The sequence below is a fragment of the Zosterops lateralis genome (genome assembly GCF_965231275.1).
Source record: "Zosterops lateralis genome assembly, chromosome: 17".
NCBI lineage: Eukaryota > Metazoa > Chordata > Aves > Passeriformes > Zosteropidae > Zosterops > Zosterops lateralis.
The window spans coordinates 9413284-9554511 of record NC_139777.1 but is presented as its reverse complement, the minus strand read 5'-3'; the positions used below and the strand labels follow the sequence as shown (position 1 = coordinate 9554511).

At 54.7% G+C, this 141228-nt stretch overlaps 1 protein-coding gene across 1 annotated transcript; it reads right to left on the bottom strand.

Moving 5' to 3' along the window:
* Positions 1 to 27099: 27099 nt before the first annotated feature.
* Positions 27100 to 105368, bottom strand: RTN4R (reticulon 4 receptor). Its single transcript, XM_083874089.1, has 2 exons — positions 105244 to 105368; positions 27100 to 29112 (listed from the first exon to the last, which is right to left on the bottom strand). The coding sequence occupies exons 1-2, from the start codon at positions 105263 to 105265 to the stop codon at positions 27686 to 27688; spliced, it is 1449 nt and encodes a 482-aa protein (XP_083730215.1). The 5' UTR covers positions 105266 to 105368; the 3' UTR covers positions 27100 to 27685.
* Between the last annotated feature and the right edge of the window lie 35860 nt (positions 105369 to 141228).

Sequence of the window (141228 nt, the reverse complement as noted above, 5' to 3'; positions counted from 1 at the left end):
CCAAGGACAGCCTAGAGGGTGGGTTTGTGACCTGGACACCAAGGCCAGTGCAGGTATTGGCCTTCCCAAAGAAGATTCCCTCTCTCCTGACCTCCAGCTGTGCTCAATTCTTCTTGCTTCCCTCCTTTTCCAGATTCAGCAATTCCCAAATGCCCGAGTGTTTGGGGAGGTTGGCACAACCCCGTCCCTGTGGCTGCCTGGGTGTCCCAGTGCTGGGGAAGCACCACAAAGCAGGACCTAAAGCCATGAATTGTAGAAGCTGAGGGAAAATCTCCTTCCAAACACGGATTCTGGAGCTGTGAGGAGCTGCAGGTGCAAAGCTGCAGTGGGAGAACCTGCACAAGGAGCAGCTTCAGCCCCAGGGATGGGGGTGACTGTGCCCCACATCCAGGGGGTTCCTCCAGTCCTGCACGCACTCCTCCAGGAGGAAACTGGAAAGTGGGGGAGCAGCAAGGAAAAGAGAAAATTACCAGCCCAAATTTATCCTTCTACAGCTTCAGCACATGGAGCCAAGTGGAGGAAAACTCAGGTTTCAGCAGGAAAATCACTGCTTTTGCCTGCTGAGAGATCTCCCTGCTGGCAGCATGGATGGATAGAGGGATTCCTGGCAGAGAGGATCCCTCTCTGCTGGCCATGGTGGGACTCTGGATCATTACTGGAATGGAGGCTTCTCCATTCTGCCTCAGTGTCAGTGCAGACAGATCCTGCTGGGTGCCTGATCCCTCTGGCACCCACAGACATCCAGAGGGAGCCCCACCCTCCATCCTCCTCACTCCCCTACTCCCCATCCCTGTTCCCAGAGCAGCTGTGGCTGCCCCTGGATCCCTGGCAGTGCCTAAGGCCAGGTTGGACATTGGGGCTTGGAGCAGCCTGGGACAGTGGGAGGTGTCCCTGCCCATGGCAGCGGTGGCACATGAGGAGCTTTAAGGTCCCTTCCAACCCCAACCATTCCAGGATTCTGTGTCTCTTCCCCATAGCACAGTGTAGGTTGTGTCTGTGCAGCCTCTGGGTTCCCATCCCAGCTCCAACACAAGCCATGTGAACACCTGGGGACTAAAATTGCCCCTTTCCTAAAAATCATATCAAAAACAACTTCACCAACATAAAACAACCCAATTCTTGTCAGAGCAAATGTTTCATTTGGCATTTTACCCCAAAAGAAGCAGTTTCACTTCGCCAAAATCTTTGTAAAGTTGTAGTTTTGGGTCGGCCTCAAGCTATTATTTGTTTCCGGATCACTGGTCAAATCCAGGGAGCAATTCCTTGCACATCCCTGCTCCTGACAACCCGACAGGGCAGCCTTGCCCCCCATTTGCAAAGAGCAGAAGGAGGTGGAAGATCTGAGCTGTCACCACCACACCCAAACTGCTGCCAGCTCCTGCTCCCAGGGCCCACAGAAACACGGGATTTTACAGGAAAGTGAATTATTTCCTGAGCTCCTTCGCCCGGAGCAGTGAGGGCGGGATGGGGCTGTGATTCAGAGAATGGATGTGGTTTAGAGATTCATGGAAAAGCTGGGGTGAGGGAAGGAAATGAGATGCAGGCAGAGCCCACGTCAGAGGCAGCATTGATGTTTCCAGGAAAGGCAGAGCAGCCCTCAATGAGAGCCCAGCACCTCCATTCAGGGCTGTTCCCAATTAGACTGATTACAGAGGGGATCTAATCATGATGGATCCTGGCCCAGAGCTATGGATAATTAAATATTTGCAGTTTCTTAGCGACATCCTGGGGATTTTTTTCCACTGCAGGACAGCTTTGTGCTTGTTGCTGCCATTGCTTTCAGCCAACAAGGGCATATAAATCTGAGAAATTCAGAAAACAGGGGGAAACTACATTGTGAGTTCAACATAACAAAGGAAAAACATTTCCCAAGGATTTTAGCTGCAGGTCCCATGTTTTTTCTGGCAAATCCCACATCCCTCCTTCCATGGGGGTATTCCCAAGTACAGAGTCTAATCAAGCCCTGTCACCCTGCAGTGATGATGGAGATGCAGATTCCAGGCAGGATGGGTGGAAGGTGGGTTTTCCTTTTCACTGGTCGTTCTTGGATTGATTTCCAGTGGTTTCCATTGCATCCCCTTGGGTTTTTAGCATCATTCCCATTCCCATTGAAAGGGGCAGTCTGAGGAACCAAATCACACCCTGGAAGGAGAGACTGACACCAGCATCTTCTTATTTGTATATCCCTGATCAGGAGCTAATTCTTCCTGGTTTGTGGAATGCTGGCAGCAGGATGTCCCAGTGAGCAGAGAATATTTGGGATTCAGAGTTAGGGAACAGCCTGGCACCTGACACAGCACGACCTTGCTCCTTCTGCTTGAAATGGGAATTGATGGCAGAATTCCCTCCTTCCTTGAGAAAACTGAAGGATTGGGGTCCACCAAAGCAACACCCAGGAACACGTGGGTGGCCCTGCCTCGGGCTGTAATTCAGGAATATCCGAAATTTCCTAAAATGCCATCTCAGGTTGCTGCCTAAAAAATCTCTCACTTCGGGCTCTTTGTAGCCCAGGGCTCTGGATTTCTCTGCAAGATCCAGCCCTTCCAGCCTGGACCCCCAGAGCAGAGTGTGTCTCGTTTTCAGAGGTTCTAACAACAGATCCCGAGCTTTTTGAAGAGCTCCTGTTATCAGGAATGGAGTTCCTGCGTCACTGCCAGCCTCAGTCTCCCATGCCTGCAATTTCCTACCCCTGGATCTTGATCTGTGCTTATCTGCAAAATTAGACATTGTTTTGCTATCAGGAATCTGCACCCTCTGGGAGGATTTTTGTGCTGTGCTATTATTCACAAACTTCACTTTAATAAACTGAAGGATGGAGCTGCTTCTGTTTGGCACACTCAGGTTTTCCAAGCCTTGACTCATCCTTGTGAGGCTTTGTCTCCCTTTTGCAGCACGACAACGTGTTTTGACAATGTGGATATCAGCTGGAGAGGCGCAGCTTATCCCTCCCCATTGTTGGATGCAGAAATCACAGCACCTCTTTCTCTCCACTTGGCGTTTCCCTATGAATAAATTCCTGGCTCCTGTTCACCATCCCCATTTCCTTATCTCCGAGTGAGCTCCCATTAAGTTGTTATCTCTGCTCATTTCCCAGTCATTTGTGGGGTCACAGCTTTATCATTTCTCATATCACCAGTTTGATCTGGGCTGTCTGTGCCTTGACTGAGGCTCTTGCATCTGGTGGGTTTGGATGCACATTGATTGTGGAATCACAGAATCATGGAATATCCTGAGAAGGGACCCACAGGGATCATTGATCCAGCCCCTGTCCCTGCCCAGGACACCCCAACAATCCCACCCTGGGCACCCCTGGCAGTGCTGTCCAAAGGCTCCTGGAGCTCTGGCAGCCTCGGGGCCGTGCCCATTCCCTGGGGAGCCTGGGCAGTGCCAGCACCCTCTGGGGGAAGAGCCTTTCCTGATCTCCAGCCTGAGCCTGCCCTGGCCCAGCTCCAGCCCTGCCCTTGGTGCTGTCCCTGTCCCAGAGCAGAGGTTGGAGCTGCCCTCCAATCTCTGCAGCCCTTATGAATTCACCCCTCTGTCTTCTCCATCTGAACATTCCAAGCACCCTCAGCTGCCCCATAAGGAATTGACCCTTTCCAGCTGACCTGGATCTCTCAGTGTTTTTCCTGCATCTTCCTCCAGCTCAGCTGGGAAGGAGTTGAAGGATTTGGGGTTGGAAGCATCCCCACGGCAGCAGAGGGTGGGGGTAGCTCCCAGCTGGAGCTGGGAAGCTCCGTGGGGATTTGCTTCACCACATTTCCCATGTGGAATGACACCATGGGGAAGGAAGTGACTCCTCACCCTTTTTCTCAGTGAGAGGAGAATTTTAAGTGATTCCTGTGTGCATTGAGAAGAAGCTGCCAGTTACTCATATCACACTTCTCTCCTGCCCTGCTCTGTGTTTTCCATCATGGCTTTTGCCAGGATATTCCATTCTTCCCTTGCCAATAAAAAAGAACAAGTCCCAGAGCACCTGGCCACTTTCCTCACAGCACCCCGGGCTTCTGGAGGAGGAATTAACCACCTGACAGCTCAAAAGTGACACCCAGGCCCTGGAGCTGCAATCTGGTGCCTGTGGGGCTCACAGGGAGCTGCTCTTTCCCAAGGATGATCCATGGGAGCCTCAGCATGGGCTCTGCTCCTCACCCAGACCAGGCCATGGTTCTGTGTGCACCACAACACTGGGAATGCTGCTCAGGAAATCCATCCAGCAGCTGCAGCACTTCCAGAGGCATTCCCAGCTTTGCTCCAGGTGGGATATCAAGATGGGCTGTGAAGCTTTGCTGACACCATCGCCCCTGGGTTTGGTTCATGCAGACCCAGCTGTGCTGGGCTGCTCAGGTGGGCACAAAAACACCCCAGCAGCGCCAGGAACTCTCCCAAAAAAACGCAAATCAGCCAGGCCTCCTGAATTACCACTTGGAAAGAGGCAAGGAAACCGCAGCTGACTGGAAGAGGTTTTTGTAGGAACAACCAAGGGGAGGAGAGATCTGGGGTAAGAGGTGCAGCTCAGTCCCCTCCTGAGAGCTGCAGCAGCCCTGCAAACCCTGAGACCAAAACCACACTGGGACAATATTTAAATAGCAATCTCGTCGCATTAGGGAGAAATTTGCTTTTAAGCATAACAATGCACCTTAAAACAGAAGCAAATTGGTTTGCAGGACCCTCCGTGGCCAAGGCCAGGATGGTCCCCTGCCCTGCCGGGAGAGGCACAGTTGGGCAGAGCTGAAGGCAAATCCCAGGGTTTGTTCCTCATCCCAGGATTTGTCCCTCATCCCATGGCTTGTCCCTCATCCCAGGGTTTGTTCCTCATCCCAGGGCTGCTCCTGGGGCAGGCAGAGTGAAGGCGAATCCCAGGGTTTGTCCCTCATCCCATGGTTTGTCCCTCATCCCAGGGTTTGTCCCTCATCCCATGGTTTGTCCCTCATCCCAGGCTGCTCCTGGGGCGGGCAGAGCTGAAGGCAAATCCCAGGGTTTGTCCCCCATCCCAGGGTTTGTTTGCTGGGCCTGTGCCGGAGCCGAGCCCGCAGTGCTGGTGCTCCCTGTCCCCTCTCCTCCCCACAGGGACACCGAGGCTGAGCTTTTCCCATCTCCCGCTGATGGCCCAGGGCCCATCCCGCCGCTCTCTGTGGCTGAGGGAGAGCAGATGTTCCTGCAGGACGGTAAATCTCCCCTGAATGCTCTGTCTGCACAGCATGCGGCACCTCTGGAGGCCGGGGATGAACTTTGTGCGGTCCAAAAGGGAGGAGCTCCTCTCTTTGCTGCCCCGAGGGGCTCTGTGCCCCCCCAGAGCTCTGCCCCAGTGCCCAGGACACCCTGAGTGCCCCAAGGCTCCCGTGCCCAGGAGGATTTGGTGTGTGACCCATTCCCACCGGGCTTCCCTCACTGCCCGTCATTGCACAAGCGCTGTTCCTCCAAAGAACCCAAAGTTTCCTGCTGCCTCCCCATCCCTCCCCACACAAATGAGGTCTCCCGTCTAATTCCCATGAATAATTTATGCAAAGGAATAAGTTCCTGATAGCAATAAACAGGATAAATACAACTCCCCGAGACCACATTACTGAGCAGAATTCATTTTTACACAGATATAAAACTGTTATGATCGAGTAAGGGGAGAAATAATCTCCATCAATAACATTCCCTTATTTCCTCATTGTTTTATTTGCACAGGGCTCTGTCTCCGTGGAGTGCCCCATCCATCCAGCTGTCCTGGGATTGCCTAAGAAGCTATTCCAGCCAGGACTGGATTAATCATTTCTCATCAGCACCCAGACAGTGGTGGAGGCTGTTCTTGTTTCCCTCTCAACATTAGATCACTTTGAGAACAAGCAGGGTGAGACCTAAACTTATTTTCCAGGTACTAAAAGCCAGCCTTATTTATAAAAATCCATATTTTCCCAGTTAATTCCACACTGGCACTCGGTGCACAAGACATAAAATGTCATTATTGGACACCAGGAGTGTTTGAATTCTGAGCTAAAAGTCACTGGAAATGCTCAGTGTCACTGGTGGTTTGATTAGATTTTTGCAGATGGGTTTTTCCATTTGGGTCCAGATTATCTTTTCCCATTATTTCCCAGCTTTTCCATTTTATCATTCACTAAAGGGTTTGAGAGGCTCAACAAACACCTTTTGAGGCAGCTTTTACTTAGCAGTGGCTGCATCCTATGGACAACTCTAATATCCTCCCTTTCCATAACAGCCATTCCCTTCCAATGGATGAGGGAAAAGCCTTTCCTGGGTAACTGCTGCTTTTCCTCATTGTTCACCTGGTTTTCTGAGCTCTGAAAAGCACAGACTGGGCAGCAATCAGCTGAAATTTATGTGCTTTCGTATTTTGACAGGGATTTGGGACTGGCAGTAGATTAAAAAAAAAAAACAACAAAACCAATTTAATATTTTGCAACTTTTTAGCCTGAGCTCAGATTCCAGCAAGGACAACATTTCCTAATCAGCACAAAGGAGCTCCCTCAGTGGGAATCTCTCTGCTGCTCAGCATGGAAAACATCAGGTCCCTTCGGAGGGGAAACACCTACCTCGGCAGCTCTTAATTGCCACTGTTAATTGCCGGGCTGGCAGCGCTGCCTGGCTGCGAGGATAAAGGCGAGATGAAAGGAGAACAAAGGCAGCGGCACAGGGAAAGGCTTTGGGGACGGGGCCCTGGGGACACGGCTGGGGACAGAGCTGGGGACAGAGCTGGGGACAGAGCTGGGGACAGCTGGGAGATGGCTGAGGACACAGCCTGGGGACACAGCTGGGTACAGAGCCTGAGGACAGCCTGGCAACAGCTGGGGACAGCTGGGAGATGGCTGAGGACACAGCCTGGGGACACAGCTGGGTACAGAGCCTGAGGACAGCCTGGCAACAGCTGGGGACACAGCTGGGGACAGAGCCTGGGGACAGAGCCTGGGGACAGAGCCTGGGGACACAGCTGGGTACAGAGCCTGGGGACACACCTCGGGACAAAACCTGAGGACACAGCCGGGACCCAGCAGCTCCCAGCAGAGCAGCCCGGCCCAGGAGGATCCCGGTGGCAGCTCTGGAGGGTGATTCAGTGGGGCCCAAATCCTCCATGGGGCTGCAGCTCCTGGGCTCCCTGGGCTGCCCTTGGCTGCTCTCCCCACACTTGCAAGCAGCAGCTCCGGGATCAGCTCCAGTAAAGGTCGTTGTGGGAAGGTGAGGAAGACCTTGGTGGCACAGCCCAGCTGGTTCCAACCTCACAAGGAATGGGATTCACAGAATCATGGGGTCATTAAGGCTGGAAAGGATCTCCACCGTCACCAAGCCCAATCTTCAAGCAGTGACACCTGTCCCCAAGTGCCACATCTGCTCCTTCCCCGGACAACTCTGGGGACGGGGACTCCACCGACCTCCCTGGGCAGCCCCTTCCAGGGTCTGACCACCCTTTCCAGGAAGGAATTTTTCCAATATCCTGCCTGAGCCTCCCCTGGCCCAGCCTGAGGCCGTTCCCTCTCCTCCTGTCCCTGTTCCCTGGGAGCAGAGCCCGACCCCCCCGGCTGTCCCCTCCTGTCAGGGAGTTGTGCAGAGCCGCAAGGTCCTCCCTGAGCCTCCTTTTCTCCAGGCTCAGCCCTGGAATTGTCCAGCTCTACTCCTGGGGTTATTCCCAGACCTCCCTTCTCAGGGTTTAATCCCACGGGGGGAGATAAATGTGATTTAATGCTCAAAGCTGAGGTGCCAGAGCAGGCTTTTATCAAAAACAAAACATTCCATAGCAATTATCTGGGACATCCATCAGGATCAGTTTGCCACATTGTGCAGGTGGGAATAAATTTTCCTTGGTTTGTCTCCACCAGCAGTCAGAGAAAAACCTTGGAAAATGGCTCAGAGAAATAATAACTCTAAGGCTGATAAGAGAACCGAGGTGGCCTCTGATTTTTTTTTTTTTTTCAATTACAGCATTTTCAGGAAACAAAGAAATCTCTTTACAATTCCTTTCACAGGAGGATTTCATTTTCCCACGTGGAGTTTTGCTCTCATTTGAACTTTGACCACTTCAAAACCATGGGCAAGCAGAGGAGAGCTCCTCATGTTTAAAAAGTGAAGATTTGGGTTTAAATATTCATGATTTCATAAAGCTACCTGTGGAAAAAAGCTGATTTTATCAGGTGGGAGCCAATATTCACATGGGAAAAGCTGAGTTTTCTCCATTCTCATGGGGTTTTCAGTGGCCAAAGAGAAGAAAAAAAAACCAAAAAAAACCCCACTCAACAAAATGCACTTTCAAAGTCTTGTGAAGTTGTTTTGGGGTTTTTTTTTTTGTTTGCTTAAAATAGAAGCAGAGAATGAAAAAAAAAAATTGAAAATTAGTGTCAGTCCCTCAAAGCCATTTCCTTCAGAGAAACACTGGCTCTTCAATTAAGAAAGACATTTATTTTGGGAATTTTTTCATGCTCCTCCGATTAGCACCATCTAAACAAACACTTCTTTCTGAGTGCAGGACAAAGCAGGCAAACACACAAATATTGGGTTTTTTACATCCCCACAGCGCTGGCTCTGGCTCCTCTCTGTCCTCAGCCACTCTTTTAAAATCCCAAGGGCATTTTCACTGGGGGGGTGTTTATGACCCACTTCAAAGTTCTGTTCTTCTGGGACATTTCCTGATGCCACAACTTTTCCAGGAAGAACAGGGATGGATTTAGAAGCTCCTGCCAGGAATCTGCTCCCAACCCTTTGCTTTTCCTTCCCTCTCATTTTGAGGAGCTCATCTGGGCACTAATTTGACCACCAAGGAAGCCTTGGCCACTTTGACCTTGGGTTGCTCCACACCAGGATTGGATTTATCTTAAAATAGGGTCTGAGGTGGTTGGTCTGTGCTGTCTTCTGCAGGTCCCTGGTGCTCTGGGTTCCTCTCAAGGAGCAGCTTCGGTTTGTGAGGCACCTTCAGTTCCTCACTGTATAAGTATCTGTGACTTACAGGGACAAGGTACTCTGCAAAGCTGAGATATTCTAGACTATGGGGTTTTATTGCAAGGGTCGTGGGTAGAAAGGGCTTTGCCTTCAGCCACCAGCCTGGGCTGAAGGGAAGTCCCAGAGAGAGAAAATGAGAGAGAGCAAGGAGGGTAGAGGTCAGAGTGCAGGGGAAAGAGAGCAGAGGTAAGAGCAGGGAAAGGAGAGCGAGGTCCAGAGAGAGAGAGAGAGCCAAGAAGAGAGAGAGAAGAAAGCAAGGTCCAGGTTACAATACATTATATCTCCTTTTGTGATGAATATTCTAATTTACAGTGACCAACCAATACAAGACACAAAATCCTATAGACTCTACATATAGCCTATAAGAACTACTACATTACCATGTGTTATATTTTAAACTCTAAAAACTACTCCTTAGACTTTTCTGTTTTGCTACATTGACCTTTGGATCCCTTAGCCAGCAGAAAGGTCTTGTTCAATCCAAAGGGATTCTCCTTCAGCTGCCCAGGCTGTTGTCTTCAGGTTCTATAGTAACTAAGACTCGGTATCCTACAACTCAAAGTACGCTTCCATTTCTATCTCGACTACAGGTTTCATATTTTCAGAATCTTTTGCCAAGCATTCATATTTATAAGGTTTCCCTGATTCACCTTTCCCAACACCTCACCTTGTCAGCAGAACTCTGAGGGTGAGCCAGGCTGGGAGAGCTCCCAAGGGATGGAGGGACAGGACACAGGGAATGGCTTCCCACTGCCAGAGGGCAGGGCTGGATGGGAGATTGGGCAGGAATTGTTCCCTGGGAGGGTGGGCAGGCCCTGGCACAGGGTGCCCAGAGCAGCTGTGGCTGCCCCTGGATCCCTGGCAGTGTCCAAGGCCAGGTTGGACATTGGGGCTTGGAGCAGCCTGGGACAGTGGGAGGTGTCCCTGCCCATGGCAGGGGTAGGGCTGGATGGGATTTAAGGTCTCCTCCCATCCCAAAGCATCCCATAATTCTGTGCTCTCAAGGCTCCTCTGCCCCTGCAGCTCTGTCTGAAGAGCAGGATGGGGACAGGGGACGCTCCCTCTCCTGGGACAGCCCCACACCTGCCCAGGGGCTGTGCCTCAGGGTTGAGCATCCCTCCCACAGCCCCTCCTGGGACCTGCTTTGCAGCAAAATTCAAAGCAGCTTCTTCACTCTCCGAAAGGATGATCAAAGCCTTCCTCCCCTGAGCTGATTCCAGCAATATTCCTCATCAAAAAGCAAGAGAAGAAAAAAAGAACATATTTGCCTGTGGTTGTCTTCTAAATAAATCCCCCTCTCTCAGGAGGCTCGGGGCTGCTGTCTCACCCCCAATCAGCTCCGGGGCTGCTGGTAAAATTCTTCTTTTCTCTTCAGCACCTCCAGAAAAAGAATCTCCCTATTGTAGGAATTTGAGATGTTTACATCTGCTTATCTTCCCTCTGATCTCAGGATTCCTGTAACATTCCAGCTCCCTCTTTACATTTATCACTAGTTCTGCACAGATGACTGAGAAAAGCCTTCTTGCAGAACTGGAACCAGCCCAGCATCCCAGAGGATTCCCACCTTCCTCTCCTCTGGCCTCAGCTCCCTTTATTTCTCTGGACAGGCTGGGGAAGGATTCCCACCCTGCTTTGATTGAGCAGCTCTCGTGGCAGTGGCTGCAGCCAGACCCTGCCCCTCCTCTGTAACCTCTAAGGCTGCATGGACAGATCCTGCAAAACGTGATACTCCTACTAAAATTCCTCTTCCTGAGGCACTTTGCTGTTTCTTTTCCAGGCACCTGCCTGTTCTGGAGCCCAGCATCCATGGAAATGGCAGTTTGCTTCCATCCCTTTGCTGATTAGACAGAGGGAAGGTCCAGCTCTGGCCTCAAAGCTGGACAGGCTGTGCCTGATGTCACATAAATGCCCTCACAGGACATTTGTAACCTGCCACGGGGCAGGAACAGGTTTGAAATACAGAATTGCAAGAGCCCCTGGGACACAGCTTCAGCCAGGGCTGTTCCTACTCAGGTGTAAAATTAAAATGATTTAAATGCAACAGAGCTGAGACTAAATAGATCATCCCACAGCCTCGTTCAGGTCCCTTGGACCCAGAGCATTTCCATGATTCTGTGATGCACTGAGGGACATTTTTAGAGTCATCTGCATCCACACCACCAGGCCTGGAGCATTCCCAGCTCCTACTGCTCCTCAGGGGTCCCACCCTGGTGTCCACTGGGGTCCAGCCTGGCACACATCCCTTGGGAAAAGGAGCTGAAAAGTTGTGTTTGACTCTTTCCTTGGTTGGCCTGGGAGGTGCAGAGGGACTCCAGGGCTGGGCCCCACCGAGGGCTCTGTGACACACCTGGGTGGGCTCTGGCAGAGGTGTCCTGGTGACAAACAGCTCCAGTGATCTGTGTGGGGCACCCTGAGCGTTCCCTGGCACCAAACACCCCTGCAGGAATTTCCTGCAGGAATTTGGGGATGAAATTTCCCTGTGATTCCTGCCTGGGAGGAGCTGTATCACCCCAGGGCATGGGGAGTTGTCCAAAGCAGTGCTTTGGCTGCCCACCAGTAACCCCAGTTACACACCAGTTAACCCCACAGCATCAATATTCCTTGGAACCCACTAAGCACAGAGTGTCAAAGGAAAAGCATCTTTCTACCAGTCCCACCAGTACCTCATATAAAACCAAAATCACCTTTCTTCCCCTGTCCTGGATGTTGTGAAATCCCATCCCAAGGTGCTGGCCTGGAAGTGATATCCAGCACTGTCCCCTTCCCCTGCTCCCTGCCAGAGCTGGAGCCTCCAGCAACTCCAGGTGTCCTGCCCCAAACCATCCAACACTCATCTGCTGGTGAGAAAACACATTTTAATGGAGCAGCCCCGCTCCCGGGAATTATCTCAGGCTGCAGAGCTGCCTGCTTTTATCTGTACATCCATCCTGCCAGGCCCAATGTTATCTGCAAATTTCGCATTTATTTTTAGATAATTGATAGAAAGTTGAAAAGTACAAAGGCTTCAGTGTTTCCTTGCAATCCCAGCAGAAATGTCCCCATTCAGTGACAGTTTTGTGTTGATTACTCGTGTTCAGGAGTCTGTTGTCACTTCCCAACCCATTTCACACGGATTAGGTAATGCCCAATATTGATGTTTAAAAACAGAGGATGATGTCAGGTCCCTTTCATGGTTATATCTGTCAGCTCCAAGCTGAGAGGGGCTTCAGTGGCCTGGAGTCCAGTAGTGTGTCACTGTGTCCTGCTTTAGTCACACCACACACAAAGGTCCTTGAACCTCACAGCAGCTCAGGAGCAAAAACTGAGGTCCTGGCAGTGTCCAAGGATGGGCTTGGAGCAACCTGGGATAGTGGGAGGTGTCCCTACCCTGAGACAAGGTTGGAACTGGATGAGATTTATGGCCCCTTCCCACCCAAAGCATTTTGGGATTCCGTGATCCAAGTCCAGCCAGGAATTCTCTCTGCCCCGAGGACTGGAGCCCAGCAGCTGCATTCCCACTGCTCCTCCTGAGGGAATTCTTATGGGGCCACAGCAGTGGCACAACCTTGACCTGCCCTGTGCTTTTTCCAGCACCATGAGTGGATTATCCATTGGGAACAGGGAATGGAGTCCTGCAGGGATTGTGATCAGCAGCTCTGCTCCTCTCCTGCCCCCAAAGTCCCCCTGGCTCCTGCCCTGTCCCCAAAGTCTTGCTGTCCCTGTCCCCGATGGCTGCAGCAGGGAGTGATGCCTGGCACATCCCAGTTCCCCAGAATGGTCCCCTCTCACTGCTGGGCTCCCTCTGACAGCCCCGTCTGCTCCCTGCAATTAATTCTCCCCGCTGTCCACCGGCTCCGGGAGGTGTAAACAGGGGCTGTGCCAGTGCTGGCAGTGCTCCAGGACCAGCTTCCAGTGTCAGGATGCAACAGGGGAGTTTTAGGTTTTTTTCTTTATCGTCAAGCTCAGCTCCAAACAAACCTTTAATTAATTCCTCCACAAACTTCTGCTGAGCTCGTGGCCTCCAATTCCTCCGGGCTGCTAATTAACCTGATCTTCTCCCTCCCTGCTCCTTCCTCGTGATTGTCAGTTTGCACTTGTTGAATCCTAATGCCTTTCCCTGGTGCAACAATCTGCTCCTGTTCCCCAGACGCCTTCGCCCCCAGAGCACAGGCTCCACTTCTATTTTGCCTCTATGAGCTCATGCTCCAGCTGCCTGAGGAACAGCAACAGCTCCCACTCCTTTGCAGCAAAACTCCACTTTCTTCAACATTTCTCCTTAGCGTTGGGAAAGGAAATCACCCAGGGATTGCAGTTTTCCACTAAAATTTTCATTTTTTAAAGCTGTTGTCTTTTGTTTTTTTTTTTTTCAGTGACAGTTCCAGTGCTGTGGATTTGTGGAATCATGGGATGGTTTGGGTTGGAAAAGGCCTTAAAGCCCATCCAGTCCCACCCTCTGCTATGAGCAGGGACACTTTCCACTGTCCCAGGCTGCTCCAAGCCCTGTCCAACCTGGCCTTGGACACTGCCAGGGATCCAGGGGCAGCCACAGCTGCTCTGGGCACACTGTGCCAGGGCCTCAGCACACGCACTGGGACGGATTTCCTCCTGATATCCAATTTAAATCTCCTCTCCTCCAGCTTAAATCCATTCTCTCTGTCCTGTCACTCCATGCCCTTGTGAAAAATCCATCAGCATGTTCCTGTTGCAAATATTTCCTGCAAAAACTTGAGGAAAAGGAATCCAGACTCTTATCAGATTCACAGATGTCCACAGGCATTTTGGGCAAATGCCCATTTTTGGCAGGGGGGGGGGGGGGCATTTTTTTCTTCAGCTCCATCTTGACCAAGAAGCCCATTGATTTCAGGCAGGAGGCACCCAGGCTGTTCTCAACATGCAAAACATTTCTTGAGGCTGAAAAAAAAAAGAAGCTCCTGAAAGGAATTGAGATCTTTTGGAGACATTTTAGTCTTTGTGTGACTCAGTTCCCTGAGACTGATGTGGGAGCACTGAGCCTTCCAAGCTTCCCTGCGTGGTGACACTGGGCACAAAAATGTTTGCACAGCTTCCAGCTTTCGGGGGAGGTTCAGGCTGGATATTTGGAAAATTTCTTCCCTGAAAGTGTGGTCAGGCATTGGCATAGGCTGGCAGGGCAGTGGTGGAGTCACCGTCCCTGGAAGTTCAGAAAATGGGCAGAGTCCCCCTGGCTCTTTCCCTGTCCGCAAAGTCCCCCTGGCTCTTTCCCTGTCCCCAAAGTCACACTGTCCCTGTCCTCGATGGCTGCAGCACCGAGTGATGGGGACTTGGGAACTGCTCGCCATGGTTGAAGGTTGGACTTCATGTCTTGGAGGTCTTTCCAAACTCAGGGTCTGTGATTGTTTCCATGACTGTCCAACCCCCATGGGCACCACGTGGCCCTGGAAGTGCTGAGGGTGGCACTGGGCAGGGGTGAGTTCACAGCCCAGGGCAGGGAGTCCTGTGTGGGATGTGGCACCATGGGGACAGTGAGGCACAAAGCCTGTGTGCTCCACAGGGGGAATCAGGGCTCTGGACAAAGGCCAAGGTGCTCCAGAGGGCACAGGCACAGCTGGGATTGCTCACCTGCACTCCCTGGGAAGGGGCTGGCACTATGGTGCAGCTGAGGCAGGGACCCCAATGGGGAAGGGAGCTGAGGGATTTCACACCAAGCCCAAGGTGCTCCATGAGAAGAAGCAAAGGGGAGGCCCTGGGACCTCCCCTCACCCCAGTGTCCCCTCTCCTGCCTGGCCACTGCTGAGATGGCTCTGAGAGGGGCAGAGGCAGAGCAGGGACCAGGCCTGTGCTCCCCACCCTTGGCAGAGCTCCCAGGGCTGGCCTGGGGGACAGGAGGTGGCCTCCACCCACCTCTCCCAGGGACTGGCACCTCACTGCAGGCTGCTGTTACTGAGCTTCTCTTCCAACATTGAACCTGAAATAGAACCAATCCTACAACTTTTTTTTTCTGTTGAACACACAGTTTTTGTCTTTCCAGACCTCCTGAGGCAAAAAAATTAAATTTGGAAAAACGCTGATATTTCCATTGGGTCCAGCTCTTCTGGCCTCAAGGATTTACTGGGAAGTTGGGTGGCTCAGCTCCCTGCTGAGACTGAGACAGGAACACTGAGACTTCCAAACTACCTGGGAAGGGGCACTGGGAGCAAAAAAAAAAAAAAAAAAAAAAAAAAAAAAAAAAAAAAAAAAAAAAAAAAAAAAAAGCTGGAAAAGCTTCAAGACACTGATATAGCCATGGAAATGCTGAGGGTTGGTGTGGAGTCCCAATTCAGGGAATGAACCTGCACCCCAAAACACTCATAAGAGACACCTGGGAAAATTGCCCAGAGCAGCTGTGGCTGCCCCTGGATCCCTGGCAGTGTCCAAGGCCAGGCTGGACAGGGCTTGGAGCAGCCTGGGACAATGGGAGGTGTCCCTGCCCATGGCAGGGGTGGGAGCAGATATCCTTTAAAGGCCCCTCCCAACCCAAACCATCCCATGATTTTATAAATGCTGCCTGTTAGCTGAATGTTTGGGATGGAAAGAATGGAAATGCCGCAATTTTAAAGGTTTTTTTAGTTATTCTTGTGGGTTTTGTTTGGGTTTTTTTAAACTTGTATGTCATCCCGAGAGCAGTCCAATCAGGAATGTTTTGTTTGCTGAAAAGGAGGAGTTTGGGTGCAGCTTCTTTGCTCTTGTAACAACCCAACAACCCAGGGGCATTTTGGGCAGAGGAGAGGTCACCAACCCCAACCCTGCTCTCCAAGCACCTGGAAAAAAAACCCCACATTGCTGATAAAACAGCCTCCCTATTTCCCAACGTTTACAAACCTTCCTGGCTGGCCGGGCAGTGCCTGGACAGCACAGCCACGAGCTGTGCCCATTTTTAGTGCTGTATCCAGAGCAGGGCTGGGGGAAAGAGGCCACAGATGAAAAGGAGCCTGTGGGAAGCAGAACAGAGCTGCTCTGCCACCCCCCAGGCCCTCGAGGTTGAGTGAGGTGAGGCCACGGGGGAAAACGATGAGCTCATTTCTTTCCTCATCTGAAGGAATGTTTGGCAGGAGTGTGACCCCATGCAGGGCAGCCCTGGAATTCCTGCCTCACCCCACCATAAGGTCACTCCCCAAGCCAGCCTTTCCAGCTCCATCCCGAGGGAGGAAATGGCTCAAGAGCCACTCAGACCTGATATATTCCTCTGGTAATGAGACATGAGAGGAAATGCAAAGGAGAAACTGTATCTAAGTCAATTTATATATTGGGGAAAGATGCTGATTGTTGCTCAATTCAGGATTTAAATTCTGCACATTACGTGAACCCCGGATGAAAACACAGCAGTTTGTGCCCAAATCCCACTTCTCCCTTCACCCTTTGAGGCCACCTGGGGCATTTCACTGACCCAGAGCCTCCGTTGCTCTCAGAGCAGTGACAGCACCGGGCTGAGCCCTTCCTGGAGGGAATGAGGTGTGGAAGGGCAGCTCTGCCTTTCTCTGGGACACTCCTGTCACACAGGGCTCTGGTGGCTCTGCTCTGGCTGCCTTTGGCTCTTGCAGGTGGGAGGGAAAGGAGCCCTAAAGGATCAGCTTCCCAGGGTGTTCCAGCCTTTGGAACAGCCTCCCAGGGCTCTGCAAACACCTTGCAGGGACTGACCCCGTTCCCTGGGAACCTCCCGTGTCCAGCACAGCCCCTGGGCTCCATCCCCGCCCGGGGGCAGCTGTGACATCTCGAGTTTGTGACAACACAAGGCAAAACAGACCTGGAGCAGGCGAGAGGGGGAGGACAGCCTTAAAATAAGATTCTTGGGGAAAGAAAAAAAAAATTTAAAAGGCAAAAAAAAAAAAATAAAAATCCCCACCACGCCCCCTCTCCAAGTGAAATGCTTTGGAGATATGAGAGGTTCTGTGAGACTGAGAGATGACAAGGAAAGAGCCCCGGGGAGAGGGGCCCAGCGGGAAGGAGAGGGCCCCGTGGGGCAGCAGGGGTTGGCACAGCCCGGGGGGTGCAGGGGATGCCGCTCACCCCATCACAGCACAGCGTGCCCTTTGTTTCCCTCTTACTGTCCTCCTGTTGCTACAGCCATTAAAGGCAGCCTGTAAATAGCTCGGCGTGGTGATTTCCTAATTGAGTTAACCGGGCTGCAGTGGCTGTGCTGCTGAAGGATGTGGCTGGTGATTAGATAAGAGCCTTGCCCCTTGCGAAACGAACAGCACATTAAGGGGTTTTTCTAGGTCAGGCCGGGCTCTCAGCACAGCTCTGGCAGAGCCCAAAGCCGTGGCCCCAGCCCAAGACAGACACTCATTACAGCTAATGAAGGGCTCTGCTCTCCTTCCCCCGCCGAGCCACAGGGGAAAACAGCAGCATCTTCAAGCTGCAATAAGTGTCCTTTGCCACAGAGCCCAGGCTGGACACCTCAGGGTGCTGGGACTTGCCAGGTCCTGCTGGGCAGGCGGTGAGTGAGGGGTCCCTGAGCTCCCGGGGTCCCTGAATTCCTGCAGGATCAATCCCGGGTCCTGGACCTCAGTGCAGAGCACAACAGCCCTGCAGTGTGATGGTCCCTCAGGGCAAACCCCCCTGCTGCCTTGTCTGCAGACCCCCAGAGGTGCCAGCCCCACACTGACCTGGGCCAAACCTTGCTCCAGGAGCAGCAAACTCTGGGCCAGGTTGTTCCTCCCTGAGTCACAGTTCAAATGCATCTCCAAGGTTGCTGAGAGCCAGACCCACATCAGGAGGAGCCACAGCTCCAGGTGCAGGGCTTGGTGCCCAGATTCTGGATTGCCCAGGGGAGAGCGGATGGAGTTGGTGGATCATGGAATCACAGGATCATGGAATGGTTTGGGTGGGAAGGGACCTTAAATCCCATCCAGTTCCACCCCTGCCATGGGCAGGGACACCTCCCACTGTCCCAGGCTGCTCCAAGCCCCAATGTCCAGCCTGGCCTTGGGCACTGCCAGGGATCCAGGGGCAGCCACAGCTGCTCTGGGCACCCTGTGCCAGGGCCTGCCCACCCTGCCAGGGAACAATTCCTGCCCAATATCCCATATAACCCTGGGCTCAGTCACAGCAGACACAAAATGGGTGACACTGGGATGCCCCAAGAGTTTCACCCCTGCAGAGTCAGCCCAGAAGGACAATGGGGTGGCAGCAGCCCTGAGGTTTCTCAGTCCTTCATGTCCCACAGCTCAGAGTGACAAAGAGTTGGAGGCAAACCCTTCCCTTCTGATATCACAGAACTCAGAACAAAGGGATTCCTGTTCCCTTGGTGGTGCTGAGGCACCTAAACCTGCCCTGTATCCCAAAGGAGCAGCCAAGGGAACAACAACAGGGCTGGGGACAAGCCACGAGGAAAGACTACCACAGCCACATTCCTGGATTCACTCCTCTACCACAGTACCTCCAGCCTGGAGGAGATGTCCCACAGCAGAGCAGCTCCATGTCACACCCCCAACACCTGCACTGCTCCAGGGCTGAATGCAGAGCCTGGTTCTGCCTGGCTGAAAGCACAGAGGGAGCTGCAGGACATCTCAGCTCTCCCTGGAGCCTTCTGTTTTCCAGGTGAGCACCCCCAGCTCTCCCAGCCTGGCTCCAGAGCAGAGGGGCTCCAGCCCTCAGAGCAGCTCCATGGTTTCCTCTGGACTCTCTACAGCAGCTCCAGCTCCTTCCTGTGCTGGGCCCCAGGGCTGGGGCAGCTCTGCAGGTGGGGTCTCACCTGAGTGGGGCAGAGGGGCAGAATCTCCCCCTCCCCTGCTGCCCACTCTGGGGCTCAGCCCAGGGCTGAGGGGGTTTCAGGGCTGGGCAGAGCTGCCCCCCTCACCCTCAAACACCGGCTGGGCAGGGAACATGAAATAAACCCCTTTTAACAAGAATTGAAAGTTTTAAAGAGTGAAATCGTGTTTTCCCTGTCAGCCCAGAGCTGGAATTGGCAGCACACAGGCACCTGCCAGGGCTGGGCTGGAGTCATTAGCAGGATCAGAGCCCTGGCAGAGCAGCAGGAGCCTGGACTCGCTGACCTAATTTGCGTCCCTTCCAGCTCCGAGAGGCCTGTGATGTATTTTTAATGAAGCACACACAATAAACTGCTAACATAATATTAGAGGCTCACTTCAAAGCTCCACCAGGCAGGGAAATCAAGGTGAAAGTTTCTGGATTCGTCATTATTATGTGTCACTCATCTTCACTATGACAACCCCTGGGCACACCAGATGCTTCCTTTCCAGCCTTTGGAACATGGTTTATAGCCCACTCTCCTCCTTATTTTTTTTCCCAAGCAAACCAAAAATAACCTGGAAAGTAGAAATCTTGCCTAGATTCCCCTTATACACAAGTGCATTGTTCCAGCACCACAAAGGGTTTTGCAAGCAGCAAAATTTAGCAGCTCTGGAGAAAGCTAATGCTGCTTTAGACCAGTTTTCGGCCACCTGGGTGGCTTTTTGTTCTGCTCACCCTTTCTGAGCTGGAGCCTGTGAGGTTTGGGATGTGTCAGGGAGCAGCAAGAGCACAGCTGCCCCCTCAGGGAAGGCCAGGATTAAAATGCCACGACGGAAAAGGCCCCTCCAGCCACAGCTTTTCCCACAGGAGCTGGGTGAGGGAGCCAGACCCAGGGATGGTGGCCAGGTCCAGCCCGGAGCCCACACAGCTCCAAGGGGAAGCCGTGAAATCCGTCCATGGAGAGGCCGGGAGGGACAGGGCGATGGCCAGTGCAGACCAGCACTCCCCAGCACAGCCTGGGGGCACCAGGCTGGACAAAACTGGAGCTCCTGGGCCAGACACCAACAGGCTGGCCAAGAGCAGGAGCACCCAGAGTTAGAGCAGGGCCCTGGCAAGGTGGGAGCTGCACCACCAACACAATGGGAAATGGGGCTGCTGAGAGGCTCTTTGCTCCTCCCTGGACTCTCAGGCCACTTTTTCTCCCAAATATTTTCTCCCACAAATCCAGGCCCAGGGTGAGGTTGTTGGGGTGTCTGTGCAAGGCCAGGAGCTGGACTGATGATCCATGTGGGCCCCTTCCAACTCAGGATATTCCGTGATTCTACACCACCTCCATTCCTTCTGGGCTGGCACCGCTTACCCCAGTGGCTGGAAATCATCTCTCAGGTTGTTTTAAAGGCCACAAATCTGCTGGAAACAAAGAATACATTCAAAGGGAGGGAACAAATCAAAAACTGAAGGGTCCTCTGACATCTCCTAACCCTGACCCCTTTAGCTGACAAGAGCTGGCCAAGAGCAATGTGGTCCAAGTCCAAAGCACCTCTCAGGTCCGACCAAACCAACAATTTGGAACTTACCCACATGGAGCGTGGAGAAAGCTGGCATTGAACACCTCTGGTAAGCTGGAATTGTTGGAAAATTCCTAAAAAAGTGACACACAAAACATACAGAGAAAAGTTAAACATCCTGGGTTTTTTCCACTCCCAAGCCTAATTCACAGAGATCAGGTGTGTGTGGGAATGCATTCCCAGAATTCAAGTTGCTTCTCCTTCGTCCCCACATCCAGCAAGGTCAGTCTGGCAGCAAGGCAGGGAAAGAGCAAAGAAAAGGCATTTAGTGAAATACAGAATGTAACAGCCTGGCTCAGGAAATTCGTTAGAATTCCAGCTTTTACTGCCCAAAGCAAACGGGAACATTTAGTCCCAGAGTCTTGAAGTGAACCTGGAATTGGTGCAAGCGCCTGGCGGGGCTGAGGAGCTGCTGCTGCTGCCCAGCCTCCCTGGCAGGCTGAGCCCCCAGGACCCTGTGCTGCCTGGGGACAGGGTGGGGATGCTCTTGATGGAGCGACAGTGACCAATTCCTGTCCTGATGTCAGGACACGGAGATGTCACAGGATTTGTAAAGCCCTTGTGACCACTGAGCCCAGGACTTGGGGTAAGAATCCCCCAGGATAACTCTCCCAGCCCGCTGCTCCAAGTGGGTGTTCACACAACTGCTGGCTCCTCTTGACATTTCTGCAAACAGCTCATAAATATTCCAGGGGAGCTGCCGCTGTTGTTGTGGTTTGAATGGGAATATCGGGGAGAAAAGAGCAGCTCTGCCCTTATTCAGCAGCGTGCAGCTCAATCTGAGTCCTCGGGCAGCCACTCCAGGGCTGGGCTCCTGTGACAACAGCGAGCAGCCGAGCACCCTGCCCTTCTCCTGCTGCGGGAGAGGCTTGGGGGTGTCTGCAGAGCCAGCCCACCACAGCCAGGGCAGGGATTGCAGGACACACCTGCAGTGTCACCCTGTGCACAGCCCCTGGCCAGGGCAGCAGGAGGGTCCCAGCCTGGTGGAGCACCTGGTGAAAGCTGCTCCTGTGCTCTGCTGCCCATGCCAGGTGACTCCTGCTCCTTCTCCAGAGGTGCTGGATCAACCTGCACTGGAGAGGCTGGTGAAGAAAGCAGAGCAGGATGTCCCAGCTCAGCAGGGAGCTGCAGGAATTCCAGTTTAAACTCAGCAACCATCACCACCAGAGAGGTGCAGCCTCAGTGCTTCAAAAAACGTGAGCTGCCCACTCCCGTGGAAAAGTCCGGCACTCCCTCCTCACACCAGACTTTGCAGTTGTTCCCTTCCTAGTTGAAATTCCAGGGATAACGCCCCAGACCAGCCACAGAACAACAAATGCACGTGGGACCCAGCCCCAGCCACACCAGCAGAGGGGAGCTGAGCAGTCAGCAAAGCACTGCCCACAGCCCTGACACAGACCAAACCACTGCAGGTGGGTCCTGGCACAAATAAACCCCTGAGGGTGGAACCTGGTGCAAATAAATCCCTGCAAGAGGACCCTGACACCAGTAAATCCGTGCAGATGGACCCTGACACCAGCGAGGCCCTGCAGGAGGACCCTGACACCAGTAAATCAGCGCAGATGGAGCCGCCCACCCGCGAGAGGCTGTGAAGGAGCCCAGCCCGTGAGTCATGCGAGCAGCGCCCGTGTCGATGCCATGTGGAGTGCAGCAGGCTATCAAAAGCGATGATTTCATCCCAAAAAACGGCCCTGTTTTTGTGCTTGATGACAGCTGGGCCTTTTTGGTACCTGCTGACCTAGAACAAGTCTCTCCACCGGCACGGAAGGTGGGTCACTCTGAGATTTGAAGTGCCTCATCCTTCAGTGAGTGGGCAGGGTGCACCGTTATTTTCATTGTGCCTCTTTTTGCCAAGCCTCTGTTATCCCTATTTATAGATACCCTGGGATGCAATTCCAATAAGTCTCACCTGCCTCAGCAGTTCCCCCTGCGGTGTCCTACTTATGGCACAAATCAAGGGGGCTCTAATTAGAGCTTCTGTCCCAAGCCAGACTCAAATGTTTGACTTTGGATTTATAAGGAAGGTTTTCACAGATTCCTTGCCCTCACCGTGGTCGTAGGCAGAGTTCCTGCAGTCTCCAGAGCTTCCCACCAGCAATCATGAACTGTGGTCCAATATCATCCCTAAAAAACTCCTGTCTCTCCTGCCTGTTCTCTGCTCTCCTGCCCACCCCCAGCTCTCAATGACTCTGGGTTTTTTTATCCTTTCCTGATTTTGAGAAGGAGGCAGAATAGCAATAACCTTACTCCCTGACTGCCTAATGATGGGGAACTAATCCAGAAACACAGCTTGGAATTAAAACCCCTTCCAGCCTTTATTATTTCTATGCATCATGTTTGTTTGGAGCAAAACTCAGCAGCTCGGATAATCTGCTCCATGTAAGAGCAGAGATATGAAAACACGGCTTGCTCACAGGGTTATGGGGATCTCATCCCTGTGGAGTCACAGCCAGCTGGGAATTTGCCCCAGGATCTTCTTTTGGGGAAGGATGGAGCAGAGATGTCACCTGCCTGCAGCCCAGCAGTCCCCATGGACAGGTGAGGACAGGAGCTCCCTGACACAGCTCTCAGGGCTCTCCTCATCTTGTGGGATTTGGGGTTTTTCCTTTGGTTCCCCAACTCCAAGGAGGACTGGGAAAACTCCAGCCTCAGATGAGAAAAGAGAAGAGGGTCCTCAGACCCAGAATGCAGCTAAGCAGGACTGAGGTGAGCTTTGTTAAGGAGCTGATTTCAGCTCAGGAAGCTGGGCAGAGGAGAGTCTCAGTGCCGCTGTCAGGGGAGAGCAGCTCAGAAATGGGAGCTCCCTGTCCCAGGGGAAGAGCGGGAGAGGCAAAGGCAGCTCATCCCACATCCAGGGAAAGAGAGGGAAGTGGGGAAACAAACACATTTGAGGCGACTCTGGATTCCTCAAGTCTGAAGCCGAGACACCACCAGAGCAGGCACCGAGGGGAGCAGGACAGGAGCCAGGGGAGGGCTGGAGCTGGGCCAGGGCAGGCTCAGGCTGGAGATCAGGAAAGGCTCTTCCCCCAGAGGGTGCTGGCACTGCCCAGGCTCCCCAGGGAATGGGCACGGCCCCGAGGCTGCCAGAGCTCCAGGAGCCTTTGGACAGCACTGCCAGGGGTGCCCAGGGTGGGGTTGTTGGGGGGTCTGGGCAGGGACAGGGGAGACTCAATGATTGTTGTCCTGTCCAGTCCAGCATATTCTGTGATTCTGTCATTCTTCATGGAGCAAAATGCCCAGAACACTCCTGGGGACACAGAACACTCCTGGGGACACAGAACACTCCTGGGGACACAGCCTGCTGTGAGCAGTGGACAGAGGGTGTGCCCCATGGTCTCTCTGGCTGCCCCTGTCCTGCTCTCAGTCTCTCCCAGTCATCTGCTGGGGTGTTCCCAGCAGGGCTGACTCAGCAGCTGCAGCCATGAGCTCCAGCCCCATGGGGCACTGTCACTGCCCAGACTCAGCCTGTTCATATTCCAAAGGATTGGAGGGGCTGTGGACAGGAACAGGGAGGAGTCCTCAGGAGAACACAGCTTGTACTCAAACTGCCTGAGCCACAGGTGTCAGAGCAGCTCAGTCCTTCCTGATCCATGGCCAGGATATTTTCCTAAACCATGGCCAGGACATCTTCTGAACCAGGCCATCAGGGGGGTTCTTCCACATTGTATTACCCCTCTCTTGCCTCCAGCTTTGATGGGAAAGGTCTTGCTGATGGAAATTACATCAGAGCCACAGGATCCCTCCATGAAGTTTTCATCCTGATGAATCACAATTATCCATTAGCAAAGGAAAAGAAAACCAAAAACTTTCAAATCCAATTGGATGAAATTCCTCTTCCATAAAATCTGTCCACATCAGGTGTTGCAGCTTGGCAGCAGAGATGGAGTCCCCTGGAGTGGGGGTCACCACACCTGTGTGACAGGGACCCCATTCAGGATGGGGCAAATCCCCACCTGCTCAGGCCTTTGGGATCCATTTCCCCATGCACAGACAGAGGAACAGCCCCATGCCATGTGCAGGAGGATGGGAAGGGGCAGGGAGGGGCAGAGGATAAACATCCTTCCATGTGACCACGACAAGGAGGGGCACAGTCATCTCATTGCCAGCTTGGCTTGTCCTTCCAGATGGACCTGAAGACCTGGAAGAAGGGTTTCTCTTTTGGTTCTGTTCCTGCTTGGAACTAGCAGCCAGCAATCCAGGGAGACAAATGCTGGAGAATGAAGAATGAACACAGTGTGTTCCCACCACGGCTGCAGGGCCTGTGGTGTTGCTCCTCTTCAGCACTGCCAGGGGTCTGTGTGGGGACGGAGCCAGGGGACAGTGGGTGCTGGGTGCTGCACCTCTCCGCTGATGATGCCCATTCTTCCCAGGGATCCTGTCCCTCATCCCTTCTGGCTCCTTGCTGCTGACTCTTCTTCATTGCTGGCATCAGCAACAGGAGCAGAAAGCTGAGTGTGACTTGCACAGTGAGAAAGGAAAGGAGAGGAAGGACCTTGAGATGGAGAACAGCCAACAGGGTCTTGAGCCCTGCTGGGTGACAGGAGCCAGAACTCAGTGACAGAATTCAGTGACATCCGAGTGTAAAATAAGTCTGGAGGAAATACCCGGAAGAGTTCTGCCAATCCCAGCAGGGCACAAAGCAGGAGTGGAACTCCCTTCATTTGAACTCCTTTCCTACCTCACCAATACCAGAGCTCAGCCTTTGGAAGACCAAGCTTCTCTGGGAATTCCTGCTGCCCACTGCATCCCCTTCTTCAATATTTGTCATTCCAATGGCTTTCTAATGGCTGTAAACACAGGAATTGGCATCTGGACAGCAGGAAATCTAGGAAATTAGCACGAGGGACTCTTCTGGGCTTGTGGCCAATGTATAGTCCTAGGAGCCACTGAAAGCACAGCAGAGCTGAGCTCTAGCAAGCAGGAACAGTGTCACTGGGTTGGCAGAGTGCACCCAAACTCCCAGAGACCTTGCTTTGGGCAGGGCAAGCCCAGCTCCCAGCTCTGCGCCTCAGCTGCTGGGGGAAATGCTACAATGGTCACTTCTTTTTCAATTTTTTTCCTTTCAGGTTCATCCTGCATTTTTGCCACCTGGTATGTCTTCCTCATGCCCATGGAGCAGAAATTTGGATCACAAGACTCACTAACTGCTGTACAAGGGAGTCACACTGAGCCTATGACCCAGGAGGTTCCATGGGAGCCCATCACAGCATCCAGCAAATCTTCCAGCTTTTCCATGGGCTTCAGGGCAATGCTGACCCCATGGCCAAGCTACTCTCTGCTTTCTGCTCCTGAGCTTTAGATCCCATGGTAGGTTTGAATCCTTCAAGAGTCTTGATGACGCTTTTTGGGATGAGACAGAGAATGCAGGACCTTGGGAGATCATTCAGCACTGGCACAATGGGACAAATCTGAACAGGAATGGCAGGAAGTGGCTGGTAAGGTCCCAGTCAGTGTCCTGTGTGGACACCACACTGGGCACTCACAGCAGGGCTGGCAGGGCTGGCCAGCTCACTCTGCCACTGTCCAAGCACAGACACTCATTTCCCACTCCATCCTCCTGGCAGGACAATGATTTTGCACCCAAACACACCTGAAGCCTCTGCAGAGATCATGGAGCTGAGCAGGGATGGGATCTGCTGGGATCCCAGGGCTGTTCTGCACAGCAGCTCCTGCCCAGCTGAGAGAGACAGGCCTGTGCCCATCTTGGTGACACGAGGGAGATATTCACTCCCAGGGGTCTGTGCCACACCTTTTTGGCAGCCACAGAGATGGATTTGGAGACAGATCACAAATGCAGCACTTCGGGCACTCCCTGTCACTCATCCAGGTGGGAACTGGCTGTGGCAGAGGTGAGCCCTCAGCACCCCAGAGTGGGACACAGACCCTGCCCCACAGCATCCTCCATTGCCATCCAAGCATCCCCCTGCTCCTCCTCATGGTCTCTGCTCCCTCCTCGTGAGCCATCAGGCCTAGGACAAGGCTGGAAGGAAGCCATGGCCCTGCTGATGCCCTTCACTCTTGGCTGGCAGTGCCTCCTCCCTTCTGGGAAGCTCAGCACCAGTCCCAGTGCTGGGAACCCCAAGGGATGGCGCAACCTGGAGCCCCCAGTCTGACTTCCACACACAATCCGGGATGCACGTTCCCTTGAGCTTGTGCCACTGCCTTTCTCTGGCCCCCATGCCCTGCCAGCTGTGTGTGACAGGCTGCTCCTGCCTTCAGAGACCTCTAAACCGCAGCAGGAAAGAGTGGCACAGGAGAACCACTGTGGTTTGATAAGGAAGAGCAGCCTCCTCTGGGCCCAACCCCTTGTAGCCTGGCGCGGGGGGTGGCTCAGCCATCTCCACTTTATGGGTCCCATGGGGTGGCATCCACCACATGTGGACAGCAGTGGTTTATTTTCTCAGCATCCCAAGGTGACTCTGGAGATGAAGCTGTGGCACGGTGACTGTAGGGATGGGCACCTGAGCTGCCAGGCCCTGTGCTTCTGGGAGATCCCCCCTATTCCCTAAATCCCAGTGCTGCTCCACTCAGGACCTGCCACAGAGCTGAGCCCATCTGTGCAGAGCAGGAGCGCAAATCCTGGGATTGTTTCTGACATTCCTCTACCCCAGCTCCGAGGGGCTGGGCCAGCATCTCCTGCTCTTCTGATCATCCTGGAATCCAAATGATGCCGGGAGAAGGTGGGACACTGAAGGGAAACAGGAGCATGAGCAGAGCATGTCTCACACAACCAAACCCTGTGCTGGCACCAGTTAAAGGTTGCATAACCATCCAAAAATGCCTTATTTATCACTATGGTGTTAAATGCTCAGATCACACTCCACATACTTTTAAATCTTCAGCTTTTTAGATGCTCTTCAGCCCTCGCAGATGACAACCACTTAGGAAAAAGAAATCTTTATTTTATAGGGTTTTTTTTGTATACTTGTACACAAGTAAAATAAAATGCATATCTATATATACTGCAATCTTGTGAAGAGGAAGGCAGCATTCTTTAACAAATGCTGCCCGTAAACGTGGTGTGAAGGATGGAATGGAGACGGAAAAACTGCAAGAGTCATCAACATAGGATTAAAACAGCATCAAATCCATTACCTCTGCAAATGGAAACCTGCAACATTGTTCAGTGTGATGGCGACTTACAAACAGATTTTAGACATTCTTTTCAGAGCATTTCTTACACTTCTTTTTTTTTTTTTTTTTCCTGTAAATAAACCATATTTCTTTACCATCTGCTGTAGCAAAAGCTGCTTTGTGGGCAAGTGCAGTTCTGAAGACCAAAGGTATAATTCACAGGTTTCAGGACAAATAAATTATGTACATCTCAGTATTTGTCTTTTGTTTTGTTTTTTGTTTGTTTGTTTTAATAAAGGCATCCAGTTAAGTTTTGTGTAACAAAGCTTTCTCAGGGTGGATGGGAGTCCTGCTTTTGTTCGCAACATTTATGGAGGTCAGCAAAAGTCGAGTATTAAAGTGTCATCAACCCAGGAAAAGAGTTAATTTTAGCAGAATAACAGTAAGCTCCACACCAAGGGGGGGATCAAAAGGCTTAGGCTGAGCTGTAACGTGGAGCTGTTCCCCTGCTGGGTGAGGCGGCACTGGGCCTTTGATCTGTTCTTTTTAGAGCAGCCCTGCCTCTTTTTGGTTGGGACTGTGGAAGGTTCAATGGGCTCTAGAAATTCGGGTCTCAACTTGGTCAAAGGAGGGTCTACAATGCTGGGGAAGGTCCCAAAGGGGGAATCATTTATCTGCTTGTTGCTGCCGTTTTTGGAACGGTCCGTCTCCATGTACTTGGGCCTGGACATGTTCTCCTTCTCCTTGAGGTGGTTGTTGGACGAGCGACTGCTGTGGGAGGAGGGCCCAGCCTTGCCCTTGGCCTCGTAAATAAAAGACTTGTCCATCTCTGGCTGGCAGCACTTGGAGGAGCCGTCGTGGGAGCCCAGCGGGGGCAGCCCCGTCGGGAGCTTCCCCGACCGGGTCTTGGTGCTGAAGACGCTGGTGCGGATCTGGTTGAAGGAGTCCACGCAGCTGTCCAGGTCGGAGCTCTGCAGCCGCTTCAGGTCCCGGCCTGCCAGGCGGGGGGGCAGGTGGCACTCCAGCTCCGAGGACGAGCCCTTGAACTGCCTGAACCAGTTCCAGAGCGAGCGGGCCTGGCAGTCACAGATCCACTGGTTGCCGTTGAGGCGCAGGTACTGCAGGGACACCAGCGGGGCCATGGTGTCCCCCGTGAGCACCGTCAGGTTGTTGTTGAACAGGTACAAGGTCAGCACCTTCCCCAGGTCGTGGAACGCGCGCCGGTGCACCACGCTCACCCTGTTCTGGTGCAGCAGCAGCCGGTCCAGGTTGATCAGCCCGCGGAAGACGTTCTCCGACAGGCTCTTGATCTTGTTCCCGTGCAAAAACAGGTACGTGAGGTTGGCCAGGTCGATGAAGGTGTCATCCAGCAGGATCTGGAGGTTATTATCCTGAAGGTAGAGGTACTGCAAGGAGAACAACCCTCGGAAGAGCCCCGTGGAGAGCTCCAGGAGCCCGCAGCGGTCCAGGTGTAGGGTGTGGAGGTGCACAAGCCCCCGGAAGGTGACGGGGTTGATGGATTTCAGGTTTGTGTTGTCGCTGAGGTCCAGCTCCTCCAGTTTGGTGAGCCCGTAGAAGGCCCCGGGCTCGATGAGGCTGATGTTGTTGGAGTGGATCCACAGGATGGTCATGTTGCGGCAGGAGGTGAAGCTGGTGGCCCTCACCAGGGTGATCCGGTTGTTGTGCAGGAAGATGCGCTGGCTCTGGATGGGGATCTCCGTGGGGATGGCTGTCAGCCCCTGCTGCTGGCAGCTGATGGTGATCTTGGGTTCACTGTAGCATACACACGCCCCGGGGCAGGACTCCACTTCTGACGGGATGTTCAAGCAAAGCACCAGAATCAGCAGTTTGGTTCCTGGGGAATGACAGAAATACAGTGGGAATTAGGCAGGGTCATGAAGAGAGCTTCTCTTTGCAGAGGAGCTTGAAATTCCCCCTCTGAGTGTGGCAACACCAACCATATACAGATGCCACGGCACCCAATGATTAAAATGTAGGATTAAAAATGGGATTCTGTCACTCAACTCAAGGGCTTAAATCAATGTACACTTCTAGAGATAGAGTCCCAGTGCCTCCTCTGCCCTGCACCCTCAGGAGGTGAAAGAGAGGGATCAGCACTTTGGATTTGTACTTCCAACACCAGCACTGTTCCCATGATCTTACCTGTGAGCAAAGAGACTGAATTCTGGGGCATTTCCCTCTGCCATGGGAATGCCTGGCACAGCTCAGCAACTGGAAAAGCACCTGGGATGTGCCAGGAAGCCCAAATCCCATCCCAGTAGTGCTACCAGCATGTCTCTTTGCAGGGTCATGGAACAACTCTTCCAAACGAGCAGGTGTCCCCACACTGCTCCCAAAACAAAACTGTGACTTTCCACAAATAATCTTGGACTGATTTGATCTCCTGGGAGAAATAACTGTGAGACATTCCCAGAATAACTTTCAGGTCAGACCTGCCTGGAGAAGTCTCAGGGCCAAGATCCTTTCCTTCTCCTGCTCAAAACTTTAAGGCACATATTCCTGCTTCCTCTCTCCCCATATTTTTTCCTTTGAACTTGTGCAGGCACCGAGGAAGAGGAGGAAACAGCAGTTCCATTGTGCTGTTGTAGGAGAAAGTTACGTCCTTCATTCAGGGGTCCCACCAAGTGTGCAAGGCAGGAACAGATTCCATGTGTCCCAAGCATGCTGGCAGCCCCATGGGGCTGCAAAACCCTAGAGAGGAACATTTTTTTCCTGGTGATGCCCACTCACTTCCCCAGGAGCTGCACTGGAATCCAAAAGAAGCATTTTGGTTCACCAAATTCCCCAGCTGGGGAGCTGGGAAGGAGCCTGGAGGGAGGGAAGGGATGGACAGAGCAGAACCTTCCCCAGAGGGACCCCGAGGGTCCCTGAAGGTCCTGCTGAGAGTCCTGAGGAGAGCCAGGCTGTTCCCTGCTCCCGGTGGGAAGGGAGGCAGTGCCAGCAGTGCTTTCTCAGCAATTAGCAGCCAGTAATTAGTCTGATGCCTCCAGACGAGAGATAAAATGAATGGACAGCAGCGGGAGCAACAGGAGGCTCCATTTGGGAATGCCACCTCTGAGCAGGGACACTGTGGCTCCTTCCCAGCTCATCACAGCACCTCTGGCCAAAGGACATGTCCTCCCCATCTCTGGGAATCTCCAGCCCAGGGACAAGAGCAGCTTTGCCTCTTTTGCGGGAGGGTTTTGCTGCTGTTGTGGGAGGGATTTTCCTTTTAAAACCTCAAAACGTCTTCTGGAATGTTGGTGCCTCATTAGCAAGTGAGGTGGAAAAGCAGCATTCAAAAAGCCAGACAGGAAAGCCCAGCAGTGCAGAATGGGATGAACTGGGGAGACTGGAGCCACATCCAGCCTTGCAAATTCCCAAGGGGGGAATCTGAAGGCAGTGGCTGCACCTCCCTTAGAGCCTGGTAGGTGCTCACATGGCCAATGAAACCACATCAAACACCAACAATAACAGATTAAATCACACTGAAACCTCACCAAATCTTTACTGAAGGAATAACAATTAGAAAACCCGAGGTGGGAAAGTCTCTTTCTGCAAGAACAGGCTGGGATCCCAGGTTTGGGTGTCAGTCTGGTCAGAACGATTCACCGTGTGTGGTTAATAAATCTGGTGTGATCCAATAGTCCAGTACAGGCAGGAGACTCCCATATATCATATTCCACAAGGGAAAAAAAAAACCAGCTCAGCATGCAGAGATAATTGGAGCCTGATGCTATCAGCTGCTGAGCAACCCTGCAAGGCAGAGTTTGAGTGCAGTGTTGTGACACATTTTGGCTGCCTTGTCATGTTTTGACATGTCACGTCCCATTGCACGAAGTGCAGTCAAACGAGACAACTGATACTCCCCACCACAGCCAAGGCACACCAACAGCAGCCTCCTGGGAAATTAAAACAGTGCTGGTGACTCTGTGGCCATCCCTCTGCAGCTGATAATGAAACCCCGTGGGCAGAGAAATGGGACTTTCTGGAGCCTCTCTCGTCAGCTCCGTGACTGGCCTGATGGGGCCGGGGGTGACACCGGGGCAGCGGGAGTCACCTCCTCAGGCAACACCTGCCAAAACTGCTGGACTGGGACACTGGGGCAGGATCCAGCTGTGCCCAGGCTGCTCCTCCCTGCCATGGCCTGGGGAAAATCCAGACATGGCCCACAGGCCTTAGGAATAAATGGGAAACAGCAGAGGGAATGCAAAAACCCATTCCCAAGTGAGAGGAATCGCAGTGACACCATCCCTGTCCCAACTCCAGCCGAGGGCATGATAAATCCATGTAAATCCATGGCAGAGGATGAGCCATGAGCATCGCCCTGCCCTGTGCCGCCCATCCCGACAGCTGAGCAGGCACAGGTGATCCACAGGATCTCTCTTCCCGTGGGAAGCTCCCGGTCCTGTCCCAGGGGTTGGCTGTGCCCAGGGCTGCAGCACAGGAGGAGCTCCAGGAGGGAAGGAAGGGGCACATCCCGAGGCTCTCCCTGTCCCACCCCGATGCCCCGAGGCTGCCGGCAGCGGTGAGTCAGTGGCACTGAGAGCGCTGCCAGCCAGCAGCACCGGGAAATTAATTACAGCAGGGCCAGGCTGTGCGCTTTAATTAGGGACCTGGTGCTCATGAGCCGCTCGGATTAGCTCCTTCCACCGAGACAGTTCCTGTCAATCATCCCCCAAAGCCTTTTTCCAGTGGCTTTCCTGCCGTGCAGCTCAGCCGTGTCCTGTCTGATCGGTGACACAGCCCGGCCACTGTCAGTCCCCAGGCAGGGCCGGGCCAGGGGGCAGGACAGGAGTGGATGAAGCCAAGGTGACCCTTTTGTCCCTGGCCAGGCTGGGTGTGCCGTGACAGACCCCAGGGACCGTGCATGGCTTTCCCTGCTGCTCCAAAATCCTTCTCCAGTGACTGCTGTCCAACCAGCAGCTATGCCTGGTCTCAGTGGCCAGGCCCCAGTGTCCACCAGGTGCCATGGCCACCCCGATCTTGCACGGCATCTTCTAATTTGTTTTCCTCGAGCACTGGGTACAGCTCTGGCTGTGGGCTCCTCCCTTTTCCAGGAAAAACACGCCCTGCCCTCAGGCCAGAAGGACAGGAGACATTCAAGGCCAGGTTGGAGGGAGCCTGGGGCAACCTGGGGGAGTGGAAGGTGTCAGGGGGCGGAACAGGATGAGCTTAAAGGTCCTTCCCAAGCCAAAGCACTCCAGGATTCTGTGATTCACAGCTGCAGGGAGGAGGGAGGTCAGAAGGTTCCCTGTCTGCCCATTCCGAGAACATGCCACGCTCAGGTCCCAGTGGGGAACAGCATCCTCCCTTCACCTTCCAGATAAACCCAGCCCGACTTCTGTGTCTGCAGTGAGCTCCCACCACCACCACGTGCTGGAACCTCCACCTCCAGCTGGACTCTTCCACTCAGGACCTATCTCAGTGCCCAGCCCTGAGGAAAAGTCTCTTGGGATGACACCTGTCCCCTCCTCTCTTAGCTGAGAAACCATTCCTCCCTCTTTCAGAGCATGATTAAAACTTACCTCGAGAGTTCCTGTCAAAAGCAAAACATGAAAGAAATCCCAGAACCTGGAACCTTTAGTCCCTCCAAGACTTTGGCTTTGAGTTTAGCATTTGTTCCTCCAGAGCTTTCTTAAAAGCCAGAAAGCTCCTTCAGTGAAGCTGCAGCGCTTCCCCTTTGCCATCCCCGAGTGCTCTAACTCGTGCAACTGGAAGCAATTAAAGTGGGTCCATTATCTGCCTCTCCGCAGCTCCCCCGGGCCATCGCCTTGTCAAACGTGGCAATTAGAAAGAAAAGGCTCCGGGGGCCTCCAACAGATGCTTTGCAAACTTTTTTATCAGGGGGCCAAAGCCAGCTGCAGTGTGGTGCCCTTTGCAGAGCCACGGCCTCTCCCCGCCGCTCTGCTCTGTCCATTGATCTGGAGATATTCTAATGTCTCCTCCTGCAGTGGAGGGTCAATAACCATCTGAAGTCTCTCCTGCTCGGACACAAAGGGAGCACTTCACAATACAAAGCCTTTTCCTTATGCACACATCGTTTGGCCTTTGTTTATGGCAGGGACATGCTGGAGCTGCGGAATTTCCGCTCGGAGTGGACATCGTTAGAAATTCCATGGGCATCGTTTGGAATTCCGCACTTGGCTGCTCCCGGTGCCTCCCGCTTTGTCCTGTGGCCAAAGGTGGGGCTGTGCCTGTGCCGCAGGGAAGAGGACAGCGCTTTGATGCATTTCAAGTGGAGGTGGATCGAGAGAGATCGGTGAGGAAGGACAATTGGCTCGGAGCAGTCTGGAGCTTCCCTCCGGTTTCCCTCTGCGGAGAGGAAGGATGGAGCATTGATGGTGCAGCTGGAGCGGCTCCAGCTGGGAGGAGAGGATGGGGGTGAAGCTTTGCCACCATAAAACCCCTGGGACAGGCACCAGAGTCAGAGCCGTGGGGCACAGCAGGTCCCTGCCACCCTCAGGCAGCTGTAGCACAATATTCTGGGGCTGAAGCAGGTCCTGGGGCACCTCTGCATCCCAATGGGGATTTTGGGGTGTCAGACACCCCTCTTAGGTGGGACAGTCAGCAAGGTCACTGGAGTGAGTGAGCTCTGGGGTTCTGAATCGCTCCCCAGACTCTGCTGAGGATGTCCAGGGGCTGGAGCTCCAGCCTCAGCTCACACCAAAACACTGGTGATGAATCCCACTGGCCTAAAAATAGGGAGCTAATTCCCTTTTTTGATACCCCTGGGGGCCTGAGGCAGCAGGAGTGGTGTGTGCAGGTTTGGCTTACACCTGTGAGACCTGTGCCAGCCCTGCTGGGATGTCAGCAGCACCAGGGACAGCAACTTAGGCACCTGAACCCCACCCCTGAGTTGTCCCTGATCCCACATCCTCTGGGACTGCATGCAGACCCATTCACCTTTGGGACTGAGGTGCTTTTCCTTGCCTTTGGAAGTACAGCCCCTCTGGAACATCCAGGCTGTGCCCTGAACAGGGTTTGAGCAGGAAAAATCCCAGCTACAGTCAGGGCTGAGAGATCATTGCTGTAATGCATCCCGGTGGGGAGGCAGGCACTGGATCTGCCATCTACTCACTTCGGGTGTTCATTTCCCTCTAAAATCACACTCCCTTAATGCGATTTTTGGACTAAATATTGCAGGGATATTTTGAAGGGAAGAAGGTAAAAACAAGTTTTATCTTGTGCAATTCTTTCACCCCATCCTCCCAAGCCTCCAGGGGGTTTGAACGCTGATTCTTCAGCATCACTCGGGGCTGAGCTCCACAGCTCATTCCAGGAGCTCAGGGCAGCACAAACCTTCCCTGGGACAGCTCCATCCTTTCCTTGGATATGCCAAAGCAGCTCCCACTTGTGGGGCTCCCCATCCCTGCCAGTGGCTCTCCTTCACTCCCAAATTTTGGCAGTAGCCTGGATTTAGCCTAAGAACATTTGGTCAGGGTTATGCTTTTGGTGCTTTGTCAGCATTTCCCTCGGCAGCAGCAGCAGGGAGAGGAAGAAGAAGGGGAGAGTGAAGAGTTTGTATTTCAGCCCATTTGAATGAGAACTCCACAAGGAGTAGAAAAATTAAAGTTTCTTCAGTAGCCAGAGGGTTTTCATCCTGCTGAATTCCCAAGGCTTTCTGCAAGGCATGGAGGTGTGAGAGCTGCTCAGAGAAAAGGTCACCAGAACTCTTCTGAGGGGAAATATCAAGGGAGTCATCAGGTCCCTGGATAACAATAAAAATTATCAATTATTACAGACCAGCAGCTCCCTGGAAGGCCAGGGAATGGCCTGATTCCAATATGAGAAGGTGAGAAGAGCTGCAGGGAGCCAGGCCAGGGATGTTTGGGCTGGGCTGAGGTGGGATCCAGGAGCAGACAGGGGTGGGAATGGAGCTCTAAACCGTGGGAGCGTTTCCCTGGCACCTTCTCCAAGCTCTGGGCAAACAGTGACCTGAGGCAGAGCTGCTCTGGCTCCCCACCAGACATAAAACTTCCCTCTTCAGGATTCTGCCAAGCCCCAGGTCCCTGTAGGAATGCTGCTCCAGGCGTTTTTGCTGTACTCCACATCTTTTCCTCTTCCCTGCAGGGGTGGGAGTGCCACACTTGGGTTCAGGGACAGCTTGGACCGTGGCAGAGGTGCAGGTGGAATGGGCAGAGGTTTAGATGGAATTTTGCAGAAGTTCAGATGAAAAATTGCAGAAGATTAGATGGAGACTTGTAGAGGTTCAGAGGGATCATGGCAAAGATTTAGATGGAATTTTCCAGGTGCTCAGACAGAAAATTGCAGAGCTTCAGGTGGACAATTGCAGAGGTTCAGATGGAGTTTTGCAGAGGTTCAGATGGACATCTGCAGAGGTTTAGGTGGACAATTGCAGAGGTTTGGATGGACAATTGCAGAGATTCAGATGGAATTTTGCAGATTTAGATGGACAGCTGCAGAGACTTATACAAACTTATGCAGGGGTTCAGATGGACTTTTACAGAAGTCCCACAGCTTCTCTGGAAATTCCATTTTAGTGTCTCTCACACAGGGAACAGTAAATAATGGCTCGGCCAACCTCACACTGGTTAGAGATGATATTTAAAATTATTTTCATGAAATTAGGAATAATCTTTGAGGTTCTTAAGCACTGAAAACCTGACCTAATTATCCTGTTTCCCATGGATAGGCACTGGGAAATCCTATGGATACAGCAGCCCATCTTGCAGGGAGTGCTCCTGCCAGTGCTGTGCTCTGCCCCTCACCTGGTGGAGCTCTCTCTGCCAGATCAATCAGCACCAGCAGAATTTTCAGCTGTTCTCATGTAATACAGGATAAATCTGCGTGGTTGCCACCTCTTTTCATTTGTGGCACATCTGGAACAGGAAAGCTCCTGACCTTTTAAAGGGAGAAGATTATGAGCTTAAAGTAAAACATGGAGAATTCCTGTGGAAAAGGCCTCATAGGTGGGCTTATTCCAGTCCTGGGTTTGACACAGTTCAGCCCTGGTCCTTTCTGTGCAGACAGTGCAGGTCTCAGATGCTGCTGGCCCATCCAAACTCCCAGTATTCCCTTTTCCTTCCTCAGATGTGGTTTCCCCACTGTAGGCAGGTGTGTGGCCCTTTTCAGGATGTGATCATGTCTGGAGCTGGAGTACCCATGGATATCTCCTGATCTCCTGAACACACAATGCAAAGTCCTGTCCTGGTGTCCTCTCCAGCAGTGTGACACCACAGAGCCCCTGCACCAGAGCAGCAGGCTCTGCACTCCATGGAGCACATGGGATTTGTGGGGATTTAGCTCAGAGCAGGGAGTTTGACTTGATCTTTTGCCTAATGCCAAATTCCATAGTGACAGCTGGAGGAGAGGGCAAAATCTCCTGGAGATGCAGAGCAGAGGCTGGCTGTGCCAAAGGCAGGGACCCAAGGCTGTGGGAGTTGGATGAGAGGCAGAAAAAGCCCAGTGCCCAAAGGGAAGGTGAAAGCACATGGCCTGGAATGTGCATTTGGAGAACTTGAGGCATTTCCGGGAAAAATGGGCACGAGAAGGGGAAGAGAATGGGCAGGAAGGCTGCAGGACAGAGGGAGATCCCTGAAAGCCTGCAGGCACTTGCTGAGCTCTCCAAATCCCACTGAATTCATCTTGGAGAGCAGCTCTGAGTAGCTGCTGTGATCCTGATCCACATCCCAGGGCTCCACTGGGCACCTGCCAGGCTGGACCCAGCCACACCGAGCACAGGGAGCCCAGGAGGAGGAGGAGGAGGACGAGGAGGAGGACGAGGAGGACAAGGAGGACAATGAGGAGGACAATGAGGAGGACGAGGAGGATGAGGAGGACAAGGAGAACGAGGAGGAGGAGAGCAGATGGGGTGGAATGAGTTCATCTTTAAGGTGACTCCACACAAACCATTCCAGGGTTATGTGAAATGTCACAGCTCCACCTTCTCCAAGTGACAGCCACCAATGGCCATGGTATTGTCACAGCTGTCACAGGATTATGGGATGGCTGGGGTGGGGAGGATCTTAAATCCCATTCCACCCCTGCCATGGCAGGGACACCTCCCACTGTCCCAGGCTGCTCCAAGCTCCAGTGTCCAACCTGGCCTGGGACACTGCCAGGGATCCAGGGGCAGCCACAGCTGCTCTGGTGGCCTCCCCACTCTCACAGGGAAGGATTTTTCCCTAGATCTGTCCCTGTCATGCTGCCTTTTGCCAAGAGTCCCGTGGCCAAAACCCGCACCCAGCCCAGTAAAGCCAAACCCAGCAGATCCCTAAGAACAAGACCAGAAAAGCTGTTCCTGATTCCAGCACTGTGCTGAGGGCATCCTAAGAGGTCCCAATCCTCACTCCCATCCTATCCAGATGGGATTCATCCAGTACACTGCACGAGCAGGATCATGTGTGATCCTGCCACCATTCCATCCCTGTGCTGGGAAGAATGAAGTGACAGAATATTCCCTGTGAATCACAAGCAGCTCCTCCAGAAGTCAGGATTATCTGTGCCATATCTGTAGATAATCAGGGGCAAACAGGTGTCCAAGGGAAGGAAACTCAGGTTCATGAGATGCTTTAGATCTCCTGTGGGGCACAAAGTACCTCAGGAATGCTTCAAAACCTTCTCAAGAGGGAAAGTTTGCTGCAGCTCCAAACCTGGCATTGGTGGCTGCTGTGTGTGAGTGACTCAGGGAGAGGAGAGGTGAAGCTCCAGATGGAATTAACACCTGCTCGCCCCCAGCCATCTGGGACTGCACCCCCTGCCAGCTGCAAATCCCACCTCCACAGCTTCTGGAAGAGCCCCTTGCCCAAGGCAGCACTTTCCTCAGTTTTCTCTAAAATAGCATTATCTCAGTGTTTGCTCACAGCCCCAGCATCTGCGTCATGTGGAGTGCGGGGATGAAGTTCAGGCAAGAATCTGGAAAGGAAAGTTGTTCCAAACATCCCCCATGGTGTCAGTTTGGTCATGTGTGTGTGGATGCAGGGTGAGCAAACAGCTCCAGGCAGCTCAGACAGGACAGGGAGGGGGAGAATATTCCAACTCCAACCTTGGACACAGCCATGTTCCCAGAGAACAGCTGGAAATGACCACAGCAGAGAGCAGACACAGGGGACTGGAGTTCAGATTTCTCTGCCCTGCTCACAACTTGTTGCTCCCCTTGCTGAGCCTGGAGGACCAGAGCTCTCCAGATATACCAGGGTTTGTAACCTGGAGCAGGAGAGGAGCAGTGGAGGAGCAGAGCTGTGTCTGATCTGTGAGGTCTCCACATCAACACGGCCTTCAGCAGGCTCAGGACACTGCTCATCCCTCCAGCCTGGCCATGCTCCTCCTCTCCTTCCTTTCCCCTTTTCCCTCAGCATCTCTTCCAGCTGCTGGCACACATCCCTGGCTGGTCCTTTCATTGCCAGACAAAGCTGGGACTGGTTTTTGATAAGAGTGTGTGTGTCAGATGAGTGCAGCTCACTCAGCCACGCCCCCCAGGTGAGGAGCACGACACCCACAACTCTATATATAAACATATTCCTCTGAAATGTGCAGCTCTGTGAAGCCAAGCTGAGCAAGGACACAACAGGCTGCTAATTAGACAGCTTCCTGTTTTCCTGAAAACCGGGAGGTGAGCAATGGGGAAAGGATCCTGCAGCCCAGCAGGCTTTGAGCCCCTGGTGCTGGGCTGAGCTGCCCTCACCTCACACCCACCCTGAGATCCCACACAACTCCACCAGGAATTCACACCAGATTTCCATGCCCAAAGTGCTCAGTTCAAGCTCTCATTGCAGGCAGAGAAATGAGACTTTTCATTCCAGGTGGATCCGCTCTTCCCTGAGTCCATCCATTTCCCCACTGCAGGGCATTAAATGTCCATAATCACCTGTTCTCCAGGGTGGCCTTAAATCAGCTTTAGACCCTGCAGCTCCCAGGTTGTTGGAGAGGCCCCCATTCCCTGCTCCCAGATGCATGTCCGAGCCCTGGCTGGATTCAGACTCGTTGTTTCTCTGCTGCCAGTCTCCCAGGCAGTTGCAGTTGCATCAGAGCCCTGCCTTCAGCTTTATTTATCAGGGCAAAATCCCAGTCAGCTGCCAGCTTCACGGGCAGTAATTTATAGATGTTTTCCAGATCATTCATGAAAATAGGGAAATACAGCAGGGTGGAAGCTGAATCCTGCAAAGCTCCTGTGCAAGCAGCTTGTTCTGCACTGATCCTCCACCAACAATCGCATTTCGAGGGCTTTAAGCTGCCTGTTTCTTAATCCATTTAATAACTGTCCATTGATTCCATAGACAGGATATTCTCCACCATGGAAATCAACTGCCTGACATAAATCTGAATTTATTATGATAATCCAGATCCACAAGCAGAGGCTGTGGGAATTTGTGCACGTCTTATCCACCAGGACATCGGTCCAAGCCTGGGATTTGCTGGCACCAAGGTGATGCCATCAATAAATAATTGTGACAGCAATACCTTTGAAAACAATAACAGGAAAGAAAAAAAAAAAAAAAAAAAAAAAAAAAGAAAGACAACTGGGTTTAGAAAAAAAAACCTGAGAAATATAGCAGTGGAAATTATTGGTATTTCATGGAATTGCAGAATCAATAAGGTTGGAAAAGCCCTCTAAGATTTCCAAGTGTCAACCCAGTGCCATTGAACCACATCCCCAGGTGCCAGGGGCACACATTTCTGGAGCAGTCCCAGGGATGGGACTCCCTGGACAGCCCGTTCCATTGCTTTTCCAGGTATTTTTCTCTGGATTTCTATGCCTTTGAACCTTAACATCCCCTCTTTCTCCACAGCAGAGATCCTGAGCTGAGCAGCTTCTCCTCACCTCTGGGCCTTTCACACCTGCTGCTTCCAACCTTCCCTGGCCTTCCCTGCCTCTGGGAATCCTCTGCTTTTCAGGTTTGTAAGGAATTAGAACCGGGATCTTGTCAGCAAGTTCTGACCAGGGTCCCGCACACTCCTTAGAGAGGGGCTGGAGTGTCCATCCACGTGAGATTATTGTCCACAAACCATCCTGGTGGATGGGCTCTCAGCCCAGCTGGACACCCCTCTCCACAGACACGTTGTTGAAGCATTCAGGATCATTGCAGAGGAAATAAAAGGTTTCCTTGAATAAAAACAGTATTTTCTCCTTCCCATGGGAGCTGTGTGTCCCCAGGACTGGATGTTACTGTCACCCCACCACACTGGTGGCACACACTGTCCCTCTTCCACACCAAGCACATGGGATCAGATCCCTGAGCTCAGCCCCTGGGGCTCGTTTCTTAATTACAAGAACCAAACCACGAATTTGATTGAAGACCATCACCATCCCCTAGCCAGGCCCTGTAAGTGTCCAGGGGGACAGAGAATTCCCAGCCTGCAGGTCCCTCCCTCCAGCAGAGCCCTTCCAGAGCAGCAGGGCTCACTTCCCCATAAGTGCCTGTTAATATTTCATGGGACTAAGTGAATTTCTTTCCATTTCATTTGCCATCTTTGTTTAATTCACCTCCTTCAGCACGGAAGGGAGACCAAGGACCAACTGCTGATGTGGGAGAAATATGAATCATCTCGTCAGAGGAATGAACTCAAGTGAAAAAAAGGAAGAAATTGGTCAAATTATGAATAGAAATTCAGCAGAGTCACAGAAATGACACTGGAAAGCTCAAACCTGCAGGAGCAATAACATCCAATAACATCAGGCACCCAAATGGCACCTCATGGTAATATATTCATTTCCAAGCAGAATATCCCATCTTTTCCAGCCTGGAAAAGACTGATCCCAGGATATTCCCAGGGTTTTATGGGGGGAATTTCTTGTATAATGCAAGTCAAGGAAAAAGAGGAGTAAATCTTGTGGATTTGAAGACAGAAAAAAACATCTCATGTTCTCCTGCTCTTTTTTTTTTCCTGGCAAAGTGAAAGCCAACTCTCCTTTCCCTGGGGAAATCATTTGTGCAGCTCCTGACAGGAGCAAGGACAAGGAGCACAAACCCTGCTGGTTCCAGCGGGAACTCTCCAGACATCACTACCCAAAACGTTCTTGTTGCCAGCCTTGGTTCCCAAACCTGCTCAGTATTCCCCCCTCCCAACCCCAGAACTCTACAAAAACTGCCCAGCAATTCCTCTCCCAGCCTCACATGGGGCATTGGGCTGGGATCTCTCACAGGAAAACCAGGAATGCTTTGGAGTGAAGCCAGGAATTCCATATGTCTGGTACCTCTGTTTCTGCCTCTCTGCCTTCCCTTCCTTGAGGACTTCTGCAGAGCAAACTCAGCCAATCTCCCCTCAGTTCCAGAGTCCAAATCCTACAATACTACTCGTGGAAATGTTTCATTCCAGGATGTGATGCTGCTGGTCCTGCTTCACCACCTGTGGCCTCTCTCTTCCTACTCTCCTCCTTGGATGTTATTTGGAGTGACACCCCCCTCACACAGCCCTTTTTCTGAGAAAACAGCCCAAACTCTCTTCCCTTGTGCACAGCCTGGTCAGACCAACATGGGGCAGCATCAGCTCTGGGGGAAGGGGACACAAATCAGGGTGACAAAGAACCCAGGGACAAATTCTGCTCTGTTTTGTCCATGTCCTGGGCTGATCCCACAGAGTGGGGGACCAAGGGAGGGGATTCTGCCCCTCTGCCCCCCTCAGGTGAGACCTCACCTGCAGAGCTGCCCCAGCCCTGGGGCCCAGCACAGGAAGGACCTGGAGCTGCTGGAGCCAGTCCAGAGGAGACCACAGAGATGCTCCAAGGGCTGGAGCCCCTCTGCTCTGGAGCCAGGCTGGGAGAGCTGGGGGTGCTCACCTGGAGAACAGACGGCTCCAGGGAGAGCTCAGAGCCCCTGCCAGGGCCTAAAGGGGCTCCAGGAGAGCTGGAGAGGGACTGGGGACAAGGGCTGGAGGGACAAGACTCAGGGAATGGCTTCCCAGTGCCAGAGGGCAGGGCTGGATGGGATATTGGGCAGGAATTGTTCCCTGGGAGGGTGGGCAGGCCCTGGCACAGGGTGCCCAGAGCAGCTGTGGCTGCCCCTGGATCCCTGGCAGTGCCCAAGGCCAGGCTGGACATTGGGGCTTGGAGCAGCCTGGGACAGTGGGAGGTGTCCCTGCCCATGGCAGGGGGTGGCACTGGATGACATTTTAAAAACCCCTTCCAGCCCAGACTGTTCTGTGGTTCCATGAGTGAAGCAGCAGCAGCAGTGACCTCTCCCTGGGACAAAGGGGTCACTTGCAGTGGTGAATGTCCACAGGAGCTGCCAGCACCTGAACTGCAGCTGCCACTCCACCCCTCAAACTCATCCCAGCACCTGGGAAGCTTAGGTGTGTGAAATTTAGATGATATTTCAGGCACTTTTCTGGCACATGAAGAATTCTGTTGCCACCCAGCAGTGTGAGAGTGCACATTTCCACCCCCAGGTGCTGAAGGAGCAGAGTTTGCTTGGCCAGCTGGGCATGGGAAGCTTCCAGAGGTGTCCAGGGGTGTGTCACCATTCTTTAACCATTCCTAAGGCACCCAGGAGCACAATGGAGGGAGATCTGTTTGTTTTATCCTTCCCAAGCCTGGCTTGAGGGAAAGCCCTTCACCCTCACCCCACAGGCAGGACCACAGCACGCTGCAGCATCAAGCAGCTCATTCCTGCTGGACTGAGGGTTGACTTCTCCACAGCATTCCATGGAGGAATCCCTGCTCCTGCCTGGAAGATCCCGACTCTTCCGATGGCTGATACATGGAGAGGAGGACACGTGCTGTGACAGGCCACTGGGACCACCATCACAGCCAGACTCATTAGAACTCTCATTAATGATCTAATGAGAAGGGCAGAAAATAGCAGGTTAATTAAATCTGCCCCTCCTGAGCTGGAGAAGGTTTCAGCTTTAGTGGGGGTGGATAAATGACAGGGAGGGCTGTGGCAAGAGCTGGCAGGTTGTTCTGGGCTGGAAGACTGCTCCTTGTGGGGAAAATGAACCTCCTTCCAGCTCATCAGGAAGAGGAAAGGCTGGAGATAAAAGAGGAGCTGCCAGGAGCTGAGAGATGATGCCTGATAATGAGAGAGGGAAGGTGGGGGACTTGGAAGGGAATTTTTGCTCTGAGCTTGTATTGCCAAATGTTACTCCTTGCCTGGGGCTCCTGGCGCCGATCAGAAAGAATCCAATTGTTATTGATCCCTGTTCCAACAGCTCTTAAGGGCTGATGTTCTCCATCAACCAAAACACCCAGAAACTCAGAGAAAGGGGGAGGGAAAAAGCTTTATCCATAGGTGAACTTGGAGCAGCACAGGTGGAAATGTCTTAATTGGGTGTCCAAAGAGCTGGAGGATGCTGGAAACACAGGCGGAAGCAGTGTGGGACAGTCAATTAACTAAGCTGGAGGAGGAGCTCCAGGACTTCCAGGGCTCATCAGCAAGGAGATATGCAAAGAGAGCAGAGAAAAATGTTGTGTGACCTCTCCAGTTCAAATTTACCTCCTAAGTGAGCTGTGCCATGACAGGGAACCCCATGTGGATGGTACCACAGCAAAGGCACACCAGGACAACCCTTGGCAACTTTCAAAGAGCTGAGAAAAAAAAAAAACAAAAAAACAAAACAAAACAAAACAAAAAAAACAACTATGGGCAAAATAGTCCCAGATTAAAGTCTGTGTCACACTGGGATGCAGCAACTGGCAGTGTCCAAGGCCAGGCTGGACAGGGCTTGGAGCAGCCTGGGACAGTGGAAGGTGTCCCTGTGGTGTCCCTGTTCATGGCAGGGGGTGGAATTCCATGATCTTTAAGGTCCCTTCCCACCCAGACCATTCTGGGATTCTGTGATTTGGCTGTAAAATCATCCCTCAGACCAGCACAGCCCCACAGGTCCACCTGGCCTCCGTTTTGTCATCCCTTTCCAAGGGAAAGGAAGGAAAGGACATTTAGCACTCCACAAAAAGAAGTATTTCAGGAGAAAATGCTTGGAGAAAAGGGGACAACAAAATGTCTCCTTTCCAAGATAGAAATGTGTGTCTATCCCAAGTTCTGCACTCCTCAGAGTCAGAACTTCCCTGGAATCCTCAACTTAAACCAGCTGCAGTCCAAGTGCTCTCTGAAACCACACCAGTGAAAGACAAAATGACTTAGACCCTTTTCTAAAGGCAGGGACTTCAAACAAGAGGGAGAAGATATTCAAGGCAGATGTAGAAGTCTGACTACTTAAAACAGCTCCTGAAGAGCAGAGGGAGGCAACAAAGCAAGCTTTGAAAAAAAAAAAAAAAAAAAAAAAAAAAAAGGTGTTAAGTCTTGAGAGCAGCATTAATACACAAAATCAAAGCAATTTCTCTAAGCTGTCAAAATAATCTCTGGATGTTGGGAGGAGCAGCCCCACAATTGCAGAAGGAAGGGATCCCTCCTGCCTGGGAGGCGGGAATTCAACCATTCCTGACAATCACAATAAGAGTAAAGCCCATGGCTGAGTGGCATTTACAGGAGACTGAGAAGAAAATCTAAATGAGAAAGAAAGAATTGAAAAGCCCCGGCAAACAGAGACACAAAAGGTTTCTGTTGAGATGCTTGTAAGCCTTGATTCATCTGAGACGTGAAGAAATTAATAAATCAGTGGTGTAGGGCTCTGATTAAAAAAATAAACCCATATATAAAGAAGAGATTGTCAGCTCCCAAGCACTCATTTGAATCCACGTTGTGTCACCACTGATCAGATCTCACCCAGCACAACCAACTCAGCATTGGAGTGAAATTAAAGACAGAAGGCATGAAATCAGCATTTCTGACTTATGAGCTTTCTATAAACTCCCTAATCTGTGAGGAGAAACCCTCCAGTGTAAGAGGGACAGACCAAAGGGCTTCAGCTGAGTTCTGGGCTGGGATGGAGCCCCTGGAGCTGAGGAAGGGCCTGGAGCATCTCCGTGCCCAGGAGAGGCTGAGGGAGCTGGGGCTGCTCAGCCTGGAGAGGAGCCCCAGGGAGAGGGGCCTCAGTGTCCCTGTGTGTCCCCATGTGTCCCTGAGTGTCCCTGGCTGTCCCTGGGTGTCCCCATGTCTGTCCCTGGGTGTCCCCATGTGTCCCTGTCTGTCCCTGTCTGTTCCTGTGTGTCCCCATGTGTCCCTGTCTGTCCCTGGGTGTCCCCATGTGTCCCTGAGTGTCCCTGGGTGTCCCCATGTGTCCCCATGTCTGTCCCTGTGTGTCCCCATGTCTGTCCCCATGTCTGTCCCCATGTCTGTCCCTGTGTGTCCCCATGTCTGTCCCTGTGTCAGGGAGGGCAGAGCAGCCCCAGGCTCTGCTCCAGGCCCAGCAATGGCCCCAGAGCCACGGGCAGGGCCTGAGCCCAGGAATTGCCCTGCACAGGAGGCAGAACTTGTGCCCTGGGCAGTGGCCAGGCCTGAGCAGAGCCCAGAGAGGCTGTGGGGTCTCCTCCCTGGGGCTATTGCAGAGCTGTGTGCACACAATGCTGTGCCCTGCTCTGGGATGGCCCTGCTGGAGCACCCAGGTGCCACCAGGGACCCTCTGGGCTCCATTCCAGGCTGAATCACTCTGGATCCTGTAACTGCGATTTTGGAGATTATGACAATGTGTGGCACTTTAATGAACATTTGAATGGGCTCTGATGGAGCAGAGCATCCCACCGAGCTTTCCAGAGAGTAGGATATCAGCTGAAAAGGCACATCTCCACCTCTGCCTCTTCTGTATTTTCCTGCCCACCTGACATGTGGAGCCGGGGCCCAGGATAAGTTTTCCGTCCCTCACCCTGTCCCTGGGACTGTCTGGAATGACAGCAGGGAGAGGGAAGGGGCCACAGCTCTGATCATTACCAACACTTGCATGAAGGCCCAACCCTTCAGAGGAATGGTCAGAGCTGACCTTCAGCTGCAATCCCTGCCCTGATATCCCCCCGAGGAAGAACAAACAATGTGACATTTCAGAGCACGGCCTCTGCGGCCACTCTGACATTACAGAGAGACAAAACAACTTCAGACTGCAAGGAAAGTTTACATCAGGTGCAGAAACCTCGGCTGACGGGAAACACCCAGGGCTGGTGCCAGCCCAGTGACAGCCCCAGTGCTGGTGACAGTCTGGGCTGGGGAAGGCTGGGGACCGTGGCCAAGCACAGCACAGACAAACCCAGATGCTGATGGGCTCTGTCCCTAAGCAAGAGTGAAGATGTAAATTGAGAAATTCTTACTCATGAAGAGATCTAAACATTTCAGAGCCTGTTAACAGAGGCATAGCATGGGACAGATCCTAGGAAAATGGGAAGGTGAATGAAAAGGGTGGAAAGCAAAGCCCCTGGGTATAAATAACGATCTTTTAGCAACCAAGCCCCTCTTGGACATTCAGCTGCAGCTCTCTCCCAACACCACAGCATGAAGCCCTGCACACACACTCTCACATATCCTCACAACTGCTGGGCGAGAAGAGCCATCCTCAGGTGCTCTCCAAGGTACATAAATCCTGGGAGCAGAGCTGTCAGAACCCATGTGCAGGTTAAAAATCACCAGTTTCTCACAAAAGATAACCCCTGCACCGACCCACAGTGATCATATTGATGCAGGAGCATTACAGCCCAAGGAGAGGCTCCTCCACAGCCCGGGTGTCCTATGAAACTCTTGTCTCTACCTGCACTTCCCAGGCAAATTCCTGAGCTTCAAGTTGTGCCTGTGCATCCCTGAGCATCTAGTGCTTGGTGGGAGACTCCAGAGAAAGGGGGGCAACTCAGGCGTGGAACTCTCCAGCTCACAGCCACTCCAAGTGCATTTGAGAGGAGCACATGGGCTGGGTCAGGAACTTTGTCAAGAAGGACTGGAAATTGAAACAGTTCTGCCATGACAAATACAACCAGAGCTTGCACAAAATGAGGCGGGAGATGAACCCGAGAGCAGGACAGAGAGCAGGAGAAGGTTTATTTCAGGCCCTGCTCTGAGGACTGTTGCTGTATCTGACATGACACAGCTGGGAATTAAAAACCAGAAATGCTTCACTGAGAAGGGCGGGGGAAAAGGGTTCCTTCCCCCTCTGCATGCTCCTGCTGTCCTCTGATTGCTCTCTTGGGATCCTTGCACTGCTGGATGCGTCTGGGATGGGAAGGCATAGCTGCAGAGCACCACTTCCCTCCCCTCTCCCTTCCCAATTGTCCATCATTTGGGGTGGCTGCTGGCAGCAGCCTGGACCATGGATCTCCAGCCTCTACCTTGGCTCTCTATTGAATTTCTCAAAGAGCCAGGTGAAATCAGCTCTGTGAGGGTTCAACACCTCTGAGGGTGTCCAGCACCTCACAGAAAATGGCTTAAAGAATTCAGCGAGACAGCATGGTCGTGTGTGTCTTGAAAAAGCAAAAAGGTTTTAATTAAAGAAGAAAATAGTACAAAAACAAAGAACAAAGCCAAGCGCAGTGTAGGGACAGGTCCCACACACCTGCTACAACACCTCGAGAATGCATTGAGAAGCCACCCTTAAGTATTGGATGATTTAGGTGGGTTTTTTTTGGCAAACAGTCCAATAGAGAATAGCTACATTTCTGAGGAACAGGTAAAGAGACCTATCAGTGGTTTTGTCTTGGCACCGAGTCAATTACTGTCAGGAGAGCATAGAAACTTCTAGTGTTCTTCCCTTAAAAGGTTTTGGGGTGAGTCTTAAACCTTCCCTATATGGAAACGTCTGTTCAGATGTGGAAATACATTCCTACAGCTCCCCCACCTCTGAGCCTGATGGCAAAGTACAGGGAGGTGTCACCATCAAGCTGTCACAAATCATTTGGAGTTCATTCTTTGCTGACCCCTGGTCCACCAGGAGCACTGCATCCAGCCCTGGTCCAACAGCAGAAGGATTCAGAGCTGCTGGAGCAAGGCCAGAGGAGCCTATGGAGATGTTCCCAGGATCAGAGATCAGGTAGAGATGGGAGCTGGGATCAGGGGACACTGAGCCTGGGGACAGGGGGAGAGAGGGGATTCTGCCCCTCTGCCCTCCTCAGGTGAGACCCCACCTGCAGAGCTGCCCCAGCCCTGGGGCCCAGCACAGGAGGGACTGGAGCTGCTGGAGACAGTCCAGAGGAGGCCACAGAGATACTCCAGGGGCTGGAGCCCCTCTGCTCTGGAGCCAGGCTGGGAGAGCTGGGGGTGCTCACCTGGAGAACAAAAGGCTCCAGGGAGAGCTCAAAGCCCCTTCCAGGGCCTAGGAGTTGGGGTTGATTCGGTCACCATGACCAGGTTAGGGCACACAAGAAGGCACACTCGGTGTGGAGAAAGAATAAATACTTGAGTGAAAAGTATCAGGCCTTGGAGAGAGTGAGGCCACCGAGGGTTTGCCATCCTAAGGATTGTTTTCCTTACAGCTGCCACTCAGCTCTGCTCTTCCACTGCTCCTGCAGCCTCTCCCTGTGCTGATCTCCAGCTCCTGCTCCCTTCTCTGCACCCCAAAAATGCCCCAGCCTGTCAGAAACCCACACCTGGCTGAAGGTACAATATCCTGGGGAAGGGATGACATTCATCACCACTCCCCTGACATTACAGACAAGAGGGAACTCTGAAATGCTTTTAATGCAGGAGAATTCAGAGAAGGAACTCCAAACATCACCTGTGGTTTCCTTGACAGAGGCTGACCCACGGGATGACTTCCCCCAGGGAGAATACAGAGCTGTCACTCACTGCCAGCACTGAGGGGGAAATGATGGGATCAGGCTGCTGGGGAGTGTCCGTGTTCCTGTTAAACACAGGCTGTTCCATCCCTGGTCCTCCTCAGGCACAGGAGGAGAGGCAGGGAGGGAGCAGGAGCCCCCCTGAGCTCAGCCCAAGGGCAGGGGAAGTAAAGCACTCCTATGCTGCAATTCTCACCACATTTCAGGGTTTGCCACTGATCTCAGGGTACTGAGCAAATCTTTTGAGGCGCCAGCTTCTGGATTTGGGGGCTCCTCACAACTTTCTTTATAAAGCTATTTTATTTTTCTGGAAAAGAAGATGGAAGCACGAACTCTACCTGAACTTCAGAGAGAAGGAGGCATATGAAATATCTCAAACTGCATTGTCTGGGAATCTCCTTTCCTATTCCTGAGCTTTGCAGCTGTTTGCAGACAGGGTGGATGAGGACAGGCTCAGGGACAGGCTCCCAAATCAAATCACCCCTGGAGAGAGCAACACCCTTTCCTCAGGAGCAGGGCACCATTTTCCATGATTTTCTGATTTCCAACAGGCTCCAAGCAGGGCAGTGTGGAAAGAGCAGGAGAAGAGCTCAAAACCAGAGCCTGAGCACTGAAGAGGATGGTGTGGAAGGACAGAGGATGGTGTGGAAGGACAGGGGACGGTGTGGAAGGAGAGAGGACAGTGTGGAAGGACAGGGGATGGTGTGGAAGGACAGAGGACGGTGTGGAAGGCCAGGAGATGGTGTGGAAGGACAGAAGAGGGTGTGGAAGGACAGGGGACGATGTGGAAGGACAGAGGACGGTGTGGAAGGACAGAGGAGGGTGTGGAAGGACAGGGGACGGTGTGGAAGGACAGAGGAGGGTGTGGAAGGACAGGGGACGGTGTGGAAGGACAGGGGACGGTGTGGAAGGACAGGGGATGGTGTGGAAGGACAGAGGACGGTGTGGAAGGACAGGGGACGGTGTGGAAGGACAGAGGACGGTGTGGAAGGACAGGGGACGATGTGGAAGGACAGAGGATGGTGTGGAAGGACAGAGGACGGTGTGGAAGGACAGAGGAGGGTGTGGAAGGACAGGGGACGGTGTGGAAGGACAGGGGACAGTGTGGAAGGACAGAGGACGGTGTGGAAGGACAGGGGACGGTGTGGAAGGACAGAGGACGGTGTGGAAGGACAGAGGACGGTGTGGAAGGACAGGGGATGGTTTGAAAAGCCAGCAGGGAGGCAGGACAATGCTGACAATCCTCCCGCACAGGCTGAGCTCAGGGCTCGGCCGCGGGCTCTGATTTACAGGGCTGTGCCTTCTGGAGTGCAGATGACCAATAAGTGCTCGTCGCTTTAAAGAAAGCCCTTGTGCCTCGCAATAACTCAGCGCTGATTGCCCGCATTTCCTTAAAAGAGCTCATTTAGGGTTGATTTAAGCACTCCTGGGGAGGGCAGGCAGGTGGGGGAGGTGATTTACAGGGCTGGTGTAGCCGCAGAGGCAGCTCAGGCCTTCCTGCCTGAAATGTGGGACTGGCTGGAGAACGGGAGATCCAGGGGCTCCCCACACCGGGTCCTGGGGCTGATCCACGAAAGATAAATTCCTTTCCCCCTTTTCAAGGGCCAGCTCTGGTTCAAGCAGGGATTTGCTGTCAGAGGTCGGGTGGTGTTTGTAGCTGCATTTCACCGCTGGGATTTGGGGGAGGGCATCAGTCTGGGCTCCAGACTCTGGGAAACTGCTGTTCAGGAGGAAAAACCACACCCTGGACTCCACTGAGTGCAAAGGTGATCTGCAGGGACTTCCAAATGATCAAATAAACATCACTGGACAAGGAGACTGGATGTACACATCACCATGGGGCTGATCCCTCGTGGTTTGTTTTTGTTTTTGTTTTTTTTTTTTTGCAGTGATGCCCCTGCAAGAGCCTCCAGTGAGGCCCTGTGGGCCCTGAGGGGAGCAGGTTTTGCCCTCTGTTTCACAAAGCCTCCTCCCTGTCTCTCCTGGCTCTGCAGGGAGCTGCTCCACCCGGGACAGCCCTGGCAGCAGAGGCTGGGAATGTGTGCAGGCAAAGCCCCGATGGGTTCCCCCATTCCTGAGCACTGCGGGACATTCCTGCCATGACAGAGGTGTCTGACAATGACAGGGAAATGATCCCCAGGACTGTCCTGCTCTTCCTTCTCAGCCACAGCCTCTGACGTTCCCAGGAGCTGCCTGGCAGGTCCCTGCCACGCTCCTGGCAAAAGCAGAAAAGCAGGAATAATCTAAATTTTAATGACAGATCTCCTAGTTTGTAAGTGTGCTGCCTCTTTAAAACACCACCTGATATTTCTGTGCATCCCTGGCTGGAGGGGCTGGAAAACATTGAAAGGAGAGAAATAACGAGAAGAAAAGGATCCATTTAGAAATGGGCAGATTTCTGCTGTCCTGCCCCCCCTGTGCCGAGTCCCCCTCTCTACTCCTGCCTTCCCAAGCTGGGGGCAAGGCCAGAAACCCAAGGAGCTGCCCCGGTGAGGTGCAGCAGAGGCCCAGAGCTCTCTCCTGCCCACCCCGGGGCCTTGTCTCTGTTGCTGGCTGAGGGCTGGAGCTGTCAGAGCAGGGCCCGGTTTCCATAGCAAACACTCGGCAGAGTGAGAAGAAAAGCCTTTATTCCCCCACGAGCATGAAGGGCATGGAGAGCTCCAGTTTGGATTCCATGAGCTTCCTCAGAGCAGGGAGAGCCCCTGAGCCAGGGCCTGCTGGCAGCTCTGCTCTCCAGCTCAGTCCAGGGGCTGGAGCCTTTGTGGTTCCCAGCTGAGGTTTGCTCCCAGCTGATGGATTTGTTGTTCTCCCGAGGGGCCCAGGGGGAGGACGGGCTGGTCCTGCCCCACGGGGCACACAGGGAAACCTGCCCGGGGCAAAAGGCAGTGAAGGCACCAGCACCTCTGGCAGGGGTCGGGGGACTGAGGCAACATGGAGATGGCCAAAAGAGCTGAGTCCTGTGGGAGGCAGGGAGAAACAAGGCCCAGGCACCTGGGATGAAGGCTATGGAAAACCCCCAGGGAGGGGTTAGGCCTTGCCAGGGCCACAGAAGGTAGGAGCCCTTGGATCAGGGGGGTGGGACACTCCCGTCATGGCTCTGCCCTGTCCCACCCCTCTCGCAGGGACCCTGAGGCTGCACCCAGGGTGTTCCCCCTCCCTGGAAAAGCAGCACAGGGGCCACGCTGTGCTCCCCCAGCCCTGCAGGGTCACTGCCACCCTCCAGCACCTCTGCACCTCTGCCTGCACAGGAACACACCTGTGGGTTTGGCTCTGGCTGCATGGAAAACAGGAGAGGACCCTTCCCACAACCACCACCCAAGCACCACCCAGCTCATGGCATCTCCTGCAGCCCCCCAGTGCTGTGGGGCTGCTGACCTGTGGTTCTGTGTGTGGGTCCAAAGGGCTGGGCTATCTCATCTCATATCCCACACTGCCATCAGGGTCACAAACTGCTTCCAGAATCACAGCAGCTCCTGTTTTCCACAAGGATAGGGTAGCAGGGGGCTGGGAGGAGACACTTGTTCAGCTGAGAGGGGAGAGGGAGAGGGATCCAAGGGCACAAAGGATTACAGAACCCTTTATGGGAATTATTCCTCTCTCCCCCGTGGCCAGAGATCCCCAGCTCACTTGGCACAGGCTGTGCCAGGCAGGCCCTGCCGTGTCTCCTGTGAGGCTTTGGGGACTGGGCAGGGCTGGAGGGTGGTGGGGACATCTCTGCCTGCACAGGGGCTGGTGCCACATTCCCAGGGCTACACGGGAATCCATCCTCTCCTGGGCTGGTCCTTGGCAGTCCCCCAGGGCCAGAGGGATCACCCCGCCAGCCCTGCCCTGGGGCAGCTGTGACAGTCCTGTCCTGTCCCCTGGGCAGGACCTGAGGGCTGTGTCCATGTCCTCCTGAGGGGCTCCTGAGCACAGCAGGCACGGCAGCCTCCACCCCTCCTCCAGATGCAGAGATCTGCATTTGCAGTGGACATTAAATCCACAGCAATGATAAAAAAGAAAAACTGTGCTGCAGCCATAAAGCTCCTTCTCTCAGGCAGAGCCCTGTGTGTGCCTGCGGTGTCAGGGGCACTGTCCAGGCCAGGAGGAGACACAGGTGACCTCTGAGAGGTCTCACCTTTCTCACAGCTTGTCCAGGGGCAGAACAAGCATCCCGTCCTTCTGCTGGATTCCTGTGCAGGAATGCACCAGAACACTGGGAATGTGCTGGCAGGAATTCCCTCAGCCCCAGCTGCCTGGGGGCTTTTCCCTGGCTCTGGAATTGTCAGGTACAGCTGGGGCTGAGCACTCTGCAGGCGAAGGGAACACTCCGTTTCCCAGCTGGATGTTGGACACAGGCTCTTCCTGCTCCCTCTGCCCCATGAATTCCCCTTCCCACGGGAGGTGGGAACAGCTCATCCTGCAGCCCTGAGCCGAGTCCTGCTCCAGGGCTGGCAACAGACCCCAGCCCTGGTGCAGAACAAGAATTTCAAACTCATTTACAAATGGTTGGTTAAAGAAAGGCAGTGAAGGAGGGAAGATGCTCTTTTATGTATCAATTACACATTAACTAATTTTCTCTAAAGCTACACCGGGAGCACATGAAGAATTACTGCATTAATTAGGGAGTAAATGACCATGAACTCATCCCTGACAGGCTCCCAGCCCTGGCAGCCATTTGTTACCAGCCAGGAAGAGCCCCAGATTTCACTGCAGAGCAGAACATGGAGCGACCACACACTCAGCACTTCAGCATTCCCCTGCCAGAGCACAGGGAACTTGTCTGTTCCCCTGGGATCAGCCAGAGCGGCTCCACATAACGCTCCCAGCATCTAAAACCTTTGATTTTGGGACCAAGAGATTTTTCCTCCAGCTTAAAATCTCTGCAGCAGCACATCAGAGCAATGACCAGGGGCAGCTTTCACTCCTGCACGGCTCATCCCCTGCCAGAGCCCCAGCAGCCTGTGCATTCTTAATTGACAGAATTAGGAAGCTTATTTGAAGAATACTTGAGTCCTCAGAGTCTAATTTCCTGCTGTATAAATAATACATCAGCAACAGCAGGCTCCGGGAAAACCAGATAAATAAATAAATAAATAGATAGATAAATAAAAAAAAAAACACCAAAGGAGCCCAGATGAGTATTCCAGCTTCCATCACACTGTGAGAAATCCTTTGCAGAGGCTTTTCACAATAGCCCCCAACTGCATTGTACCATTTCTCGCCTTGTCTGCTGGAACCAAGGGGATGGGAGCTGAAAATTATTCTTGGGGGCCTCTCTCTGCAGGTGTGATCACACCTTGTGATGAGCACAGCCGGCACTGGGCTGGCCAAAATAAACATTCCAGCCTCCCAGAGCCGAGCCTGCAGCTCTACATCCAGGGAAACCTCCACCAGCATTCCCAGGAGACCTCTCAGCCCTGCTGCCATGGCCACAGAGACTCATGACAAAATAACCACCATGAATTTCCCAGCCAGTGCCAACTCCCAGGGTTCCCAGTTCAGTCAGAGGATCCCAGACTGGTTTGGGTGGGAAGGAACCTTAAAGCTCATCTCATTTCACCTCCCCTGCCCTGGGCAGGGACACTTTCCACTATCCCAGGGTGCTCCAAGCCATGTCCAGCCTGGCCTTGGACATTGCCAGGGATGGGCCATTCCTGCCCTTGGCAGCCCCAGGAGCTCCTGGAGCAAGTGCTTGTGTTACTGAATCCCTATTACTGGCCAGGGAGGGATGAGAACAGCACAGGCATCTGGAATTTGGGCACAGTGTAACTTTTTAGGGCTGAGTTTGAAGCTGTCAGCTCCCTCAGCAGGTCCAGCTCCAGCCTCAGGGTGACAGGGCAGTCTGGGCTGTTGGGCTGGAAAGTGCCATTCTGGTGTCCCCGGAGCATTCCATGTGCCAGCATCATCCCTGCTCTCATAACCCATCCCAGGATCTGCACCACTGCCCAGCAAAGTTGCACTCAGCAGCTGCTGCACAGATTTACCTGGAATTACTCAGCCCTGGGTCTAAGTTCTGATTTTATTCTTGCTTCAGCCCCATATTGCTCTGCAGACACCACTGAGAGACCCAGGGAACCAGAGAAATCATGGAATCATGGAATGGTTGGGTTGGAAAGGGCCTTAAGGCTCGTCCTGTTACGCTCCTGCCATGGGCAGGGACACCTCCCACTGTCCCAGGCTGCCCCAAGCCCCAATGTCCAACCTGGCCTCGGACACTGCCAGGGATCCAGGGGCAGCCACAGCTGCTCTGGGCACCCTGTGCCAGGGCCTGCCCACCCTCCCAGGGAACAATTCCTTCTTAACATCTGATCTAAATCTCTCTTATTTAAATTCAAAACAATTTCCCCCCTTTCCTGTCCCTCCAAAAGCTGCTCCATGTCCCACAGCCTGGGAACTATAACAGGTCTGTGAAAGTCTAGAAGGAATTGAGCAGGGGAGCTCCAGGAGTTCATGGGAAGAGTTTCCACAGCACAAATATTTGTATTCTTCTGCTGTGGGATTTACAAGCACACACTCGACTCCAGCAGGGAGAGCCTGCAAACACAGGCAAGGTTTCTGTGTACTCACCACTTGCTCCTGCCTTTCTCCCTCCCTCTGGCTTCTCCCTCATGTTATCTCCATATTTTCCTGTGCCTGACCCTGGGAATTGTGGTTTCTGGAAAGAGAAAGTCATCACTGGGTGCTCTCACCTGAGGCAAAGCAGCCCCTGAGATTGGAAACACACAGGGGTGTCTGAGTGACCACTTAGACTGTCCCTTTCCATCCTGGAATCATGGAATCCCAGGGTCATGAAGGCTGGAAAAGCCCTCTAAGACCATTGGGTCCAACTGTCATCTCAACACTGCGAAGGCCACCAGTGACCCCTGTCCCCAAGTGCCACATCCACATGGCTGTTAAATCCCTCCAGGGATGGGGACTCCAGCATTGCCCTGGGCAGCTGTGCCAGGGCCTGACCACTCTTTCCATGAAGGAATCCTCCCAATATCCATGCTGAGCCTCCCCTGGTCCAGCCTGAGGCCATTCCCTCTCCTCCTGTCCCTGTTCCCTGGGAGCAGAGCCCGACCCCCGCGGCTGTCCCCTCCTGTCAGGGAGTTGTGCAGAGCCACAAGGTCCCCCCTGAGCCTCCTTTTCCCCAGGCTGAGCCCCTTTCCCAGCTCCCTCAGCCTCTCTTGGGGCTGCAGCCCCTTCCCCAGCTCTGTTCCCTTCCCTGGACACGCTCCAGCCCCTCCAGGTCTCTCTTGCCAGGAGGGTCCCAGAGCTGCCCCAGCCCTGGAGATGCCCCAGCAGTGCCAGCACAGGGGATGTTGGAGGGACGTTCCCAGCCCTCGGGTCCCGTGCAGGGACTGGGTGGGACACAGGGACAGAGGTGCCACACCCTGAGCTGAGGATGCACCTGAGGCCTGAAGCAGTGTGGGGACAACCCTGGGGCCGCAGACACCTCCATCTCCACAGGAACCTCACTCACAGGATCCCTACTGCTGGAAAAGAGCTCCAGGATCATTGAGTCCAGCCTTGGACCTAACACCTTCAGCTCCCTCTCCACCGGCAGCCCCACAGCTCCCAGGAATTCCCGTTGTTCCCACCTGGCACAATGGATGGGCAGGGCTGTGGGACATGGAGCTGCTCCTGTCCCCTGCTCTGCCTCGGGGGAGCCGCCTCATCTCCACCTGGGAGCGCTGGAATGTGGAGCAAAGGCGCAGACAAAGGCCCCTGTTAGAACCAGCACTGCCGATAAATAATTCATGGGAGAGAAGTGGGGAGTCTCCAGGGAGGCCAGCGCAGGGATCTGTGAATCTGGATGAGTTTGCAGTGCTTTAATTATGCAAATTGACAAATGTCTCTACACTGAGAAATTCTGCTAGCCCTGCAAAAGAGCAAGAGCTGGAAAATAGCAAGAATTTCCCAAGGCCTCGTGCCCAGCCAGCTGCCAGCCACAGCTGGCACAGGGAGCCTCCCCCAGACCCCTCTGGAGCTGGCTCTGCTCCTTGGAAGGGCAGTCAGGAGGAGCAGGGAAAGCTCCAGCTGCTCTGACCCTCTCTGGCTGCAGCACCTTTGTTCCTCACCAGCTCAGGGAGAGAGGATGTACACCCAGCTCAGGGCTGCTGTGGGATCACAGCTTATGGGGTCATGGGATCACAGAATGATGGAATATCCTGAGCTGAAAGGGACCCACAGGGATCATTGATCCAGCCCCTGTCCCTGCCCAGACCCCCCAACAATCCCACCCTGGGCACCCCTGGCAGTGCTGTCCAAAGGCTCCTGGAGCTCTGGCAGCCTCGGGGCCGTGCCCATTCCCTGGGGAGCCTGGGCAGTGCCAGCACCCTCTAGGGGAAGAGCCTTTCCTGATCTCCAGCCTGAGCCTGCCCTGGCCCAGCTCCAGCCCTTCCCTGGGTGCTGTCCTTGTCCCAGAGCAGAGATTGGAGCTGCCCTCGGGAGGAGCTGCAGCCCCTGGGAACATCTGAGCTCAGCCTCCTCTGCTCCAGCTGAACATTCCAGCTGCCCCAGGCCTGCCCTGAGCCCCACATCTAAAGGATGGAGAACCTGCAGGTGATGTTCTCTTGCTCCCAGGCACATCCAGGGATGATCCACTATGGCTCAGAGGAGCAAAGGCTTTGCCTGTGGAATACTTTTGGAAGGCTGAGCCTGCCTTGGCACCTTGGCGTGCCAGGCAGAAATAGGGCAGAGGAAGCTGAATCCAGGGCACCAGGGGCTGGCGTGGCCCCAGCAGCAGCAGCCAGCCCACGTGGGACCTGTGGGAATCTGCTCATTCGGGAGCCAGTGTCCCCAGGGACCCAGATGTGCCTCCTCCCTCCTCTGCCCAACACTGTCTGCCACCAGAGTGGATTAATTAGGTGCCTCATCCAGCCTCGTTAGGATCAAACCAAGGACTGGGCAGAGAGCAGGAGATGGGCACAGAGAATCCTGGCACATCGTGGGCTCTGGGTCATGAGGAGGAGATGGTCCCGAGGGCAGGGACACTGCTGTCCCCTCCCTGTGCTGAGGCTGTGGGACACAGCATCCCCCATTCCTCTCTGCAAACCCTTCCCCAAATCGTTCTGATACCCCCACTCCATTACCAGTTGAAGGTTTCATTTCTGAAAACTGACTTTTTGTCAGTTTGCAGGAAAAAATATTTGATTTTCTCTCAAAATATGCAGTCCTCTGTACCCAAAGCCAGACACTTTCACTGAAAAATTAACACTGCCTCTGAATTATTTTTGGGCTTATCTCTTTGGAAGAAAGTGGGAGAAGGAAGGAAGAGAAGTGGATCATTGAAAAAAAATAGGGAAATGTCAATGCAAACAATATTTCATGCAGAAACACCTGCTTTGATTGAAAATCCATTTTCTTGCAAAATAAAATTTTCATGAAAACTGTGTCAGTGCCAACTCCAAAGAGGGACAACCTGGAGTGAAGACAAGTCACCTTGTTCCTCTGCTGCTGATTTATGCCGGGCTGGGAGCAGGAGCTGGTGGCAGCTGCCTTGGCCTGTCACATGCTGAAAAAGTGGCTGAACCTCCCAATGCCAAGGCTCTGGATTTTGTTCAGGTTCTTCCAGCGCCTTGGCATCGCATCGCTGGCTGCGCTAACGCCTCTGCTTCCCTGACGTTTTTGGGACGATGCTGTCTGTGGGGCAGGATGAGGGCAATGAGGTGAAGTTCTGTTCAGGGGGATGTGCTGTGCACTGCTGGGGCACAGCCCTGCCCATCACGGTCCCCACTGTCCCTCAGAGGGCTCTGGGAGACGTGGAAAAGGTGGCACTCCAAAATTACCGTGCTCCACACGGCTGCAGAGCGACTCGTCTGAGCTGGGTCCCATTCGCGCTGCTCCTGTCTCTGTGGGGATGGAAAAAGCTGCTCCTGCCGTGCCCTCGGGGCTGCTGCAGCAGCGTGTGACACATCCCGCTCTGCCAGGGCCTCTGGAAACATTCAATGGCAGCAGGACGGACACCAGGGCACTGCAGGGCGCCGGGGATGCTCTGGGACCGGCTCCGTGCTGCGGGCAGGGTCCTGGCAGCTGGAATTCCATTTCCCAGACTCTGTCCTGGGGGGATTTCCAACAGCTGCTGCTGTGGTGGAGATCCATGACTCCCTGCAGGCCGGGCTCACAGCAGTCACCAGGTTATGGGATGGAGATCGGGAGGGTTTTGGAGGGGTTTTGGAGGGGTTTTGGAGGAGCAGGATCTGCCGGCTGCCCTGGCCCTCCCCCAGGAGCTCCTGGCGGGGACAGAGCGGGCAGGGAGGACAAATATCCCAACAGTGAACCGTGCTCACTGAGCCTCTGCCACATGGAGAACAGGGAATGAAGATCCTGGGGCACTGTTGAGACCCCGAGGGCTGGGGCAGCTCTGGGACCCTCCTGGCAAGAGAGACCTGGAGGGGCTGGAGCGTGTCCAGGGAAGGGAACAGAGCTGGGGAAGGGGCTGCAGCCCCAGGAGAGGCTGAGGGAGCTGGGAAAGGGGCTGAGCCTGGAGAAAAGGAGCCTCAGGGGGGACCTTGTGGCTCTGCACTAGTCCCTGACGGGAGGGGACAGCCGGGGGGGTCGGGCTCTGCTCCCAGGGAACAGGGACAGGAGGAGAGGGAACGGCCTCAGGCTGGGCCAGGGGAGGATCAGAGTGGATATTGGGAGGATTCCTTCATGGAAAGAGTGGTCAGGTCCTGGCAGGGGCTGCCCAGGGAGGTTTGGCGTCCCCATCCCCTGGAGGTGCCCAAGAAAGGCCTGGAGGTGGCACTCAGGGCTCTGGGCTGGGGACAAGGTGTGGATCAGGCACAGCCTGGACTCAATAGTCTTGGAGGGCTTTTCCAGCCCCAGTGATCCTGGGACTGTGTGGCCAAGAACTTCATGTGAGAAAGGTGATGTGGGCACAGCCTCTCCCTGGTGACCAGCTGTCCTGGTTATTCCCTGCACCTCCGTATATACCATGAGAGCTGGACATTGGTTATCCCCTGGCACTGGTTATCCCCTGGAACTGGTTATCCCCTGACCTGCAGGCAAAGGTTCAGATACCACACCATGCCACCAGCCCCGGGACAGACTGCAGGAGCTTTCACTAGACTGGGGCAATTGCTGGATGAATTTTTGGAGTGTCTTCAGCTCTCTGCACTGCCATTCATCTGCCACAGCCAGAAGCTCTGGGAATGCATCAGCTCCAGCCACCCTTCCTGCTATCTTTGGGCAGGGAGCTGGGAGCTCCCCTGTGCCAGCAGGACACACAGCCCCGTGTCCCCGAGAGCACAGAGGGACCAGAGCTTCTCCCCAGGGCCTGTCCAGCCCCAGACCTGCCATCAGAGTGGAGGGACACAGCATGGTCCTACTGCAGAGCCAGCAGGTCCTCTGCAGGACAGGGCTGCTCCTTTCCCTGGAACCAGAGAGGCTCCTGACCCAGTGCATCAGCTCCATGGAAACACAGATCCATGGAATGGTTTGGGTGGGAAGAGACCTTAAATCCCATCAGTGCCACACCTGCCATGGGCAGGGACACCTTCCACTGTCCCAGGCTGCTCCAAGCCCCAGTGTCCAGCCTGGCCTTGGACACTGCCAGGGATCCAGGGGCAGCCACAGCTGCTCTGGGCACCCTGTGCCAGGGCCTGCCCACCCTGCCAGGGAACAATTCCCTCCCAATATCCCATCTAAATCTACTCCATCCCTGTTACAGCCATTCCCTATGTCCTGTCACTCTGTGCCCTTGTCAGAAGTCAGTGGCCACATTTCTTGGGGAGCACTGAAGCCTTTGCAGGGCTGCACTGGCATCTCTGGCTCCTCTGCCTGTTCTCTGCTCTTCCTCCCTGGGGAGAGTCCGAGGGATCCGTGCCAGGCCCTGGGTGAGCACAGCCTCAGTCTGCAGTTCTGGGCTCAGAGGAAGCTGCAGCTGCCCCCGAGGGTGATCAGAGGTCGCTGCACCCAGGTCCATTGGCCATGGCCAGAGAGGAGAAGGCCCTGATATTTTCTGCCTCAGCACTGGAGACAGAACAGCAGCGCCTTAAAACAGGATCCTCTCATCAATCATTTATTGGATTGGATTTAGCCAGCTTCACTTAGGAGCCTGATTTATATTTCCTCTCAATTTACTGTGTTGAATTGTTTGCAAATAGGCACGTGAATCATCTGCTGCAGAGGGGAAAAAAAAAGCTATTTTCAAGCTTCATTTAGAACTTTCCAAGCATTAATTTTTAGTTGCAAAGGCTATTTTTTGCTAAATTGGTTTTTAGATCTTGTCTTCCTTGTGCTGGCTTATAAATTTAGTGCTGCTGGAGCAAAAATGAGCAGAATTGGATATTTTTCAGCCTTCTGAGGCAGGTACAAAGGCCCCAACCCTGTGCTGGGTTGCGCTGTGGGATGAGAGGAGAGAATTTGACAAAAATACCCCCCTTGCCCCCAGCACAATTCAGCACAAGAGCTTCAGGACAAGCCCTGTGCACACCCCCTTGTGTTTCCTTGGTATCAGGGCTGGATCTTTCCTTCAAGAAGATTACAAATCCTTCAGCTGCACTCCGAGCGTGTCTTTGCTCCTGGAGTATCACCTCAGAATGCAGCAGGAGAAAAGCCTCCAACTCAGCTGTTTTAAAGGTGAACTCGTTCCAGGGCCACAGCCTCCAGCAGCTTTTGTGGGTGGCTGGTGGCTGATGTTTTATTTAAACACAAAGCCATGAGATTCCAGCTCAGTTAAACAAATCCTTCGCTGGGAAAATATGCACATATTTTTGACACAAATCTGTCCGCAGCTCCATTAATTCTCCACCAAAGTGCTTTACCTGCTGGAGCAGATGATAATTCAGCAATGTAAACAGAGCCTTTTAATTTCATTTTGGGATCACGAAGGGAAACAAACTGATTAACAAAAGCAGAGTAAACAATGGTTCTGCCTCCTTGTGCTAGGATTAATATTCGCCTGGAATTGATGCTGCTCTCCCAGGAGCCACGCAATGCCGTGCCTTGCTCAGGGCCTGGCACATCCAAGGACATGAGACAGGGCCAGCAGGGTGGGTTTAGCTGCCTGGGCACAGGGACAGTGCCTTCCCCACACTGGGATCCACCAGCACAGGGGGAATGCATCCCCTTGGCTTCTGCAGTGGCCCCGGGAGCTCTGTCCCTGCTGCCAGGGCTGCCCACACCCACAGGGTCAGGTCATGGAATCATCACAGAATCCCAGAATGGGCTGTGTTGGAAGAACCTTGCAGCTCATCCAGTGCCACCCCTGCCGTGGGCAGGGACACCTCCCACTGTCCCAGGCTGCTCCAAGCCCCAATGTCCAGCCTGGCCTTGGACACTGCCAGGGATCCAGGGGCAGCCACAGCTGCTCTGGGCACCCTGTGCCAGGGCCTGCCCACCCTCCCAGGGAACAATTCCTGCCCAATATCCCATCTATCCCTACTCTCTCCCAATGTGAATCTCTTCCCCCTTGTCCTGGCCCTTTAAATTGTCTCCCTCCATCTTCCTTGTCATCTCCTGTGCCACATCCCTGCACACCCAGCACAGACACTCCGAGGTAGGACATGGAAGTCCAGGGTGGGATCGTTGGGGTGTCTGTGCTGGACTGGATGATGCTGGTGGAGCCCTTCCAGCTCAGGAGATTCCATGTTTATATGATTTACTTGGCAGGGGAGCCTTCAGGCGGCCTAGAAGGGCTTTGTTCAGGGGCAAGGGGAAGGGATAAATGTCTACCCACAGAGGTTTTGTTCCTGACAGCAGCGTAGGGTGGCAGCCCCAGCCCCAGCCGTGGCTCATCCAGGAGTGCTCCAGAGCTGCAGGAAGTTCTGGGAGTGCCACAGCTCCTCTCCAGGTGTCAGGAATGCCTCTGGGGTAAGTGTAAGCATGGGCGAGCGACAAAATATGATCCCAGCTGCAACAAGGGCACAGGGAGGTGCTCAGAGCTCTTGTTCCTGACACTTCAGCCCACGCTGCAAATACAACATCCAGGGAAGAGCTGGGGACCCCAGGGATGGCAGGGCACAGAGCGGGACAACTGGGGACAGGGGACATCACAGCTGCTCCTTCTCCACAACACCTGAGCAATAAAAAGCAATTCAGGCAATAAAAGAGAGCAAGATGTGGCTCCTGGCTGGACAACAGCTCCACTCCGTCCAGCTGACTGGGATCTGATCCATGCTGAGATGCAGGCAGGGAGGCAGATGGAGAAGAGAAAGGGCTGCAGGACAAGTGCAGAGATCATGTTCAAGCCACAGGCTGAATTAAATCTTGATGATCTCGTTCGTGCTGCAGCTGCCAGAGGAGAGAAACCCAGAAGGCAGCAAAGTTTTGGTGCTCCAAGCACAGTTTTTTATTGCTGCTGTTTGAGTCTTTGCTTTGGAGAATGCCAGGCTGGGCCTTTGCAGGGCAGGGCAGGGGAGCATCTCCTGACACGCCTGTGAACCCCGAGTGAGCCACGGGCACCATGGTGGCAGAGCTGGGCTGGAGAACACAGACATGGGCACCAGGGAGTGCTGTGTCTATGGGGGAGGGATCCCAAAGGAAGAGTTTGTGTGTGTGCACAAGGAGAAGAGCAAGAGAAGCCAGCTGGGCTCGTAAGAGGCTTTCACAGGAGACCAAGAAGGTGAAGGGAAGGCAGAGCACCCACACCTGGCTCTGCTGCGGCTGGGCTCCAGGAGGGGATGTCCAGACCAAGAATCACTGAGACAGCTTACACAGATAGCCTGAACCTTTGGATGCAAATTTTAGATTTCCCTGGCTGTGGCAGAACAGTTACCTAATCCTGGGCACTCTAAGCTGCTGGAGATGTCAAGTCAGAAACCTGGGAGAGACCAGCAGGACATCCTGGTGCTTCAAGGGCTGGAGCCCCTCTGCTCTGGAGCCAGGCTGGGAGAGCTGGGGGTGCTCACCTGGAGAACAGAAGGCTCCAGGGAGAGCTCAGAGCCCCTTCCAGAGCCTAAAGGGGCTCCAGGAGAGCTGGAGAGGGACTGGGGACAAGGGCTGGAGGGACAGGACACAGGGAATGGCTTCCCACTGCCAGAGGGCAGGGCTGGATGGGATATTGGGCAGGAATTGTTTCCTGGCAGGGTGGGCAGGCCCTGGCACAGGGTGCCCAGAGCAGCTGTGGCTGCCCCTGGATCCCTGGCAGTGCCCAAGGCCAGGCTGGACATTGGGGCTTGGATGGAGCAGCCTGGGACAGGGGAAGGTGTCCCTGCCCATGGCAGGGGTGGCACTGGATGAGCTGCAAGGTCTCTTCCCACCCAAACCATTCCATTATTCCATTGTCTTCCTGCTCAAACTGTGGCAAGTCCAGGTCAGGGGCCACCTCCCACTCCTGCTGAAGGACTTGAGGACAGGGCTGGAAGGAAATTCACAGAGAGTGGTGAAGTGCAGAGCTCCCAGGCATCATCAGAACGTTCATTTCAAGGAAACCATGGAAAATCAGGGCTCCAGGAAGGTAATTCAGGAATTGTGTAGGAGCAAAGTACCCACCTGTGTGCTCATTTGTTACAACTTAATTTGCATTCCAAAGTTGTCATAAATATTGAATAAACAATGATTTTGGAAATGCTCTTATTGCAAGTTCTTTGTGAAGGAGTGAAAAGGTTCCTGTGGAAAGGGAAGGAGGAGAAAAATGAGCTCAGATGAGTGGGGACACCGAGGGCCTGGTGTAGTGGGTGAGCTGCAAAGTGCTGCAAAACCTCCTTCCCTCTGCAGTTCAACTGCCTCTTGCAAGAAGAGGCAAACGGGCAGAAAATCAGCACTTGAGGGTCTCATTTTCTTATCCAAGAGATTCCTTCTCAATTCCACTGAAGAGCATTTCCTCAGCAGGCCCTCAGCTGCTTGAGGGGCAGCAGCAGGATGCCAATATAAGGAAGCTCCAGCAGCAGCAGAATAAAAAGCTCCTTGAGATGGTGTCTGGGATGGGCATGGATGTGATTCCAGAGGCCCCAGGACATCTCTGGATCCTGCACATGAGCTCAGTGCTTCTCCCTGCCAAGGGCACACATGCAAAGTCACAGAACCATGGAATCATGGAGTGGTTTGGGTTTGGAGGAACCTTAAAGCTCAACCAGTGTCACCCCTGCCATGGGCAGGGACACCTCCCACTGTCCCAGGCTGCTCCATCCAAGCCCCAATGTCCAGCCTGGCCTTGGGCACTGCCAGGGATCCAGGGGCAGCCACAGCTGCTCTGGGCACCCTGTGCCAGGGCCTGCCCACCCTGCCAGGGAACAATTCCTGCCCAATATCCCATCCAGTCCTGCCCTCTGGCAGTGGGAAGCCATTCCCTGTGTCCTGTCCCTCCAGCCCTTGTCCCCAGCCCCTCTCCAGCTCTCCTGGAGCCTCTTTAGGCACTGAACAATCATAGAGTTAAGGCTGGAAAAGAACTCCAAGGCCATGGAGCCCAAGCACTGACCTCATTAACCAGACACTGCCCAGGCTCCCACTGAATGCTGTCCTTCCAGCACCACATCTGCACCCCTCACCTGGTTCATACTCCAAGCAGGACCTTCTGTGGTGTGGAACATCCCAGCTCCCCTGGCCACATTCCAGCTCACTGCCAGAGCCTGGCATGCTGAGGACTCCTGAATTTGGAGTGGGCATGCTTGGCACCAATCACAGGCCTCAGTGTGTCCTCACACCAAACCCCAAACTCTGCCCTGCACCAGGCTCCAGGAAGGAAAGGATCCTATCCCAGAGCAAAGCAGGACAGCAGCGACAGCAGGACAGTGGGGACAGCATCTTGCTGAAGGTGCCAGGTGGTCCAGCCAGAGCAACTCTGACCCCAGCACACACAGAGAGGGGATGAAAAGCTGGGACAGATTTGTCAACACCCTGCATTTATGGGCTGGTGACATCAGGTGTCCTGATCACAGAAATGTCCTTGGGAGGTGACAGTCAGGCCCTGGCTTAGAGCAAGCTTGGGGAAGGGGAGTTCTTGTTCTCATCCTACTCCCAGCTAAACTTCCAGCTGAGAGAGAAAAGCATGGAGAACTGGCAAAGTCAATAATGTTATTTGGGAGCTTCCATTTAAAAATAATTCCCAGTGTTTCAGAACACCTGTGCTGATTTAGGATATTTATGTTGGCCATGTGACCCATATGACTAGCAGAGAGCAGCTGTGGCTGCCCCTGGATCCCTGGCAGTGTCCAAGGCCAGGTTGGACATTGGGGCTTGGAGCAGCCTGGGATGGTGGAAGGTGTTCCTGCCCATGGCAGGGGTGGCACTGGAAGAGCTTTAAGGTCCCTTCCCACCCAAACCATCCTACAATTCTGTGACATTCATTTCACCAATCAGCTGCAGGCTCTGTGTGTCTCTGGAGACCAAGCAGGGAGCACCAACATGCTGTGGATTTTCACACTCACACACAATAAACCAATCAGAAATCCACCATCTGTGGGTGCTTTTTGGTAATTTTAGAAAACCATAAAAAAAAAAAAGACGAGAGCCAGGATGAAATCTTCAGCTTATAAAAGTTAAATCCTTGTTTCTGCAGCACCCAAGCAGCTCAGAATCTGGGTCTTGGCTGCTCCTGTGAACCCTTTTAAAATTCTTTTTTTGTACAAGCGCTGGAATATTGAAGCACTACAAAGATCATGAGGCTTTCATCCTGCTCTGGCACAGCAGAGGCTCCACGTGGGTCCGAGCAGGTGAGGCAGGGCAGAGTGTGACAGCCCTGCCCTGGCACAGAGCGAACAGGCAGAGCTTTGAGAGTTCCAGATTTGGGATTATTCACATGCACCACCCGCTCCACAGCCACAAAGGATCCCAGAAAGCCACTTTGCCTTTCCTCTCTTCAAACTCCCTCTGTCCTTTGGCTCCCACAGCATCCTGGGGCAAAGCCCTCCACAAGTGATGGATGTGTGGTGAGCTTCCAGCCTCACCTGTTCCCTGAGTGCCACCAGGGTTAGAAATGTGACCAGTTCCTCAGTGCTCCCTTGCCCTGCCCTGGACACCTGTGCCAGAAAGGTCTCGAAAAGTGTAAAACCTCCTTGTGGGTCCTTCCCCACCCCAGCCCTCTAATCACCCCGGCTGCTCTTCTCAGCAGCTTTTCCTTTACTCCAGCATCTTTTCCAAGGCAGGACAATGAGAAATCCATGGATTATTCAAACTCTGGACATAGCATAAGGCTTATTATATCCATATTAAAAACCCTTCTCTCTTAGTGGCATAAAATCTTTGCAAATTCAAAACAAATTGATTCCTTGTTAACATTAAAAACTGATCTCGGCTTGCAAGGCACAAAGTGGCTGTAAAATTCCTGTGCACACGGGCTGACATTTCCAAAGGGAGCAGGTTAAAATCAGCCTCGTGCTGCAGCCAAAGGGAACAGGGAAGGGTTTGCTAAAGAATTTCAATGCCTGAGGTGCCCAAGTCCCAATAAGTTCAGCCTGGAAACTCTAAACAGATATAAAATCATGGAATCATTTGGGTGGAAAAGGACCTTGCAGCTCATCCAGTGCCACCCCTGCCATGGCAGGGACACCTCCCACTGTCCCAGGCTGCTCCAAGCCCCAGTGTCCAGCCTGGCCTTGGGCACTGCCAGGGATCCAGGGGCAGCCACAGCTGCTCTGGGCACCCTGTGCCAGGGCCTGTCCACCCTCCCAGGGAACAATTCCTGCCCAATATCCCATCCAGCCCTGCCCTCTGGCACTGGGAAGCCATTCCCTGTGTCCTGTCCCTCCATCCCTTGTCCCCAGTCCCTCTCCAGCTCTCCTGGAGCCCCTTTAGGCCCTGGAAGGGGCTTGGAGCTCTCTCCAGAGCCTTCTCTTATCCAGGCCAAGTACTCCCAATCTCTCTGCCTTTCCTAATAGGAAAAGTGCTTCAGCCCTCTGATCACCTCTATGATGACTGATGGTTGATTATGATCAATCTTTGTGACCTGTAACATCAAATCACAGCCCCTGGACCTCTCCCAGTGCATCAGAACTGGACACTGAGGCCTAGCAAACGTGTCTACGTCATTCCTACAGCCAGGCTTTCCCTTTCACTTCATATCTTTCTGTATTGATGAGCTTTTTTAAGCTTAACCTTAAGAAATCAACTTCAGAAGAAGAACAAGTCTCCATAGGAAAGCTGGGAAGCTGCTAAGAAACTAATTAAAGGAACAAGCACAAAACAACCACTTCAGCAGTACCAGCCTCTAAGAGGAGCAGAAAATGAGGGAAAGAAAATGCAGCCTTGCAACATGAAAAGAGATAAAACTAATTTAAAATTTAAAAACTTTTTATTTATTTATTTTTAATTTTTTTCCCCAGTTGCTTTGTGCTTACCCTGGTTTCTCTGCACACAACAGCCCTGGGCCACAGCTCAGCCACTGCCACCTCACACCCAGGGAATTCTGTGCAAAGCTGGATTTTGCTGCTCATTTGGATCCCCCGCAGGGCCAGGAGCAGTGTCCAGGGCAAGATGTGTGCCTTCAGGGAGGATGTTCCTCCTCTGGGCATGCAGTCAGGGAATCTGGTTGGAAAAGCCCTCTAAGACCACCAGCTCCAATCATTCCAGGGATGGAGCCGTGGCCTGGGCACTGTCCTGCAGCTCCTGTGTGTGCCAGTGAGAGCAGAGGCTGGGGACACAGGTGACAACAGCCTGTCCCTGCAGCAGCATTCCTGGAATCACTGCACAGCCTAGCAGAGAATTGTTTCTCTGACTTCCTCAAAGGCAGACACAACCAAACTCCCTGGATTCTCTTTCACACCTGGTCAGGAGGGAAATGCCAACTCTGTCCTCTGACACAGCTACCCCAGGCCTGTCCCCACCTTGTCCCAGCTGCCACCTCCTGCTCCTCAAACACAGATTTCAGCTCCAGCTGCTGACACCAAACCCTGCCTGGCCAAAAGAGCTCTCTGCACTCCAGTGTCCCAGTGCTTGAGCCAATCCCAAGCCCTGCAGCTCCAAGGTGGAATCTGAGCTGGGGCTGCTGTGGCCACGGTGGGATGGGACCCACAGCTCTGGGGAGGAGGGATCCTGCTCCACACAGCCCCTGCCTCTGCATGGTGCTGCTGTGAGCTGCTCCTGCTGTGTGGAACCAGAATCACAGATCATGGAATCACTGAGGTTGGAAAAGAGCTCCAGAGTCACTGAGTCCAATCTGTGGCTGATCCTACCTTGTCCCCAGCCCAGAGCCCTGAGTGCCAGGTCCAGGACACCTCCAGGGGATGGGGACTCCAAACCTCCTTGGGCAGCCCCTGCCAAGGCCTTTCCATACAGAAACTCCTCCTGGTGTCCACCCTGAGCCTCCCCTGGCCCAGCCTGAGGCCGTTCCCTCTCCTCCTGTCCCTGTTCCCTGGGAGCAGAGCCCGACCCCCCCGGCTGTCCCCTCCTGTCAGGGAGTTGTGCAGTTCCCAGCAGGGATTCCAGGGACCTCCTCCAGCTCCCAGTGCCACATTCCTGGGATCCCCTGACTTCATCCAGGGAAAACTTAGAGACCCAAACCAGCAGCACAACTCAGTATGACGCAGTGAACCCAGTATGACGCAGCACAACCCAGAATGAACCAATACAACCCAGTATGATCCAGTATGACCCAGCAGGACCCTGCACAACCCCGCATAACCCAGAAGAACCCAGTATGCTGCATAACCCAGTACAACCCCCATGACCCCACATGGCCCAGCACAATCCAGCACAACCCAGTATAACCCCATATAACGCAGTATGACCCAGCACCACCCAGCATGACCCAGCAGAACCCAGTACGACCCAGTAGAACCCAGCAGTCTGTCTGTTCCCAGAGCAGTGCCCGTGGCAGAGCCATGTGTACAGGTCTGCCAGCACCTGTCCTCACCAGCAGCCCTGCAGAGGGTGGCCCAGGTGTCCCCAGAGCCCCAGGAGCAGCAGGTGGGGGTGCCAGGGCAGCCCCTGGGGTCCAGCTCTGCTCTCTGCCAAGCACAGGCTGCCTGGGGTGGGGAGTGTTCCCAGGTACTTCCAGCCTGAGCCTGGCACTCAGGAGCTGCAGGGAGATGGGAAAGGTCGAGCATTAAGAGCCCTCGATGTGATTCTGTGCTGAAGCACTCTGAAACACTCAGCCTGCTATTTACGGAGGGGCTTTCCTGGGAGAGGGCCTGGAGCAGACAGCTCCAGAGGATGGAGTCATTACCCTCCCTCCACGTTGTCTGGGAGAACTTCCCTGGCCCAAACCCCACAGAAACACCTGAAATGGATGCTGTGGAACCCAGAGGGGAGGGGATTCCTGCAGGAAATGTGGCCAAGCATGGGAAAGGAGGGAAGCAAGCAGTGCCTGCTTAGAAGGTTTGTGCAGACCTGAGTGTCACTGCCTGTATGTCTCCCCTGGAGCAGGACAAGCCCCTGGCTGAGGGAAATGTGATGTGACCATCTCCATCATCAGGAGATGTGGAGCTCCCTGCAGCTGAGGGAATTCTCTTTGCTGGTGGGGACAGATCATCCATGGAAAGAAACAGGGAACAGGGAAGTGAAGCTCAGAGTCACCAAGGACACAGACACCAAACAGCTCAGCACAGCAGGACACAGACACCAGGCACCCTTGGGTTGACCATGCATCAGTGGGTACTGTCCCTCCTGGGATGGAGGTTTTATAGACCATTCTGACTAAAATCAGACTGTCCTGCCCAGCTGCCAGAGCTTTGTGTCCTTTCAAACATGAAGCCACCAGCTCTGCACCCTCCCTGCAGATGGGGACGCAGCCCAGCCCAGCTGCTGGGGCACAGGGGCAGCAGGAGCACAGCTCAGGGATTCAGAGTTGTCCTGTCCTGGTTTCCTGGAAGCCCCAAGGAAAGCCATCCAGTGTCTAAAATCTGCCCCAGGCAGTGCTGGCAACCTCAGGAAAGTGTCCTGGGCCAAAGAAGAGGGGCTGGTTCCTGTTCCCAAGGGATCACCATCCCACCAGCCTGGGCCACATAAGCAGTTCCCTGCTTTGGCCATGGTCCCCAGCTCTCTGGGGTGGGCAGAGGCCCTGGAATGTCTTCTCTCTCCAGCTGAGCCAGCATTTCTGGCCTCTCCAGGAGAATAGTTCTCTCCCTTCACCCAGGAAGCCTCGGGGTGCAGCTCCCTCCAGCTGCTACAAGCAGACCAGGATACAGATCATGGCTTTGGGTCTCAGGGAGACTGGCAGTCACTCCTTGGTGCAGGGGTGGGGATGGAGCTCAGCCCTGCCTCTGCCGCCCTGCCTCTGCCACCCTGCCTTGGATGTTCCTGGATGAGCCTTGAGCCAAGAATCAGCTTCACAGAGAGAGGTATAAAGTAAAACAAAACTTCATTTTCCATGTCCAAAAAAGCAGATCAGCTCTTCGTGCTGCTCACATCCATAAGTCTGGCACGGTATATCCAAAACCAGCAACTGCTCACAGGAAGTGCAGCTTCCAGCCAATGTCAGCTCAAGCCACAGTGCTGGGACTGAACTCCAAGATTAATCCCGCCTGGGTGATTTTCTGCAAGTCCAGAAGGGAACTGGCCCACACTGCACCAAAAGGAAGGCAGGATTAGAATATTGGTCCAGTGGAAATCTGTCCCAAGGGAGTTCAGAGAAAGGCACAAGACTGAGACCAGTTGTGAAGAAGAGCCTAAAATGATGTCAGGAGCCAGGACAAATGGTGTGAAGTAGACACCTGACCTGACTGTGCCCTGAAGAAAAGCTAAAAGGTGACCTGATAACAGCCCTTGAGCAATTCCAGGGGAGGAAACCAGTGGACACTCAAAGCTCTTTAATCCAGCAGAAGATGGCAATGCAAGACCCAGGTTCCAGCCAGGAAATTCAGTTCAGGGAAAGTCACAGTGATCAACCATGGCCACAAAGTCTGTAGGGGAGCAGCAGCTGCTGCATCAGCCAGTGCCTTCTGAGCCATTGTCCAAAGTCCAGCCTTCATTCCTGCACCCAATCCCTGCAGCTGTGCCTGCTGAGCCCCATTCCTGGCCCTGCTCCTGAGCCTTATCAATGGGAACCAGCCCTGCCCTCCCAGACAGAGTTTGCTGATGCACAGGCCTGGCACAGAGGCAGGGAAAGCTCTGGGCCTGCCTTTGGAAGAGTCTTCCCATTCTCTCATGGTACAGATTCACAGAATGGTTTGGGTGGGGAAGGACCTTAAAGTCCATCCAGGGCCACCCCTGCCATGGGCAGGGACACCTCCCACTATCCCAGGCTGCTCCAAGCCCCAGTGTCCAGCCTGGCCTTGGGCACTGCCAGGGATCCAGGGGCAGCCACAGCTGCTCTGGGCACCCTGTGCCAGGGCCTGCCCACCCTGCCAGGGAACAATTCCTGCCCAATCTCCCATCCAGCCCTGCCCTCTGGCTGTTCAAATCCACCGCCTCTTGTCCTGTTGCTCCACTGGGACACTCCCCTGCTGCCCCCCTGCTCCATCCTTGTTCCAGCAGGGCCCCTCAGGAGCAGTGAGAGGCTGCAGCAGCCAGGCCCAGGCTGGATCCAGCACCTGCAGCTCCCTCATCAGAGCTCCCTGCTCTGGGTCCTCAAGGGGATGTCACAGTCCTGTTTCAATTCCAGCCAGTGCCTGACACCCCAAAACTGCCCCTTTCCAGGTGGGACTCCCAACATTCACAATCCTTCTCATTCCTAAAAGCAGTGCTGGGGCCAGCAGCAAAGCCCAGCACTGCTCTCAGCTCCTTCTGGAGTGACAGGACAAGAGCCCTGCTCAGGCTTGATGCCTTCTCCACTGCCAGGTTTCCAGGATTTTGCTGGAATTGCAGTGTGGCCAGTGGCAGAGTGACCCTGGGGTGTGCAGCCCATGGATCAAAGGAGCCCTGCACACCTCCTGAGCACACAGAGCACCACGGGCCAGCTTTGTCCCGGGCCATTTGAGCCGAGCACATCCCGCAGAGCCGGTGACACCTTCCAGCTTGGTGACACCTTCCAGCTCGGTGCCACCTGCGCTGCCACCCCGCTCGCTAATGAAGCTGTTAATGAGAGCACGCCGTGCCGAGCGCATCCCCCTGCACACAACCCCCGGGCGGTCTCTGCTCCTTGTGACAAACGCGTCCCGAGACAAAGATTCCCTGAGAATCCACTCCAAATGTTTTGGAAATCTCCACCTTGCCCGGTCTCTTCATTTTGCGATCCCGGTTCCAATGGTGGAGCCAGAGGAGAGGCTTTGGCAGGGCCTTTAGAAGGGGACACATGGAGGGGTCACATCTCCTTTGGCAGAGCTCCCCAAACAAACACCTCAACGCAACTTGCTTCATTTTCCTGGTTTGCTGAACATCAATTGCAAAATGGATCCCGTGGCTGCGTTTTCATTGGTGCAAAGCCTGCTTGGGAAGCGCAGAGAGAGAGAGGAGGAGAGAGAGAGAGAGATGCTCCCCCGTTTGCAAAGCAACTGAGATCACATTTCCATGGGAAAACTTCTGAGTTATTTTTGTTCTTCCTTGGGAAATCTGGGGCGGGGAGAAGAGGGGCTAACACTAGAATCTCCCAAAGAATACAAATGCTGGGTTTTCAGCGTCTCTCCTGAGCAGTAATCTCGTTCTCTTAGCAGGATTAATGCCTGATAATCCTGGAGTTGAGTTTGCCGTGGGCTCAGCTCTTTGCTCAGCCCTCGAGAGGAGCAGTGCCATGAGGTGTCCCTGCAGCAGCACCGGTCCCTGGATGCCAGAGCTCATGTTCTCCCACACCTGCTGCCCAGGGAGGGGCCCATTCCTGCTGGGAGAAGCACACACCTGGGCTCCAGCCCCACTGAGCTGCAGACTCCCTGCTTCCCTCTCCCACAGCATTCCTGGGAGGAGGCTCCAGTTCCAGAGCTGGACCGAAGGAGCAGAGCCCAGCGGGCTCAGGGGATGACAGCCCTGTTTGTATCTCCAGGGCAGCTCCCAGTTTCAAGGACACGCCTCTCTCCTCCCACCCCCCGGAATCACTCAGGGAATTTGGGTCTTGGCTTCAGCAGCGGCTGCCCCGGAGAAGCTCAAAGCTCCTCTGCAGGAAAATGTCCCCTGGGACTTTGTGCCACCATCCAGGTTTGTCATGGAGGAGCTCTGTGCGCGGAACCAGCTGAGACACAGCTGCCTCGGGCCCAGCACATCCCAGTTCTCTCCCCATTCCCTGCTCCCCCAGGGTGGGAGTTGGCCCCAGGCTCTCACTGCTGCCCGGGGCCGCCCAGGTGCCCGGCCAGAGCAGCAGCATCTTTTCCTGCCCCAGCCAAGGGGGATGTCTCCGTCAGGAAAAGTTCATTGCCCTCACCTGAGCTCAGCCAAGTAACACGGCAGGTAAAAACACACCTGGGGCTGAGGAAGCACCCTGGCTGCCTGTGCAGGGAAAGGGGATCCTGCAGTTTTCTCCATGGCCAGGGCTCTGCAGGATGAAGGACATGAATGTCCAGGGCTGGCCATGGCCAGCTCGGATTCTCAAAGTGGGGGAGCTCCAGGACACAACCAGAGAGGATCCCTGTGCCTGGAGAGGGAAGGTGAATTCACAGCTCAGCAGAACACAACAGCATCCAACTGACTGGAGCACATCTTCTGTTTGTCAAAATAAAATGTAGATGCTTAATAATTAATCAGCTCATATGCAAAATAGGTATCATAGCAGAAGGGGGGAGGGGGGAACGCATTGTTCCTTTAGAATAAATATTTAACATGATACAGAACAGCATGAATTTTTAAAGACAAGTTTTTGTAACTGCTGAGGCTCCGTTAAAGAAGCAGAACATCTTCAAGAAGCAGCGCCAACTTCTCCAGTGGGCACAGCCATTTCCACACAGGGACTGCAGAGAAGGAGGAGGAGGAAGGACAGGAGAGCCTGGGCCCCAGGAATAGCAGATTTTCAACCCCCCTCCTCCTACAGCCACAGCAAAGCCGCTCTGAAAGTGTCTCTCCAGCTGGAGGGATGGCTGGATGGAAAAGGGCTCAGCCCGCCCTGGTGGGTCTGTGAAGAAATCCAAGGAATTCCTGCTGATTTCAGGCTTTTCAGGATTTCAGTGAGAGCAAAGGCTCAGGGAGAAGAGATGCTCCTGCCATTTCTGCTTTCTGGGATGTGAGGAACGTTTGTGCTCTTCCCTGTGTGGGGCTGGTGGGTGCAGCACCCAGGGCCTGGACCCTGCCTACATCCACCCACGCTCTCATCTTTCTCTCTCCCCACTCCCTCCAGTGCCTCTGCACCATCAGCTGCTCCAGGCCCTGCCTGCAGCATTGGGAATGACTCAGAAAGAGATTTATCCTGCAGGGAATGCCTGCTCCAGCCCAGCTCAGTCCCCACAGCTCTCCACCCCCAGCACCCTCAGCACCAGCAGAGCCTTTGCCAGCCCTGGGCTGCTCCAGGCCCACCCAGCAGCTCCCACTAGGATTCTGCTGAGGTATCCAGCAGCTGCTGGGATCCCCACTCCAGCCCAGCAGTTCCCACTGGGATGTGGTGCTGCAGGCAGCAGCTGCTGGGATCCCCAGCTCCCAGAGGATTGCCAGGTATCCTTGCTGATTGCTGGATGCCCCCAGGTCCCTGTTCCACGGATGGTTCCAGCCACCCCCAGCTCAGCTCTCCTGCCTGGGCACCTCCCCAGCCAGGGCAGCCCCTGGGCCATCCCTCTGTGGGGCACAGCACCACAGGGCAGGGAGAGGACAGAGATCACCCCCACAGCTCCATCCCCACCCTCCCAAGGGCTCTGGGCTGCTCAGGGAGCTTCGGGAATGGGAAGTGAAAGAGGAGCCAATCTGCCCCTTCAGCTCTCTGCCTGTCCCACCAGCCCAGGGACACTGAGGGCATTTCCACCAGCGGGAGCACCAGGAGGTGACACTGCCTGAAGGGTCACCTTGGGGCAGAGGGAGCCCAGGAACTGCACCAGCAGCTCTGGGTACAGCAGGGAGGGACAGGAAGGACAAAACTGCCGTTGCTGGGGGCAGGAGCATGGAAAGGGGCTGGGCACAGACAGGACACTGCAGGGAGGCCCTGTAGGAAGGGCTCAGAGTTTGGGAATTCTCCCTTCTTCAGTTTCCATTCACTGCCAGAAGCCAAAGGGCTTTGGATCCCACTCCCAGCTCCCTCCCAGCACAGGTTCAGCACTTTGGGCAGTGTAGGGTAGTGGCAGGATTGTCCCTTCCCTGCTGCTGAGTGAAGGAGTTAAAGCAGTGCCACTGTGAGTGTTCCCACAGCTCTCCCTGCTCCCAGAGACTCCAGGATGTCCCCCCAGGAGATGGGCCACGGGAAAGCTATTACACTGTGCTTGATATATACCTCCCATAAATCCAGGGCCCATAAATTAGGATAACCTTCTGCTTTAAGAGCTGTCTGAGTCTGCAAAGACATCCCAAAGTCAGGCACATCCTCACTGGAGACACGGGAACTCTCCTCACTTCCCTTGGGAGCACAGCCCTGGGACAAGGGACAAACACAGCCCAGCCCAGAGGGGCAGAGGAGTTGTGCCAACAGCTCAGGGGCTGGGGAAACCCCCAGTTTCTGTCCCCAGAGGGGACCAGGGCTGGTGTCTGAGCTATTCCTGGTGTCCCCTGGACCTGTCAGCCCTCAGGATGCAGCTCCTCTGTCCCTGTGCCCCTGGTTTGGTCTCACTGAGTGCACAGAACAAGCTCTGAGTCCTTGCTGACCTCTCAAAGGTCAAGGAAAGGGCCATGAAAAGCACCTCTCTGGAAGCACCTCACCCTACAATGACACTGCTGTGTGTCCTGGCAGGAGCAGAGGCAGCCCTGGCCCAGCACAGACCCTCTCCTCCTCCTCCTCCTCCTCTTCCACCAGAGCTGAGTGGTCCCTGTGGCCTCGTGCCGTGTCCAAGCTCAGGATCCAGCCCCAGGCTGACCCTCACTGCACCAAGGCTGCCTGGGCCCCCTCTGCCCTGTCCCATCCTCCCCTCCACACCCCAAACCATCCCAGGCTGTGCTAGGAGCCCCAGAGATGAGAGCAACACAAAGGGAAACAGACCCAAACTGGGATTTACCTTCCTGGATCCAGGAAGGCTGATGGCAGGAATAACAACCTTACCACAGCCCCAGGGGAACAGGATCCACCAGCCCCACTGCCCTGAGGCAGCTGAAACCCCTCATGGAGCTACAGCCATTCAGCTTCCACATCAGTCCTTCCCTTCAACTTCCACCTCATCCCTTCCCTTCAACTTCCACCTCATTCCTTCCCACTCTTCTCTTGCCTCTCCTTGGGAATTTCTCCTGCCCAAGCAGGAGAATTAGTCCTAGAATCATGGTTTTTGGGTTGGAAGGGACCCTGAGGCTTCCAACCCCCCTGCCAGGGACAGGGACACCTTCCCCTATCCCGGGCTGCAGGAGTTGGGAGGTGACAGCCAGGAGCACAAGGACATTGCCATTTGCCAGCCATGATCCAGCTTTCATTCCTGAGAAAATTGTGCTTTCCCAGTGCCAGGATTGTCCAGGAGCTCCAAACACAGGAGAGCACAGCCAGGGCATGAGGGAGCAGATCCCCATCCCCAGGGGCTGCCAGAAGCTCTCAGGGTCCAAGACAGTCCTGCCCAGATCACTGTGGGATCGATCCCTCCACAATTCCCAGGCTGGGAGAAGCGGCACTGGGGGTGGAGGGGACAGGCCCCAGACCTGGAGCACCCCAGTGGGACCCACTGCATGTCCCAGACTGGCCCTGGAGCTGGCACCCAGCCTGGCAGCATTCCCACACACCAGCATGCAAAGCTGGGACTAAATAGGATCAGCTTCCCAACACCCCCCAAACCCAGCCTGCTCATCTGCTCTGGGATGACGAATCTAATAAAGTCATCCAGGTGAGCTGGGGCTGGGCACCTTTATTCTGCCCCAATTTCAGCTGTCAGCCCCTTGTAAAACATGACATATGGCCCTGAAAATTCATCTTGGGCACCAAACTGGATTTACTCTGCTGTAAAAAAGAAAGAGACAGTGAACAGTGGCCCAGGGGCCTCCACACCACTGCAAACACACCCGCACTGATCTCAGCAAACAATTTATTTGATTCCCCACTGCCGCCATCCGTCTCCACTCCATCCATTGCCTGACCAGGCTGGCAGCACAAGATGAGTTTTAAAGGTCACCACTTAATGATGTTAAGGAGCCATCCTCCCTCCCAGATAAAATACAGATCAATCTGTAATATTTCTGACGGGACTCTGCTCGTGGAGAAGATGCAGGGGGGGGGATTCTGTTCTCCTCTTTGTTTCCTGTGAACTCAGAGCCTTTGCTGACACCAGGCTGGGGCCAGATCCAGCTACAAGTGGCACATCCTGGGAGCAGGGAGCAGGCAGGAGGGGGATGGAGTTGGGATTGCTCTGCAGCATAAAGTGCTGTTAAATCCTTGCATAATTTAATGTATAAACCTTTGGCTCTTGCCTCTCCTGTCACCTATGGGGAATCAGAACAGTCGGAGCAGCTTTGGATCCCCTTTTCCACTCAATTTCCACACTTTGGGTGCCCAGAAGGAGCTCACACCCAGCTCAGAGGTGCTGCTCCTGCAGCTGCTCCGTGCTCAACAACCCTGGAGCATCACCTCCCACATGGATTTGGGATGTCTGGGGTGCTGAGCAGGCTCAGGGACAGGGACAGCAGCAACCCCCTCCAAGCGTGGCATCCCAGAGTGTGACATCCCAGTGAGTCCCTGTCACTGAGACAGGGCTGGCCTCCAAATGTCTCCCAGTGAGGCTCCCTGGGGACCACTCTGGAGAGACCTTCCCAAACCTTTGCTGAGCCATTTCTGGCTGCTCCCAGAGCACAGCAGCCACCGAGGGTTTGTGTGACAGATCTGGCTCCCTACCCTGCTCCAGCCCCTGCTCCGAGGAGATGCAGAGCCAAGGGGTGCTCAGGGCAGCTCTCCCACAGCACAGCCCTGGCACCTGGGCTCTCCTGGCTCTGAAAAGGAGAACATCCCTCTGAGCCCTCCCTCTGGAGAGCATCACACACCCCGTCCCACCCACCCCTCCCCTGCTCCCAGGCAGAGATTTCCCCTCCTGCTCATCCTGAGAAAAAGGTAAATACTCTGAATCCACAATCCTCGAACTGAAGCAAACGTCTCCATTCGATATTGCACTGAAGAGGATTTAATTTGCTTTCGGCTGTGCAGCCTCTGCCCGAGGATGGGGTTTATAATTTATTCAGCAGCCAGAGCATTTCCGAGTCTGTCAGAAGTTCCTCGCAAAGAAAGCCACGAGGGGGGGAGGGGGTACAGCAGAATTTTATTTATATTTTCATTTTGTTTAAACAAAGCAAGCAGGGTCAGCTCTGAATTTCTAAAGCGTCTACGCGGTGTGCAGACTTTTAAAGCTCTCCTGAGAGAGCACTCACATCTTTTCTTCCACCCTGGTTTCTTCTGCTCTGCAAAGTCGATCCCTGAAACTTTGTTTTGCAAACAAACCAACACAAACCTGCCTGCCTTGCTCACCGAGCAGCCAGGCTCCAACCCCCCGTGGTTCCTTTAGCAAAAACAAAGAGCAAATTAACACCCCAGACCTCTCTTTATTCTCAAACAATTCCACAGGAAAACAATTTAGCTTTTACTAATCGAGGCCAGGAGTTTAAAGCAGTCTGGGCTGTGCCCAGCAAACAAAAACAAAACAAAACAAAAAAGGGGTCAGTTTTTTTTTTTTTCACTTTTCCCTCTGGCTGGGTTTCAGAGGAGCTCCCAGAGGCTGCAAGATGCTGTCCCAGAGAGGGCTGGAGAGATGCTGAGCCCCAGAGGCCTCTGGGGGTGCCCCAGGGAGGGTGGGATGTGTAGCACAGCCTCCTGAGCCCACTGCCCCCCGTGTCCTGCGTTCCCAGAACTTCCAGAGCCACCTGGGGGTGCGGCCCAACCTCCAAGCTCCACCTTTCTTCTGCCTCAGCAGAGACAAAAATGAGAGAGAGCATTTTGAGGATGCCTTAATTCAGAGATACCCCAAAAGGGATTTCCCAGGAGGAGATGGCAGGGCCATGGTGTTATCAGTGCAGTCTGGGACCTATTTGGTATCAGCTGAGCTCGGTTTAAACTCCTCCAGTCACTGTGAGGGGCTCCTTGTTTACCCCAGCAGTGATGGGGATCGGGGTGACTATGCCCCCCTTAGGTGAGACCCCACCTGCAGAGCTGCCCCAGCCCTGGGGCCCAGCACAGGAAGGACCTGGAGCTGCTGGAGAGAGTCCAGAGGAGACCACAGAGATGCTCCAGGGGCTGGAGCCAGGCTGGGAGAGCTGGGGGTGCTCACCTGGAGAACAGAAGGCTCCAGGGAGAGCTCAGAGCCCCTTCCAGGGCCTAAAGGGGCTCCAGGAGAGCTGGAGAGGGACTGGGGACAAGGGATGGAGGGAAACAGGACAAGGGGCAATGGCTTCCCACTGCCAGAGGGCAGGGATGGATGGTGAAAGGAATGAGGTGTCTTTAAAACAAACTGTGGGCCTGGTGCAGTTCTGTGGACACCTGCAGCCAGGCCTGGGCTCTGCTCAGCTGGAGGGCTCAGGTCAGAACTGTGTCCCTGGAGGTTGTTCTGTGGCCAGACAGGAATTACAGCTCCTGATCATTCCCAAAGCACAGGCCTTGTTTCTGGCAGGCTCAGCCCTTTTGTCCCTGAGCTGCAGCAGCTGCCCTGCAGGGGTTGTGGTGGTGCACCCCTGGTGGGCTGCCTCCACACCCCTTAACCTGCTCTCATCCAGCTCTTTCTCATAGGGATTGTGTCTGTAGGAGCACTGGGCAGGATGGGATCTGACTTTGGTCAGAGATTCCATCTGCCTTGTAAAATCATAAAATCCCAGACTGGTTTGGATTGGGATGGACCTTAAATCCCATCCAGTCCCACCCCTGCCATGAGCAGGGACACCTCCCACTGTCCCAGGCTGCTCCAAGCCCCAATGTCCAGCCTGGCCTTGGACACTGCCAGGGATCCAGGGGCAGCCACAGCTGCTCTGGGCACCCTGTGCCAGGGCCTGCCCACCCTCCCAGGGAACAATTCCTGCCCAATATCCCATTGTCAGGATAGTTAATCCACAAAGACAGAGGTTTATGCTCAAAAAGGAGAGAGAGGAGCCCTGTAACTTTATTTGAATAAAGGAAGGGGCTATGGGGCATTTCCCGTGTGGTCTCTCCCATTGCTAGAGGATGCAGCCTCATTTTTATCCCAATTTCCTGGCTGCATTTCCCTCTCTCTTTCCCCATTGGCTGAGGTACCTGCAAATATAGACTTCCCAAATGGCCTAATACAGACCTTCTTCTAATGTGCATCCCACTTCTTTTTCTTTGTGTCTCTGTTCTTTTTCTCTAAGTCCAGGGATTTAGCATGGCCTTGGGTGAGCAACAGTCAGTGTCAATTAGTGGAATTCCTGTGGAATTTATGGTTCTTCCCATTGCTTCTTTCACCTCTCAGTATTGGTCTTTATCTACTAGCAGGCCTGCAGTTTGTTTTAAAAACACCTCATTCCTTTCATCATCCATCCCTGCCCTCTGGCAGTGAGAAGCCATTTCCTGTTCCTGTCCCTCCATCCCTTGTCCCCAGTCCCTCTCCAGCTCTCCTGGAGCCCCTTTAGGCCCTGGAAGGGGCTCTGAGGTGTCCCTGGAGCCTTCTGTTCTCCAGGTGAGCACCCCCAGCTCTCCCAGCCTGGCTCCAGAGCAGAGGGGCTCCAGCCCTGGGAGCAGCTCTGTGGCCTCCTCTGGACTGTCTCCAGCAGGTGCCTCAGCAGCTGAACCCCACAGGAATCCTGGGGCATTCCAGGGAGAATGGGGGGGAGAGCTGCAGGTGGTCTTGGGATCTGTAAAGGGAAAGACTTCCCCAGATAACTCCATGACCACAAACCTGCAAACCCACAGATCCATGGGCTATCCAGCTGCCTGCCATGGAGCCTGCTGGGCCTTTAGCAGCAGTGGGATTCTTACAGCTGGGACACTTGGAATGTTTCCCACAGGGAATTTGTAACTCAGGCAGGAAAGGGCCCTCATGGAGGCGAGACAGGCACAGACACCAGGGCCACACCAGGGGAGGAGCACAAAACAAAACAATCATGGAATTAGAAAGGCTAGAAAAGCCCTCTGAGATCCCCAATTCCAATTGCTCCCGCAGCACTGCCCAGGCCATCACTGCCCCATGTCCCCAAGTGCCACATCCACAGGGATGGGGACTCCACCCCTGCCCTGGGCAGCTGTGCCAGGACTTCATTTCCTCTTCTTCAGGTGTCCCCCCAGATCCTCCCAAACTCAGGGCACAGATCCCACTGGCTGCATCTCAGACCCCAAATGATCAGGAGTAAGCAGCAGTTCTGGTTGGTGAAGTTCCTGGATCCCAGCACTGGCACTGAGCATCCTCCCCCTCCAGAGGGACTGCTCTGCTGCCCATCTGGCTGGGGGAGCAGCTCAGGGGTCAGCAGGGGCTGAGGGCCAGGGCAGGGCCCTGCTCCCCAATTACCTGCCCAAGGAAAGGGGATTGCACACCCCAGCCTGCCCTGGGAGCACACAGCACTCGGGGCTGGCACGGAGGAGCTGCCTGCGGGTGGGAAAAAGGGAAAAGCCAGGGTTGGGTTGGTTGGGAATGGGGACTGTGAAAGGAGGCTGCAGGGCCTGTCCCCGGGAAGAGCTGTCCCTGCTGGTGGTGCTCCCATTCCCCAGAAGCTGTCCCAGCCCTGCTCCATGCTGCTCAGAAAACCAGGATGCTGAGCACAGAATGTGAGGAGGAAAAGGTGGCCATGCCACAGCCCAGGGAGCAGGACAGGAGATCCAGGCAGACATGGAAAGCTGCATTTCCCAGCAATATCCCAACTCTGGAGCAGTGTGAATAGAAAAGAAATAAAAGCCTTAAATATGACAGATTAATGGGCTAGAGCTGAAATATGAGATTAGAAATTTCAGAATATGCCTGCATATTCCAGGTGCTCTTTAAATTTGTAAAATCCAGTTACTCTATTATGTGCAATTTAATTGCCTAAGAAATCCATATCACTCCGTGCTCTCAGCAGCGAGAGCAGGGGCTCCTTATTTCTGCGATCTTTATTCAGGTTGGTTTTAAAGATTGAAATGTGAGCTCTCCTGGGTGCAGGGAGTTTACTAAATCAAGTGCCCGCCTTAGGCTGGAGCACAAAAGGATGTGTCCAAAAGCAGAGGGAGGCAGGCCAGGCTGCCCATCAGCCCCTGGGGTTAAAATCCATGGAATCACAGAATCATAGAATGGTTTGAGTTGGAAGAGACCTTGCAGCTCATCCAGTGCCACCCCTGCCATGGGCAGGGACACCTCCCACTATCCCAGGCTGCTCCAAGCCCCAGTGTCCAGCCTGGCCTTGGGCACTGCCAGGGATCCAGGGGCAGCCACAGCTGCTCTGGGCACCCTGTGCCAGGGCCTGCCCACCCTGCCAGGGAACAATTCCTGCCCAATATCCCATCCAGCCCTGCCCTCTGGCACTGGGAAGCCATTCCCTGTGTCCTGTCCCTCCATCTCTTGTCCCCAGTCCCTCTCCAGCTCTCCTGGAGCCCCTTTAGGCCCTGGAAGGGGCTCTGAGGTGTCCCTGGAGCCTTCTGTTCTCCAGGTGAGCACCCCCAGCTCTCCCAACCTGGCTCCAGCCCTGGGAACATCCCATGGCCTACCTGAACCCGAAATGAGCAGATTTGACTCAGCCTGGGCAGCAGAGCGAGGCTGGCACAGCAGCAGGATCTCCCACAAAGGGCAGGTCAGTGCTGCCCACCTTTGGAGGATGCTGAGCAGACACTGGGAGGGCAGAGCCAGACCCCACAGACCCCAGGGCAAGGTCAGCACCACCCACCCCCCTACAACCCTGTCCCTGTGAGCAGAGGGATGGACAGAGGGCTCAGCACCACGGCAGTCACGGACTCCCTGACACTCGCTCGGAGCTCTGGCAGCCCTTTCTGAGAAAATCCCAGCTCCTGTACCTGATCTGGCAGGACAGGAGGATCAGAGCTGATCCCAGACTGGGCAGGATGCCCATGTGCATGGGCAGGAGCCTCTCAGCAGGGCTGAATGCATTGAGGCATGAGCCATGTCCACAGACAGCAATTCCATCCCAGAATTTCACCCACAGCCTTCCTTCTCCAGCTCATCCCTGCTTGGACTTGGGACAAGGGCTGGAGGGACAGGACACAGGGAATGGCGTCCCACTGCCAGAGGGCAGGGCTGGATGGGATATTGGGCAGGAATTGTTCCCTGGGAGGGTGGGCAGGCCCTGGCACAGGGTGCCCAGAGCAGCTGTGGCTGCCCCTGGATCCCTGGCAGTGCCCAAGGCCAGGCTGGGCAGGGTTGAACACTGTCCCTCCTTGGCCCTGCCCATGGCATCCTGTGGTTCTGGGGGATATCAGGCACTGAGCAGCAATCCCTGAGCTGGAAATCTCATCTTCAAATCCACTCAGGCCCCTCTTGGAGCCACTGGGCAGAGCCAGGCCCTGTGCAGAGAGATGTCTGTGAATAATCTGCTCTCAGACACTCAGCCTTGCAAAGGCAGAGCAACCAGCTGAGGGATATTTAAGGTTGCTCCTGAGCACTTAATATAGTTTATATTTACAGCTTAATGGCTTTTCAGCATCACTAACTTCTACTCCAGCAAAAAGACTTCTACTGTATTGCCTCGGCTTAAGTGCTAACGACATCTTCACATTAATAAATATTTTAAAACAGTGGAACTCTAAACTCCTCTGGCCTCCAGCCAGCATCCGCTCAGCTGAGGAGGGCATTTGTTCATGAGGGAAAACAGATGGAAAACCCCTTCGGATCCTCGGGCCCTGCAGCAGAGCACGGGGACCTGCCTCCTTCCCTCTCCACATCCCAAATCATGGCCACAGGGATCCCTGGCTCCTGCAGGCCCTGCTCCAGCTCTGCTGCCCAATGCCACACTGCCTGCTCCCAGGTTCTGCTGGCACTTTACTTCCCAGGGGTTTCCTGGGGTTCACTCCTGTGTGATGGGGCCAAGCCCTCAGCTCTGTCCCCCGCTGCTTCTCAAAATTCCCCTTCCCTCTCCTACACCCACTCATCCCTCTCATGTCTGAGGCCTGGGTGCTGGGAATGGCAGGAGGGGCTTTCTGTGTGTGCTCCCACACCTCACAGATACCCCAACGCCTCCACACACCCACCCAAAGCTTCTGTGTACACCCCAAGCCTCCACATACACCACAAACATCCCACATGAACCTCAAAGGCCTTATATGCACCCCAAGCCCTCACATCCACCCCAAAACCTCCACATCCACCCCAAAACATCCACATCCACCCCAAAACCTCCACATCCACCCCAAAACATCCACATCCACCCCAAGGCCTCTATGTACACCCCAAAGTCCCCATATACACCCCAAACCTCCAGGTACACCCCAAACCTGCCCATACACCCCAAACCTCCATGTACACCCCAAACCTGCCCATACACCCCAAAGCCCCCATATAGACCCCAAACCTCCAGGTACACCCAAACCTGCCCATACACCCCAAAGCCCCCATACACACCCCAAACCTCCAGGTACACCCCAGCTCCCTCCCCAGCCATGGAGCCTTCTCCTGGCAGCCCCAGCAGCTGCTGCAGCCTCCAGTGCCAGGGCCTGTGGTGGGCTGTCCTCACACTGTCCCCAAGGGCTGGGATATCTCCAAGATCCAAACTGAGCCTTGGAGAAGGGCAAATGTCCAGCCTGACTGAGCTGGGCCCTCAGGCAGGAGCTCAGTAATTCCCAGGAGATCCCTTGACGTGTGATTCTCCCACAGGAATGGAGCTGCCATGGAGTGGGACAAGAACTAGGAGGGCTCCTGGCACACAGAGGGCTCTGTTGCTCCACAGAATCCTCCCCCTGCTGAAATCGGGGTGCTCTGCTCCTCCAGAGGTGCTGGATCACCCATCCTTTCCCAGAGCCAGGTCCTGAGGCCCCCGGGGCTGGGCAGTGCTGGGGGGTTCCCCCTCTCCACTAGAAACCCCAGATGCCTGCCCAGCTCCTCTGGCCCCTGCTAACCACACCAGCCTTTCCAGAACCGGAGCTCCTGCTGAAAACTTCCCCTTGGGACCAACTCTGAGGGGTCCCTCTGGCAAGGGAAGGGCTCAGGAAGTGATGGGATGGGGCTTTTGTGTCCTTTCAAGGGGACAGGGGCACCAGAGCCTCACCTCTGCCACTCCAACAAGCAAAGGCTGAGAGCAGCAAACACACTGAGCACACACTGGGTCAGCTCTGCTTTGGATTCTCAGGATGGTTTCCTACAGGAGGGAGGGAAAACCCCGCCCCACCCGGCTGTGAAGGATCCAGCTCTGTGGCAATGTTTGGATCGTACAGGAAATTTTACAAAGCTCAGCCTTGCCTTGTACAGGGAGAGATAAAAATCCACCGCGCTCACAAATGAATGTTCACATCTGCTGTGCACAGCATTATCTCGCTCAAAGAGGGGAGAAAAGAAAGAAAGGGGAAGGAAAAAAAAAAAGCAAGTGAATGGAACTTAGGATGCTTTTCATTTCCCAACAATGTGCAGCAAACTGTGATTCCTATTCATTAAGAGAGAAGATTGACATTCATTAGAGTGAGCATTAAATTCCTCATTCTTCTTCTCCCCTCAAAATTAATCCACAGAGGGTCGTATCCAGTTCTTTTGATATTGAATTTCTAGGAACTACAGAGGGTTTTTTTCCAAATAAGCCAGGCAATTACAACAGGACACACTTCTCCCTGGGATGGGAAAGCAGACAGTGCCATCTGAACCTCCACTGCTTCCCTTTCCAGCTGCAGCTCCACATGTGCACCAGCAGCTCATGTTTGCTCCTGAAGGAATTTGGGAAGTAACAGCTCTGCCCCAGAGCTCATAATCACAGAATCACAGACTGGCTTGGGCTGGGAGGGACTTTAAAGCCCATCCCACCCCTGCCATGGGCAGGGACACCTCCCACTGTCCCAGGCTGCTCCAAGCCCCAATGTCCAGCCTGGCCTTGGGCACTGCCAGGGATCCAGGGGCAGCCACAGCTGCTCTGGGCACCCTGTGCCAGGGCCTGCCCATCTCTGAGTAAAGAACAAATCAGGCCTTGGCCACCCATGAACACAGCTTAAGGATGCTCCTTAGAATGGTTTACATGAAAAGGATAAATTTTGCTCTCATCTTTGGGATGATGTTCTTTTCTCAGGCATTAAAAGGCTGGCCTGGTTCTCACTGTTTCCTTTGGATAGGCCCAGGAAAATCCTGTGGATATCACAGGCCTTGCTCTAGTGAGTGCAGGGCACAGAATGTTCCACACCAGCCATTGCTGTGAGCTGGAAATGCTCCAGTCCCCACCTGCATTTGAGGCCATTCCCCTTGGTGTAAAACATCCAACACCTTGCAGAGCCTGCCTGGCCCTGGGCTGGGCTGTCCCTGCTCTGGGCCAGGGCCTCTTGTCTCCTGGAGGTGACCCTGTGTCCCCTGAGTGCCACCACCCCTGGCCAGGCACTCTGGGGTTGCACAGGGATGGAAACCAATCCCTGTCCTCCTCCCACCTCCCGCCCCACTATCAGGACAAAGCCTGGGATGCTTTCCCAGCCCCAGCTTAGTGGGTGCTGTCAGCACCAAGGTTCAATCCCAGGATGGACCCTTCACTGCAGAGCTGGATCCCCTCCAGCTCAGAGTATTCCATGATCTGGGAGTTGCTCATGAACTGTGAGAGCAGTGGCTTTCCCATGTAGATCCTGCCCTGCTCCCTTTGTTTTGCTGCCTTGCTCCCAGGGGTGAGGACAAGCAGCACCCCACCTCTCGCTGCTCCATGACTCCATCCCTGTCCTGCATCCCTCTCCAGCACTCCCAGCCCTTCTGCTAGGGATTGCTGAGTTTATTGGTTATTAATTAAGGAGATGTGGATACACCTCATGACGGATTTGTAATTGCTCTAATCTGACTGTACAGAACTGCAGCACACACAGCACAGCTCTGACCTGCTCCTAATTAGCAGCCCAAAACCAGGAGCACAGCAGATCCAGGGATCCACAGAGCTCCACGCTCCTCCCAGAGCCTCTGGAGGTGTGAGTGCAATCCCAAACAGCTCAGGCTGCTCTGAAGGGCACCTCCAAGGCATCTGTCATTGCTTCCAAACCCTTTTTTACTCTCTGCTACTTCCCAAAGCCCCTCTGGGAGCTGGGAAATGAATCTGTTCTGCTGGAGCCCACCATGTGGACATGCTCATTTTGGGCTGCTTGTGAAGGCATCTGCTCTGGTTTTCCAAGATCCCATTGGCCCAGAGCTGCTCCTGGAGGAGAGCCTTGGCCTGTCCTTGGAGAGCTCCTGCCCTGCTGACCCCAGGCATTTGTCCCACACAGAGACAGACCTGAAGTGGCAGCTGAAGTCACTCTGCAGAGGACATGGCACCAGGGCCACCTGCCCTGAGCTGCTCACAGGGCACTCCAGGTGTGCTCTGCCTGCCCAAAGCCACAACTGGAGCTGGCACAGCCCGCAGGGAATCACAGAATCATCTGGGTTGGAATAAACCTCTGAGACTGTCAAGTCTGACTCCTAATCCAGCAGCACCACACTCACCACCAGCCCATGTCGAAGTGCGACATCCACACAGCTTTCTGAGCTTTTCCAGGGATGGGAACTCTGGCACTGCCCTGGACAGCTGTGTCAGGGCCTGACCACCCTTTCCATAAAGAAATATTTCCAATATCCACCCTGAGCCTCCCCTGGCCCAGCCTGAGGCCGTTCCCTCTCCTCCTGTCCCTGTTCCCTGGGAGCAGAGCCCGACCCCCCCGGCTGTCCCCTCCTGTCAGGGAGTTGTGCAGAGCCACAAGGTCCCCCCTGAGCCTCCTTTTCTCCAGGCTCAGCCCCTTTCCCAGCTCCCTCAGCCTCTCCTTAGTGGAATAATGGAATTATTCCATGAGAATGGTGGAAATGCTGTGGAGATCAGCACATCCAGCCTGGCAGGAGGTGCCAAAAGCCACGAAGCTGATGTGGCAGCACCTTCAGGGGTTTAATAAAAGCTTTGTGTTGGAATTCTGGAATTCTGGTTATTCTGGTGCTGAAATTCCTCTCCCTCCCGCAGTCAGTCCTGCCCCCACTGCAATTTCCCCTTTTGTTTGTCCCACAGGTGCCTCCCAGCAAACTCAACCCTTCACCTCAGTCTGGGCTGGGCTGGGACAGGCCCATCAGCCACTGCCAGCTCTGCCAGCTGGGATTCCCCTCTTCTCTCCAAGCCAACAGAGAGCTCCCTCCTGCCGCAGCAGCACCCTCTGGATCCATCCCTGGAGCACGGCACTGGCTCCCAAGCCTCTCCCAGCAGCAGGAGATGTATCCCTGCTTACAGCTCCCCCAGCCATTGGCTACATGAGGAACACAACCCTGCCCCAGTCACTCAGGAGCTGGCTCCAATCACCAGAATGTTCCAACCATGCCATGCCATGCCATGCCATGCCATGCCATGCCATGCCATGCCATCCCATCCCATCCCATCCCATCCCATCCCATCCATCTCTGCAGACAGCAAGGCAGGGCAGCTCCCGAGGCTCCCAGAGCACTGAAGGCTCCCTGGAGGAGCCAACTCCATGCTGGATCATCCCCAGGAACCAGGAACACGCCACTGTTGCTCATTTCCCCAATCCCAGGAGCAGGCGATCCCAGCTTGGTGCCCCCAGTGACATTTCCTGGGAAAAGAACAGCTCAGTAAATGCAAAGGTTAAATTTGCATATTCCCTGTGCTGCTCCAAAGAGCCAGGCAGACGTCCAGGAGGAACTGCTGCCAGCCTGGGGCATGGGAACACCAACAGCCTGTGCCAGCAGGGCTCAGGGACCTGTTCAGGTGGAACCAGGCACCTTCCTGGTCAAGTGGGAAAGGGGGAACAGCCTCAGGCTGCGCATGGCTGTAGCTGGCATGCAGCTACCAGATAAATATGGGCATATCACACCCCCAAAGTTAACCAACCTAGCAGTAAAACAAGTCCTCAGGTGAGGCAGGGATAGGTTGGATTCAAGGACTTCAGCCAATCATGTTCAATCCAAAAGCAGACATTCCACTGGACAAGGAGCTGGGCAGTGTAAAACCCAGACCAGCGTCTGCACCCGGGAGTTTTGAACCCACTGCATAAGAAGGTTCTGAACAGTAAAACAGGTTATGTTTGTCTTATGATCAAGATGGCTCGAGTCATGATTTCTGTCTCTGAAACACACACCAAGGGAGGTTCAGGTTGGAAATTAGGGAAAATTTATTCATTAAAAGGGTGGGCAGGCCCTGGAACAGGCTGGAGTCACCATCCCATCACCATCAAAAAACGAGCAGACGTGGCACTTCACAATATGGTTTGGTGACCATGGAGGTGTTGGTCAGAGGTGGGATTTAATGATCTTGGAGATCTTTTCCAGCCCTAATGATTCCATGATTCTGTGACTTTCCACAGTAGCCTTTGGTTCTGGGAGGGAGCAAAGCAAAGGACCACAGGCAGTGGAGGGGACACTGTTGTGGCCCTGCCTGTGCCGCACAGCCCAGGGCAGGGAGGAGGAAACCACCATCACCTCCTTGTCTCCCGTGAGGGACAGCGTGGATGCACCCTGGGAAGGACCATGGAGCCACCTCTACATTTCCTAACACAGTATCTGCTTCCGACAGTGCCCTTGGGACTGCAGCGCTCCAGGGTATCCAGGGAGGCCACAAAAACCTGCCCAGCAGAGGTCCAAAGGCCCCAGACTCAGCACAGAGCTCCCATTCCACACCTGGAGTGGTTACACATCCAGGTGAATGTTCCAGGAGTGAATCACCCAGCAGGGAAGGGTGGGAAGGGCTGGCTCTGGCTGAGCAGGGAGGGCTCTCTGGGACAGGACTCAGGCTCAGCCTAAAGCTCCCAAGGCACAGGGAGAACTCCCATGGCAGGAGGTGCAGAGGGTCCCCCAAAAGGGTGGGCACAGGACCCCCCAGCTCCAGGGTCACTGAAGCTGGAAAAGACCTCCAGGCTCATGGAGTCCATCCTTCGATCCTTTGGCACCACTAAACTGTTGAAAGAGCATTCCAGATCCATCATTTCCTATCACCTTCTGGTTTTCCTTGGCTGCTCCTCCAGGTGTTTGTGCGATGCTCTGAGGGATCCCCATTCCTGGTGTCACCTCCTTGGAAGCTCCCCTGGAGCACAAACTGAGGTGGCAATGCTTGACAGGGAGCAGAGTTTGGGGATGCCCCTGAGCCCAGAGCTGTCACCTGAGGAGAGCACAGGGTCCCCAGGGGGGCAGGGGGCACCAGCTGCTCGTTTTGCAGGAGGAGCTGCTCAGGTGGGCATTGGTGGTGACCCCTCCTTGCATTCCCACAGGGAGCAGGGCTCTCTCCAAGCCTCAGCTCTCCTGCAGCCCTGGCAGAGCTGGGAGAGCTGCAGGCTGGATGCTGGATGGTCTCCTGAAAATATAAACATGTGGCCCTTGCCACACCTGCCATGGACTTGGAGCCCAGGAGGCCCCTCCTGCCCACGGAACACTCTCCTGTGCCATTTTCACCACCCTGTGTCCCACAGTGTCCCCCTGTTCCATCTCCCTTTGCAGCTGCAGCCCCCTGAGCCATGTCCACACCAAACTCTCAGTGTGTCCTTGGCATTTTGGGGATTTAGGAGACAAGAGGTAAAGGAACTGTAATTCCTCAAGGGAGGAGACACCGATTTACATCTACACCTTCCATTTCCTCCTCACCCAGGCTTTATCCCCCGTCCCACATCCTCAAAGAGATGTGGGAGGGGGAGAAAGAGGAGGAGGAGCAGGAGAAAAGGAGAAGGAGAAGGAGAAGGAGAAGGAGAAGGAGAAGGAGAAGGAGAAGGAGAAGGAGAAGGAGAAGGAGAAGAGAGAAGGAAAAGGACACAGCTTTCACCAGCTCCAAACCCATGGGCTCACACACTGCCCATGCAGTGCTGACCACAGCCCAGATGCCTGGCAGAGCCTGTCCTTACCCTGTGTTCAACACAACCATTTTGTTTCATTGGTTTGATCCATGCCCCTGATTTTCGTGTCCCTCCTGGGTGACAAACAAGCCGTGGCCCATTCTCCTTCATGAGCTGTGTGCCCACCCCACACTGACTTTCATCCCTGTCCTATGACAGATCAAGGGCAGCCCCCAGTGTTGCTGTCCCTATGCCCTGCCTGCTCCCCAGGGGTGTGCAGTGTCCCACAGCCAGCCCCACCTGTGCACAGTGTCACACCCAGCTCCAGGTGTGCACAGTGTCACACATCCTGCACAGTGTCACAGCCAGCCCCACCTGTGCACAGTGTCACACACCCTGCACAGTGTCACAGCCAGCCCCACCTGTGCACAGTGTCACACACCCTGCACAGTGTCACAGCCAGCCCCACCTGTGCACAGTGTCACACACCCAGCCCCATCCCTGCCCTGTGATTTTGGCCGTGCAGCCAGGCACAGCTCCAGGGTCCATCCCGGGTCCCCACGAGGCTGTGCTGGGCCTGGGCAGGGCTTTGGGGACGCAGGAGGGGCTGCTGCTCCGGCAGGGCGGCTCCAAAGCTGGCTCGGGGCTCTTTCCCAGGAGCTGTAGGGGTGCTCTTGCAAACCCTGCTCCCTCCTTTTCCTCTCTGACACACCCAGCGAGGGTCTGGCTCCCATCATGGTGAGAGATTCCTGTGCCATTAAAACCCCGTCTGCGCCATCACTTCCCACCTCTCCCTGTGCCAAGTGTTGGGCTCATTCCTTTAATTCACGGGATCTCTCTGGATCAGAGAGCACAGCAAACACCAGCCCTGTGAACAGGGAGGGCTCCCAGGGCTTTTTCAGTTGCAGCCCCTGGTTTAGAACAGCTGGCTCAGTCCCTGCAGTGCCACAGGGTACCAGGTCACACCAGCTGCTCCCCTGGGGACGTTCAGCCTGAGTATGGAGGCTTGGGGACAGGCAGGAGCACTCAGACACTGGGATGTCACCTCCCCTCGAGGCAGACAGGCTGGGATAAGCTGGCAGGGATTTATCGGGAGGGCCTGGTGCTCTGTCACACATAGGGGAGGTGGCCCCTCTGTGTGTCACTCACTAAATCACTGTCTGGGCAGCAGGGCTGGCCCTCCCACCCATACTGGGGACCCCACGGCCAGCACAGCCCCACTGCACACATCCCCACCAGCACCCAGACACCCCACGGAGCTTTTAGGGGCTGTCACACCAGTGTTTCCACACTGGGCCTTACAGGGTGGCTTCAGGAGCAGGAGTCAGGCCACAAATGTCAGGGCAAGGGAGTCGTGCTCACATAGGCCACAGTGAGGCATTAATTTTAGGAGAATGGGAGCAAGTTAGAAACACTCAGAAACTCAGATGAAACCAAGAGAGCCCCAACACTTCCAGAGGGTCCATCCCAGCTGCAGTTAGAGGAGGGAGGGGAGTGCACAGCACCCAGGAGCTGCCTTGGCTGGCACCTAAAGCTGGGAGGGGCAGGGCTGGAGCAGGCACAAGCTGAGCTGGGGGCTCCTTGTGTCTATAAAAACAGGATCACAAAATCCTGGAATGGTTTGGTTTGGGAGGGACCTTAAAGTTCATCCGGTGCCACCCCCACTGCCATGGTCAGGGACAGCTTTCACTGTCCCAGGCTGCTCCAGGCCCCAATGTCCAACCTGGCCTTGGGACAGCCACAGCTTCTCTGGGCACCCTGTGCCAGGGCCTCACCTCCCTCTGCACAAAGAACTTTGTACCATCTCATCTAAACCCCTCTCTTAGTTTAAAACTGTCCTCCTTGTCCTGCCACCATCCACTCGTGTAGGAACCTACCAGGTGTCCCTGGCCAGGGGCAGACCCAGCTCTGGTGCAGGCACAGCCCCTGCCAGGGTGCCACAGCCCCTGCACCAGGGAACGCTTGGTTCCCCTCCCCACGGGCACCTCCCAGGGGAGAGGACATTCCCTGTGCAGCCCCTTCCCTGTGCAGGCTGCAGCCACAGGGACCTCTTCTCATGGAATCACTGAGTCACAGAATCATGGAATCACAGAATCGCAGAGCTACAGAGTCACGGAACAACAGAACCAAAGAATCACAGAAGGGTTTAGGTTGGAAGGTACCCAAAGGCCAGCCCATTCCAACCCTCCTGCCATGGGCAGGGACCACCTTCCCCTGTCCCTCCCAGCTGTCTCTGCACATGCCCCTGGTGTGCCCAGGTTAAGCTTTTCCAAGCTCCCAGTAAATCCAAGGTCCCCAGAAAATGACCAAACCCAGTGTTCTGAGGCAGAGTTTGTCCCTGCAGCCCAGCTGGCCACCCCAAAGCTCAGGATTATCTGTAAGGCTTTAGAAACTCCAGGAAAGCCAAAAATAAACATGGCAAAAGCAAAGCATTTCCCACTGAAAAGCCATGGCCAAGGGAAGGCTCTCCTGGGCTGGCTCCCCAGAGGTGCTTGGGGTCATTTATTTATTGTGCCACTGCTACAAATGTCTCTCTTTGGCTGTGCTGCTCCCTGGAGCTATCTTCCAGCCTGGGAGAGAAGGGGACAGGGACTGGTCATGATCCTAGGCCAGCAGCACTCCCAGCCCCTCACAGAACCCCTTCCCAGGGCTTTGGGACCACACTCTGCACCCAGCAGAGGATGAAGCCTCAGGAAAACAGGAATAGTGCTAGAATAGTGGGAATGATGTTTAAACAACCATTGTCTCATTTCCAGACCCCACATTACCCCCAGTGCCTCAGCACCAAAATTGTGTCATGGTAGAAACTGAGTCTTGGTAAAAATTTGGGAGAGATGGCTCCTTGGGCTTGTAGGTGACATCAAACCCAAGGATGTCACCTTGGACGTCACCTGAAGATGAAACCACAGCCCCCCAGCCAGGCTCTGCCTCCAAGCCCAGCTGAAGTCTCCTCTCACTTCAGCCCCTGATGTCAGAAATCGAGGTTCAAACCTGGAAAATCAAGGCCTGCAGGGGCTGAGCCTGCTCCCCCTGCCATGCCCAGGAAGGCTCAGGGGGCAGAATCCCTTTGCTTCCCACCATGAAGGGCTAAAATCAATTTTTTTTGGCCTGAAATGGACCCAGCCAAGTGGGGGATTCAGCAGCTCTGCACAGAGCTGTGTAAATGTGGGGGAACAGGGTGGGGTGAGGGGTGCAGCCCATGAACCCAGCTGGGGCAGCCCCCCAGCCCTGGCAGTGCCCAAGGCCAGGCTGGACCCTGGGGCTTGGAGCACCTTGGGACAGTGGAAGGTGTCCCTGCCATGTCAGGGGTGGCACTGGAGGAGCTTTAGGGTCCCTCCCAACCCAACCCATTCCATGTTTCTGTGATCCCTGAGCTGGCCTGCCTGGCTGGCACACAGGAAGGGCACAGCAGCTCAGTGCCAGCAGGGTTCAGGAGGAGCCTTCCTGCCTGCCCAGAGCTCCCAGCTGTGCCTTGGGGACAGGACAGGGACAGCCAGGCAATGCCACCTGCAGCAGTGACCCTGAGCAGCAAAGGGACCCATCTCGGAGCGTGGCCTGGGGACATCTCTGTCCTGAGCCCAGGGGACAGCTGGCCCCTGCTGCTCTCACTGCTGTTCCTGCTGCTGTCCCAGCCATGGGTGGGGTGGGTGCAGAGCAGGTCTGTACCTCCATGTCCCTGTCCCCATGGCCCAGCAGTGTCCCACCACCATCACTGGGGTCAGCGCCACCACCCAGAGCTCTGGCATCACCGTCATTAACCCCTCCTCCCTCAGGACACATTAGGAACAGAGAGAGGGAGAGAAGTGCCTGGAGTTCATAAATCAGCTTGTGCCAAAGAACCAACCTCTGCACTTCAATGTGTGCTGGACACAGCCCCAGAGTGCCCCCAGTGCCTCCTCCCCACTGACTCCCGGCCATCCCAGCTCATTCCCCACCCCCCCCAGCCCTGATCACTGGGCAGACCTTTGGGCAGGGTCCAGGGACTTGGCTGCTCTCAATTATCACCACTTTTGCCCAAACTGAGCCAAACCTTGACTGCTCAGTCATCCAAGAACAGGAAAAAGTGCCACATATGCAGTCGGCACGAGGCACATGGGAGGCACTGAGGTGTTGTGTTTGGGGCTGGAATTATCCAGGAAGGCCTGAATTCAAACCATGTCTGTCAGGCAAAGGCAAGCCTCAGCTAGTTCTGTCTTTGCCTGAGTTAGAAGTGAGTGGGGACAGAATTAAATAAATCAATTAAATTCAACCAGCAGGAAGTTGTGCCAGGGCAGGCTCAGGCTGGAGATCAGGAAAGGCTCTTCCCCCAGAGGGTGCTGGCACTGCCCAGGCTCCCCAGGGAATGGGCACAGCCCCGAGGCTGCCAGAGCTCCAGGAGCCTTTGGACAGCACTGCCAGGGGTGCCCAGGGTGGGATTGGGCAGGGACAGGGGATGGATCAATGATCCCTGTGGGTCCCTTCCACCTCAGGACATTCTGTGATTCTGTGAAACATGTGGCAGAAATGGACCAAAGCAGCCATGGTGGCAATGTCCCAACAGATGTCCTCATATGCCTTGCAGGTGACAGGAGAGCCAGAGGAGCCTCACAGCTGAACTTTCAGGCAGAAGCTGCCAAGTCTCTTTCAGCCCCGGGACACTGAAATCTCCTCCAGCCCCCAGGAGCCATTTCCAAAGCAATTCCTGTTTGAGTCACCCCACAGCTGGATGTGCAGATGTTCAGCACTGCAGATCCTCACCAGTGCAGGGCAGGAGCAGGAAATGCCATTCTCCTGGAATCCCAGAGCACCCCTGTGCTACCACAGAGTGCTCTACTCCTGACAGGAAAAGGGGCCTGGAAAAACAGGAGGGGAGGGAAACTGTTTGGGAACTGCTGCTTCCTGCTGAGCTGGACAGGGGGACAGAGGCAGAGAGCTTCACTTCACCCAGAAACAGCTCCAAAGTGCCTCCAGCCCAGGGCAGGGATGTTCTGAGCAGCACAGAGAGCAGAGCTGAGCACCAAGCACCAGCCTGCAGCACACTCCCCACCTGACAGGATGGGACTGTCAAACTGGGATCCTGCGAGAGGAACATTCCCGGCACACGGGCTGCTCTCTGAAGGGAAAGGGACAGACAGCCCTCTAGTGTAAAGCCAATGCTAACCGTGTTTGCACGGCCAGAGAGAGCATTGATCAGGGCCAGATCCATGAGGATGTGTGCTTGGGAAGGAACCTGGAACAGGGAGAGGGATTTGCTTCCACCACAGCTCCCACTGCTCCTGAAAACATGCTAGTGCCACGGGGATGTGCAATCCCAGAATCCCAGACTGGTTTGGCTCTGGAGGGACCTTACAGCCCATCCTGTGCCACCCCTGCCATGGGCAGGGACACCTCCCACTGTCCCAGGCTGCTCCAAGCCCCAGTGTCCAGCCTGGCCTTGGACACTGCCAGGGATCCAGGGGCAGCCACAGCTGCTCTGGGCACTCTGTGCCAGGGCCTGCCCACTCTCACAGGGAAGGAACTTTCCTGATATCCAATGTAAACCCACTCTCAGTCAGTTTGAAGCCATTCCCTGTGTCCTGCCCCTCCAGGTAGTGCAAGTCCTACGGATCCCGGAGGCTTCCAGGTGATCATTTCTGTCTGCAGAGACAAATCCCACCTTCTCAAACTCTGGATTTGCTCTTAGGCTTTCCAAGGACCCCTCTGGACAGGGGAGAGTGTGGAACCCTCCCAGCCTTACCCCAGCACCCCCAAAGGGGTTCTGAGAGCCCAGCAGCCCATGGCACACTCCGGACAAAGCCCTCATGGGAGCAGGGAAAGCTGAATTTGGGGGTTCCAAAGATATTTTCCTTTCCTCTCCCTCCCCTCTGCTGAAGTGCCAGGCTGAGTTCTCATGTCCTAGGGCACGTGGCTGTGTTGTGCACAGGAATTATTGTCTGTGGCTCCCACCATCACTCACAGCCTTAAGGAAGACGCACAATTAAAATCAATATTTAAAGTCATCAAACAAGCAGAGGCAAATTTGAACAGCCCCACAATTCACTGTGACATAACAACCCAGGGTGCAGGGCTGAGCGCTGAGCTGCAGCGCCGAGAGCGCAGTTCTGCCCACAGTCTTCAAAATTTAATGAAAACACACCAGTTTTAAACACTTCCCCAAATCCAGCTCGCAAAATCTGTCACTTTGATGTGAATGGTCCCAGTCTCAGACTAATCAGTCACTTTTACTTCCTCCTTAGTAGCTAAAGACGCAAATGAACTCCCAGCAAACCGCACAGCTCCGGGAGGAGAATTTAGCAGCCAGATGGTTCTTGCAAAAGATTGGTTTTTAACAAAAAAAGAAAAGTGAACCCGTTTCCCCCATGAGCAGCTCACGGGAGATGAGGTGACACATCACAAGCCACTGCGAAGTGTGACATTAGAGCATCACTTCTGCCACAGAAATGCCCCTTCCTAAAGCACCATGTAAATCAGAATTATCACTAATAACAGATCAATTAGTGCAAGGCACTGTAATTATCCCGTGCACTCAGGGAAGAGAGGGAAGCATCACACTGGAATGCAAACATCCCTTTTGTTTCCAGCAGAAGGTGCAGGACAGAGAGAGAAAGCAAAACACAAGGTGCTGGAAAGGCACCAGGATTCCCAGAGCCAGTGGGAGGGAATGTGTCCAGCTCCCATGGGATGGAAGAACGCTGGGATGGGCTGGAAACTCCCAACCTCCCTCTACTGCTGTATCCATTTGCTTTCTCTGGACTGTTCCCACCTCTGTGTGGAATTGCAGCTGGGGATGGAGATCAGAGCACAGCTGACAATTAAGACTCTCAGGACCTCCATGGATCAAGGACAGAAATGCTGGACAAGGAATTTTCTGTGAGTCAGCTCCAGCAAAACAAGCACCATGGGGCAAAAGGGTTTGGATCCCCTCAGGATGCAGGTCCTGGAAGGAAGAAGGACCCAATGTCCAGCACTTGTCCTTGGCTGTCTAGGCTGGAACTGAGGTGGCAGGACAGGGAACAAATCCCATTCCACAGGTCATCTGGAGATCTGCAGGGTGGGAACCCTGGACTCCTTCAGATCTTTCTGACCCACTGCTAAATAACTCCTCAGGATCATAAAGAGATAAATCATTTGCTGGGTACCCAAATGTCAGAGGTTTTTGAGTGAGTGAAAGGGGACAGGATTAAGAAGTAATATTGTCATGAATGGGATGGGAAGTGCAGGAAGTTCTGCTCCATTACCTTCCCCAGCTCCGTTCCCTTCCCTGGACACGCTCCAGCCCCTCCAGGTCTCTCTTGTCAGGAGGGTCCTAGAGCTGCCCCAGCCCTGGAGGTGCCCCAGCAGTGCCAGCACAGGGGACAGGCACTGCCCTGCTCCTGCTGCCACCCCAGGGCTGGCACAGCTCAGGATGACCAGAAGCCTATAGGATGTCACAGAACCAGAGAACCAGTTGCAGAATGGTTTGGGTTGGAAAGGACCTTAAAGCTCATCCAGCCCCACCCCTGCCATGGGCAGGGACACCTCCCACTGTCCCAGGCTGCTCCAAGCCCCAATGTCCAACCTGGCCTTGGACACTGCCAGGGATCCAGGGGCAGCCACAGCTGCTCTGGGCACCCTGTGCCAGGGCCTGCCCACCCTCCCAGGGAACAATTCCTTCCTAATATATGTCCTAGTACGTGCTACAGGGTGAGGCAGACAGAATGATGATGGTTGGGCCTGACAAAGAGAAGGTGAAAGGTGATTTAATTCCAGCCTCAAGCTACTCCAAGGAAGTTGAAAGGATGGCAGAGCCAAACACAACTGTGTGTGGCCAGTTGACACAGCAAGGAGCCACAGACAAGAACTACAGCTTGGGAGGTTCAGTTCAGACATCAGGAAAAGCTTTTTAATCAGCCCCAGTACTGGGAAAGGCCAGCAAGGCTCCATCATTGGAGGTTTCCAAAGCTCGGGTAGAGAAATCCACAGCAGACCTGACCTCAGATGCAATAGCCCTGCTCTGGGCCCTCCCATCAGCACCTCCAGGATTCTGCGATTTAGCCAGGTTTGTGTGTCCTCAGAGAGGTCCCTGCCCCTGCAGGGTGTCAGGAAAGGCTTCCAGCACAGGGTGCATCTGAGGACTAGAGAGCTCCAGGGGAGCTCTGTTTAATTACCATTGATGTGGGACATCAGGCTGGGGCGGCTGGAACCAGTCCACATAAAACTGGCCAGGGGCTGCATCCCCAAGAGCAGACAGAAAAGCAAACACAGGGATAGGAGAGCATCTGCAAGGGTCTGCTGTCACCCTGAGTGTCCCTGGTGCCATCCTGAGTGTCCCTGCCATGGCCCCTGGCTGTGACCCCTGCTTTTACCCCCTCTTTGATAGCTCCCCAGCACCTGCTCTGACCTCACGGGATCCAGCACAATGTTCACCATCGCTCCTGCCACACCCAGGGACATACCCAGGCACCCCCCACCCCACCAAAGGGACATGGGGCACCCATGGTGCTGACCCAGGCCAGGTGACAAAGGCCTTGGGCTGCCTCGGCCAGACAGGCCATGGAGGAGGACAGGGTATCTCCATCCTTGGGAAGATGTCCATGCTGGACAGGACAAGCCCCTGAGCAACCAGACCTGGCTTTGAAATCAGCTGTGCTTTGAGCAAGAGGTTCTTTAGATACCTCCAGAGGTACTCCAGGTGTATCCAGGTGATTCTTCCAAAATATTCCATGATTTCATGAAAGCAAATACTCTGAGCCCAGCCTTGCCTCACCCATGCAGACAGGAGCCAACACTGCTACTTGAGTCATCAGGGTGATGCCTCAAACTGATGGGCCCTCCAGAAACTGGAAAAATCCCAGCACTTGAGTATTTGTGTTTTCTTGTTTCCAGTCTCCTTGATGCTTTGCATGTGCCTGTGGAGTGTTTCTGCTTTCCTTGACAACCATTCCAAATAAAACTCAAGTGCTTTTCTAATCCCCTGGTTCCAGGAGAGGGACAATAAATGCTGTATAATCTGCTGGTGCTGTTGATCAGCTGCAGTGTGAAGGTTGGGAGGAAGGTGGGCCAGCCCAGAGACACAAACCTGCTGTGGATGCAGCAACAGCCCTCAGGAGACTATCAGTCTTGTCACCTGACATTGTGGCACTGCTGAAGAGGTGATCAGTGACTGCTCACACCTCCACATTTCAGCTCGGGGCTGAATTTAAGCATATCCTGGGTCCCTTGGGACATAACTCAGCATCACTCTCCAAGGGACAGTGCTGAAAAAGCTGAGACTACATCACAGACAGGCTCATTGACCTGGCCAAGGATACAAAGAAGGCAGAAGCAGGGCCAAGACCAGACTCCAGAGGCCTTCTAGGAGTGCTCCAAAAGCAAAGAAAGCGTGGTCGGAGTCTGTGGCACACAAGATGTGCTGTGCCCACACCGGCAGGGCCTGGCCGTGAGCTGCACACAGCCCAAGGGAAACAACACCCATGTCACCTGGTGCCACTGCCCTGAGCCCACACAGCCCAAGGGAAACAACACCCGTGTCACCTGGTGCCACTGCCCTGAGCCCACACAGCCCAAGGGAAACAACACCCGTGTCACCTGGTGCCACTGCCCTGAGCCCACACAGCCCAAGGGAAACAACACCCGTGTCACCTGGTGCCACTGCCCTGAGCCCACACAGCCCAAGGGAAACAACACCCGTGTCACCTGGTGCCACTGCCCTGAGCCCACACAGCCCCTCTGAACACCACACCAGGGGTAACCAGTCACTCCAGACTCCCATGCCCGTGTGTCCCAGCAGTCTCAATCACACACAGTTCAGGCTGAGGTGAGTTTGCATATTTGAGCAAACTCTGCACGAATTCCTTCGGCATCTCTGCGCAAGCACGGCAGAAGCCACCCTCGGCCTCTTTTAGCTGATTAAGACTTTTCAGTACAATTGTCCCCTTTTCCCTCAGCCTCTGGAAACCTCCAGGAGTTGCAACCACAGCAGGAAAGGGGAGGAGAAGCTGGGCTTTGTGTCTCACCAGCCTCACTCCTCCCTCCCACACCGCCGTGTGTCTGTGATGGAGAAGCCCTGACTCCCTGCTACTCACAAATCCCAGACGGCTCCAGCTGGCCCCGGGACAGAGCACAGAGCTTTCCCCGCGGCCAGGAGGGACAGACACTGCCAGGCCTCGCAGCCCCACGCTGAGACGCTGCCCCTCACAGCCCCTCCATGCAGTGGTGCAGGGTACTCCTGTTCCACTGAGGCTCTGCCTCCTGCATGGAGACAAAACCTCCTTAGGAACATCAAAAGAGGCGCTTGGAGATTCGTATTAATGCAGGTGACAGCGGCAGAGAGCATTGCAAATCCAAGGGGAAGGGGAGCACACCCGATTAGAGCGGCTCCTTCCCGGTGCCTGCGGGGTGACTCCGGGGCTGCGGCTCCAGCCGCTCCCGGGGGCTGAGGGCAGGCTCAGAGCAGAGATTAGAGCCCAGCCCTCTGCAATCTTCCCTGTCCTGCTTTGTGTGCAGGCTCTGGCTCAGGCGATTTTCCCTCTCCTTCCACACGCCTGGGGAGGATGGGAAGGGAAGGGAAGGGAAGGGAAGGGAAGGGAAGGGAAGGGAAGGGAAGGGAAGGGAAGGGAAGGGAAGGGAAGGGAAGGGAAGGGAAGGGAAGGGAAGGGAAGGGAAGGGAAGGGAAGGGAAGGGAAGGGAAGGGAAGGGAAGGGAAGGGAAGGGAAGGGAAGGGAAGGGAAGGGAAGGGAAGGGAAGGGAAGGGAAGGGAAGGGAAGGGAAGGGAAGGGAAGGGAAGGGAAGGGAAGGGAAGGGAAGGGAAGGGAAGGGAAGGGAAGGGAAGGGAAGGGAAGGGAAGGGAAGGAGGCCTCGGTGCCCTCAGCACGGTGAGTGCAGGGGTGCAGCAGCCTTGGAGCATCCTTCCCTTCCCTGGCCCCAGCCCACAGGCTCCTCCCTGCTTCCGAGGGGAAAAATGTGGCAAATTCACATCTGTGCTGCTGGATTTTGTGGATTTGGGTTATTCCTTTGGAAGGCTCAATGGCCAAAGTCGTTGTTGGGGTCAGAAGAAGATTACGCAGCACGGGGCCTGTGTCAGCAGCCACAGGCTGGCACAGGGAATGTGGGTTCTCAGCTGTGCATCCCTGTGGCCCTTGCCAGCTTCCAGCTCTGCAGGATGAGCAGGTGGAGCAACAACCACTCTCCTGCCCTCCCATCCAGGCCCCTGGGCAGGGCAGGGAGCAGGGCAGAGCAGAGAGACACGCTGTGTAACAAACTGTCCCCTTGCTCCTTCCCACCGGTGACTCCCTCTCCTTCCCACTCCTTTATGGACACCACAGGCTCCCAGGAGCATTTCCCAGGCCAAGCCCGGAGCTCCTGAGCTCGGGATGGAGAGAATTAACGAGGAGCCCGGCTGGTTCAGCACAGCCCTCCACACTTTCTCACTGCTCCTCATTAACTCCTCCTCTGGCCCAGCTTTGTCTGGGAAAACATCCCAGATCCAGCAGGGAACAACGACGTCTGCACCAGTTCAACGCCCAGGCACCGAGTGGTGCAACAGCACCTCCACCTTTTTGCCCTAGAATTCCTCTTTAAGCACATTCCTCTTTAGAAAACCTCTCCAAACACGGCCTTTGATGGGCCCATGGAATACAGGTCTGAGGTCTGTGCCTCCTGCTGGGAAAGGGGGGACAAAGCCCAGAAAATGAAGCCGCCCCTTGATAAAAAATTTACATTGTAAAGACAGGAAATGCAGAAAATGCAATGAATGTTGTTTTCTCTCAAGAGGAAAAAAAAAAGAGCTGTTCTCACATCGGTGATGTTGATGTAGGTTCTCATATTACAGGGGTTTGTATTCGGGTTAAAAAAAAAAAATAGAATAAGCATAGAAAGCCCTTTTTCAGGAAAAATGAATTGTGTTAATACGGCAGCAAGTGCTGAGAGCAGGGAAAGCTCTGCCTGTCCAACTGCCCCTGGTGGCTATTTCTGGCTTACAAGGCACTTGAACCATCCTGGCAGCCCACAGTGGGAAATGTAGTCCAGATCCAGCAGGACGGACACTCAGCTAAACAGAATCCCTCAGGTTCATAAGGACTTTCCAGCAAGCCAGGCTGTCCAGCCTCTCACAGGAGCAATTCATAAACTGCAGCAAAAAAAAAAGCAAATAATTCAACCCCAAACTCCTCCAAGCCTCGTTCTATAAATAAAGCCGTTGTAACACAGTTTTTTTCTATTTCATTATTCCCCGTGTTGTTCCACACGGTGCTGGCGGCAGCCGGGAATGTCAGTTCAGTGCGTGGGGCGAGCGGCGCTGCAGCAGCAGCAGCGGGGCTGGAGCACAGGGGATGGGGGTATCACCACACCCAGACCTGGAGGATGCTGTGCCACCACCGCGGGGGACAAAGAGCCCCCGGCACCGGAGGTGTTCCCCAAGCAGGAATAAATGGGCCATTTCGCGTTTCAGATGGACACAAAGCCTCTCGAGGAGGCGGCGTGCGGTGTTGGCACACGGCTCGGATGTGTCCTTTGATCGTCACAAATAAATCAGAGTGCCCTCCAAAATAGAAAGGGAAAGAGAATGGTATCTGTGTCGCTGGAGACAGCACAGCCGGGAGCAGAGCCCGAGCAGGCAGAGGCTCCGCATGCCCACACCTCCCCAGCCCAGCACCTGGCCAGCCTCGGAGCCAGTTAAAACCTGCAATCCGTGGGCCGGGTTCCCAGCAAACACACCTGGGCGGCACACTCTCCTCTGAGCCCGCAGCCCGGCAGCAAGTGTCCCCCCCGGGCTGGGGCCGCTCCGGAGCCTCTGCAGGCGGCCAAGGCACGGCGGGACCGGGGGCAGCCCTGCCCCTGCCCCAGCTCCTGCCCCTGCCCCAGCCCCAGCCCCAGCCCCAGCCCCTGCCCCAGCCCCAGCCCCAGCCCCAGCCCCAGCCCCTGCCCCTGCCCCTGCCCCAGCCCCTGCCCCTGCCCCTGCCCCAGCCCCAGCCCCAGCCCCAGCCCCTGCCCCAGCCCCAGCCCGCACACCGGGGCCAGGAGGCAAAGATGATCGCCCAGGTCCATGGAATGGGGCTGGCTGAGGCAGAGCTCCGGCCGTGCCAGGCTCCGTGCCTCTCTCCCGGCGCAGCGAGCGGGCGGAAAGGGGCTCCAGCCCCCGCACCCCCAGCCCATCCCGGCCTCCGGCTCCCGGACACCAAGCGGGGGGACCCCAAGGGAGGGCTCTGCGGGGCCCCCACCGCAGCCCGGAGCCCTCTGTCCCCGGGGGCCGCCTGGACCCCCCGCCAACTTCCCCTGAGCTCCTGAGGCCCCGCGGGCGGAACGGGCTCGGGGAGCGGGACAGGCTGGAGCGGGGGAAGCCGGGCTGGAGCGGGGGAAGCCGGGCTGCCCCAGCCCCTGTCCCGCCCGTCCCGGCCGCTCCGACCCGCGGGCTGCGGGCTGGGAACGCGCTTCCCCCGGAAACACCAACTTGGCCCGGTCACCCCAAGGCCGAGCCGAGGCTGGGCGGTGGCTGGAGGGGCTCAGCCCGCTGCTCCCGCTCCATCCCGCCGCTCCCTTTCCATCCTTCTGTCCTCCTTCCATCCTGCTTTTCCCTTTCCACCCCGCCGCTCCCTTTCCACCGCGCTGTCCTCCTTCCTTCCATCCCGAGCCGTGCCCGGTGCTCGCTCCCCTCCGGCCTCGCTCCGCTCCCGCAGCCGCGCCCTCCCCGCGCCTCTCCCGGCCCCGGTGTCCGCTCCCCACCCGGCCCCGGCCCCTCTCCCCCTCCTGGGACCCTGGCCGCTTCCGAGGACACCACGGGGGAAAAAAAAAAAAGTTGCGGCGATGGAAGTTCCCGGCTCGGGGCGAAGTTGGGGCCGCCGTGCCCTGCCCTGCCCTGCCCTGCCCTGCCCTGCCCTGCCCTGCCCTGCCCTGCCCTGCCCTGCCCTGCCCTGCCCGGGGGAGAGGGGCCGGTGCGCACCCACCTTCAGCTATCGCCCTCTTCATCTTAGGGCTCGGGGAAGGCACGTCCGGAGGCGCAAAGCGGAGCGGCGGCGGTACAATCCTTGGGAAAGCGGGGCAGATCCCGGTGCCAAACTTCAGCCCGAGCGCGGGGAGGGGGGGGCGCTCCCGGTGCCGGCGCCCTCGCTCATCGGGGGAATGAGCAGCCCCCGAGCTGGAGTCAGCATCCAGGCGAGGCTCCCCCTCCCTGCCTGGCCTCGCCTCGCCTCGCCCGCCTCCTCCCTCGGCCCGCCCGCCCGGCGCACGCACGGCCCGGAGCTGCGGCGGGGAGCGGAGCCGGCTGCGCTGTATCCCGGCACCGAGCGGGGATGGAGAGGCGATGAATGTTTTATGGGATCATGTGGTTTGACGTGAGAGGAATGAGCCGAGATCGGATTTACTGGCTGGAGCGGCGAGCGGGAGGACGGGGGAGCCGGGCACGGGCTGCCGGGGGGGAGGAGGGGCCGCTCCGACGGCGGAGCCCCCGCGGTGCGCGGCCGCGGCCCGGGCAGGGCTGCGCGGGGCCGGCAGCCTCATTCCTGGAGGAGAGGTGCCACCTAAAGGAAGCGGCGGAGAGGGACGGGCACCGGCTCCGCTCCCCTCTCCCCACTCCCGCCGCAGCCGCGCCCGCACCGCTCCGGGGGCCGCGCTCGGAGCCCCTCGGGAAGCGCCGGAGTCCTCCGCGGCCGAGCTCCCCTGCTCTGGATCTGCGCGCCGGGGAGGCGGCCAGAGACATCCCAACCCGCCGTGCCTCGTCCTCCTCGCCAGATTGGGCTGCTGCGGGTGCGGAGCCGCCGCTTTCCCGAGGGAAGGATGTCAGAGAGCCCTTTGGGTACAGCCCAGAGGAGAACGCTGCCCTGTGCCTGAGCCCCTCTCGCCATTCCTGCCCCTTGGGATCACGCTCCCACGGGCTGACGGACAGAGCTTGCCTCAGTTTACCCAAAGAGCACGGGGGTTACGTTGTAGCTGGAGCAGGGGGAAGCCGGATTCCCGTCCTGCCGAGCCCTGCAGCGGCCCTCCCCTGTCCTGCAGGGACAAGGGCTCCTGCACAGGCAGACCCCAGCCGCAGCCATCCCATCTGGGAAGCAGAAAGATGGATTTGTATTAAGTGAACTCATTTGCTTAGGGGGGAAAGGAGGAGGGAAGGATTGTGCTGGGGAAAAGCTGAACATCCACAATATGGGGAGGTGGTGGGTCTGTCCCTGCTCGTCAGAGGTTCAGCTGCCCCCAGATCCATGGACAATGTGTGTCTGTATCCATGTGAAACCCCACCTGGAGCTCTGCAGACAGGCCTGGTGCCCCCAACACACGGGACATGAGCTCTGGGGGCAGGTCTGCAGGGGGCCGGGCAGTGGCTCAGGGGATTGGAGCCCCACCCCTGTGGAGACAGACTGCGGGTTGGGATTGTTCAGCCTGGAGAAGAGAAGGTTTTGTGGAGACCTCACAGCACCTTCCGGGGTCTGAAGGGGCTACCAGGAAGCCAGGGAGGGACTTTTCATCAAGAACTGCAGTGCCAGGACACAGGGAACGGCTTCCCACTGCCAGAGGGCAGGGCTGGATGGGATATTGGGCAGGAATTGTTCCCTGGGAGGGTGGGCAGGCCCTGGCACAGGGTGCGCAGAGCAGCTGTGGCTGCCCCTGGATCCCTGGCAGTGCCCAAGGCCAGGCTGGACATTGGGACAGTGGAAGGTGTCCCTGCCCATGGCAGGGGTGGCACTGGATGAGCTGCAAGCTCAGCCCAATCCATTCTGGCATTCTACAGTGTGTGTATTTATCTTTACCTGTGTACACCAGGTATAGAAATGCTACTGAGCCTTCATTCCTCACTTCTGTTTGTCACCCCCGTCTTGGCCATCTCTTCCAGCTTGCCCTCAGGGTTGTCACGACCACATCCCTCCAAGACCTGCCCAGTTTCCACCTTTCCCTGCAGGCAGCACTGCAAGGTGAGCCAGGGTTCAGTTTCTCCCGTGTGCAGTAATCCTCTCACCACACCCCGAGCCTGTGGGTGCCCCACACTAACCCAGCCCACCATCATCTATGGAAAAAAGAAACTCAACCAAAGGCACCCAACTGGACACTTGGGGCAGATGGGGGTGATTTCAGTGAGGGCTTTAGTTGTGCCAACAGCCTCAGCTGGTCCAAGGTCCTGGGCTCAGAATCACAGGATGGGTTTGGTTTAGGAGGGACCTTAAAGCTCATCTGGTTCCAATCCCACTGTCCTAGGCTGGGATACCTTCACTAGGTCCTTGAAACCCCATCTAAAAATGATCCAGGAGAACTGTCCAGATGCTCTCTTACTGTGCAGATGTGAAATTCTGTACAACCTATGGCCTGCAGTTCCTTCCTCCAGCCCCCTGGAGAGGGCAGGTGGCACCTGGGGAGGGCAGGAGGCTCCCTCTGGCCACTGCTGCTCCTCCAGAATGCAAAGGTGCAGAGATGATTCCCTAATCCTCTTCGTTCCCACCCCTCCAGCCCAGCTCAGACATCCCCTGACATTCTCTACCTCTTCTGCCTTTTCTGCTCCCTTCCCTCTGTTTGCCTGGGGTGACTCCCAGCTGTATCCTGTCCATCCTGGATTTTCCAGGAGCCCTGTACACGCTTAAGGAACAGGAGAGCTCTTAATGAATGTGCTGCCAGAGGAGCATTGTGCTCACAGGGACACAGCTGGGACACAGCTGGGACACTTGGGTCACTCTTGGGTGCTTGGGCCACTCCATGGCAGGTGTGCTGTGAAGGAACAGAGGGGTTTTCTGGGAATGCCAGGATAGGTGAGGTCTGGGGAGAGACAAGGAGCATTCCTGTACAATCTGCTGCAGCACACTCTGTTGTTGGTTTATGGACATCTTTTGGGAGGGAGGATGATCCCACCCTGACCTGCTATTCCTGCAGTGGCAGCCCAGCAGCACAGGTTGGGAATGTGCTGCTCCTCCCTTTTGAACACCCCTTCAAGCACTCCTGTTTCAGCAGTGCCCTTTGACTCCACCATCCCAAGCGGTGCAGCAGGAGAGAGAGGTCACTGATGTGCGGGGCATCAAAATAGCTGCAGAAGAAAGGACCGTGGAGCTGGAATTTCCTGGGAGAGGGCTAGAAGGTGAGCAGGAGTACTGAAGGAGTTAATTGAAGCTCTAGTCACAGGCCCAAAAATTCCAGGTTGTACCAGGGAGGCGGCGGCTGTTTGGCTGACATTTCTGAAAGGTTAATCTGGAAACGGAGAGAGCACATCTGTACAGGGCTGGGGCTGACTATTCCTGCAGGTTCCTGCACCTCCTTGGGCTGTGTGACCCAGCAGTTGTTGCACAGAGGTCACCGTGGCGCAGCACGGGGCTGTGACCTTGGCATGCAGTGATGCTCCAGTGCCCTGGGGCCAGCTCTGCTCCAGGCCCGTGTGACAAGGCACAGGAGACTGTGTCCCGTGTTGGACATCTGTGCTTCCCATCTCCCGTGTGGCATTCCAGGAAGGACTGGGGGAAGGAGGGGTCTCCCAAGCAGGAGATCTCCTGGGAAGCCGGGGTGCTCACAGTTGCAGTGGGAGTAACTCTGGAGAGGAGCCAACGCTTCTCAAGATGAAGACACCCTGCTTTGACTGGATAATTATATGTTCCTCTCTACCCAATGCTTAATCACACTGGGATCAAGTCTCTTCTTCACATTGGGAGTCTTGTTTGCAAAGTGCCATCCCTCCCCGCTCTCTTCAACCCGCTAATCCCAAAGGATTTGAGGCCTGTGGGCACTGCAGAGAGAGGTGGATGTGGGGAAATAGAGAGGGCACATGAAATGGGAATTCATTGACCTTTGCTGTGCTCACACCCACCTCTTTCTTTTTTTAATAGAGCCTAAAGAAATTGACTCCTGAATCCCAATATTGAATAGTGTGTCCTTGTTCTGATCCAGTAAAGGCTTTTCACCTTTCTTCCCCACGGCCTCGTGGCTGCACCTGTCCTGTGTCTGATGTGGCTGGGAGCACCTGAAAACATCTGTGAGAGGAGCAAGGAGGCAGGAAAACGGCACCAAAAGATCAGGGGTTTGCTCTTTCTAGTGGAAAGAGGACAAGATGCTCTCTTAAGGTCCCTTCCAACCCAGACTGTCCTGGGCCTCTTGTGTTGTGTCTCTGCCAAGTTCTGGCACTGCCTGTGCTCGCAGGAGACAGGAGGAGACGTGGGCACATGGTGCAGCCGGGGCAATCAGCATGTGAGGGAATGTCACTTGCTCCAGTGGAGAACCATCCCTTGGGCTTCTGGAAGAGTCACCCTGCAGAGACACAAGAGGATCTTTTTAAGTGGCCTCCACCTGCTCGGAGGCCAGGCATGGGCACACCATGGGGGAGACTCTCAAATACAGAACTAAAAGGGCTCCCCAGACTCACCACCACTGCACTATTCACAAAGTTTATGTTTGACACCTTCTACATGTTGACTTTTGTGAAGGGCACCAAGACCATGGCTCATTCCCGGACATTTCCTGCAACTGCAACACGGTCCCTGAAGACTGGGAGGCACTGGGAGGCACTGGGAGGCTCTACATCAGCAGGGCTCCTCGGCCTGGGGAGCACACCAGGAGGATCTGTGCTGACATGATTTATCCAGGCACCCAGAGTAGCTCCTGCTCCATTTTCAGGACCTGAACTGATGAACTTCAGTGGGCAGAGAAGTTCTGTGCTGGCAAAGTGACTCTTCCAGCAGAAGAGAGCACCAAGGCTGAATCATTCTACCCTCACACCAAATATTTATAACAGATATTTTACATATAACTATATTAGCAGTTGATGTGAAGTTGTGGCAGGTGGGACCTTGTTCTGGGATTGTTCTCCAGAACACTTCCCACAGAAAGGGCACCACAGAGAGAACAAGCCCAGCTGTCCACAGGAGGAATTTCCTGGGGAAGAGGAGGGACAGGCACTGAGCTCTGCTCTGTGGTGAGCAGGGACAGCACCCAGGGAAGGGCTGGAGCTGGGCCAGGGCAGGCTCAGGCTGGAGATCAGGAAAGGCTCTTCCCCCAGAGGGTGCTGGCACTGCCCAGGCTCCCCAGGGAATGGGCACGGCCCCGAGGCTGCCAGAGCTCCAGGAGCCTTTGGACAGCACTGCCAGGGGTGCCCAGGGTGGGATTGTTGGGGGGTCTGGGCAGGGACAGGGGCTGGGCTGGATGATCCCTGTGGGTTCCTCCAGCTCACACAGGTGATGTGCCAGGTCTGGTTTCTCCCCTGCAGTCAGCTGTGCCCTGGGTACCAGAACACTCAGAGGCCACCCAGGGCCAGCACCTGGCAGGGCCAGCCCAGTAACCAGGGGACAGACCATGGCTGGCCACCCCTGGGTCCCTTGCAGGGACACAGGACATGGCAGGGAGCTTCTGCCTGACCCTGGGCCCTTCTGTGAGCTCTGCCTGGCTCCAGGCAGGGCACTCCATCTCTGCCAGCTGCTCAGCTCATCACCAGAGCTCGTTAGCTCAGAGGAAGGCACTGAGTGTCTGTGTTCCATGGGCTGCTTTTCTCCTCCTGCCATGAGAAACTGCACCAGAGCCCGGCTGGACAGGGCAGGGAAAGCAAAGCTCCCCCTCTGTCAGTGCATCCACCCCTGCACCACCAGAGATCCCCCTGGCTGCTGCTGCTCCCAGGAGTGAGTTATGGCCCTGGCAGCTCCTGCTCCGTGATTTCCCTCACATTTCAGGCCTCTCCTGCCTGAGCAATGGGGTCGGCGTGGACGAGTTGTTCCTGTAAATCATCCCAGCACTGCTCCAGCCTGACACATCAATCCCCTCTGTTAAAGGCTTCCACCTGGTCCTGATGGTGCTGCTGAGATTGGGATGTGCCAGGAATCCTTCAGAAGGCCGTGCAGGAAGGGCTGCAGATTTATTCAGGTGTCTCTTGCAGGAAGCTGCTCCCTTTCCAGCCATGGGGAGATTCACCTGGCTGCTGCCACTGGGCTTGGAGCTGCCCTGAGCTCACCCTGCACAGACTGTGAAGCAGCTGGGAACAGGCAGAGAATCCCAGAATGGCTTAGGGGATACCTTCCACTAGTCCCAGTGTCCAGCCTGGACACTGCCAGGGATCCAGGGGCAGCCACAGCTGCTCTGGGCACCCTGTGCCAGGGCCTGCCCACCCTCCCAGGGAACAGTTGTTACCTGGGAACAATTCCTTCCCAATATCCCATCCAGCCCTGCCCTCTGGCACTGGGAAGCCATTCCCTGTGTTCTGTCCCTCCATTCCTTGTCCCCAGTCCCTCTCCAGCTCTCCTGGAGCCCCTTTAGGCCCTGGAAGGGGCTCTGAGGTGTCCCTGGAGCCTTCTGCTCTCTAGATGAACACCCCCAGTTCTCCCAGCCTGGCTCCAGAGCAGAGAGAACAGGAAGGAGGGACAGTTTGGGGAAATCTGTTTTTAAGATTTATTTTATTCTCATTATCCTGCTCTGATTTTTTGGTAATACAATCAATCAATGTCCCCAGGTTCAAGCTGTTGTGCCTGTGATGGTGACCAGGGAAGGATCTCTCCCAGTGTTTACCTCTCCCTTTATTTTCTCTCCCCTTTCCAGTTGCAGAGGGCATTGATAAAGCAGCTTTGCTGGGCACCCAACATCCAGCTGGGGAAAACCCACCCCAGAGATTCTGCACATGCAGAGGGAGCCAAGGGGAGTGGGAGAAGTGCAGCAAAATCTGAATGAAGACCTGACAGTGAAAGCTGCTCCTCCACAGAGCTGGGCCAGGGGAGCCCTGTGCATTCCCTTGGTGTTGGAGGCTGGGCTGGACTGGGAATGCTGAGTGTCCCCCAGCCCATCCCAGGGGCCTGGGAACCCAGCACAGTGTGGTCTCTCCATTTCTGCACCGGCCACTCTCATCCCCACCTGAATGCCAAATCTGCAGGCACACACAGGGCACAGACCGAGCAGGGCACAGACTGAGCCAGTCTTTGGGGTAAAAGCCCTCCCAGCACCCTTCAGCCCCAGCCGGACGGTCTGGGCTGTCCCTGCACCCCCAGCAGTGTGTTGGCCAACGAGCGGGGAGAGTCCTGGCAGCAGCAGCTGCAGAATGGCTGCTCCAGCCCAGTTGATACCTAAAGATTTTTGCTTTTTATGTATTTTTCCTATATTTGTGACTTTGTAGACCATTAATATGTGGTTATACAGCTCCTGTTATTTTTCCTATCCTCCCTCTTAGATTTCAGAGTAAGAAACTAACCTTCTAACATATTCCTGAAATACTCTTTAGTCTTATTTTCAAGTAGACAACCTACAAGAAGAACATTCCATTTTCTAATCAGAATTTGGGAAGACATAACAAGAACTGGGGCAAAGAAGCCCTGGACCAACTCCAGTGGGGCAGTACCTGGGGGCAAAATGACCTAACCAACTGCTCTTCTAATTAGACAATATATGTTAGATATCCTAATTTGTTAAACCTATTAAAATTGTAAAAATCCAACAATGGGTGTGCCCATGACCACTGGAACACCTGGAAGCTTCCAAATAAAGGTCTGCTTTTTATTTTACTATTTTACCACTGTTACAAGAGTTTCCTCTTTTGATTACAGGCAGCACAGTCAGAACAGTAGGATCCAGCTGGGGTCACCTGTCACTGCTCTGAGCTCTGCAGTCCAGGGCACTGCTGTTCCCAGGGGCAGCACATGGTGGGGTGGGCTGTAACCTATGTGTTCTCCATGTGTTACTTGAGTTATTTAGGGGTTCAGCTTTGTGTTTCCTCCAATCCAGACCTGGGGTGGAGCCCAGGACAGATATCGCTGCCCAGACTTCCTCTGCTTTGAGTTACTGGGACTGGCTTCTCCTCCTCACTTTGTTTGTTTGTTTTCCATCTCCTTGTGTATTTTTAAGGCTGACTCCTCCTCTCCCAAGGCCCCTGGCTGTCCTGGCAGCTGCAGGGACTTGCAGGAAGGCTGCTGGAGAGCACTGGCAGAAAACGAACACAGAATTTGTGACCAGGAGCAGCCGCACCTGCAGCCCCATCCCGAGCGTCACTGAGATCTCACAGAGGAATGAGAGCATGGCAGCACCACCTGACCAGTCACAGCAGCTCTGATTCCAGATCTGCAGTGCTCCCAGCAGAGTTAGCAAATGAGTTGCAGACCGGGAACTATCTGCAAATAGTTTCCAATAATGAATTGAGGTGCGAAAGCTGCAATCTGCTCTGAGACAATCTGTAAACAGAGGGAAGGAAAATTCACCAGAATAAATTATTCATTTCAGATTACTCCTCTAACTCATGTCTTAACTTGAAAATCTCCAGGGCCTGCAGAGACTTCCGGGGATGCTCCTGAACCTTGAGCAGAATTGTGCTGGAGCAGGCACAGGGATGTGAGACAGGTCAGGGCATCCTATCAACACCCGGCCAGCTCTTCTCCCCCCACTGACAGGGATCTGCTACCAAACATGGACCAGCTCCATGGGTTGTCCAGAGGCCCTGAAGGTAAATCTATTCCAGGCCAAAAATTGGACTCTTCCCCTTTTGCTGCTGCCATCAACAAAGAGGAAAAGGAGCCACCCTGGAGCAGGAATGGGGGAAGGAGAGGACACAGGCATAGAGGAGCAGGGCAGGCTGGAGGAAAGTCACAGCTTCAAGCTGGACCAGACTGTGTGGGACACACAGATGTGCCCACCATGGTGTGGCAGTCCCGGGTAAGGGCACTGCAGGGGCAAACTTCCAAACAGCCTGTGGAGGAGAAATTGGCCCTGAGAAAGAAGGAGATCATCAAGAACAGCCTGAGGGTCTCTGGGGGCACAACAGGAGAACCTCCCTGGCCCCAGGCTAGGGGCGCCATGAGCAGGCTGTGCCTGAGGGATGTGAGCAACTCAGTGTGGCATTCCCTGCACAGCTCCCTGATGAGGCTGGGACTGGCAGGGCACTTGGCATGGCTTGGAGCTGGAGAAACTGGCTAAAGAGCAGAAAAACTGCACATGGAAAAGAGAAACATATGGAGCTGGAGGAAGGTGCAAGATCGGAAGCTGGGGTACAGCAGTGGTTGTTTGTTCAGTTGTCTGTGAAGATTGGCTTGAGCTGCTCCTGGGCCCTCCTAGGTAGGATCTTCAGCTGGGACAGGCCAGGTTTAAGTGGTTTTGTCATTCTGCCCCATGGATCTCCAGGTGCCACGGCCTGGCTCTTTAGTTTTTAACCCTTTTAGTCAGTGCCAAGTCTTCAACCTCACCATGGAAAGCAGGAGAGTGGACTGGAGCACATTGAGGCATTTCACAGAGAGGTGTGAGGCAATGTTGTCTTCTTTAGAGTTAAGGAAGATTAATTAATTAATTGTTAGAATTAAACAAGTAAGTACAATTCTAGTGTGTGTTTTCCTGAAAATGTGACATGTGGGACTGCAGGGAAGGGCAAAGTTCACAGCAGAATCCTCCAGTACTGACCGTGCCAAACTGGGCAGAAGATTGGAGAACCAAAGTATTGCTCGCACTCCAAGGAGGTTTTAGACTAAGCCCGACCCCAGACATCACCTGGAGAGAACCTGTGGCAAGCCAGACTTTTTCAAATCTTTTTTTCTGCCCTGAAACTTGCTCTATATACAGGGGAGTGCAGGAACACTCAAACAGCTGAAATCTGGTGGATTTGTCTTTGATCCAGTTTGGCAATTATTGTCCCAAACTCCCATGATCCCAGAAAATGCCAGGGTTTGCCCTTCTGGAGCTGCTGGTGTTAGAGCCCAGCTAACCCTGCTCACCAGCCACTGAATTACTGTGGGGGCATTATTGCTGCTCTGGACCACAGACAGAGGTTTTCCAGGGGATATGCTGGAACTTTCAAGGCTTTACAAGAACTATTTCAGCTTTAGGAAATAATCCCAAGAAAATGCTGTCAGCGCTGTTCAACCAGCTCCTAATGAAGGCTTTAGAAATATCCCTGTCAAGGCCATGGCTTTGCTCTGCTGGCAAAGGGCAGGGGAACATTTGGGCACCAAATTCAACAGGGGAAGTGGCAAATGAAAGTCATGGAATTAAGGATTTTGGTAAAAAAACACTGAGTACAGTGAGAAAGAGGTGTAGTTTTGGCAGCAGCCTGAGCCTGGAAGAGTTCCTGGGATTAGGCCACCTCCTGGTGGCCCCTCCATTGTCCACCCTCGCACAGAGCAGTGCAGACCCTGCAGTGACAGCTGAGAACTGCTCCTGCAGAGTGTCCCCAGGAAAAGCGAAGTGCCCACATAGCTTCCTAAAGCAAGTGGTTTTCAGGAAAAGACAGAAGGCTGCAGGAAAACAGAATGCAGCTCTGTGGGAAGGCTGCATGGAAATCAGCTCCTCTCATTGAAAACTTGACTCTCTGCAGAGCAGCTGCTGGTTCAGAGCCCTGGCAGCAGCACCAAGAGCTGGGAATCCAGCACCCATGTTGCCATGTCCTGCAGGACCAGCACTCCCAGGCTGTGCTGGCCAGTCCCTGGGGAGGGGATGGCACTCAGGACACTCAGGCCATGCTGCTCCTGCAGAGAGAATGTCACAAATGTGTGGAGCTGAGGTGCCACCAGGAGTGGCAAACCGCAACTCCAGCAAACTCTTCCATATTCCTGGGCTGAAGGAACATCCATGAGGCTTCTGCTTGCCCTGGAGCTGCTGTTTGTGCCACCTCTTGGCTAAGGATGGAAAATGGGCAGCATAAGGATGCTGGTTTGGAGGTATTTGTGTTCCAGAGACCTCAAAGCCCTGAAGGGCACCTGAGAACTGCCCCCAGTGCAGGCTCAGGAGTGCAGGGAGCTGGTGCAGGTGTTACAGAGGTGCCTGGGTGTGAACTGGAGGGGTTTCTGGCACTGCAGGTGCTGCTTGGACTGATGGGGCCGTGCTGCTGCCTCGCTGAGCATTGTCCCTGCTCAGTGGGACCCCAAAGCCATCGGAGGGTGCTGGCACCAGGGCTGAGCTCAGGGGTGAGCTGGGCCAAACGGTGCAGGGCCAGCGCTGCCCATTCCTTCACAATGCAATAATCTCTGTTTCCTGGCTGTTTGCATTTAGCAGCAGATGAATAATCCGTCCTTGTTGATTGGACAGAGACACTTGGAACGGGGACAGGCAGCGCGTTCCGCCTCGCCCGGCAGGCGCAGGCACGGAGGGAGGGAAACATGGACACCACACCGCTAATTCCCAGCAACAACCCCGTAAATTTAGCAGAGCTGGCACAAGGCAGGCGACAAATGCAGCCAACAGGGATTGGAGGAGCAGCTTGGAGGAACTGCTGCCACCAGGCAGAGCAGCCCCCGGGCACTGAGCGTGGCTGGAGAGGAGAGAGGGGTCAGGGGGGACAGGGCAGCCCCCGGGCCGGGCTGCTGGGAGCTGGGGGTGTCAGCCCACGGCCCCACAACCCCCGTGGGAGAGCTGCTTTCTCGCCGTCAGAAAATCAAAGCCATTTTCAGAAGGAGAACAGATTTTGGTTGGGAGGTGAGGGAAGCAGAGGGCCAAGAATAGAAGGGAACAGTGGGCGGAATTCTGACTCCCTGCTGCATTCAAAGTAAAGTACAGGACAAGTTTGAGGGAAGCAGCGGGGCAGCCCTGGGGGAGCTGGCAGGGACAGCGGAGCCTGGCAGGGCGCTGGGGCCGGCGCTGCTGCCCCGGGGGACACGGGAGGGCAGCGGGGCAGGGACAGCACCGCACTGATGTCAAACAGGCCCCGAGGCAGCAGCCACAGCCCCCCGACGGGCATTTCAGGGGAGACAGGGGGTTTACAGCAGGGGATGATGCCGGGTGGCAGCGCTGATGTGGATTTTAAGAGCGACAGCGCCGAGCGTGAAACGAAGAGAAAGGGCTCAGGTCACCGAGCGCTGAGCGCTGCCCCAGCACGGCATTTGGGGTGTCCGTGTGCAGAGCCGCTCACCGCCCGGCTCCACGCCATCTGTGCGGCCACCGCAGGAACTGCACTGGACCGCCCGGGAATGCGGGAATTGGGGAGGCGGGAATTGCACTGGACCGGCCGGGAATGCGGGAATTGGGGATGCAGGAATTGCACTGGACCGGCCGGGAATGCGGGAATTGGGGATGCAGGAATTGCACTGGACCGCCCGGGAATGCGGGATCAGGGGAGGCAGGAATTGCACTGGACCGCCCGGGAATGCGGGATCAGGGGAGGCAGGAATTGCACTGGACCGCCCGGGAATGCGGGATCAGGGGAGGCAGGAATTGCACTGGACCGCCCGGGAATGCGGGATCAGGGGAGGCAGGAATTGCACTGGACCGACCGGGAATGCGGGAATGCAGCAATGCGGGGTCAGGGAAGGCAGGAATTGCACTGGAGCCTCTGTGAGCTTGGGAAGACAGGCTGAGGAGAGGTCATCACTTTGTGCTCCACTGTCACCTCTGTCCCCTGCAGGCAGCACTGCTGGGGCTCGGCACAGGGCTGCTGCCATGGGCTCTGCGTGTTGATCCGTGAAATTCTGAGAGTACCAGGCAAAGCCAGCACAAGGCTGAGACTGCTGCAGGTGCCAGGCAAGACAGCCCTGAGCATTTCCATGCTGTAGGAACTTCAATTTTGGCTTCTTTTCTCTGAGAGGTTCCTGCAGGGCTGGAAGCTTTGCCCAGAGTCTGCTGGAAGTGAGAACCTTGGCTTTATTCACAGAATCCCAGAATCCCTGAGGCTGGAAAAGCCCTCCAAGGTCATTGATTCCAACCTGTTCCTGATCTCTGCCTTGTCCCCACCCAGAGCACTGAGTGCCACCTCCAGGCCTTCCTTGGACACCTCCAGGGATGGGGACTCCAAAGCTCCCTGGGCAGCCCCTGCCAAGGCCTGAACATCCTTTCCATGAGGAAATTCCTCCTGATGTCCAGCCTGACATTTTTGCAGAGTAGCTCTGGGGTTTGCAGATGGGCTGGAGGCAGAGGCAGTGTGGAAGATGTGCTGCTGCTCTGGGCATCCCGGGCAGGATGGACAGGGCTGGAAGGGACTTTTCCCTGGGGAATGGGGCCGTGGTGCCGAGGCCGTGTCCCAGCTGCATCTCTGTGTCAGGAGTGATGCTCAGGGAGCAGTGCAGGAACAAGGCAGGTATGGAGGAGACAACAACTGTCAGCCTCTGCAGATAGATGCTGGCATGGCAAGGACTGCAGGGATTCCTTATCCCTCCTCCTGAGGTTTTTCCAAGCCCAGAGCCCAGCTAACACCTCCCCATGCCTTTCTCACCTTTCACAGCCCTGCTCTTCCTTTCCTGCCACTTCCATTTTCCCCTGGGCTGCAGTCCTGAGGACAGGGAGCCAAGGAGAACCACGACACCATAAAGGATCCTGTCTGAGGCTCAACCCACCCAGCCTCAGCTCCTCATGTGCAGTTACTCACCTCAGAACAGGCAGAGGGCAGGAAAATGGGCCTAAGGAGGTGCCCAGATGAGTGTGTCTGGTCGCTCCCACCTGTGACTGTCTGAGTTCCCAGCAGAGCAGCAGGAGGAGCCCCTGGCAACTCCTCCATCTCCCACAGCTGTTGCAGGGACCATGCTGAGCTCTGCTCCAACAGGGCCTTGTGGAGAGGGGCTGTGCCCTGGAAAGCTGCAGCCCGGGAAGCTCTTGCACCACTGCCTGAGTGTGGAAAGACTTTTGGTGTCTGGGGCTGCTCTTCCTCCAGCTCCAGAGGGTTTGTGAATCACATGGACAACTTGATGTCACCCTAAAGCAAGAGAGAAGCCACCTCTGAAGGGCACCTTCCTGTGTGCGTGTGACAAAGTGCTCTGAAATATATAAAACATTTTCAGAGTGAGGAAGATCACTGAGAGCTTTACCAAAACTGACTTGTGAAGCTGTTTCAAAGCATTCCGAATGGAGCTTGCAAATATCTGGCTGTGTTTGCTGTTCCCTGGCAGGAGTGGGTGGTGGGTGCCTTCTGCAGCGCTGCCAAGGAGCTGCTGGGAATGTCTGAGCTCTACAAACCACCCTGGTGCAATGTCTCTGGGATGGCAGCAGTGTGTGTGTCACTGGAAAGGAAAGTTGGGCTCCAGGGGCACAGGGAATTCTTTAAGTCAGGCTGAGCATCCCTTTAGGTGATGGTGGAAGCACTCTTTCCACTGGATGGATGGGATAGTTGGTGCTCATGGCTGGGTTGGCCCCTAGACCAGGATGGTGATGCACTGGAGAACAGAAAACCAGGAGGGAACCTCAACCTCCAGTTTCAGGAATTTGTGGCAGTGCCCTGGGGCTGGGAAAGACCCAGGAGGTTTTCCTGTTGAACCAGAGCTGAGCTGAGCACCTCTGAAGGAGGAGTGGGACTGGGGAAGTTCCCAAAGCTGCTGGCAGCTCACGGTGTCCCCTTGCAGTCCTGTCCAGGTGTCCCGGCTGCAGCAGGTCCTGCAGTGAACTCTGATCACTCGGGATTTTGGAGAGCCCTGCAGCGTGCCCAGAACATCTTCCAGCATGTTCCCCGCCCCACATGCAGCCTGCCAGCCTCAGGCTCCTGGCAAACACAGCTCCCCACTCACTCCTGATAACAACAGCCTTAAAAAAAAAAGGAAAGAAAATGGATTTTCCCCTTTCCTTTTTCAGGAATTCTGGCAAGTTGTCAAACCGCTCCGCTGCCACTCAGAGTGGAGAGCGTTGCCCAGCTCTTCCCCGTGCCCGTCTGCCAGGCCTGAAGCGATTGCAGAGCTTATTTTCGGCAGCTGAAGCGGCAGCAGGAGCGGGAGGGGAAGGCTGGGCTATCAGTCACCGGGAGATGCTGCTCACTCCCACGGAGGTGTTTACAGGAGGGGCGTGAGTGTGAGCTGGAGCCAGCTGTCATTAGCATTGCAGATCGGGCACTTGTTAGCAGAGTGCTTCGCCCCTGCTTTACAATTTGCTAATAATAAAACATTTGTTCCCGGCAAACAAACGCCCAGATTTATGTCTTGCTCACAAAGGACTCCAATAGATATATTGATACCTTGTGAACCTACGGCGGGGAGAGGGATTGAAAAGCTGCTGTTTACTTGACTCCATCCAGCTCCTGTATTGATGACTGGGAGGCATTCATTTCACCGAGGATGGAGCACTCAGAACTGCGAACTCTCTGTTGCCAATAGTGCCATATTTAGGGTCATTATATCACCATAAAACAGCTTTATGGGGCCATGAATATGGGGGCATGTCGATACCCACCACTGCTCCGTGGCTGTGCCTCCTGCCTGGCAGGGCTGGCAGGGCCCAGAAAACAGGGAAGAACAGCTTCCAGGGGAGAAACAGGCACAGGAAGAGCTCTTGGAGCTGCCCCCTGCCCTGCTGCTGCTGGGCCCAGTGAAGAGAGCCGGTGTGCAGACGTGTGCTGGCCCTGAGGACCCCATTTCCCAGCACATGGAGCCAATGCAGGGATGCCAGAGCTCTGGGAATGGCTGGGGATGTGCTGGCACCAAACAATAAGGGCAGGAGCTCCAGTCCTCGTCCCCAGCAATGGCTGCAGGGCCACGGTGAGGGCTGGAGGCTGCTGTGGGGCTGCCAGGCCAGCACAGGTGGGACCTGTCAGAGCAGCAGCCCCTGCTCTCCAGTTGGACAAGAACCTTTTCCTGGGGTCATTCTCCAGAGCTTCTCAGCCCCCAGGGGCAGCGCAGCACAGCACGGAGCTCAGGTGTCCACAGGAGGAATTTCCTGGGGAAGAGGAGGGGCAGGCACTGAGCTCTGCTCTGGGACAGGGACAGCACCCAGGGAAGGGCTGGAGCTGGGCCAGGGCAGGCTCAGGCTGGAGATCAGGAAAGGCTCTTCCCCCAGAGGGTGCTGGCACTGCCCAGGCTCCCCAGGGAATGGGCACGGCCCCGAGGCTGCCAGAGCTCCAGGAGCCTTTGGACAGCACTGCCAGGGGTGCCCAGGGTGGGATTGTTGGGGGGTCTGGGCAGGGACAGGGGCTGGATCAATGATCCCTGTGGGTCCCTCAGCTCAGGATATTCTGTGATTCTGTGGTTCTTCTACAGGAGGCGTTCCAGCCCCAGGAAGGACAGACAAGCCCTGCTGGGACCCCCTGGAGGGGTCGTACTTCCCACAGCTAAAACCTTCCACAGCCCAAACGCCCCCGTGGGTCTGGGCTGTCCCTTCCCACCCCATTCCACATTCAACCACTGCATCCACCCCCAGGTGATCCCTCAAGCCTGGAGTGAACTCTGCGGGTGCAGGAGGAAGCACAGCCCTGTAACCACTCCAGAACAGCCTCTCCCTGTCAGCTCCCATCCTCTCTTACATTTTAGCTGCTAAATAATGCACTAATGGAAAAGGAAACCTTAGCCAGGGCAGTCAGATTAAGATGCAGAGCAACCACAGCTTTTAGCTTTTATTTTCTGGCTCCAAATGCTGCATTTCTTAGCTTTATTTCTATGCATTTTGTCGTTGGTGAGTTTCTTTTGCAAGGGCTTTCCAAGAAAAGGAGACAGATTTTGACTGCAGCACTTGAACTTTGTTATCACTGTTCCCCTTGCAATAAATTTTGGCTTCGATAGGAAGCTGCTGGATCTAAGAAATCACAAACAGAAGAAATAAAGCACAGAAAAGACTGAGGTGCCTTCAGCTTTTAAGAAGACTCTGTTAAGGTGCTCTAACTCTTGGGTTGTATTTTAGTCTGTCTTTCTGCTCACTGCTGTATTCACCTTTGAGGGGGAGCGGCCTTTCTCTTTACAACCTGAGAGGGTTTTATTCTGACTATTAAATTAGTAATTAGCACCTCATTTAGATGGGATCTCCAGTGCCCAGACGGTATTGATTTGTCAGGGATGGAAAGATGGAGCCTCTTTCACTGCGGTTTTGGGCACAGAGTCAAGGGGGCTTCTCAGCTATTTAAAGGTGTATTTCCCGTGCAGAGGACAGACAAGATGGGACAGGGGACAGGGAGGTTTTGTCACTGCAGGTGTCTCATCCCTGCACTGTTCTGCCCAAATCCCACCTGGCAAAGTGCCCCTGGCAGGACACAGGAGCTGGAGGCTCCCCAAGGCTCCAGAGGACACCCCATTCCCAGCAAGGCACAGCCACCCATGTCCTGCTCTTCCAGTCCCCACAGACAGACCATTCTCAGAACCCTTGAGATGTAAAAAACTTTTCCTGCAAGGCTGTGCTGCCTAGGAGGGACTCCAGCCTCAGGGCTCACCTCAGCTGGGCCAGCAGTTGCCAAAGCCACCTGTGTGTTTTAGCAAGAGCTTGTGATTCCTCTGGAGAGTTCTCAGCTGGGTCTGAAGAGAGAAATGAGTGTGGGAACTTGGCCAAGGAAAGCCAGGGCAGTGGTGGAGTCCCCATCCCTGGAAATGGGGAAAGAATGAGAAGTGGCAACTGGGGACATGGTTTAGTGACCAAAGTGGGATTCCATTGAAGGTTGGACTTGATCTTGGAGGCCTTTTCCAAGTTAATGATTCCATGGATGTAGGGAAGGAGACTCACTGATGCTTTGTTTGTCATATTCATTCCCCTTTCACCTGAAGTTTAAACCAGAGCATAATTCAGCACCATCCAGAGTTGAGTCCAATCCCAAGCATTCAGCAAATGTTTCATTGGAAGCAAGCATTGTTGAACTGGTGAAGCATCACTGAGGAATCCTGGCAAACTCAGGGGAAGATGTGCCAGAGACCAGGGCAAAGGCAGGAGGTCACAGAGCTCCACATGAGCGTCTGCAAAGCAGCACAGGAGAGCTCCTGTCACAGAGACCAGGGAATGGGCACGGCCCCGAGGCTGCCAGAGCTCCAGGAGCCTTTGGACAGCACTGCCAGGGATGCCCAGGGTGAGATTGTGGGGGGATCTGGGCAGGGCCAGGGGCTGGATTAATGATCCCCGGTGTTCCCTTGAGCTCAGGATATTGTGCCATTCTGTGAATTCCTTTTGGAGTCAGGTCACATAATCACACAATCACAGAATGTCTTTCCTGGAAGGACCCACCAGGACCATCCAGCCCAGCCCCTGGTCCTGCACAGACATCCCATAACCCCCCCCTGGGCATCCCAGGAAGTGCTCCTGGAGCTCTGGCAGCCTCGTGCCCATTCTCTGGGCAGCCTGGGCAATGCCCAGCACCCTCTGGGGGGAAGAGCCCCAAGGCACCTGGGGCATACCTGGAGTCCAAGCTCATGGGAGGGGACCCATGGAAATGCTGGAGACTCAGCAGAAGGCTCTGCTGGAGTTTAAATGCAGGCAGGAGGATGCTCTGAACTCCAGGGCTGCCCAGCCTGGCAGGAGCAGCAGCACAGCCTGCACAGCTGTGCAGGGGATTAGCAGCTCAGAGAGGCTTTGTCCACAGCTGTGCAGCACAAGGGCAAACATATGTAAAGAAAAAGCCTTTACAAATAATCCTAATCTAATCTGGGGCTGCAGACTCTCTGCATTTACCCACAATCACACATCACAACAGGCAGGCGGTGTGTTCCAGGGCTCTGTGCTGTTCACGGGCTGGCTTGGGGGCTGTCCAGTGCCACAGCCACATCCTCTGGGGTCACAGGAACTGGCCGTTGTCACACCGGGCATCTGCCTCTCTTCTGCAGCATCACCCACCCCTGGCACTGCCCAAGAGCAGCTTAGTGAGGATCCAGACAGCACAAATTTACAAGATGCCATCTCGAGATAAAGCCTGGAGACATTTAAGAGATTATGGGACTTAATTTATCTGCAACAGCCGATGATCTTTCCATGGCAGAGCAGTTCCCTTGGTGCAGTGGAGTGCAGGGAGGTGAGAAACTGCTCTGGACTCTGCAGGTGTGTGGGGGTTTTAACTTTACAGCATCACAGAAATTTTAGATGGGGAGGGGACCTTAAAGCCCATCCAGTGCCACCCCCTACCCACACCTCCCACTGTCCCAGGCTGCTCCAAGCCCCAATGTCCAGCCTGGCCTTGGACACTGCCAGGGATCCAGGGGCAGCCACAGCTGCTCTGTGCCAGGGCCTCATAGCCCTTCTCCCATCAGAGGATTCCCATTCCCATAGCTCCCAACAGGGGAAGGTCTGTGCTCCCCACACTGACTGAAAGCTTCTGTCACACCTGGATGTAGAAGTGTGTTATAACAATACCTGCTGCTATTACTATGCACCAGCACTGGGTCAGAAATCTGGATTTTCCATTCTGCCCCTCAGGGACACCTTGTGAGCCTGGATTCCCAGCTGGGAAATCATCCTGCTTTTCCCTGCTGGGCTCCTGCACTTTGCCAGGTCTCAGCCCTGCCCTACCCGTCCATCCTGTACCCTGAATCTGACCAGCTGGGACATCCTGAGCAGGAGGAGGGGAGGGGTCAGCTGGCTCTGGGAATGAACAGCCCATGGGAGGTCGCCCGGGGCACACAGCAGGAACAGGGTGGGTTGGGGGCAGTTCCAGGCACTGGAGCCAAGGGATGTCACCTGCAGCTCACCTAAAACTTTTGGGACAGGTTGGTGTGGAGAGCAAGGATTGAAACCCTGGAGACCTGACCATCAGATGGCCTGAAGGCAGGGGACAAGGGACACAGAGCCCTGGCTTTGGGCCCTTGGACAGCAGCAGGGAGCTGCAGGAAGAGTCAAGGCCAGGGAACACTGGAGTGATCAGCAGCATTGTTTGTCAGACATGGACAGGACGAGCCTGGGCAGCCCAGGGGACACCTGGCAGGGCTGGGAGCAGTGGTCAGTCTGGAGTGGACACCAGGAGCTCTGGGGTGTGACCTCTGCTGTTCTCCTGGGAGACTCAAACCCCGGTGCTGGTGCTGCAAGTGCTGGGAGGGTTTTCCCTGGCACTGGGTTGAGCTGGGGCTGTCATGGGGTGCTCACTGGGCAATCCAGGGGAGGAAAGCACTGATTGCACCACCCCGGGTGCCTCCCAGGAGTTCACAGGGTTGTGGGCAAACTGTGCCACTGAAAACTCACTGAAAATCCATGAATCACAGAAAAAAGAAAAAAAAAAACCCACAATTTTTTGTGTTTCAAGCTAATTAACCCAAAATCAATTGAACCAAATTTGCAAACACAGACCCAGTCCCCATCTCCTGCCCTTGGGGGCTGCTGGGATGCAAAAGAAGGAGCAAGGAGTTCCCTGGCAAGGGGGGGCTGAGCAGCAGCCAGGATGGGCTCCAAGCAGGAGGCTTTTACGGTCTGGCCTTGGCATCCCAGATGGACTCAGGACCTCCCCAGGCTCCCGCAGAAGCTGGTCCCCAGCTGGTGCGTGGTGCTCACAGGCTGCTCATTTCCTGCTCAGGGCCCCTGGCTGCTGCCATCAGCAGAGTCAACAGGAGTCCTACAAATAGTTCAAACAGCTTGGAGTTAAATTTGTGGAAATTTGTGGCTACTGGGAAGTGGGTTTATCTTTAGCAGGGCTCAGGAGCAGGGGAGGAAGGAGGGAAAAAGGTCAGAAGAAAAAAAGTCTGTAAAATTCAAGGACATTTGGGGAAATATCTGAAAAAAATCTGATTATTTTTAGTCAAAAATTTTAATCAAAAATGAGGACTTTTTAAAAAAATAATTTTTGAACTCTCAGGTTGCCTGGGCTTTCACAGGAGAAACAGAAAAACCTGGCAGTGCTGTCCAAAGGCTCCTGGAGCTCTGGCAGCCTCGGGGCCGTGCCCATTCCCTGGGGAGCCTGGGCAGTGCCAGCACCCTCTGGGGGAAGAGCCTTTCCTGATCTCCAGCCTGAGCCTGCCCTGGCCCAACTCCAGCCCTTCCCTGGGTGCTGTCCCTGTCCCAGAGCAGAGATTGGAGCTGCCCTCAGGAGGAGCTGTCCCTGCTTGGGGACAGCTGTCAGTGAGTGTGGGGACATGACCTGATGTGCAATCCAGGCTGTGGGGGCACAGGTGGAATGAACCCTGCTGAGAAGAGCGTGGGGTGTCTGGGGAGGATGACTCAGGCCGAGGTCAGTGGAACAAATTGGCTGATACCTGATCCCCTAAAGGACAGAAGGAAGGTCCCAGGGACACCGGGGGCAGAACAGTGGGACACTGGCCATGGCTGAGGACTCGTGTCAGACACTGCCATGGCACAAGATCAGAGGTGGGGTCTGGAGGCACACAGTTGTCAGGCTGAGTTGGGTGTTGGTCATGGACCTAGAAAGAGAAGGATGGAGCTGGAGGTTCTCTGGCCTAGTCACCTACAATGTGATATTCTATGATCTACGTCAAATTGCTGCTTTAAAGCCAAGGAATTTTTTCCCAAATAAATCCCTCCGATGTCTCTGGCATTGGCCTTTTCCTCCTGGATGTGTTGAGTGCTCGCAGACATTTTTCTAGGATCCCAGAATCCCTTAGGCTGGAAAAGCCCTCCCAGCCTGTTGAGTCCAAGCTGTTCCTGATCACCACCTTGTCCCCAGCCCAGAGCCCTGAGTGCCACCTCCAGGCCTTCCTTGGGCACCTTCAGGGATGGGGACCCCACACCTCCTTGGGCAGCCCCTTCCAGGGCCTGACCACCCTTTCCACGAGGAAATTCCTGCAGATGTCCAGCCTGAATCTCCCCTGGCCCAGCCTGAGGTCGTTCCCTCTCCTCCTGTCCCTGTTCCCTGGGAGCAGAGCCCGACCCCCCCGGCTGTCTCCTCCTGTCAGGGAGTTGTGCAGAGCCACAAGGTCCCCCCTGAGCCTCCTTTTCTCCAGGCTCAGCCCCTTTCCCAGCTCCCTCAGCCTCTTCTGGGGCTCCAGCCCCTATTTTGTAATGTGGAGTTTGAGGAAATCCAGGCACAGCCCAGAATCTGGGGCTGAACTTTCCTCAGCTGAGCTCTGGCTTCACTACATGAATTATCTCCCAGTGGCTCTGCATGTCTGCAGTGACACAAACCAGGAATGTTTGGGCCATTCAGATCAGTTCCTGGAGGGTTTCCATGGGATATCTGGTCCTCGAAAGAAAATCTTTGTAAATACACCAGCCTGGAGTGGGTGAATGAAGCAGTTAAGGACATTGAAAATAAATGTCAAGAAATTGCAAAGAGAGTCGCCTGCTCATTATTTTTATCAGTCCTTGCTGAAAGAGTGCAGCTCTAGGTAGAACATGAGGGTGCTATGAGAAGGTTTAAATGTCACACCTTTTTTCCTTAATTCACCCCAGGCAAAGGCAGCTGCCCCTTACCAGCTCTGCTAAAGAAGGACACGTAGGAGTGGCCACCCAGAGCCCTGCCTAACATGCTCAGCCTTCCCTGGGCATTGATCATACAGGCAGCCCTGCCTGCTACAGGCTGGTCCAGCCACTGCTGCTCTGCTGGGAGCACCCAGGCAGCACAGAGCTCTGCTCCTGGGGGAACACACGGGCACTGGGAGCACCTGTGCAATTATCACAAGCAGTGGTGGGGCAGGAGGGGCAGGGCTGCAATCAGTGGGATATGTCTGGACTGGGGAAACAGCAGGGAAGAGCATCTCATGAGCACAAGTCCTGCAGCACACAGGGCCTGGCTCCTGCAGTCCCCAGTGCTCAGCTTCTACAATGCCCAGTGCCCAGTACCTGCAAAGCCCATTTCCCAGATCCTGCAGTGCCCAGTTCCTGCAAAGCCCAGTGCCCAGTCCCTGCAGCTCCCAGTACCCAGTTCCTGTAGTGCCCAGTTCCTGCAGTGCCCCATTCCTGCAGTGCCCCACTTCCTACAGCTCCCAGTGCCCAGTTCCTGCAGTGCCCAGTTCCTGACAGCTGAATGGGGCATTGGAAATGACGTGGTACCCTTTTTCTCTAAGCATAACGAGGCCTTTCTCAGCTTTGTGAACAGCCAGGCAGGGAGGAGGGAACTTGGGTGTGCAGGGAAAGGAGGATCAAGAGCAGAGTGTCACAAAATCAGAGTCATGGAGTGGTTTGGGTTGGAAGGGACCTTAAAGCCTGTCCAGTGCCACCCCTGCCATGGGCAGGGACACCTCCCACTGTCCCAGGCTGCTCCAAGCCCCAATGTCCAGCCTGGCCTTGGGCACTGCCAGGGATCCAGGGGCAGCCACAGCTGCTCTGGGCACCCTGTGCCAGGGCCTGCCCACCCTGCTCGTCACCCTGCCCTGGCCCCAGCAGCTCCTCTTCTCTCTGCCACCCTGCAAGCTCCTTGTATCCTTCACCTGTCTGATCTCCATCCTTCAGGTATCCCAAGGTCATGTTTGCCTCTGGATTGCCTGGACACATTCATTCCTAGAGGATTTGGAATGGAAAATTTCTCTTCTCCTGGAGGGGTTGCAGGACTTGCAGGGCAGGCCTGAGGTCTGTGTGCTGTGTAGAAATTCCAGACAGGTCTGTTTATTCCTCTCTATGCAGCCAGGCTGGGAGAACTGGGGGTGTTCTGGGAGACCCCAGAGGCCGTTCCAGTACCCAAAGGCTGCAGAGCTGAGGAAGGGCCTGGAGCATCTCCGTGCCCAGGAGAGGCTGAGGGAGCTGGGGCTGCTCAGCCTGGAGAGGAGCCCCAGGGAGAGGGGCCTCAGTGTCCCTGGGTGTCCCCATGTGTCCCTGAGTGTCCCTGGGTGTCCCCTTTGTGTCCCTGTCTGTCCCTGGGTGTCCCTGGGTGTCCCCATGTGTCCCTGGGTGTCCCTGTCTGTCCCTGTGTGTCCCTGTGTGTCCCTGGTGTCCCTGGGTGTCCCTGTGTGTCCCTGGGTGTCCCCATGTCTGTCCCTGTGTGTCCCCATGTCTGTCCCTGTGTCAGGGAGGGCAGAGCAGCCCCAGGCTCTGCTCCAGGCCCAGCAATGGCCCCAGAGCCACGGGCAGGGCCTGAGCCCAGGAATTGCCCTGCACAGGAGGCAGAACTTGTGCCCTGGGCAGTGGCCAGGCCTGAGCAGAGCCCAGAGAGGCTGTGGGGTCTCCTCCCTGGGGCTATTGCAGAGCTGTATGCACACAATGCTGTGCCCTGCTCTGGGATGGCCCTGCAGGAGCACCCAGGTGGCTCCAGGTGACTCCCAGAGATCCTTTCCCACGTGGGCCCTCCCCTCATCCAGAGTGGCTGGAGCTGTGAAGTGGCTGCTGTGTCTGCTCTGGTTCCTGCTGGATCCCACATGGGACCATTCCCCACACACTTCACTGCTCCCAGCAGTGCACCCAGGATTTCCTCCCTGCCCTTCCAAGCAGGAATTGTGTCTCTTGGGGATGACAGCAGGGGAGAAGCCAAGGACATGTTTCCTGTTAATCCAGCTCCTTCTCTTGGAGCAGCAGAGACTCGAGGCAGCTTGCATCCCTGGATGGAGCCTGGAAGTGGGAAAATGTTCTGTGGGCAGAAGAACTCCCAGTGTCCTTTTTTTCCAGCAGAAAACAACAACCACAGCTCTTGCTTTGAGGACACTGATGGCCATGGTTATTTTAGCAGGCACTTCTGGAAGAGGTGAAACTGGGCCAGCAGCCAGCCTGGCAGGGCTGCAGGGACCTGTCAACCTGTCAAGGTGGGCAGAGCCCTCTGTGCCCTGGAGAGGGTGGGATATGTTCCCCCTCCCTGTGCTGGGTTTGTGGGGTGCAGATAATCCTGAGTCAGCAAGGGAGACAAGGCCCTGTTCCCAGTGCTCTCTGATCCTTTCAGCCCCCTGGGGCCTCCCTGGGACACCCTGCAGGTGGAATGCCCTATGTCCATCCCCGCCAGGGACTGGGATGAGCTGATAAACCCCTGGTGAGCTCTTAGGGAAGTTATCCCCATTAGGTCTCAGGGTCACGTCCCACTGTGTAGGGGCAGGGTTGGACCCCAGTGCCAGCACAGAGCTGCTTGGGATCTCCCTGAGCCCAATGGAGGGCTGACAGCTCTGCTCCCTGAACTCATCCTCCCCCTCAGGCCCTACTGGGACACCCTGTGCACGTGGAGTGTCCTGGCTCCATCCCCACCAAGGCCAGGGCAGAGCTGGGGAGCTCCTTCTGCCTGTCTCAGCTCAGCTCAGGCTGCCATGCTGACTCCTCTCACAGCACTGATTCCACCAGGGATGGAGCCCAGCTGCAGCTTTTGTCCATGGATGACCTGGGATTGGCTCAGCTGGTCAGGGCGTGGTGCTGAGAACCCTCTGTGGGTTCCATCCCCACATGGGCCACCCACAGTTGGACTCGATGGTGCTTTTGGTCCCTTCCAACTCAGAGCATTCTGTGAGTCTGTGAAAATCATCTCAAACCTCCCCCTCTGAACACACATTCCCTTTCCAAGCTGCCCAATTGCCCATCTGTGCCTGGTTGGAGGAGGTTGCTGCCACACTGTTCCCCTCCAGCACTGACTGGGACACGCTGGGACCAGCTGCTGGGCCAGGATCATTCCCAGGCTCGGCTGCCAGACAGTCACGGCTGAACATTTAATCAAGCACTGGCGTCCTGTGCCCGGCCAGAGCTGCTGATAGCACTCAAGGAGATGGAAATGTAACATTTGAATGAATGGCCCTTTAATTACGCTGTCGCTGCCCTGCTCTTTCTGTGCCCGCTGCAGAAAACCCAGGGAATGTTAATGGAGCAGCTCCCTGCCCACACCTGCTGCTGCCTGCCTGCACTGAGCAGGAATTAAGCAATTAAGGCAAAGAAGGTGAGTCCTGGTCTGCAACTCGAGTGAAATGCTCCCTTCCAGGACTGGGGACCCTCTCAGAGCACCTGTCCTTGGTGGAAATCCAGTTTAAGCTCACGGATCCATGCAAAAGCCCAGCAGGAGAGGCCGTGTCTTAGTCAGGCTAATGCAGCATTTGAACTGCACAATGAGCCCAGCTCTTCCAGGGATTTCATCTAAGCACACGCTTGGACTGACCTTTTCTTTTTTCTTCCTCTTTTTTTTTTTTTTTTTTTTTTTTTCTTTTTTTTTTTTTTTTTTTTTTTTTTTCTTTTTTTTTTTTTTTTTTGTGGGGGGAGCTCATTCTACTCAGAGAGAAGCACCATGAGAGCAGAATACAAAGGCTTTAAAAAAACTCCCAAAGCCAAATGTTTCTAAGCCTTCTTTGTAATCCCCAGCTGGGAAGCAAACTGGCTGTCCCCTGGCCAGCTGAGCTGTCCCTGGGAGCCCTGGAGGGGACATGGCGCACACCTCTCCTTGCTGCAACTCTGCTCCTTCGGGAGAACACCAGCACCTACAGGGGCTCCAGGAGAGCTGGAGAGGGACTGGGGACAAGGGGTGGAGGGACAGGACACAGGGAATGGTTTCTCACTGCCAGAGGGCAGGGCTGGATGGGAGATTGGGAAGGAATTGTTCCCTGGGAGGGTGGGCAGGCCCTGGCACAGGGTGTCCAGAGAAGGATTCCCTTCCCTTCCCTTCCCTTCCCTTCCCTTCCCTTCCCTTCCCTTCCCTTCCCTTCCCTTCCCTTCCCTTCCCTTCCCTTCCCTTCCCTTCCCTTCCCCCTGTGGACAATCCTGGGCACTGTGGAAAGAAAAAATAAAATATCTACCTGAGATATAGCTGTGCATTACTAAAAATGTCTTTGTTTAATGCCAGGGAGAAGCAGGCTCAGGGAGAGAACCTTTGCTGTGCAGCTGCATTCAGCCTGAGAGAAATCTGGGGATACAGCTCCATGTGTCCAAAAATTGTGTGATATTTGTCATGCAAATAGGGAAAACAACTTATAACCTTCGCAAGTGTGAAAACCAGGAGCAGTGGCCTAGAAAACATCTCCTGCTGAGATAAGGAATTCACTCACAGTCACCCATGGCCTTCCAAAGCAGGGGTGCTGTTAGAAATGCTGGAGAGGGTTGGTCAAAGAGCAGGGAGCAGGATCTCCTCCCTCAGGAAGGAACAAGATCCTGCAGCCAGTCTGCTTGGCCTGAGGGATTGTCCCTTTTGGGGGCACTGAATTTTCTCCCTCAGCTCCTTTGAAGTTTCTCTGCCTTCTGCACAGCTGCTCCTTCTCTCCTGAGCTATTCAGTCCCTAAATCATGGAATTGTGAGGTCCCGGAATGCTTTGGGTTGGAAGGGACCTTAAAGCTCATCCAGTCCCACCCCTGCCATGGGCAGGGACACCTTCCACTGTCCCAGGCTGCTCCAAGCCCCAGTGTCCAACCTGGCCCAGAACAGCTGACAGTGGCAAATGCTGAGTTGTTGTCATAGAATAATAGAAAGGCTTTGGTTGCTGGGGGGCTCTGGATGTCTCTCCTTCCCTCTTCTGCTCTGAGCAGGGCTAACTCTAAACCTGGACCAGGCTTCTCAGTTTTGGTTTAGAAAATTTCCAGGGATTGAGATTTTCCCCACCTCTCAGGTCCTGAAAGTGAAAAATGTTTCCCTGGAAATTTTCCCAGATGCAGCTCATGCCCATTCTCTGTTAAACCTCATTATGCAGCCCTGAGAAGAGTTTGGCTCCATCCTCTCCACAGCCCCTTTTAGGTGTCTGTTTTTAGAGCATTTGCATATCGTCCAAGCCAGTCTAATTTGAATCCTGCCCCTCACTCCAGCTGAGTATTCTTCACAGGGCTCAGCCTCCCAATTCTGTCCTATAATCCAGGAATTAAAACTGAAAACACGATCAGTCTCAGGCCAGCCCTGTGTGAACAGCCCTCCTGCTTGGACAGAGTTTTGGAGGAGCTCTCTGGGAACATCCTTCACCTGCTTGCACCCCCATCCTCTCAAGAAATCTGGATCTGTTTCCCTGCTTTGCTCAGGGAACATCCTCCTGTGCTCTGTTAACAGCCTTAAAGTCAAGAGATTTCACATCTATTGCTTCTCTTTATCCACTGGGCCGGTTACAGTCCAAAAAAGTCTCTGATTTGCAATGATTTGTTTCTGACAAGTCCCAGCTGGTTGTTTTCCATCACGCAGAGGTCTGACGTGCTGTAACTGCAGGCTTTGCCCTGGTTCTGTCCCTGGTACCAGCACCGGGCTGTGGCAGTGAGTTTGTCCCCTCCTGCTTCCCCCAGCTGCTCTCCCAGCCCTGCCCACTGCCCCCAGGCTCTGCAAGGTCATCTTTGTTCAGGGCTGGCAGCATCTACTGCAGGATCTCCAGGCCCTGGCACCTTCACATCCTTCTCCAGAGGGAGTGTGAGCAGGCTGTGCTTCCAGCTGCTCCTTCAGCCCCTCCTCCAGATATGGCTGTGGCAGGAGGCTCCCTGCAGCTCTTGGGGGAATCCTTCGAGCTCTTGCACCTTCCAGGGAAGTGACAGTGGTCTGACAGTGCTGGTGTCTGGCTGCTGAGCACCCGAAATATGTCCTGCTTTGTCCCACAGACTGAGATGGGTTGGGTTCCTCGAGGGATTCCTGACTTGATCCCCTCTGGTACCAAGAGCTGTTCTCCTGGAAACTCCTCTCCAAGTCCAGGGTGCTGCGAGTCTTTGCCAATGGGAACAGATGGAAAGAAGGCATTGACTGAGCCTGCTCTGCATCCCTGTCACTCCATGATCCGTCCCATTCCCAGTCCCTTGGTTATCCCTGCCCTTTTCCTGGTCATGTCTGGCCTCCCTTGGAGCCTTCAGTTCAAGGTGAGCTTTGGCTTTCTCAACATCTCACCTGCACCCTGGGACCCTTCTGCATCCCACCTTTCCCAGCCCTTCCCCCTCCTGTGAGTGTCCTCCTGTGCTGGAGCTCGGGCAGGAGCTCCCTCTTCTGCCAAACTGAACTTCTGACTTCCCTGGAAGCTGGAAAGGATCATTCTCCTGCTGGGGCAGTTCTCCTGGATCACCTGCCAGGTTTCTTGAGCTCCTTTACCCTTCAGAGCTCCCACCCATGGGCTCCCACCTACCACTTCTCCCAAAAATGAGAGGTGCTTCCCAGGCCTTCCCTGTCCTGTGGTCACTCCCTGGGGGACATCTCCAGAATATCCAACGTCCCTGGGAAGCTCCAGACCTCCTGTGCCACAGCTCAGGGGAGCAGAGCTGTGTCCATCCTGCACAGGAGAGAACTGAGCAGCACCAGCTTCCTCCTCCTGCTCCTCAGGCTTTACTCAGGGCTGGCTGAAATCATCCCTCAGGGGCTCTGGTCCTGTTTTGGGCACAGGAGTTTGTTCAGGACTGGCTGAAACCTCCCCTCAGGGGCTCTGGTCCTGTTTTGGGCACAGAGGTTCTGCAGCACTTTGCTAACCCAGCCCAGCAGAGCAAGGCCATTACTCCCAGGCTGCCTGAAGCCACCAAGTCCCACAATTGTCCAGGCTCAGCCGATCTTCATCCACAAGTCCTTCTAGCCCCATCTCCTGCTGTCCCACCTCCTTTTCCACACAGACCTTAGGTTTTTTTTTTTTTCTCTTTAACTCTCCCCAAAGGCTGTGTCACTCTTGTGTTGCTCCTTCCTGCAAGTGCCCCAAACTCCTCCCTGTGCCAAATCAGGCTCTCAGCTGGCATTTGCCTCCCCCTGGGTGCCACCAACACCCCCAGCCTCAGGAGGGGCTGCAGCAGCCACAGCCCACTGGTGCAAACCTTTTTAATGACAGACCCCCCCACTAAGGAGGGAACAGCCAACAGAGGCACTGAGCTGGAGAAACCCCTGGTGGTACCAGGAGGAAACAGAAGAGACAAATTAGATTTGATCAAAGAAACAAAACTGAGATGGCAGATGGATAAATAGAGATAAAAAGAGTGGTAGATGGACAGAGGGACAGATACGTTATATTGTACATATCTAATATATCTAATTCTATAGATCTAGATTTACATCTATAATCCATATATCTAATCTCCCACACATCCCATTGAACGACTGCATGGAATGTGTGGGAGAGGAGGGAGAAGCACCAAAACCCACTTAACTAAATAAATAAAAGGCAATGAGAAATGACTGACCAAAAAACTTGCAGATGGGAACAACAACAACAACCACCACCACCAACGATGATTTAAAAAAAGCTGCTGGCTCCAAAACAGTTCCAAAAATACACTCTAGCCAGATAAAAACCACAAATTTTTTGCCCTTGCCCTGTGCCAGTGCACCCCTGTGGTGTCCCCTCAGTTTCCACACCCAAAGATCAGCCAGCTTTGCAGGGAATTCTGAATTTAGGAACAGGAATAGGGGAGGGTCACATGGGTCTGTGATGTGCAGGGTGAAATGCCAGCATGGAGATGCAAATCAGCCCTACCAGGTCAAAATCCAGTGCATTGAATCCTGATTTTTTTATCCCAGCTGAGACCTACCCAACAAATTGTGTGTGGGGCAGGCAGCTCTTGCCCCATGGACTGGGCTCATCAGAGTGGCTGTGCTGGACAAGATCCCTCCTCATTTTCTTGATCATCTGCAAAATCAGAATGTGGAGGGAAAGGATTTTCTCCCTCCAGTGAATTAATTTATTCCTTGAACGTAATTATTTTCTGTATAATAAATGCTAGGATAACAAATGAGGATAGAGGATGATGAGAAGCATTGGAGGGAGCCGGGAAAGGGGCTGAGCCTGGAGAAAAGGAGGCTCAGGGGGGACCTTGTGGCTCTGCACAACTCCCTGACACGAGGGGACAGCTGGGGGGGGTCGGGCTCTGCTCCCAGGGAACAGGGACAGGAGGAGAGGGAACGGCCTCAGGCTGGGCCAGGGGAGGCTCAGGGTGGATATTGGGAACATTTCTTACGGAAAGGGTGGTCAGACCCTGACACAGGTGGCCAGAGAGGTGTTGGATCCTCATCCCTGGGAGTGTGGATGTGGCACTGGGGGCTGTGGCCTGGTGGCTTTGGAGGACCCTGGGTGCTGGGTTCATGGCTGGGCTCAAAGATCTGAGAGGGCATTTCCAACCTTAATTATTCTATGACTCTGTGTTCATACATAATCAGATTTATGTTGTGGATTGATATATTTCTGTATTACATACACAGGTGCCTCTGGGGCCTCTCGGACTGTGAACTGAGCTGTGCTATAAATTGCCAAGTTTTTTATGCTCAGCATTGATATGTAAAACCTTTACCTGTCCCTTCATCTCACGGTGAGGAGCTCTGCCTGCTCTCTGCCCTGCTGGGCCCAGGGCTTCACCCCTGCACACATACCTGGTTCAGATGCCACCCTGCAGGAGTCTGTCAGTGGGGAGGGGCTGCCCAGGACTCACCCCCAGCCAAAAGGAGCAAGGTTTAGGGAGTTTATAACTCCTGATTTTCCAGCCAGGAGTCCCAAGCCCAAGTGCTGGGCTCTGGAGAGCTGCCTCCCTCACAGTGGGCTGACAGGAGCCTTGGAATCCAGCCAGGCTGGTGTCAGGGCTTTCTTCTCCCAGGGGGACATGCTGCCGGGTGGGAATCTGCATTATCCATTCTGACAGCATGGCACAGCAAAACAGGAATAAAACTGACTTTAATCCATCAAAGCACCATCAAACCCTGGCTGTGCAGTTTGTCAAGGATACAAAACAGGAAACAAATATGTGCACAAATGTTGACATTTACCAAAGATCCTTTTCTTTAAGGTCTGTGCTCTGGGGACTGCGGAGAGGTCCTGGAGCTGATCCAGGCTGGGATGAGTCAGAGCTGTTCCCGCATGGTTGCAGAGTCCTGGGCTGGACAGCAGCCCTGAAACCTGGCTGGACACCCCCTGAATCCTGGGGGAAAGCAGGAATCTCCAGGGACACCACTGCCTCTCTCCTCTCCTGGGCCTGTTTTTTTGTGGAGTACAAACAAAGAGAACTGACACTGGGAGGAGTCAGCACACACACATTTATTGCTGAAGGGTGCTGGGACTTCAGAGAACCCCAGGATGATTTGGGTGGAAAGGGACCTTAAAGCCTATCCAGCCCCACTCCTGCCATGGCAGGGATAACCTGGCCTTGGACACTGCCAGGGATCCAGGGGCAGCCACAGCTGGTCTGGCTACGCTCTTAATCTCATTTTCCTCAGCTTTCAGGAAAAAAAAAAATAATCATTTCTCTTGTGGAGCTTCTTAGCAAATCTGTGTGATGGGGGCTGAAGAGAAGCACAAGATTGAATCCCATCCCTTGGGGTGGTGCACTTGGAAAGAGATCAGACCTGGACACAACAGTGTCATAAGGACAAAGAGGAGAACAGCAGTGCAGCCAGTCCTGCTCTGCTCCTTTGGGGAAATAGAGGGTTCCCAGCAGCACTGCTGGCTAGGTGAGGAGGTGAACTGTCAGTGGAAAAAGGGCAAAGGATAAGGGAGAATGTGCTGTTACTTGCTGGGCAAATGTTTGAATCTGCTGAAATTCATCAAGCTTTGGATATTGCCCGATCCCTGGAAGAGTCCAAGGCCAGGTTGGACGGGGCTTGGAGCAGCCTGGGATAGTGCGAGGTGTTCCTGCTCATGGCATGGGTGACACTGGATGAGCTTTAAGGTCCCTTCCAACCCAACCCAACCCATTCCATGGTGTGGGATTGTTTGGGTGCTCCCAAGCATTACCCAGCCCTACATCACAGCCAAGCCCAGCAGATGTTGGCTTTGCCATCTCAGGCAGAGAAGTCACCTCCCTCTCTGCAAGGACACCTGTGGCAACAGCAGCCAGGTGGGACCAGGCAGCTCCTCCTGACCTCCCCATGAGAGCCTCAAACCCTGCTCAGCCTGTGGGTGCAGGAATGCTCAGGTGCTCAGGAATGCAGGAACTCTCCCATGGTGGGGAGGTCATCCTGGGATTTGCTGAGGAGCAGAATCCTCCTGTGCCACAGGCAGGATCACCAAGCCCAGAGGTGAAGCATTTGCAGGTGAAGGGATTCATTAATTTCCAAGTCCTCAGTTTTCTCAGGAGCATCCTCATCCCCACCCCCATCTCTGTCCCTAGCCCCAGCCCCACCCCCATCCCTGTCCCCAGCCCCAGCCCTCTTTTCCCAGCTGGAGAAGGCTGCCCAGGGCTGGCAGCTCTGATGATTCAGCCCTCAGAGAGCTGTTCTCTCACAGCCCCAGCTGCAAGAGTCAGGGGATTACACGGGACACTCAGTCCTGAATGAAAATCATATCAGAGCCAAGCTTGTGACTGCAGAGAAAAGCTGGAAACACAATTCCTGACATCCAAGAAGAAAAAAAAAATAGAAGGCAAATAAACAGCACCTGAGTTTATTAATTTTTAAAATCTCATTATTTTTGGACAGCATTATGTTGTCAGAGACCTGAGTCAAGTGTTTGGAGTTGATGAGGGAGCTCTGCATTCACTGCAAGCAGGGAATGAGCAGCACACGGGCTCGTCTCGAAGGCACTGCTGCTGTCTCCATTCCCTGACGCTGTTCCTTCAGTGGAGCTGGGAATGTTCCCTGGTCAGGGTGATGGCAGGCTTGGGCCCCACGAAGGAGAGGTAGAAGGAGGTGGATCAAGAAGTGCAGCATGCTCACACCCTCACCTCAGCATCCCCGTGCTGAAAAGTGAACTCCATGTGAGTGTGCAGTCCCTGAGCCACCCCAGCCATTGGGATGTCCCCCACGAGAACACTTGCCAAGAGCTTGGCAGCTCCAGGGCCCCCAGCTCTGGGTGAAGTGGAAAATGGAAAGATGGAATTGTCAGCCCTGGGCTGTGCTGGGCCCCAGCTGCCCCTCCAGCTGCACCTCGTGGGTCAGGACAGGCTGGCAAAGCTGGGCGGCCCCACTTGGCAGGGCAGAGCATGGCAGGACACAGGGACACAGGTGGCATCTCCCTCCTGCCCCTCTCCTGTCTGCAGGGCTGCTGCCAGCTCTGTTTGTCACCAGCACTGTGGAAAAGGCCCCAAGCAGCCCAAGGAGGAGCCGTGCAGACAAAACTGAACCTCTGGAAATGCAGGAGAAGAGCAGGAGCCTCCCTTCTCTCACCTCGCCCAGAGCACCCTGGACCTCAGTGTCCCCATGGGAGGACATCCCAGTGACTGGGATGGCTCTGGGGTTCACACACTGACAGGAAATGAGTTTATTCTGCACATCCATGTCCTGGGTGTAGCTCCTGCCCTGGTTTGAAGAGGAAGATGAGGGCTCTTTCCAGCAGGAGCTGCTCACAGGTGGGGTTTTGTTGGAAGGGATTATCCAGAACACAAGCCACTTGCTTTATCAGGCAGCCTTTTCAATGTGCCAGAGTGGGGGAAAGGTCTTCAGGGAGGAGTGAAAATGAGCTGGAGGATGAGGAGCATGAGTTTAGAGTGAGCGTAATTTGAGCAGCAAGCCAATATTGATTTAGGCTGGATGGCGCTTGGAGCAACCTGGGCACGTGGGAGGTGTCCCTGCCCAGAGCAGGGGAGGGGAACAAGATGGGCTTTAAGGGCCTTTCCAACCCAAACCATCCTACAATTCTCTGATTTATGGGTGATTTCTGAATGAGAAATGTGGGGGAAACAGGGGAAGGCCCCCAGTTCCCAGCTGCCCCTGTGTGCTCAGCTCTGGTGTAGCCAAGAGAAGGCAGATCCCTGCCTGCCACTGCTGTGCTGCTTGGGAAAATGGGCTGGCAGCTCCCTGTCCCACTCTGGTGCTGATCACACCCATCCTGTGCCTGCAGGAAACCCAAGGGTCCCACAGCACCTGCAGTGCCAGGGAAACAGGCCCTGTGCATGACCCTGTGTGAAAGCACCACCTGTGGCAGGAACTAAGCAGCCAGGCTGGGATGACATCTGTGTGTGTGTCCCTGATGCCTCTGTGTGTGTTTGTGTGTGTCCCTGATGTGTCTGTGTGTGTGTCCCTGATGTGTCTGTGTGTGCCCCTGATGTCCCTGTGAAGCTTCCAAACTTTATCCAGGAGTTTAGAAAGAGGCATAAAAGAATAGCCCTGGCGTGTCCCAAAGGGAGACGGAAGAAACTCCATCCTGAACATCAAATTTCTCCTAGCAAAGGGCTGAGGACACTGGTGACCCTCTGTGACTCCCTCACCTCTCTGTGACCCCCTCATCTCTGATTCTCCCACCTCTCTGTGATTCTCTCCCACCCCTCTCTGACCCTCCCCTCTCTCTCTCTGTGACTCCCCCCACCCCTCTGTGACTCTGCCTGAGGGAGCTGGGCACTGCAGGCCAGGTCTGAGTCCCCAGAGCCCCACAGGGACATTGTGGGGGTGAACACAGTGCCAGAGGAGGGGACACACTTGGGAAGATTTTGTGTGACAGTTTTGACTGTCCCCCAAACACGGAGTTCTGCATCGCGTCACCTCAACTCCTAGACTGCCAAATATTAAGTGGACTTTTCTCCATGTGGTGTTTTCCCTTTCTCCCATGATGAACTTTAAGCAAGAGCAGCCTGGAGGAGGCAGGCATACCCTGAGCCCTGGGAAAGGGTGGAGTTATCGCCTTGGGTCTGTTCTCCCTGCTAGGACCCAGCCCTGCCACTTCCTGAGCTGTCCTGGGTGCTGCCTCTGCAGTTTCCCCCTTGGAATTCTCCGTCCCTGGGATGTTTGCATCCCCATTCCGGCTGTATTGGCAATTCCAGCATCCTGGCAGTGGCTGATGAGGCAGAACTGCCAGAACAGCCCCAGCCTGAGCAGGCTCTGCTGGGAGAGTGGCTCTGATCCACATCTGCTGACAGAGCCTGGCAGCTCACAGGTGGCTTTAGAGTCTTTGGGATTGGTCTCAACCAGTGCTGGGATTGAGCTTCTCTGTGTCATTTCAGACTCCCACATCTGGAAGTGAACTGCTCTGGACTAGACAGGAAGCCCTTTGCCTTGAGTCCAGAGCATCCAGACCTGTGCTGGGATGCGTCAGCCACCAGGAGTGTGGCTGGTGGGCTCAGGCTGCCCCAGGACTCCCCTCCGTCCCTCGCAGGAATTCCCATGTCTCTTCCTGGATTTGGCAGCAGCTTCCACTAGCTCTGCTCTGCACAATTTGCCAGCTGGGAAAACTCCTTGGGCACAGCCCTTGCCCCTTCCCCACTGGAACCCCAGCAGGAGCTGGGAGCAGGCTAAGCCCAAGCGTTTTGCAGCTCCAGCCTGAGTCCTGCCTGTGCCTTCCTGCTTTTTCTGGGATAACTTGGCTCGGAGTGAGTGCTCTGTGTCCTGTGGTTGGGCTGGCAGCAGAGCCCGGGCTGCAGCTGGCAGGGAAGGGAAGGGAAGCTGCTGGCTCAGGACTGTAAGGTCATGAATGAAGCTCTGTTTTCCTTGAAACATCCCGAGGCTGCTGATCGTGGAGCAGGGAAGGGCCAGTGTTTGCAGGGGTCAGGGCTGGGTGTGTGTGAACTCCCTGGGGGTCCTGCTGAAAGTGCTCGGAAACACTTCCCAGTCGGAACCCCAGCTCCTCTGAAACTCTGGGGAGGATGAGAACACTCCTCTTGGAGTATCCCTGTGCCCCATTCCACTTCCCATCATGGTCTTTTGGGAAGGTTCCCACTACCAGGGTGACTGAGGCTGTGACGGGGCTGTGGTTCAGTGTGTGAAGTACAAAGCAGGCTGGGAAGATTTTCTCATGGTTCCCATCTTGCTCCCACGGATTCATGCCAGTATTTTCAGCTTTCTTACCCTTCCCAGAGCTGGGCAGTGCTCCCAGCACAGCTTCTCCTGCTCA

What these genes read in the sequence shown, in the direction of transcription:
- RTN4R (XM_083874089.1), bottom strand. Translation starts at nt 105,265, where the DNA reads ATGAAGAGGGCGATAGCTGAAG. An exon ending in GAAGAGGGCGATAGCTGAAG is followed by an intron (nt 29,113 to 105,243) that starts GTGGGTGCGCAC and finishes GTCATTCCCCAG; the next exon opens with GAACCAAACTGCTGATTCTG.